At 39.9% G+C, this 144,179-nt stretch overlaps 1 protein-coding gene and 1 long non-coding RNA gene across 3 annotated transcripts; both read left to right on the forward strand.

Annotated features, from left to right (window-relative positions):
* Positions 1 to 30,651: 30,651 nt before the first annotated feature.
* On the forward strand, positions 30,652 to 74,076 carry sox2 (SRY-box transcription factor 2). 2 transcript variants are annotated; one of them, XM_077608126.1, is made up of 4 exons: positions 30,652 to 31,194; positions 43,150 to 43,211; positions 68,525 to 73,142; positions 73,361 to 74,076. In XM_077608126.1, the coding sequence occupies exons 3-4, from the start codon at positions 72,175 to 72,177 to the stop codon at positions 73,368 to 73,370; spliced, it is 978 nt and encodes a 325-aa protein (XP_077464252.1). In that variant the 5' UTR covers positions 30,652 to 31,194; positions 43,150 to 43,211; positions 68,525 to 72,174; the 3' UTR covers positions 73,371 to 74,076. The 2 variants fall into 2 exon arrangements, with proteins under 2 accessions (XP_077464252.1, XP_077464253.1); XM_077608127.1 differs by having other exon boundaries at positions 30,653 to 31,194; positions 68,525 to 74,076.
* Positions 74,077 to 120,406: 46,330 nt separating this feature from the next.
* Positions 120,407 to 122,933, forward strand: LOC144078388 (uncharacterized). The gene is made up of 3 exons (XR_013301194.1): positions 120,407 to 120,718; positions 121,342 to 121,688; positions 121,951 to 122,933. It is a non-coding gene; the product is annotated as an uncharacterized LOC144078388 (long non-coding RNA).
* The last annotated feature ends 21,246 nt before the right edge of the window (positions 122,934 to 144,179 follow it).

Below are 144,179 nucleotides of genomic sequence, written 5' to 3' on the forward strand. Positions count from 1 at the left end.
GTGAAAGCTAAGAGGCCCGTTAACATGCCCTTCCCCCAAGTTGTTTCTTTACAGTTTGTCACCCATTTCATCTTCCCAACTGGGACAAATATTTCCCTAATGAGGGTGTCGGTTGTTAAAGCTGTGGGGAGTGGAGCATGGATTGACCTCTGCAATAGCGGAACACCTATTCATGCGACAAGGACCCATTTGTTTGAAAAGAGTTTCTCCCCTTTATACTGCATTTATCTGTGGAAAACTTAAATGATACTTTTTTGATGTTTGGCTGCAGAAGTTTAACTTTGGTAATGTTAAAGCTTGCTGTGTTGTATTTGCCCATTTGTGTTTGAGGCCACTTGGGTTCTCAGGCTGCTCTGTCTCTCTGACAGAAGTACATTGTGTTCCTCATCAAGGGATGGAAGAGAGGTCTTTGGCAGCAGTTGGGCGGAGTACACACTCCAGACACTTATACAGTATGTGTGTGAGAGTCAGTTGGCACCAGGTTTTGAATAAAACACAGATGGCGCGACACACTCATAAATCTGTCAAATTAGTTGGACACAATTCCTTCCTTCCTGCTCCACCTATCTATCATTTCAGGTCATTTGTTTAAAAAAAAGACACACACACACATACATGCAAACTTTCCTAAAAAACTTCACAGTCAAGTCAATAATTTTGGTGTTTGACTATCTTTCATGTATCAAATCAACCCAGCATATGTTTAACTCAGTGAACAAAATAAATATGTAAATTGCTTTTAGTGTCTTTAATTAAGATTTAGATTGCTTTCAATATGGGCAAAATGGTGGATGACTGTCTGCACCCCACAGCTCTGAAACCCAGACTGCAGCCTTTCAGTTTAGTTTGCACGTTTTGCTTATGAATGCTACTCTTTTCTTTTGGTGCATCAGTTTTCTCTCACATCCCCCTTGTCCATAGATCTGAATTTGAGTGTGAATTATTGTCTATTTGTGCCCTCTGATTGATTGGAAGTTAGTTCAGGGTGTAATCTGCATTTTGCACAGATTCTGCAAGTAAAAGGAAGGAACGATGAGATACAGAAAATTGATGGCAGTTTCCAATGTAAATTGCAAAAGAAAAAAGCCTTATTTTCCCATATTGGTAGACGACATTGTTAAGTTGGAACAATTCCACAAAGGGCTGCGAGGATCCTGGATTTTATTCCAACCAAAATGCAATGTTTATCTTTTTGTAATAAATTATTCATATTTAACTTGTTAAAAGGTGCCTTTACTTTTTATTTAACATTTCAACATCAAGATTGGTAAAAAAAGACTTGTATTATTATGCTTTAGGTAAAATGGCCATCTGTTAAATGTCCACTCATCCAATTTCAATTCCACTAATGGTTGTCAGGTTCGTGGGGTGCTGAAGCCTATCCCAACTGACTTGGAGCGAAAGGACGATAACCCCCTAGACTGGTCGCTAGCTAGTCACTCGTAAGGCACGTTCAGAGATAGACAACCTTTTCGCACCCACTGAGTTGAATTTTGTATGGACTGGACAAATACCGTATTTTCTCGAATATAGATTTGCAGATTTTTGCTATATAATTAATTCCAATAGATGGGGGTGCGTGTTATAATCAATAACTAAAATAAATTACAAATTTTCGATCGAAAAAAGCATTGTCAAACTCACTTTGACGCACGGATTTTACGTCATCTCGTAAAGCCGATCGAAAATCGGAGAGCCGAGACCACCACTGCCCCCCTCTAGCCTCGTACTCGTCTCAGTTCACCCTCTCTCAGTTCAGTTTTGGACATTGTACAAGCAACATGGCATCAAAACGAGCAAGTTATACCGCAGCGTTCAAAAGAAAAGTCATCAAAGTGGCAGAGGAATTGGGCAACAGAGAAGCTGGAAGAAAATTCGATATTAGTGAAGCTAACATCCGTGGTTGGAGGAAGAAGAAAGACTCATTATTGAAAGAAAAAGCAACAGCAAAAGCATCAGGACGTGGAAGAAAAGCAATGTTCCCAGAGTTAGAGAAAGAACTTCTTAAAACAAAAGGTATTGCAACATAACATGTCTACATGATATGTTTGTCCACTCTGTGTATCATCTATTGTCCTAAAATTCAAACGCATAACTCCACCAACTGCACGACACTTGACACGCTCGTACCTGAAGATTTCTCTATCCGGTTTTGAACAAAACAATCGTGAAACGAAGAAAAAAAGGTAAGATTTCTGATTTTCGTCAGCGGGAAATTTTAGGTGCGCACCATATTCGATTACTGCGTTTTTCCAGATGTTTTTGGCCCAAAATTACCTGCGTGTTATTTTCGAGTGCGCGTTTAATTCGAGAAAATACGGTAGTTATTGAGTCAAGTTGAACTGAATCATGGACGACATTGAAATACCGCATATTGTCATCCAAAGAATCTAATTTGTATCGTGATAAAATTATAACTATACTATTGTGGCGGCCCGGTGATTGAGACATGCATGGTAGCCTGATTGGACACTCTAAATTGCTTGATATGAGTGTGAGCGTGAATGGTTGTTTGTCTCCTTGTGGCCTGCGATTGGCTGGCCATCAATTCAGGGTGTCCCCTGCCTCTGGCCCGAAGTCAGCTGGGACAGGCTCCAGCACCCCCCATGACCCTAGTGAGGCTAAAGCGGTTCAGAAAATGAGATGAGATTAGACTATTGTTGTTAGATGAAAAATACTGCACGTATTTTTTTTGCCAATAAAACGCACAAGTTTGTTCTGTTAATTTCGGCCCTTTGGGTGGGCTGAGTAAAGGTCAGCTGGCTTGTCAAGTAACTAGGGGGTTTCTATGCGTGTTTGCTTCGGTATGCGTGTATGTGCAAGTTTAATCTGGCCAATCTTTTTGTGTGTGTTTGCATCAGACCTTTGAAGACAGTGCATTCTTTCTCCTCCTAGAGCACCAGTGGCTTGAGGGTAGCCAGTGACTCAACCAAGTGCCCCAAACCTTGTTAAAAAAATCTCACCCATAGATTCATGAATGCACACGCACTTTACTTCCAGTAATCCTCTCAAAACACTGATGACCGTCAACATGTCTGGGGTTGCCATGGTTTATTTTCTCCGTGTTTTGTACTATTACATCATCAGGAAAGGTTATAGTTGATTAGTATTTGTTTGGCAGGATGATGTAGGGATGTTGGTAACCTGTAGGGAGGTGACTCAGTCAGGCTGAATGACCAATTCATGTGGAATGGCAGCTTGAGAAAACAAAATCTCCTAAAATATTATCAAGATTTTTTTCAAAACCATTGTTGTTACATTAGTTTGATGACCAAAAAAAGCTGATATTGAACCCAGACTATTTAGTGCTAGATTGGTACATTATGCAGTCGGGGGACACCCTGTATCGGTGGCCAGCCAGGTCTGTCCTCACTGTGTGGAGTTTGCATGTTCTCCTCCTAAATTGCCCCGAGTGTGAGCACGGATGGTTGTCTGTTTGTCAACAGTCTACATGAGATTAAATTTAAGATTCAATCCCCCATCTAAAGAACATAGTGAATCAAAGCTAATACTACTCCAATGTTTTATACAGTGACTATATATACAATATACTGTGTTTAATATGTAGGGTTTTTTTTAAATCACTGGCCGTTTGATGGAGTTTCACTCACCTCACTTCGGTGTGGGCTCCATTCCCACTGGTGGCAGTATGATTCTGAGTGCGGATGGTCATTTGGCTCTTTGGGTGCCCTACGGCTGACAGGCGACCAGCCTGCGGCAGAGTTTCCCAACCTTTTTTAAGCTGTGGTACACTTTTTACATTGAAAAAAAATCTCAAGGCACACCACTGGCTGAAAATCTTCTAATTTAAAACTATAGCCCCTATATTAACAATATAAAGTCATTCTCATCAAAGTTTTATCAACAGGAATCATATCAACCCCAAAAACTTTTCCAAAATCTTCCAACATTTTTATACCAAAGTAATGTCCCCAAAAGTTGATGTCTATGGACCCCGAACAACTTCCAGTTCACGGCATGTAAAAATAAGTAATGTCATGTTTTTTTTAATCTCATAATTGAATGACTTTTACTCCCAATATTTCTTAAATCTCCTCATATGCCATGAAAAGCATTGTTGTGCTCACACAGACTTTAGTTGGCCAAAAGTTGATGCCCTTGAAACAAACAACTTCTGTTTCACGTAACTTAAAAACAAGAAAACAACTTAAATCTCGTAACATTACGAATAAATTTTTACTCCCAATATTGCTTCAATCTCCTAACATTATGCAAAGAGAAGTTTTGTGGTCACAGTCTTAACATCAACAAAAGTTGAAGCCCGCGAAACAACATCCGTTTTACGTTACATAAAAATAAGCAACAAAACACACTTAACTTTCAACATTTTACGATTTGTATCTTGTAATAGTAAGATCTATGAAATTATGTTCGTGCTATTTCAATTTTAATCTCATAGTAGTTCAATTTTAATCAGGTAATATTAAGATTTTTCTCTCGGAATATTAAAATTTATGAATCCTTGTAAATTCTTATGGCACACCTGACCATCGCTCACGCCACACTGGTGTGCCACGGTACAGTGGTTGGGAAACACTGGCCTAGGGTGTAGTCTGCCAATCACCCAAAGTCAGCTGGGATAGGCTCCAGCGTCCCCCCAACCCTTACGAGGCACAGCACGGAAAATGAATGAATGAATGAAATGTTCTCACTTTATGTTTATTAGCATCGCTGTGTTAATATCTACATATAGTCGTACCTCCACTTACAAAATTAATTGGTTCCAGAGCTTTTTTCGTACCTTGAAAATTTCACAAGTAGGTGTACTTTAGATGTAAATTCTCTAATTCGTTCGACGGTCCCCACACAACTACCAACTAAACCCTTTAAAATTTGTGGTTCCAACCCACCAAGACGACACCTTTTCACCAATCTGTTCTCATACAACTGTAATCAGTTGATTGCAGTCAGGTGCTGCTTCTTCCAGCAGACCTCCTCATTGGCCTAACTGTCTGTGCTGTTTCAATAGGGAGGAAAACCTGCACTGACTTGGCTCTTTCCTGAATCAGTTTGACACCTGTGCACAAGGTGAATAACCACGATGTAGGGACAGATTTGTATGGAGTGTAGTAAATATTATTTGGACTTTTAAAACCCTCTCTACACTTTCACTACCAAAGGAAGACACTGCCCCTTATCGTCCAGTGAAATAATCTCCAATTGATTCCATTTCATTTTCGTGTTATTGTTCTCACATTATAAACTATTCATATATATTTGGGGGATCCAAACCACGATGTGTGAAATCCGTGATACTCGATCCGTGAAATGGCGAGGTATTACTGTATTATGTTCCGTAACAAAATATGGAAAGGTGAAATTATCGAATTAAGCAGCAATAGTCAGGTTATTTGTTCATTCATTCATTTTTCATGCACCTCACCCTCATGAGGATCTCAGGGTTGTTGGAGAAAATCCCTTCTAAGTATGGCAAGAGGGGGGTATAACATCATGAAGATCATTGATTAGGAAGATGAATGATGTATCACAAATTTTAAAAGTGCATTGACGTTGACACTGTCTGCAAAAGATTAATATAGATGTCTTGGTCATGATCTTCACCCAAAATTTATGGGTAATTTTGTTTGTTATTTTTGCTATTTTTTTAATCTGTTCATCTGACTCAGCCTGGTTCTCATGGTGATGGAGACAGGAGACAGTGGTGTACTGGCAGGTGCATGACATTCACACACGCACAATACGTAGAGTACACACTTGCACACATACAGCGAGCCTCTCCTGCGCCTAGAAGGGTTCCATTATCATATCAAAGCGTCTCCCACAGACGTGGCAGAGCTTCAATTTAAGCAATTAATGCAGAGTCTCTGTCACACAACCATAGACCCCCTCCTTCCATCACTACCACCCAAACGTGCACGCATAAACACATACAGCTCTTCTCTATGGCACACTGACAAACAACCATCATCTATTTCTCAAGGCCATCATGTTTTTTTCTTGGCCGCAATTTCTGAATTCTGTTCTCTGTCAGCCACTTGTTGCCTTGAAATAAAATACTTAATGTTTTAGGTATGCTTGAGTTCAGTGAATCATGAGCAGAAAGACTCAAATGATGAATTTGTTTGTTGAATATAAATGAGTTGATGTCAATAGATACTAGTCTGCATGAGAAAATCAAATCAGACATATAAGCTATGTATTTTATACATATATCTAAACTTATTTAAAAAATGCATCTTTGTGTGTGTGTATGTGTATGCGCGCCGCAAATTTCTATTCAGCCATTCATCTGTCAACAACGCGATGCATTTAGGCATATAGACACATTTAATATAATCTGCTGCAACATCAATCTGGCATAGTATTTGGTTTGAGTACAGTGGTACCTCGAGATACGAGCTTAATCCGTTCCGGGACTGAGCTCGTATGACAAGTTACTCGTAACTCAAGGTAAAGTTTCCCATTGAAATGAATGGGAAACAATTTAATTCGTTCCAACTCTCTGAAAAAAACACCAGAAACAGGATATTGGATTGAAAAAAAATGTTTTATTTCTTATAATTCGCCATATATTGACAAAGTAATAAATAACGAGTGGTTTAATAGAAATAAAGTGTTTAATCTAACTAAAATTGGCCGGATTTCGCCGAGGGGAGAGGGGCTTCGTTTTTTTTTTCCCTCCACACAACGCACTCGTAAACAGAACAAACACTCCACCCTCACGTTCGCTATCGATGGGCTGTTTGCTGTCGTACTATTCCCTTCAAAATATTCCGAAAATGATGCACACAAATGTCCTCACAATCGGAGAACGCACGACCACTTGCCAACGAGCAGCAAGCAGTCTTATCAGCGATCGCCCCGCTGCTCATCTTCTTCTTCTTCTTCTTCTTCTTTTTCACCTCAGGCGCCTGAGGATTACCCTCAGCAGCGCTAGGGCTGCCACTGGAACACGGATAAGTTCATCCAGGGAGTTGCCCAAGCCGCGATGGTAGCGTTCGGTCATTAAGGCCGGACAGCGGAGCCATAAGTGTTCAGACGACTCTGTTTCCTCGTCGCACAGGCGGCAGCGATCCGAGTCGGATTTCTCATGGGAGCTACAGGGGCGCTGGCTAGCGGCTCCTTTTAGCTTGTAGCATCTGTGTTCGCGTCCCATCGAACGGCGCCTATGATAGAGTTGCTACCGGGGATACTTTTGCGAGCACGAGTATACTTCATTACCCAGAAAGCCCTCTTTTCACCGCGCATGCGCGTTGTGCGTTTCCTGGTCTGAATAGCTCATCCGGTGCTCGTAAATATTGTTATACACGAAAGATATGCCAAAAAAAATGCCATGGCAACCTGGCTTGGTCGCATCACGAAACTTTGACCGCATCACGGGCGAATTATTCGATCGAAATTTCCCCCGTAAGACGAGCATTCCGTATGACGAACGGTCGTATGACGAGGTACCACTGTATTTCAAAATCTGCTGATTTACTGCGATTCCCACACACAACCAACTATTAAAGAATTAGAGAGATTGCTCTGAAAAAGAGAAAACCTCCAATGAACGAACGGCAATTTTGTCCATCAAAATGCCTTGTTGCGCTATAGTTGACCAGACTAGGGTTATGTTAAAAGAAAGGCAACCGTGACTCAATAAACACTCATTTCATTTGAGGTTTACAGAAGAGCATCTGTAAACACACAACACTTCCAACCATGAAGCCAATGGGCTCAGTTGAAGACCACATTGAGTTCCATTCCTGTTAGCTAAGAACAGTAACGTGTGGCTTCAGTTTACAAATACCCACAGAAATTTGATGATTGGAAAAACATTGTTTGGTCTGGAAATGGCTGGCAATACATTTAGAGTGGTCAACGCCCAATGTTGCCTGGGATTGGCTCCAGCACCCCTGGCCTTGGATAAACAGTACAGGCTGCTGTTGTTGTAATGATTTAGGGGACATTTTCTTGGCACACTTTGGGCCATTTAGGATTAACTGAACATTGGTTCAACGCCACATACTAACTGAGTATATCACTGAACGTATAGTTGTATTCATGATCTCAATAAAGCGCCCTCCGATCGGCTGGCCACCGCTTCTGGCCCAGAGACAGCTGGGATTGGCTCCAGCACCCCCCGCGACCTTAATGAGCATAAAGCGGTTCAGAAAATGAGATGAGATGAGATCTCAATAAAACACTTTTGTGATGTAGTACAACAGGAGATTCACATAATGGATGTGCAGCTGGTAAAACTTCCAGCAACTGTGCAATGGTATCGTTTCAATAAGGACCAATAAGGACCAAACTATTTGAAGTGTTTCCAGTATTAATGTGTCTATGCCACAAATGATTATGATGGTTTACCTAATAAAGTGGTTAATGAGTCTGTAAAACACACAACACAATTCTACTCACTTCAATAATGATGGACTAACATTTAATCGAATGTTGGACAGTTTCGAAGATAACAGTACATGCCTAAGAAAGAGCCAGGCAAAATTGTAGTGGGCTATGAAGTGTTATGCAGCTGTGTCCAAAGTAATGTAACAAGTAAGAAAATTCATGGATTACTTTATGACAAGAAGTGTAGCCTGCAATAACCCGTGTTGTACCTGAATAAGTTCAATGAACAAAAGTTCATGAACTAGTTAATATTTTGTGGCAAAAAATAATCTGAACCTTGTGGATTAGTATTTCGGGAACATCTTTGTTAACAAGTTTATTCTTGTGCTACTGAGCTGCTTTTGAATGGCAGTTCATTTCTATTTGAGATAACCAGGTTTTGTTAGACCTGATGGAGAAAACACACCTTGAACACAATGTAAACAGTCCTTAATTTCTACCTGGATGGATCCATGTGTTTCATATGCATTATCGAAACGTGACGCCAGATTAGAAGGTTATGGCAAGAGTTTGAGCAGCATTATCATGAAAAAGATTGTTTCAGACAGATTTTGAATTGATACAAGAATTGCACAACATACTGTTGAGGCATATCAAATAACCAATTTTTTTGTAAACATCCTTAGTACAAACTATTAATTTAAACATCTGCCTGTCTCATAAAAAAGGTATATATCACTGGTTTTGGCCAAGCACCGTTTTTTTTTCTACTTTTTACTTTCTAAAGAATAAATAGAAAGTGTTGTCATTTGCCTTATGTTGACTACTTTTTGATTAGTACTTATTTATTGATTATTTATCTGTACACTTCATGGTGGGGCTTTAAATCTCATTATCCTTGTATAATGATAATAAAGGCATTCATTCAATCAATAATAGATCTGCATCAAGTTTTTTTGTTGCTAATATAATACACTTATAATTTATTACTAATATTGGAACAATATCAGCCAAGTTCTAAAAATGTTGTGTAAAAGTGCCAGTAGTATGATTTGCAGGGCCTGGACACGTCTAGAGAATCCTAGCACTGAAAAAGCAAGCCATTTTTCTCCCTTTCTCAAGCCATAATATAAAATGTGCTCATTATTCTTTTTATTCAATCAAACTTGTCAGGATGGCAGCCGATGAGTGGTTAGCGCGTCAGCCTCACAGTGGGGGACCTGGGTTCAAATCCAGGTCAGTCCACCTGTGTGGAGTTAACTAAAGAAATAATCCTGGACTTTCGCAAACGCAGCACAGATCTGGCCCCACTCCTCATAAATGGAGTATGCGTAGACAGGGTCCAGTCCTTCAAATTCCTGGGGGTCCACGTCACGGACAAGCTCTCCTGGTGAAGAAGGCCCAGGGTACTCAGCAGGAACAACTTGGACACTAAGCTTCTGGTAACCTTCTATGGAGCCACTGTGGAGAGCATCCTGGCATACTGCATTACAGTGTGGTACGCTGGAAGCACGGCAGCAGACAGAAAGGCCATGCAGAGAGTGATCAACACCGCCCAGAAGATCATCGGCTGCTCTCTGCCCTCACTGGATGACATTGCCAGCTCTCGCTACCTCAGCAGAGCCGGGAACATTGTCAGGGACCCATACCACCCTGGTCACAACCTGTTCCAGCTGCTGCCCTCTGGTAGACGCTACAGGTCTCACAAAGCACGGACAAATAGACTTAAGGACATTTTTTTTCCCACAGCCATCAGAACTCTGAACTTGCGTTAGCACGACACACAATCCCTTCCGTGCAATAACTTTGAGGTGTGCAATAACAATGTGCAATATCTTAGATTGTGCAATATTTTAGAATTTACCTTGCCAGGATGTGACTTTTTATACTTTTATATTACTTATTTATGTTTTTTTTACTGGGAAAACGCACTTTGTGGAGTAGCACCGCCAATTTCGTTATACGCAGCTGTGTATGATGACAATAAAGGCTTTTAATTTGATTTGAGTTTGCATGTTCTTCCGTGGCTTCGGTGGGTTTTCTCCAGGTACTCTGGTTTCCACCCATATTCCAAAGACATGCATGGTAGGCTGATTGGACACTCTAAATTGCCCCTAGGTATGAGTGTGAATGTTTTTTGTCTGGCCCGAAGTCAGCTGGGATAGGCTACAGCACCCACCGCGACCCTAGTGAGTATAAAGTGGTTCAGAAAATGAGATGAGAACTTGTCAGGGTTGTTAACATAAGTCTTTGCTTTCGCCCAATCCGACAATTTATTCATTTTTACTTTGAGTTTACAGGAGCTTCAGATGTTCTAACAACAAAACAGTAACATAGTGATAAATCATAGTAAAGTAATAAATCGTAATATCAAAGTCATTAAAAATAATTGACGACATGAAGAATGGATGGACTCATGATAGGACTCATGTACGCACCAGGCAATACTGACTGTTTCATTTAACCAACCAGTAGGCACATTGGATGCTAGTCATTTTGGATTGGAAATTATCTTGTGTTAATTATGCTTTTGAACATCTCTCTGCTATTCATCTGTCACTAGTTGTTCTTAAGGCAATGTGCTGTATGAGACACAGCTGCTCAAATGAATCCAGCAAAGCCATAATTCTCTGCCAAAATCTCTTCCCTCTGTTCTTGCGTCTCTGTCTTTCTGTCAGGTGGGATATAGAGGGATGAATAGGCAATGATGGCAAGGACCCATGTGACACTGTTCTGCGTGCTCTGGAAATGTTGGCTCCTTCCTCATACTATTCATTCTTCTTCTACTACAAACATGAGCACACTTCAAATGCTAATTAGGGACTAATAGTGTTGAAACCCTCCTTTGTAACCAATAATATCGGTAGAATTAATACTTGTAATGAAGTATTACTGATATGACTTTCAAGGGAAAATGTGTTTGTTCACCAACATTAAAGAGTGAACCTGGTGACAGAGGGAAAAAAATGTAAATTTTTAGAAACTTTCTGGTAATTGGAAGAGGAGTTGAGGAAAGATGTAAAAATGACAAATTTGAATGTTTAAATGTTTCTTTCAAGTTGTCCAGCAACCTCCGCAATCGTTATGCGGATGAGCGGTACCGTGCATCGAAACTGTGAATAAAAATAATTTGTTGAAGTTTTTATTTAATGTTTTTAATTACTAAGTTTATTACTGAATATCTCCAATTCCCCATTAATTAATTTGGAAATTTTCCATTTAAGAAACTTTTCAGAGATAACATATTGGGTTTTTCAAGTATTATTGGATTAAACCAAACAAAATTGTGCTTAATATATTTATATGTATATATTTATATATGTATATATATATATATATATATATATATATATATATATATATATATATACACTCGTAACAGAACAAACAAATTTAAATTAACTTGGATTAATATATACAGACACTCAAACATACGTTTAATGTAACTTTACACAAAACTGAATTCTAATTTTGATTTACATTTTTATACCTTCTGGCCAGGTTAGCTGTTTGCCACGCCTCCACCCTCAGGTTCGCTATCGATGGGCTGTTTGCTGTTGTATTCCCTTCAAAATATTCCGAAAATGATGCACACCAATGTCCTCACAATAAGATAACGCACGACCACTTGCCAACGAGAAGTAGTCTTGTATTAGCGATCGCTCCGCTGCTCTCATAAGAACATCAGGGGCACTGGCTCGCAACTCCCTCTTTGTAATATCTCTGGTCGCAACCGCTTTGAACGGCGCCTATGATGATGGCATTACAAAGAGAATTGCAACCAGAGATATTACAAAGAGGGAGTTGCGAGCCAGTGCCCCTGATGTTCTTATGAGCAGTGAACGAGAAGTAATATAATACTCCTCGTATTAGCGATCGCTACGGCATTCGCGCTGAGTGACGGAAAAAAAACACTGAAAAAAATGCAACGCTCTGCCCAGTGCTCGTAGATATCTGTTATACACGAAAGAGATGTGGCAAAAAAGACAGTGCGCTACAATGATAAACGGCATCTCATGTCTTGGCCACGTGGCTTTCTCGCATCTCGAAATTTTTCTCGTATCTAGAGATAATTATTTGCAAATTTACCAATTTTCCTCGTATCTCGAGCTGCTCGTATGTACAGGTGCTCGTATGTAGACGTACCACTGTATCTATTAGGGTTCATTTATCGAGTTAGACCACATAAACAATCCAAATCCCAATTGATTTGTCTTTCTTCGAAGGAATCGGACCTTTCACCCAATATTACCTTAATCAAAGTCCCCCCCATACTGTAGACTAAGCCTGTTGATTCCGACTGCTGCTTGATGTTTGTGACAGGCAGTGCGATTGGGTTGACAGCATAAAGACGGTTATCGGATGGGCTACACTAAGACGCTCCGCCTGACTAAATTGAAAATTGCAAATCAAAATCCTGCTTGCCACACTTTTAAATTCATCAGCCATTAGATGACCTTTTGGCATCAGGCTCTACTGATAAAAATGCAAGCGAGAACACTAGGCTCCAATCCAATTTTCAACACTACCCTGTTCCTCTCATACCTCCCTTCCTTCCTCCCCCCCTCCGCCTCTCAATCACCATTCGACCCATGGCCAGTGAAAATGATAGGCTTTCAGGAGAGGTTCCATTGTGCTGTAGATGAAGAGGTTTTGTTTGGAGGAGATGGCCTCTACTGCGTGTGCATGTGCGTGTACGTGTGTGTGTAGGTGGCTGGGTGAATGTATGTAGGGCATCTGGGCCACTTCGTGTGGCCTTTCCAGACCTTTCCCAGGTCATACAGTTGTTGTCCAATCACAGCTCAGATTGGGGGCCACATCCATGAAAACGTTTAGAAATAGAGGGTGTGTTTGGGGGCAGAGGGAGAGGTTTAAGGTTTAATAAACACCAAGAGTCGATGTTACTCTAAATGGCTTTTCCTGGTTGGGTCAGTGTGTGCCAATATTGAATGACGTGTGTGTGTGTGTGTGTGTGTGTGTGTTTAAGCTTTCTTATCATCCTAAGGGAGAAAAAAAATGCAATGATCAGAGCTGATCCTCTTGGTCTATCAGAAGCTCTATCCTTTAGTAATTGAATTCCCTTTTTCTCCCATTGTTGTTTTCCAATCCACAAGGTGATGACTGGATGGTCCGATTATTTAAAAACATGATTTCTCTTAAAACAACTCCAAAACCTATTAATCATAGATAAATTGAAATTTTCAACCCAGCGAGGCTTTTAAAAACAGGTTAACGACATAATAACTGCTCTGCATGTTCGCGCTAACTTTTACCAGTGTGCCAAAGAGAGGGCGGGGGATTAAAGGTATTCCCATACCCATGTGTTCATTAAAAAGTTTGGCATATTTTGAAGAAATTGCTTTTAAATGTTTGGAAGATGTGCAAACAAGAATAGCAAGTCACAAAAGAAACATTCACACTTTCGATGCACACTGAATTTCCATTCGTCAGGCCGATACTACAGTGGTACCTCGACATACGATCGTAATCCGTTCCGAGACTGAGATCGTATGACGAGGTTCTTGTACTATTCCCTTCAAAATATTCCGAAAATGATGCACACAAATGTCCTCACAATCGGATAACGCACGACCACTTGCCAACGAGCAGCAGTCTTTTATCAGCGATCGCTCCGCTGCTCATGGGAGCTTCGGGGGCGCTGGCTAGCGGCTCCCTTTTAGCTTGTAGCATCTGTGTTTGCATCCCCTTTGAACGGCGCCTATGATAGAGTTGCTACCGGCGATGCTATTGCGGGGAGTTGCGAGCCAGTGCCCCTGATGTTCTTATGAGCAGCCAACGAGCAGCAGTCTTTTATCAGCGATCGCTCCGCTGCTCATGGGATCTTCGGGGGCGCTGGCTAGCGGCTCCCTTTTAGCTTGTAGCATCTGTGTTCGCATCCCCTTTGAACGGCGCCTATGATAGAGTTGCTACCGGGGATGCTATTGCGGGGAGTTGCGAGCCAGTGCCCCTGATGTTCTTATGAGCAGCGAACGAGAAGTAATATAATACTCCTCGTATTAGATAAAAAATAACAGGAAATGCAGCAGCAGAGCTTACCCACGTATTGATTGTGGGTAAAGTTTTATTCTGAAAAAGAGTGCCATTGCCTGTCGGCGTTGTGTGCACGAGTATACTTCATTACCCAGAAAGCCCTGTTTTCCCCGCGCATGCACGTTGTGCGTTTCCTGGTCTGAATAACTCATTCGGTGCTCGTAAATATTGTTATACACGAAAGATATGCAAAAAAGACAGTGCCATGGCCACCTGGCTTGGTCACATCACGAAATTTTGATCGCATGACGGGCGAATTATTCGATCGAAATTTCCGTCGTAAGACGAGAATATTGTATGACGAGCGGCCGTGTGACGAGGTACCACTGTATTACATTTACCATGTCTCCTGTCGAGGGTGCACAGCAGTGACGTTACACAACATCCCAGCCCATTTGATAGGCTGCAAAGGATGGGGACATCTGATTGGCTGTAGACTGGCTCGAAAGAAAAAAAATGTATGAACGTTTTTCGGCTGCACGAGATGAGTTTCAAAACGATTTTCACACCTGCAAGTGCGGATTTTCAAATTCACAGCACGCCATTCGTGCGCAAAATATTCACACACATTTGATGAATCTGTACGTGTTTCGTGTCAGATGTGATTACAAATCTCAAAATATGTGGGTGTTCTTTGCAGACATGTTAGAAAATCAAAAAGTACTAATGTGTTTATCTTCTCCGCAAGATGAGTCTTAAAATGATTCTTACACCTGCAAATGTGGGTTTCAAATGCAAAACACGCCAAGAGCGTAAGACAATTCGTTCACACATTTAATAAATTTTTGCGTTTTTCCTGTCAATTATATTTACAAATCATGAAAGACGTGTTATTTTTTTGCCACGTGTGTTTGCATCAAAAATGCTAATGAGTTAGTTGTCACATCCGAAATTGTGAATGCGTTTCTTTTGAGACTGATCTCGCTCCATAAGAACGCACTTTTACCACTGCATTGACACATGGAACATGGTAAAATACTAGGGTAGAAGTATAAAACTTTTGGAGGTTTTTGAGGGTATTGCAGGTCTGTTGTTGACAATAAATGTGTTCACCCCTCATGCTATGACTCGTGAGCCCACGACACCCTTTGACCAGAACACCCCTCCTCTAGCCCCTACCAATTGAACTGCCCGTTGAAGCAATTATTTTTTGTTATATTGACCTTGAATACCTCGCTGGCTGTGTGGTTTGTGGCATGGCTGCCACCACGTTTGCCACTGTCTCCCTTTTTCCTTTTATTCCAGCCTACGCCATAACAATTTGCTATATTTTTTTTATTTCTTAGATGAATGCACTTCTTTTGAAGAAAATGTATAATGTCATTAATACTCTCTAAAGGCCATCCTACAATAAGTAATATTTCATTTACCTTTAAAAGTTTCATTCACTCATTATTTTAAACCTACGCTATTCTTAATTAGAAAAAAAAACAATATCTCTTGTACCTCAAATTAAAACAGTGTGAAGAATGTACTACTTTTACAAACAACTAGTGTGTGTGTATGTGTGTGTGTGTGTGTGTGTATGTGTGTGTGTGTGCGTGTGTGTGTGTGTGATTCTTGAGTATTTTTTATTCCCATGCCAGGTTAGTAATTTTGACAACAAAAAAAGGGGCTGTCCGGCCTGCTAGTAGTTATTATGTTCAAGATCATAAAATTCTATGTTGTGCATGCTACCTGACCCCCTCCACCTCTAACAGTGAGAAACTATAAATTTGCCCCAGGGGGGGAAATTGGGTGAGCCTTGGCCACGGCAGAGAACAATTGAACAACCAATGGTGGTAATACTGCCCACATTGATAAAAGGACAGTAATTCCTCGACATACGAGTGCCCCGACATACAAGGGATTTTGAGTAAAATTCTGAGAAAATATTTACCTTGAGATACGAGACAAATTTTGAGATACGAGCATTTGAGACAGCCAGTTGGCCAGACCGCGAGAGGCTACTTATGATTTCTCTGCACTATCTCTCTCACCGCATCCTCCTCGTGCAAAGATCTCTACGTGCACTGGGCGGAACGTTGCATTTTTTCTGTTTTTTTTTTTTTTTGCATTAGTCAGTGCAGAATTAAGGGAAACACAATGGATCCAAAGCAAGCCGGTGCAATGAATGGTAGTGCGAAGAAAAGGCGTATGATGACAATCGATATTAAGCACGAAATAATCGAAAAACATGAGTAGTATATGCCTGACTGAGCTGGCTCGTATGTATGGAGGAGCAGGAAGTTCACCCCGAAAGCCATGGTGGAATACATGAACCTCTTTGCCTTGGTTATTGCACCAGAAGGTTTAAATTTCGTGTAATGTTAGATTACATTCTTTTTAAGTGTGTGTGTATAGGAATCTAAGTTCATTTAAGTTAAATTTAATGTTCATGTTACGTTACGAGCGCACCTGTTGAGTGAGTGTCTCTCTCTCTCTCTCTCTCTCTCTCTCTCTCTCTCTCTCTCTCTCTCTCTCTCTCTCTCTCTCTCCGTTGTATAGAATAATGCCCAATTTCATTATTAAATATCATAACCACTAGTTATGGGAACACAAGCGCATCTGTCAAGTGACTCTCTCTCTCTCTCTCTCTCTCTCTCTCTCTCTCTCTCTCTCTCTCTCTCTCTCTCTCTCCCCCCTATCCACTACTCATTTTATTATTAAACATCATAACCACTAGTTATTTGTTACTCTGTTAGTAGATGGTGAATTACAACCACTAAAAATATGTTTTTCCATTGTAACATCCTGTTTTTGGTGTGTTTTTTCAGACGGTGGGAACGAATTCATTTGTATTTAATTCATCTGTATGGGAAATGTTGATTTGAGATACGAGTAAATCGACATACGAGATCAGTCCCGGAACGCATTAAGCTAGTATCTCAAGGTAACACTTTAAATGACAATTGTGTGCTCAGCTGTTCTACATCATAGTTATTTATGGCTGCCAATGAAACTGGATTCCTTGTATTTATTGATCACGCAACTGCTGACAAAACTCAAGTCAAGATAAGTTGGTCACAAAACAAGTTGTACCAAAAATCAAGGTACCAGTGGTACCAGTGCATGCAAGCGTCCAGGTGTGTGTGTGTGTGTGTGTGTGTGTGTGTATGCAGCTGTCCGAGATGGTGTTTCTTAATCAGTTATCAGGGCAGTTGATTTGCTGAGTGACAAATTTCCCCCCAATTAAGGCCTCCAACTCAGGTCGGAATTACCGAGTGCAATTCATTCCTTTGCTACATTCCCTTGCTTCTAATTCCTTCCTTGGAATGTTCCAGCTTTTTTCTCCTGTTTGCTCAACCTGGTCCCAGTTCCCATTTTGTGTCTTCTTCATCGCAAGTTGTATCTGCCATTCATTATGAAATTGTCCATCCTGTATTCTTACCCATTTTTCTGTCTGTCTGCTCTATATATTTATTTATCTTCGTCAATACGATCTCCATAGCCCTTGTGAAAAAGGCAGAATGTATAATTAATCACGAAGCCTGCTCTAATTAATGTATACTCATCCCTTTTGATATACCAGCTAACACGTGCACACACACACACACACACACACCTCAGCCTCTGGGGCCTAATAGCAGTTGATATACTGTTTTAACAGAAAATGGTGCTATCTGCACAAGAGGCCCTCTTTCCTTCCCTGGTGAATCTGATGAATGTGCCAATAATGAGTGGAGACAGATGAGAGGTAAATTGCCAATGACAGTGTCTTGTCGACCACTAAAGACCAAGAAAGGCAGCAATTGCCTGGACAGCAGTGACCATGGTCAGAATAATCCACTAACAATTGTACGTAAAATAATAATTATTAATTATTAGCCTATCCCAGCCAACTATAGGTACCAGGCAGAGGACACCCTGATTTGGAGAACGACAACTATTCGGGCTAACATGCAAACTTTACACAGGTTGAAACCCAGCTGGGATTTAACCCTTGGTCTCAGAACTGTGAAGCCAAGGAGCTATCCACTCGTCATTTAATATTGTCATATTCGAAAGATATATAGATATGGTCATTTTGGATGTTAAAGCATACTTCTTTCTGGAGGCCAGCCCCAAAAAAATTCTTAGAAACAAACGGCAAGTCATTGACTGGGCAACACCCCTCACATGCACCACTGACATATTTTGCACGAGCAAAAGATTGTTCTGGATTAATAGGCAAATAAGGCTGCACACTTAAGCGGCCATGGCGTCTCTCCTACATAACTTCCCAGCAAGCTTTTCTCAATTATAACTTTAATCCAACAAGTGTGACCCTGAATAATTAGGCCTGTTTCTTTATGGTTATCGTGATCGAAATTGGTTAATTGCGGTTGCATTACATATAAGATAGTGATTACCGAATGTTTCCATTTTTTTCTTAAACTTTATGACCTCCCAACAATTGCCCTTTTAAAACAAACAACAATCATTGATAGTAATAATGTGATTAGTGAAATCATTACTATCAAAATAAGTTTTCTCTAAACAGAAGCATTGTATTTATGTTTAAGAACCTGCTGCACGAGTTTGCACATGAGTTTGGCTAATTTAACATTATTACTTTTGATAAAATAATGCATCTTATTTGTGAACCACTTTTCTCAGCACACTTCTCTCCCATACCAGACTTGAAAAAATGAGAAATGGTTCTTTGGTGAGGCATTCCGGTGCCCGAGTGTTTAGCGCGCCAGCCTCACAGTTTTGGAGTCGACGGTTCAATTCTAGGTTAGTCCTCACTGTGTGGTTTTTCCTTTTTCTCCCTGTGATTGGATGGGTTTTCTCCAGTTAGGCTGGTTGAGCACTTTATACTGCCCCTAAGTACGTGTATGAGCGTGAATGGTTGTCCGGCTCCTTCTTCCCTGCGATTGGATGGCCACCAATTCTGGGTGTCCCCCGCCTGCTGCCCATAATTAGCTGGAATAGGCTCCAGCACCCGTCGCGACCCCTGTGAGGATAAGTGGTTTGAAAAATGAATGCATTTTCCTTGGTGGATACAGATAAAGTTGGCATACCATCCAGAGTTTGAGGAAACAGGCTAAAGAAAGAAACAATGCCAGTGGGTGTTAACTACGCCACAATGTAATATAAAAACATTTGGGCGATTGATGATTTTTGTTAACACAAATTTTCATCTGTGACTTGATCAAAATAATGTATGTGATCTGTGGCGGTAATTTCTCAGAGATTGAAGCTCCTTTTTAAAGGCTATGTTCGGAGAACAGCTTTTAAAGTGCCTTTAATTGCACATTTTTTTGTAAAATGACTCAAGTAAGATTTTTATGATTGTCGGTCTAAACAAGTCAAATAGCTTGGATATGGGACTTCCTGTCAAGACTAACATTTCAACTTTATTAATGTAATTTTAAGGAAAACACAATTCGTTCGGTATTTTCTTGATTATGGTGAGTTATGTCTTGGACGAGATTTGGTGGCGTTCTTGAGAAGTGCACTTCCATACACAGACAGGGATGTATTTGGGCAAGGGTGGCCAACTCCGGTCCTCGAGAGCCCCTATCCAGTCTGTTTTCCATATCTCCCTTCTCTACCACACCTGAATCAAATGATCAACTCATCAGCAAGCTGTCCAGTAGCTTGATACCGATCCAGATAATTTGATTCAGGTGCGTTGGTGGAGGCAGATATGGAAAACAGACCAGATAGGGTCTCTCGAGGATTGGAGTTGGCCACCCCTGTATTTGGGTGAAACACGTGCAAATCCAGGATTAACTGCATGTCAAAGGAAGTGCTTGGGCTGATGAGGTAGATAAGAGAAAAAAAGGTGAGTAAGGGGGCAATGTTTTTTTTAAATTATTATTCGGAGGCAAATTTGCAGCTGTCAGCGTAATTAAGTTAATTAGCAGAATAAGAGATAGATAGATAGACAGAGAGAGAAAGCGCATGAAAAGAGAAAGAAAGAGTGAGAAAGGAGAGAGAGATGATGTGCTGAAGTTTATTTTCCATAAAGAACTCATTCATTCATTTTCTCTATCCTCACAAGGGTTGTGGGGGGTGCTGGATCCTATCCCAGCTGACTTCGGGCCAGAGGCGGGGGACACCCTGAATCAGCTGCCAGCCGATCGCAGGGCACAAGGAAACAGACAGCCATGCACACTCACACCCATACATTTTAGCAGTGGCGGGCCGTGCATTTCACACCTAGGCCTTCAGTAGTGCTATGTGTGAATCAATCCAACCCTCAATAAGCGTGACCGGACATTTCGTCGACAGACAATTAGTTGCCGTACACTTCGTCACCAGACAGTTCGTCGACCGGACATTTCGTCGACGGACAATTAGTCGCCGGACACTTCGTCGCCAGACAGTTCGTCGACCGGACATTTCGTCGACGGACAATTCGTCGACGGACACTTTGTCGCCAGACAGTTATAATAACAGACGAACTTAGGGTTTCGTTAAGAGGGGAGAGATTTGTTTTAGTCGAAGAGGAAGATATCATTTTAATGGCAACTGACACTAATCTCGATTTATTGGCAAAAAGTATGCACTGGTATAACTAACCAATCAACCGCCGGGGCGCCACTCTCTGTTTTTTAAATCAACATATTTTAAACTCCAGTTCTCTCTGGCTGGAATGAATAATTATATTTTCCATAGTGTCATATACTCTACCAATAGAATCTAACTTGCTGTGTATTTCGATCATCTATACTGACATCACAAAAATATTTGTATGCCAATCTCAACTGACACGATGGCTGATATGGTCTTCACACTGTGTACAAGTACAAAATTTTATAGCTAGCATGTTTGTATTTTACTGCCTCTAATTAGGATTGCTACTTTTGGGGGGAAATCAGTCCCAAATAAAAATGCGTTCTAGTGAAATAGGTTTCGCTGGTTTGTGTTTGTTTGAATTTGGTTGCCATGGTGTCTGGTCTGGGTGCGCTTGATTTGGTTGTTAGGCAATGCTTTTGGACTGATGTTCTGTTAGAGACCATTTCCCGGGATCTGTGATAGCTTATCAAAGTCTAAGCAGCCTCTCTCTTGCAGCACACACAAACACACAAACGCAAAGTGTGTTTTGTGTGGGAGTGCAGTACAACTCATCAAGGCCTCCTCGTTTGGAAGGACTTTTTGACGTCTCGCTTGGCATCATGGGACACGGCTGTCACCTGACAATGCTGCCTCTATGGAGATAACCTTCAGGGTGACAGGCAGGACAAAGACGCACATAGACACACACACATAGAGCTGCACATACACGCATGACTGCCCAAACACACACAGAAGAGTTCACATGCTGAGTTAAACATAGTGGAATGATAATTACCGCGTATCAATATGTTGATTAATAGGGGATCCACTAAACAAGAATCCGACTTCTTACAAAGATTAGTCAAATAATGATAAATGTTATTACCATAAATCACTGAGATTGACAGACATGTAGTTAACAATCAAATATGAAACAAATAAAACAGAAATGCAAAAATAAGATTAAAAGAGTAATGGTTATATATTTATATTTTTATAATTACTCATTGGCCATTATATATTAAAAATAAATCGTGGTGACATCACATGATCTAAACATGCTACTGGAAATAAAACACACACGAAAAATCCACTAGGGAATTAAAAAAAATCTAGAAACCTCAAGAAGAGACCAATGATGGGGGGAATCCCTCTTTCAGGATGATCAGGTCGACTATCAAATGTAGTGTAAACTGGGATTTTACAATATCTTTTGAGACAAGACACATCTTTCACATATTAAAAATACTACATTACATAGACATATAAGTTGTCGTTTTTCCATCAGCCTGAAAAGGATTTACCTTGTTTTTGACTTATAAACCACAACTTTCTTTCACTACCTTTTGAGCCCTGCTGTTTTAATTGAAACATCAAATTTATGGATTTTTACAGGGGAACTAGCATTAAGCTGCTATGCCACCGCCAACAAAGCTGCTGACTGCAAGATATATTTTGTTCTTCTTTTTAATTATAGTGATCTGATTTTAAAGTTGAGTGCTTTTATAGTTTCAGTTTTCTGCATTTGATAGAACAGGGTGCATGTTACTGTGTCGATGTTGTTAATTTGGTTAATAAAGTGATTTTTTTTTAATCATTAAATATATACAGACGCTCCCCTACTTACGAACGCAATTGGTTCCGAGCGATTGTTCATAAGTTGAATTTGTTTGTAAGTTGATTCAGTGCTATATTTTGTATTATAATTTATGTTTAAGGCCGATATAAGTATATTGAAGGTTTATATAAGTGCATTTGTATGTTTAAGGCTTGTATAAGTAACACGCATTGGTTTGTACTGAAAAAAAAACATTTAATAAAAATGGAGAGAATATGTACAGTACTGTAGAGAGAGAGAGAGAGATTTATGTATTAGAAACTGGCCAAAAGAAGCAACCTAATGACGATTGCACAGTTTTCTTCTTTTTTTCATCATAAATGATGCGGTAGCACTGTATGGCATCATTCAATTGATTTGCAAACTTTGTGCAACGTTCAATATTTGGGTCCTGCTGCTCGATCTTTCTGTTTATAAATGGTACTGACGCTCGAACGATTCAATGCCCGTGAAACGCTCACCACTCTCACGCGCATCAAGCTTCGTTATTATTGCCACTCGTTTCAAATGAAATGGCTTGCCTCTTCCTTGCAACTCCCTCAATAGAAGCCTTTCGCTTTTTACCAACCATATTCAATATTGGATGCATGAGATATTTAATGATACAAATGAAAAAGGTTCTTTGCACACTGGAGATACATTCACGCACTTCCGCATTGCAACGAAGAAGAAGGTAGATGCTGGGTGAGCTGAGCTCTCACAGCGCCAGGCGTCGGTATTAGCGGCGGAAAGAAGTACTACTCCGAAAAAGGCGCGAAATACAAAATTGGACTTGCGAACATTTTTGGACTTAAACGCAATTTGCAGACATGTTCGTATGTACCGTTGTTCGTAAGTTGAATGTTCGTAAGTAGGGGAGCGTCTGTACTGTGTAACGTCTTTCTATGTAAATATCCCACATTGAAACATGGGCACCTGTGGCTCACATGCAGGTCCAATCTTTCATTCATTCCTTCATTTTCTGAACCGCTTATCCTCACAATGGTCACGGGAGGTGCTGGAGCCTATCCCAGTTAACTACGGGTGCCACACGGGGGACAGCCTCAGTCGTTGGCCCACCAATCGCAGGGCACAGGTACCGGAGAAAACCCAGGAAAACCCGGAGAGAACATGTAAACTCCACACAGAGAAGACTGGCCTCGTATCAAACTTACAACGCCAGAACTGTGAGGTCGACGTGTTAACCGCTCAGCCTGCCCAGGTCCAATCCATAAAATGGAATTTACAGCATTCAATATTTGTAATTGACAAGATTAGTCAAATTGTCCACTCATATCAGCACAAAAATTTAAGTGTGTCTCTCTCTCTTGGAAGTGCTTCTATAGTTCATACTCATATTTAAACAAAATAAATGAAAAAACAGCGTCTTTAGATCTCAAACACACTTGCCAATCACAGGGCACAAGGAGACAGAAAATCTTTCACGCTCACACTTTATTTTCTGAAACGCCTATCCTCACAAGGGTGACAGGGGGTGCTGGAGTCTAACCCAACTGACTTTCGCTACGAGGTGGGGGACACCCTGAATTGGTGGCCAGCCAATCGCAGTCATCGAGGAGCCGGAAAATTCATACCTAGGGGCAATTTGGAGTGTACAACCAGCCTTCCATGTATGTTTTTGGAATGTGGGAAGAAAACGGAGTACCCGGAAGAAACCCACGCGGGCAACATTCAAATTTCACACATGTGGACCAACCTGGGTTTGAACCCAGGACCCCAGAACTGTAAGGCTGACGCGCTAACCACTATCCTCAACGGGCCGCCCAAATGTTAACTATTTCGGCTTCACTAAATTTTTCAGACTTTTTTATAAATATAAAAAATGATATTACATTATTGAAAAGTGTTTCTCCAAATGAACGTGATAATGTTGAGTCATTTAGAGGATTTTGTTACAAACAGTTGTCTGTCGCAGACTATTAATTTTGCTCTGTTAATAGGTCACATTTAGGAATTGGAAGCATGCGATCGATCACTGCATATACAGTACGTCACAACAGCATTGCAACTCACTGATCACATGCCCCAAAAAATTGTTTTGGTCTTTTTGGGGAGAAGAATGTTTAACCTCCATTAAACAAAATGAAATTCCATCTCATGTGTTTCTATTTGAGGGGTTTGTAAGGCCTAGTTTGGTTTTAAGTTTGGGTTTCTAACCCGATTACAAATAAAATACCTTGTATCTGGCTCCAATAATACTCTACCAGGACAATGTCTAGATCAGTGAGTGTATGGTCACTTTTTTGAATATTTTTTTACTGTGCATATAGCCCTGAAACTATATCAACTAATATAATATATTTTTAATTTTAGTCTGATCTAATTACATAAAATCTACGCATTAAATTGCTTTTTTATTAGCATCTGGATGCATGTAGCTATCGTTCCCTTGTTTAGAATGATTTATCAGATTTTATTATGCCGTGTGAATCGTCACACTAGGTCTAAAGGTAGTAGTTTGAATTTTAAATGGTGTCTCCTTTAGCTAACAAACACATACTTTGAAAACAGGAGCCTGGGGGCTGACAGTTGTCTTTCTGGGGGATTTAAGAAGGTCCAACGAGTTGCTGTGGTGCGGCACTCTCATGTAAATGCTTGCCAACGATCAGCTCCTGCATTTAACATGCATCTTTTGTTTTGCATCCCTGCCTTTTGTGTATAAGAGTGAGTAAGCAATGTGTGCTATGTAGTTGCTTGAGCATAAGTACATAATTCATTAAGTAGGCACAGTGAGTATTCCTTCCGGCATTTCCTGTCTTATGGGGCTCAGCTGGTATTACCTCGGTTGGTTGAGGCTTTAGCACCTGCTGTCACTCCTCTTTCCCACACAACCGCTTTGGCTTGATGAAGATTACTGCTAGTAATTTGTGTTGAGAGTATTAACCTTGGTGAGTAAATGACTAATTGAAAGTAGTAGATAACATCAAAAATATGACCCCTAGTTTAAAAAAACGGTGCACAATAAGTTGGCAGAGGTCACTGAGTAGTCTGATGGAGAAACTTTTTTAAACATTATCTTGAATGTCACTAAAATTAGATGAATGTAGATTTCATCGTATTGTGCGAAATCCTCGTAACAGAATAAAACAGGTAGTGGATATTTTGATGACTTGGTCATTTAGTGAGTTAATACAATATTTGAGGTTCAAGCACATGTCTATCTTGTGAAGCAAAATATATAGGCCATTTAGTTGTATTATTTGTCACAGTGAAAGTTCCTTCAAAAATTCTGCTGATTTGTACTCTGGCCAGCCCAGCGACTGAGTGGTTAGTGTGTTGGCCTCAAAGTTCTGGGGTCCTGGGTTTGATCCCAGGTCGCTTCACCTGTGTGGAGTTTGCATGTTCTCCCCGGGCTTGCATGTGTTTTCTCCAGGTACTCTGTTTCGCTCCCACGCATGGTAGGCTGGTTAAACACTCTAAATTGCTCCTAGGTATGAGTTATCCATCTCCTCGTGCTCTGTGATTGGCTGGCCACCAATTCAGGGTGTTGTCCCCCGCCTCGTGCCGGAAGTCAGCTGAGATAGGCTCCAGTACCCCCTACGTCCCTTGTGAGGGTAAGTGGTTCAGAAAATGAATTAATGAAGGGATTTTTACAGCTAATGTAAATAACCTGGATGTGAAATTTGTGTTCTCTGTGTTGAAATTGAAGACCCTAATGGGCTGCAATCAGAAAAATGGAATGAGACTGTCTGAGTTGTACTGACCCCGTGTATTCAATACATACTACAATAAAAATGTTTCCAAGATCGTGCACACGTATATGTTGATTTTCTGTAAAACATTAATTAGTTTTTTTTCCAACCTGAATTAATTAGGTCCGCCCGCCGGCTTGAGTGGTTATCATGTCGGCCTCACAGCTCTGGGGTTCTGGGTTCAAATCCAGGTGGGCCCACCTGTTTGGAGTTTGCATGTTCTCCCCGGGGCTGCGCGGATTTTCTCCGGGTACTCCGGTTTCCTCCCACATTCCAAAGACATGCATGGTAGGCTCATTGGACACTCAAAATTGCCCTTAGGAATGAGTGTGCGAGTGGATGGTTGTCCGTCTCCTCATGCACTGTGATTGTTTGGCCACCGATTCAGGGTATCCCCTGCCTCTGGCCCATAGTCAGCTGGGATAGGCTCCCGCTAATCTGGATCGTCATTGGTAGCAGACGAAAACGTCATCATTGATTGCTAATGTTGTCATGCTTTGAGCGTGATCTGCGTGTCAGTCAAGTCCGCCTTTTCACTATATAAATAGCACGTCAGCAAGCAATGTAGCCATATACGTAGTCAAGCTGTTAGCGATATACAGATTTACAGAATCTTGAATTTAGTGCATACAAGAGGCGCACTGACTGATTGGGCACCCCGGCCACTTTGAGGAAAATTTTAGACTTGTAAGTGCGCCCTATGTGAGTAAATATGTGCCGTGTTGTGTTTGCACGGTTTGTTATCGCTTAATAACAGGAATTGCAATCATTAATAAGGGGAGCAATTGGCCGAGGTTGACAGCTATGAACTTTCCACCCTGCTGCCTTATTCCATCCTATAACCCGGAATTTATTAATGACTTGCTCTTCTCATCATCCTTCTCCTCCTCCTTATTCTCCTTCTTTATTTCTATCTTCTGAACACATGCTAAGCAACAAGTGCACATTTTTTGAACAAACATGAAACAAAAAAATTACATATATTCTTGAATGCATGAAATTAACTTTCACAAAGCAACTTTGCCCTTATTATACCTCGTTACTCTATGAGGCAACGAGGAGGAAAAAAAGGGAGATTTCCTCTCTTTCTTGCTAAACAGCAAAACAACTCTGTATAGAAGACATAAGCCTAATCACTCTTAATGTAGCTTTGTCCCATCATGGATCTGCACCAAGTAGTAATTTTGCCATGGAAGCTAACAACACATAGTGAGTCATTATCTTAGCGCCAGGCTAGGGCCCCTATTTAAAGATTCACACCATGAATGAACAATTAGAGAACAGATTGCTGGCATAAGTGGGGGAGAAGCAGGAAAATACTCAGGGAGAGGAGACAAGGCCAGTGTGTGAATCCATAGAGGGGGTATATATGGTCTGCAAATGTTATTACAGTCGTTCAAGTGTATGAAGAATAACTATATTTAGGATGTGATAGAACAATTAATAGGGATATGTATTGCCTGATATCTGGCGATATGATTCATATCACGGTTCGATTAGGTTCCTATTAATCCCAACACTATACTTTAAGACGATTATTGGGACTTTTGTATATTTGGATAAAAATAATACAATTGGATCTAACAGTACATTTATATCAATTTATTTCTGAAATCTCATTTGGTACTAAAGTAAACACATTTTTGTTTTATTTTTTTAACAACATATGGCCTTCATTATAATATGTTGCCAACTAGTGGTCAGGAGTGTAACTGTCTATTGTTTATTTCCACCCGTCAGACAGGCCCTTCTTAGTTTACAAAATCTTCCATCACAAAGCCCCGCCTCCACTGCAAGATTTTGTACAAAAAAATTCCAACACATCAACAAAGGCTAACTCTAGAGGTGACTGTGTAGTTCCCTTCAAAAAGAGTGCATTCAGCCAAAGCACCTTCTCTGTCCGTGGAACTCCATACCAATTACCATACGTGAACCCCCATCTCTGAACCTCTTTGCCAATCATTTTGTAGCCTGGCTGCTGGACGAACAAAATTGCGATCACAACGCAGCCTAGAACTGCGCTACATCTGTGTCTGTGCATGTGTGTGTGTGTGTGTGTGTGTGTAAACGTGTATATATAATATATCTCATCATTTCTTTTCAACGCACAAGGGACTAAAGATGGAAATTAGACCTCGGCCACAATCCTATATATATTTAAATATGTATATTTATCTAATCCATCTGATTCATGTTAATATTCATTAACATGGATATGAATATACTCATTAATATGTGCTGTCTCTTGTTAAATAAATCAAAGTAAAAACATGTTATGAAAATGTTGCACCGTCATTGCTATACATCTCAGAATGCATAAAAAAAACTGACACAACAAATAACACAAAAGGACACTCTTATGGGATATTTTTATGTGTTTACCTGCTAATATTGTGGACTGTAACCCCACTAGACCTTCCAATAACTTAATTTAATGCACACTTGAGTAAAACTAAATGAATGATATCAGAGTGAAGGGTGGTGCCTTGCACAGGGGCACTTTGGGCAGCGGGAAGCATGTCATTACCAGCGACAATTGTGTGCTGTGTGCTGTGTGTCTGTACGCATGCCTTTTGTTCATGTTGATCAAAAGAAACTGTCAAGTTTTACTGGGCTTACAGAAAGAAGCATACTTTTTTTGTTTTCCTGCCTTCTTAGTTTAAGTCTGAATGGGATCGCTTGTGAAGAGGCAGCGAGAGAAAGCAGGAGCAGTGGTAACATGTAATTTACCGCTTGCCTCAGTTGTACTGTACTCAGCTTGATATATGCTAATGCTGATCTTTGTCAGGCTGCACAGATAGCCATCAATCACCTGTCAATTGCTCTATTGGAAGGAAAAAAAACTAAATGTTAAAGAGAGAGGATTTATCGCCTCCCTTGCTTCTCCTCTAGTTCCTCTTCTCTGCTACCTCTCAGAATTTGGGATAATGGTAAAGCCGGGAAAGTGGATATTTTGGGATCTGGATAAAGATTGTGCAATATCATCAGAAATATGTAGTTTACTGCAGCCTTTTTGTGATGAGTCAAAAGTGTCATTTTCATGTCTGGGATTCTTGAACATCCTTTTCTTGCAATCCATCCTTGCTATTTTTTAAGAATACATTAAATACATAGTAAAAAAAAAAACAATAAGTTGGATATCAATGACAGACTTGACGAAAGTTATGTCACATACAACATGGTTGCTTCGGTCAGGAGAAAATAAGCCCTTTATGTCACTAGCTAATGTACATGCTTAGATAAGCTCACGGGCCCATTAGTGCCAGTTCATTTAGCTCGTTAGCTGAAGCCTCTGGGCTGATGACATTCATTACGTATCATTAGCACACAATTAAGATGTCTCACTTTGACTCTATGGATAATAATGTTACAAAACATTTTAAATAGTCCTTTATGAAATGTTTCTGTCTACAGGAAATGATTTATGAGTGCTACATGACATGACGATTGCATTAACCAGCTCTGATTCACTCAATACATGCTGCATTCTGTTTTGGGGGATAGATGAAACGGACTGTTTACAATGGTTGTTCAGTTTTGTGTATTCCCCCCATTACAAACCATTATCAGCATAATTTTTCCCTGTAATAATCAGGTACTCAAATTCAAAAGAAACACCATGCTCAAATGAAGAAAGCTCAAAGCCTGCTTGAAAAGATCAGATATTTGTAAAGCACTTTATTCGTCTCCAGCATATCGTAATGCAAGTGAGTGTTTTTAAAATTAAGAAGACAATAGGACAAGCCTAATCCTTTTTTTTGTGTTAGTAGTATTCTCGATGGATTGCGTGGATAGGTGCTCAAGTAGGTAAATTTGGTGGGTTGACTGGCAGGAGGGCAGCTGGACGGATGGATGGATGGATGCGTGGATGTGTGGATGGGTGGGTGGCTGGGTGGGTGGCTGGGTGGATGATGGATGGATAGATGGTTAGATGGTTAGATGGATTGATGGATGGATGGATGATGGATGAATTGATTAGTGGATGGATGGATGTTTGGTATGGTATATGGGGAGTCGGGGCGATATGTTCACATATTACAGAGACATTTTTCTTCCAAAATTGCCTGTGTCATCTTTTTATTAAAGCACATTGTTTTCTGGTGCTATGAGAAACATTAATTAAATGTTTTCACATGAACCTCTCATGTAAATTCATAGTCAAATACCACACACAAGCATGTGCATGCACACAGGGCCACAAAGAGTATTCTCTTTATTCTCCCTATCACACTCACCCACCCACTGATTCGAACACAGACAGGCATTATTGATTTTACCTTCTCCAAGATGTTGAAAGTGTGTGTTGTGTGTGTGCATGTGTGTGCATGTATTTGTGTTGCTTCGTGTGTGCATGTGTGTATACAAAAGGATTAAAGCCCTCACTCAGCTCTGATACCATCAGCCATCAGAAAACCAAGTCCACTTCGTACTTTCCCGGCTGCCACATTGTCTATTCTGCTCCGCTATGTGAAAAATGTTGAATATCAACAATGGCTTTCAGTGGTGTATTGTTGAGTTTTTGTATGAACTAATCTTGGCTCAGTGAAAGAGACCTAGGGCTTGGACAAAACGTCTAGAGCCACAGCATTCCTAGCTGGCTCTCCCCTTGAACACTGAGTAGAAAGCTGGAGCTGAGGGAGGCAGGCAAGGCAGGCTGGAAAAGCGGCAGGGAACTACAGATATAGGCCTGCCGTAGGTAATCGACTGAGGTCGCGGCTAAGGGGAAGGACTGGAGTGGGATGGCCCAGGTAAAAGTGACGAAGGCTAAGAATGAGGAACAAGGATAGTTGCGAACGCGAATAGACAAGAAAATATGCACGTAGATGTATTGTCAGTTCAAGCTGGCTAAGGGCATTAAAGCCTTCCTTAGAAGAAATATTGGATCAGTTCTTGGAAGGATGTCTAGAAAGTCCAGAGAGAGAGAAGCATCACAGCAGTGGATTGTGTTTTCATTTTCCTGCAGTGGAACACCAGTGCTGACGGCTGACGTCCAATCAGAGAACAGGACTACAGGCCTTGTCATGAGAACCAGCGTGACATCACTGAAAGGTAAGAGGACTGAAAGATTTGACTGAACTTGGCTATTCACAAGCTTTCATTCTGCACATTTGTCCCTTTTTCAAATCAAAGATGAAAAAATGTTTTAGTTGTGTTCATTGCACTGATGTCAGTATGTTTTTTTTCCATGTTTACTGCAGTAAAATTGTTGTTGTTGTGCAAGCTCATTGCATGCATTGCTATTTTCTCTAAGTGTGAGTTCAGCCTGTCCTGTAGTCTTACGTGACTCAGTCATGAGGTTAAAGAGATGAAGTGTGATGATGAGGCAGTGAGCTGATGTTGACTGCCCTTTTGTTGAAAGGAATCCAGTCAGATTATTGAGTGGTCAGCATGGAGGCATGTGCAGGGAGATCAGGCTCTATAAGAAAGTACAAATATTGTTTACGCTACTGTCTTGCACCTCTGTGCTCATTTACACATTCAAACTGCAGACATCTTCATCCACATTCTAGGATGATAATATATAGTATGAGCCAATTGACTTCCTATTGATAAGCTAATGTATTAAAAAGCAATACATTATATATTAATTTCCATTTGATTTTGTTAAAGTCGCACCAGCCAAAATAATGCACACTGAAGAAGGAACAAAAAAGATACATCGAATTGGATTACAATCCCAAACTAGAAAGGCAACCTAGAACAAACATTATAGGTTTCAGTAATACCAATAAAATAACTATAAAACCATAAAATTTCTCGCACCGCTTGTCAACATCTCGATAACTAGAAGGCACACCTATTCATGGCTTTCAGTGGGTAAGAAAATAAATTTAATAAAAGTAATTCATTCAAAAAGTGGATACTTTAAAGAAAGTAGAATATAACATATGTTTTCAGTTATTTAATTATTATAATGACAATAAAAACATTCAATTCTATTCAATTTCACCTTTTCTTTGCAGATGACTATACAATTTGATTTTTTACATTTTTGCTCTATTGATACATGACAAGGCGGCTGGCGGCTGAGTGGTTATGGTGTCGTCCTCACAGTTCTGGGGTCGAGAGTTGATCCCAGGTCAGTCCTCACTGTGTGGAGATTGCATGTTCTCCTCGGGCTTGCGTTGGTTTTCTCCGGGTACTCCGGTTTCCTCCCACTTCCCAAAAACATCCATGGTAGGCTGGTTGAACACTCTAAATTGCCCCTAGGTATGACTATGAGAGTGAATGGTTGTCAGTCTCCTTGTGCTCTGCAATTGGCTGGCCACCAATTAAGGATGTTCCTTGCCTGGTGCACATAGTTGGCTGGGATAGGCTATACATTATTATAACATGTATATTATCCTTTTCATATAGGCAGTTAGAGCCATCAAACACTCACAGTCACTCAGTTTTCAACTTCACATTGCCAATAACAAAATTACCAAATTTTGCACAAATGATGCATATATATATATATATATATATATATATATATATATATATATATATATATATATATATATATATATATATATATATATATATATATATATATATATATGTGTGTGTGTATGAGTGAGAGAGAGATAGCGAGAAAGAGAGAGAGAGAGAGAGAGCAGATGAAGTGAGTATATGTTGCTGTTTGAGGTCAGTACCACAGTAACCTGGAATTGAGATATGTTTGACTTAACCCTTCACCCTCAATACACAAGCACATAAGAACTGACCCCCCCACCCACACACACACACACAAACACACACACGCTAGCAGAGGCATCATAATTGGTGGCCCCTGGTGATTTGTCCTCTCAGCTTGAAGCCCTGTCATTCCTCTCTACTCTCTCTGCTTACAATTACAGCCCTGAAGTGAACAGGAAAATCTGCTTCAATCTAGCAATTAGCCCTGAGGACACGCGCTGCGTGTGTGCGCACGCCACGCGTGTGTTTGCGTTTCTAGATGTGTGTCTTTGTATGTCAACTGATCTCAGTGATCTCACTCTTGTCAGGACCATAAAGTGATACAGGAATGACACACGTATGTATTTGTGTGCATGATTTGTGCCACTTACATTGTCAGCATTTGATTTATGTCCAAATGGTTCTTGTCCCAAACATACAGGGCGTGATTCTCTAAATGCACCAACAGCGAGTGCTAAATTGTGTGTTCCGTCTAATAGATTGATGGCTATACTACTTGGATTGCAAACTTAAAATAAGAGCCCTAAAAAGAGAACTGATTACTGGTCATGAGCAGAAAAAATAGCAATATTTTGTCATGATAACTTTTCAAACACATTTACACGAACAGGCAAGTAGATGAGAGACAGTCGCATCTTAGATTGGCGGCAAACAATGTTCTTAAATGTCCCCAAAAGTACAGTAGTTCAATTGTGTTTAAAGGCAAGGGCAGTCAACAATCAGGAGGTGATTTGGTGGATGGAGGAGGGATGATTTTTGTGGCCTTGGGGATGACAGGCCTGACTGGGCAGCAACAGAGATGCTTAGTGCCGCCTGGCTTCCTCCTAAAGACACAGCCTCCCCTATGTGTCCTGCTCATCTCCTCCTGTGTGTCTTCTCTCCTCCTTTTGTCCCTTCTTCCATCACCCTCAACTTAATTCTGCGCACTCACTTTCCCACTCTATGCCTTCCATTTCGCACACTTTTTTAGTGTATCCCCTCTGGGCTGTTACGGATGCTCATCAGCGGGCTTAGAAACTGGGTTTTGTGGCTGTAATGGTGGGATGGAGAAAATAGTGTGGCGGGTGTGTTGGGGTGGAAAAAAGCTCTGTGACCGTTCAGAGTGGTTGGGTCTGAAAAGAAGCCGGACATCATCTTAATGCAAAGAGCGGAGAGACGGATTCAGCAGGCAGATATAGCAGATTCAGCTCTTTATCCCTGTCCTTTAGGTGATATCCGCTTTGGCCAAAATAAAGCACATCTTCCTTCTTGTGCGCCTCCTTTTATGCCTGGTGTTTTATCAAAAACATTAAGATGAATGGAGGAAAGAGGAGGAGAAGGTAATATAGCTAAGGGACAGACACTTTGGATGAAGTAAACTTTTCTGCGAGGATAAACTATTCAATAAGATAGCAATATCATCCTGTAGTAGCAGTCGTATCTTTTTATATTTAATATCAGGCCATTTCAAAGAATGTTTCTGCATCACATTTGTCTGGATTGAGGTTCCAGAATTGACAAAGGAAGCATGTGTCCCATTTAAAAGGACTATTAAAGTTCATCTAGGAAGTTCAAGTTTAAGAAGTAAAAAATTGAAATCATTCACGTAATGCAAAAATTAAAGCAACATTTAAAACTTTTGCCAAGAAAAAACGAGAAATGGTTCTTTGGTGAGGCGTCCCAGTGCCATAGTTTTAAATGCGGCCATTTTTATGGAAGACGTAATACCCGTGTTTGAACGCCAGATGGCGGCAAGAGTACGTTCTACCAGGGGAGAAAGCCGTCCACTTTATACTCCGTTTTAGACTTTCACCTGTGCACTATGAGTGTGTGTGTGAAAATATGTTCCGCGTTGCATTTGTATGGTTTTTAATCGCTTAATAAGGTGAATTGCAATCATTAATATGGGGAGCATTTAGTCAAGGTGGACAGATATGTAAGAGAGAATCTTGAAATATGGATAGTGGTTGTTGTGAGACAGCCACTTGAATTGAATTGAATGCTTTTATTGTCATTATATGAGATGAATGATGAAATGAGAGCCCAGTAGAGGGTAGCGATATTCTTAAGTGAGAATCAATGCATCCGCGACAATATTTTCAGAATGAAATAACGTATAAGGAAATTAGTTCATTTACTTTTTGGGGGATTTTGTAACTTGGAACTTTTTCGTATCTCGAGTCATTCATTCGCATATAAAAAAATGTGTAACCTGAACATTTCGTACATAGAGGCATTCGTAAGTATGACTGTAGCTCTAATATTTCAGTGCTACAGTGATTTTTAGGTTGCTGCAATAGAAAAATGGAGTGATTGTGATACAGTGGTTTTTCGGCTCACAAAACTATGTATTTGACCTCTGTGTATTTGCAAATTAGAGAAGCATGGATGTATTTACCATCAAACAAAGAGATTATAAAAGATGAGAGAGCATGGGGCTTTTGCACAACAATAGGTCTGTAAGGCTTAAACTGATCCGCAGCATACCTACGACAGTAGCCAAACACAGACGGGGTTGGGGGGTGCGCGTCAACCTGAGAAACAGCCAACATGCACCATTCTTGAACTGGGTACAAATATCCAAATCCATTTGGTCCTCTTCTAAGTCCAACTGAGGCTGTCATGTACACTAAGATACACAATGCACACGAGCCAATACCCAGTATGAGCCAAGCGAACTCCCCATTACACATGGACTCATAACCATATGCAAAGTGTCACCATACAGATTAGCCCCACAGTAAGGCGTAAATACTGTAGCAAGCGATAGTTGTGTGTATGTGCATTTGTGTGTGTCGACAGCGGTCAGTACTGAGGCATTTGCCTTCATTTGGGCAGAGTGATGGTGGTATGGAGGGGAATGGGGATTGGCTGAGCAGGAGAAAGAGGATTAGAGTGATATGGAGACAAAGAACAACAATAGTTTGTCACATTTTGTCAGAGAGGATTTTATGGAAAAGCTGATTTGGAGCATGCCACCAACAAACTGTAATCAGAACGGCAGGATTTATTACTAAATCAGTTTGAGAATTTAGAATGATATCATTGCCACACTGGAAGACTCCAAATGTGTAAGATGTTGCAAAACCATTGAAACAAAGAAGTTTGAAAAAGTACGAAGAGTAGCAGACAGCATACATGTTGCACACCAGGACTTCTTGCTAAACACGAAATGCTAACATTCACCATTATGCTTCCAGAAATTACATAATTCAACTTCACATTGAAGTCTGATTATGTATATTTAGAATAACAAAAAGGTAATTTTACCCTAAGTACGTTCTAACATATTAGTTTTTCACAAATATAAGAGGACTGCACGGTTCATTTCAAGTCAATGGAATAATACCAAAACAATCTTAAAAGCATGTGAACTGAACAATAAGCACATTTTAGGTCCAACAGTTTTTCAAGTAAACAACTTTTTATTTTTTTACTATAATTATACGTTAAAAAAAATACAGTGTTCATGTCGTTTTATTTTGTCATTGCCTGCTTTAATTTCGAGCTACTTTCCTCCATTTTTAGGAAAATGTCACCAAACCAGCATGGAGCAAAGCTTTTAGACATCTCAAGGGGGAGAAACAGTATGATCCGTTCAAATGAATGAATTGATTTAATGTTTCAGTCCGCCTCGCCCTAGGGAATGGAACGATATAGGCTCCCGAAATGACACTGGGTCAACTGCTGCCCTACACACATGTGCGACCTCTTTGACAGTTTCAACTGTCTGTCTTTCTTCTCTCCAACACAGATTACATAGTCTCTCCAGTAGCCACAGACCCATGCAGAAACCTACAAAGGCCCATGCTGAGCAAATATATTGTTGGATAACCAAAAAATTCCCATAATTTGCACGGATTTCACAAGGGTCAGTCCATTCCCAGGCTGTTCTCCTCGTCAACAATTTTACGTGGCACCATCTATTTATTCCTTAGATGACATTCTCGTTGTTGAATTTAAAATATTAAGTCAGCAGGAGACAAAGTTTGACTAGCCTTCTATTCAGTTGTTTGAGCTGGCCTTGATATGGGAATTGATTTATTAAATGACCTTCTATGAGCGGGATGCAACAATATGTCATTGTTATTTTCTTTTGTTTTTTATAACGCCATGATAGTGAATGGGTCAAGATGTATGGTACATGATACTTAAACAAACGGAAGCATAAAAAATGTTTGGGCACCCGTTACATTTAAAAAATATATATACATATACACATATACAAGTTCATTTTGATACATACAGTCAGTTTAAACAGTATTTAAATACCCTATTAAGTTGCACATTGTCTCACTTAGAAATCATGTAGGTATCTGAAATTTTCATCGTTGGTGCATGTCCACTGTGAGAAATAATTTAAAAAGAAAAATCCAGAAATCACAATATATGATTCTTTAAGGATTTATTTAGATGATTCTGCTGAAAAGAAGTATTAGAGCACCTGTCTATCAGCTAGAATTCTTACCATCTTGTTAGTCCACTTATAAAAGTCCACTTCCACTCCATTTATTATCTTGAATCAGATGCACTCGTTTGCAGTCATTAGCTGCATAAAGACACCTGTCCACCCCATATAATCAGTAAGACTAACTTGTACCATGGCCAAGACCAAAAAGCTGTCCAAAGACACCAGAGACAAAATTGTACACCTTCACAAGGGCTAGGAATGGCTACGGAGAAATTGCCAATAACTTACTTAGCTCCTTCCCTCTTTCAGAGGATTGAAGATGGGTCGTGGCTAGGACTTCCAAAATGACCCCAAGCACACGGCCAGGAAAACCAAGGACCGGTTCCTTAAGAAGCATATCAATGTTCTGATGTAGCCTAGCCATTCTCCAGGCCATAACCCAATACAAAATATTCTGAGGGATATTTTCTCAGCAACAGCCCAGAAACGTGACTAATCTAGATAAGATCTGCATGGTCCTGCACTGTTTGCAAACATGGTAAAAACTACCGGAAACGTTTGACCTCTGTGATTGCAAACAAAGGCTACTGTACCAAATATTAACATTGGTTTTCTCTGGTATTCAAATTCTTTTTGCAGCTGTATTACACAAATAAAAGCTTGCTGGAACCCATCCCAGCTAACTTAGGGCAAAAGGCAGACTACACCCTAGATTGGTTGCCACTCAGCTGTAGCGTACACAGAGATAGACAACCATTCACACTCAGAATTGCAACTCCACCGAGCGGGAATCAATCCCACGCTTGTCCGCACTGAAGTCTGGAAAGTGAACTCCATGGCGAATGAATGAATATGCGGCCCGGTGAATGCATGGTTTGCGCGTCGGCCTCACAGTTCTGGGGTCATGGGTTCGATCCCAGGTGGGTCCTCACTGTGTGGAGTTTGCATGTTCTCTCTGGGCTTGCATGGGTTTTCTCCGGCTCCTCCGGGTTCCTCACACATCCCAAAACATGCATGGGAGCCTGGTTGAACACTAAATTTTCCCTAGGTATTATTGTGAACATGAATGGTTGTTCGTTTCGAGTGAACCAATGGTTCATTGGTTCTTTGGCATGACTTCAGTGCAGGCAGTGTGTGAGAGCAAATAGTTCTCTGTCTCTATGTGTGCCCTACGACTATGGCGACCAGTCTAGGATATAGTCCGCCTTTTGCCCAAAGTCATTTAGGATCGGCTCCAGTAGCCTGCGACCCTGACAAGGATAAGCAGGGTTGATGATGAATGAATGAATGAATATATAAAATGATAGACATTAGATATTTCATGAGTAAAATGTTTATTGGAGAAACAGAAGATGTGCAAGATGGATCAAAGGCGCAAAATTGTGTATAAATGCCAGAGGAGATTTTGAGAAAACTTGCTAGAGATTTCCTGGAGTTTTTTTTATTACTTATACATTTACATATTATCCATAAAGGTACTCCTACTTATCCGAAGTTGGATTTAGGGGGCAGCAGCTTCAGAAGGAAGCCGAGACTTTACTCTCTACTGCCGTCCACCTTTTCCGGGGGTATCCTGAGGCAATCCTGGGGTAGACGGGGTTAGACTGCAGGCATGTCTGACTCCAATGTGTTTTGTCCTCATATCTGATTTTTAGGGCTGACTGTTCAGACTTTTGTAAGCAAGTGCCCAAATGTGAATTGTGCCTGTTCAGACTGGGCAACATTTATTGAGTCATTTGACAGGTTACTGTTGCAATGAAGGCGTGATCTAGAGTATGTACTGTTACAGCACTGTATGTATGCCGGGTGAAGAAGCCACTTTCTTTGTTATCACGTTTGTGACATAAACTGCTCATTTATTGTAATAATTATTTATTTTCAGTGCTCTCTATTTATATTTAGGTGTCAAATTATCTTTATAACAAAGGGGCTCTCTTAAAAAAATGCAAACAGTTTTTAAATTGCCATCTATACATTTATTCAGTAAATTACTTTAAAATCTTGCTTGGGATACTTTTGATTGTGTTCTAGGAAACTTTGGGTTTTGGACGACCAGCACGGCATCAGATAAAGTTTTTGATGACTTAAGCTCTTTAAAACGTGAGAATGAAAAAAAGTGTATACTTTGTTAATAGAGGGTGGCACGGTGGGTGAGTCGTTGGCCTGACAGTTCTGAGATCAAAGATTCAATTATAGGCTCAGACGTTCCTGTGTGGAGTTTGCATGTTTTCCTGGGGTACTCCGGTTTCCTCCCACATCCCAAAAACATGCATTGGTTGAAAACTCAAAATTACTCCTAGGTGTGTGTGAGCATGAATGTACCCTGCAATTGGCTGGCAACCATTATAGGGTCTCCCCCCGCCTACTGCCCATAGTTGGCTCCAGCACCACCCAGGATACTTGTGAGGATAAGCGGTTATGGAAAATTAATGAATGTTAATAGAGACAAAAGGCAGCGTTAAAGCCCAATGGCAGAAGATCATCCCACTCCATTACATTCTCAATCCTCTCATTAACAGCATGCTGCAAAACGAAAGTACCTCCTGTATTGACTTCTAATCAGATGCAAGTCGAGAATATAGTGTTAGCTGTGTGAGAGAAAAGCCCACTGATTCCCCACCGGCTGTATTGTCAGTAAATGTCTCGTCTCTCTATGGATGGTAAATGATTTAATTTGAGCACCAGATGTGTCGTTTAGATGCTGCTTGTACTCGTTGACGGAGATAGGCAGAGGAAGAGAGAGGGAGGACTGGAGAATGAGGAAATGACAGGAAGGAGAGGAAAAGCTTGGCAAAGTGACAGCCAACGGCAGCCTGGGTACTTGACGGAGCTATCAAACACCATGATTTTCTGCTTGTGTGTGTGCATGCACATTTTTCTGCATGGGTATCATGACAGCTGAATGGAAATCAATCTACGTCTACATCTGCCATGCCTTGAGTTTGAGGGCATACAGATGGGCCTTCCTTGTCGCTGCACTCGCTGGCAGGCAACCAATACAGGTCTTTCCACTTCTTTCCACTCTATTCTCATCCTCTTTATCTTCTCCCTGTCTTCTCCTTGATAATCAGATGCCAGGCTCTGAAGAGGAGCTCTTTTCTTGCGTTGACATCTCCAAGTCAATCTGGCAGCAGATGTTTGGGCCCTCAGAAACTGCAATCTGGGCTCTAATCACCCTCATTGACAGCTCTGAGGGCCCCTGTGGCAGCTCTGAATGGTAAATTAAAGCGTTTTTAGATAACGTTGGTAATTGGCTAAATCGTTTATAAGCCCAGAGATCACAGTTATAATCTGCATTCTAACACTATGGATCATGAGACCGAGATATGTGTGTTTTGCACCATATTTCTTTGCTCCCTAGTCTCATTTTGGTTTCTGGTGATGCATTAGAGTATGTTTGATGCTTAATGATTTTCCCCATCAGATTAACAAATTTTAATCGTTCTTCCCACTGCTGTTTGTCTCACTGACACGCATCCTCGCTGTTTCCTTTCCTCCCATCTCATCTTTGGTATTAACTCCATTAGAGAAGTAATTGGCTCTTAAATCGGCGGCTGCAGACTTTGAAGGCCACTTAATGTCCATCTCCTTCCCTTACTTCTCTCTGCTCCCCAGTCGATCAGCTACCTTCCTCAGTGAATGGCATTAACTAGTCCTGCATAGAAATTTGAGGCCACATTAGTGTTATCCTCCCCTCTCAGCCTATTGCCTGGTTTATGAGTCCCGATCAGTCAAGATGATATGGTTAAGTGGATATTTTTCGCTCACATCACTCCAAAATGGGGTACCAAATAAGCCCAACGGTCACAGATGAATATGCAAATTCTCCATACGGAGATCTTCCTCTCATTTTTTAACCAAGCCTGAGAAACTATGTATTCAAAACGAATGTGGAAATTCAGTTTATCGTCACAGCCTAAACTCCGCTCTCGGATTGGGCCTTTCATTTCATTTTGATGACAAAGATAACAAATAAAAAAAAATAAAAAACTGAGAATGGTTTTCTCTTGTTGAAATTCAAAACTATGGAATGAAAGGTGGTAATTTCCATCACCTATATCATTAATGGTGTTTTTTTTAAATACTGCAATTGGCAGGGTAGGCTGGCTTAAAACTTTAAATCATATATATATATATATATATATATATATATATATATATATATATATATATATATATATATGTATTTATTTATATATATATATATGTATTTATTTATATATATATATATATATATATGTATTTATTTATATATATATATATATATGTATTTATTTATATATATATATATGTATTTATTTATATATATATATATATATATATATATATATATATATATATATATATATATATATATATATATATATATATATATATATGTTCTGCCCGGGCCTGGGTGGCTTTCCTCCAGGTACCGGTTTCCTCCCACATTCCAATATCATGCATGATAGGCTGATTGGACACTATAAAATGCCCCTAGATATGGGTGTGAGTGTGAATGGTTGTCCGTCTCCTTGTGCCCTGCGATTGGCTGGCCACCGATTCAGGGTGTCCCCCGCCTCTGGCCCGGAGTCAGCTGGGATAGGCTCCAGCACCCCCCGCAACCCTAATGAGGATAAAGCGGTTCAGAAAATGAGATGAGAGATTTCTTGCAATTTCCCGTGGCACAACTGACCATTGCTCAGGGCACAGTGGTTGGGAAACTCTGCTCTAAATTGCCCCTAGGCATGAGTGTGAGCGTGAATGGCTGTCCGTCTCCTCATGCCCTGCGATTGGCTGGCCACCGATTCAGGGTGTCCCCCGCCTCTGGCCCATAGTCAGCTGGGATAGGCTCATGCACCCTCCATGACCCTAGTGAAGATAAAGCGGTTAAGAAAATGAATGAATAAATAATATATCAATATGGTCGGCCCAGCGGGTGAGTGCTTAGCATGTCGGCCTCACAGTTATGGGGCCCTTAGTTCGATCCCAGGTCGATCTTCCTGTGTGGATTTTGGATGTTCTCCTTGGGCTTGCAGAGGTTTTCTCCGGGCACTCCGGTTTCTTCCCACATTGCAAAAACAATCATGGTAGGCTGGTTGAACACACTCAATTGCCCCTAGGTATGAGTTTCAGTGTGAATGGTTGTTCTTCTCCTTGTGCCCTGCGATTGGCTGGCCCCCAATTTAGGGTGTTCCCCACCTGGTTCCTGAAGTCAGCTGGGATAGGCTCTAGGACCCCCCGCGACCCTTGTGAGGATAAGCGATTCAGAAAATGAATGAATGAATGAACAAATATTAAAATGTTTCAACAATCAACATTTCGTGTGTCCCGCACCTACTGCCCGTATTTGGCGACAGCACCCCACGACCCTGAATAAAAATGTTCCCATATTATCAGTCATGTTTACACCCTGGTGAGTGGAGGTATGAAAACAGCCACATCTGTTATTTATTTTAGGAAATTCAAGAAATTACGGTGTAAATCTTTTGACTGTAGTTTTTCTGCATTCGAAGGATGCTTGCTGATGAGAAAATACCGAATAAGAGTCGCTACACCTTCGAGCGGTTCTTAAGATTAATTACTTCCAGACAAGATCATGACAGTAACACGGATGGGGCGACAGCAACATCAGGCTCGGTGGCAAACGATAATGTTGTTTTACACCTTTAGAAAGGCCAGCTAGGAGAAATTTACCTTTAATTCTTTTATATGTGCCTTGTTGTCTTCACTGATTTGCATTCAAGTGGGCTGTCATAACTTTGGTTCAGGGAGCGAGCAATTTTTATTTTGTATTTTCTGGTGGGAAATAAACTGCCACTGCGAAATGATAGCCCCCATCGTAATCTATTCTCTTCCCAAGTGAGAGAAAAATGAATCAATGAGCTACTGATTTTGTTTCACATCTTTATCGTCTATGATAATGTAATTGCTGTCCTTTGTTTTTGTGTTAGTGTGAAGTTGAAAGGAAAATACTGGAAACGAAGGGAGTATACATGGGTGATGAGGTGGAAAGGTAAGAAGCTGTAGTGTTTTTTGTGTTTTGTAATTTTGTTGTTCCTTTTTTGCTCATGAGTAACGACGTTTGGGGAGGAGGCGTTTCGAGCTCTGTTCAGCAGCTTCTGCGCTGTTTCAGTGAATCCCGTCTCACAGGCAATAAACACTCAGTCATGCATAGAGGAGAACGAAGGGAAGAGTCCTTCAATAAATTATCGGAGGAAATTAATTAGCAATATAAATGCCAGACAGAATGCATTATGTGCAATTGTCTTGCTATCTTTTCCGAAATTAGCCTTTTAAAATGGAATTTGTTGTATTAATCATTTTCTGAAATGTTTTGCGATCATTGAATTAATAGTTTTGCATAGAGGGCGCAGTGTATTTTTAGCTATTCAAGGGAATAGGCGATTGCCTCTTAATTATGACAAAGTCCTCCTTCTATTCGACCTATTAAATCCTGTTTTGTGGTGTCGCCACAGCTTGCTTGCCTTACTCTGTATCTACTAATTACTTCTCTAATTGAATTTGCTCTCTGTTGCCAGGCTGTTTTTTTAAGTGGCTGTTTGTTGCTGGGCCTCATTGTGTCGTTGTGCGACAGGCTGCTAGCTGCTGACTGCCTTGCTGACAGTAACAGGATGCCCTTGATTGCCCCCCACCACCTTCCCTTCTGCCTCATCTTCCTCTCTCCATCGCACTCTGCGTATTCATGTCCCTCTGTCTATATCATTACCTACAGCTTCCAGGCCATGTAGAGCGTATGAATGAGGAAAATTAATTAACAAGAGACGGTCAAACAATTACCGTATTCCCTCTTGCAGCTCACAGCTTCCCTCCATCATCATCTCTTGGTATCTCTTGGTCAAAGCAGGATGTCAAACTCCTTTTCGTTTCAGACCACATTGGAGTTCTGTTTTTTTCTCAGTGGGCCATTATGACAGTGAAAACCAGAATACGCATTTGGCTCTACTTTTGACACTTATATTAGTTTTAAAACAAAAAGAACTCGATATCCGAATCATAGAAAAAAAGTGACACACCAATGCTACTGTACAATTATTTTAGGTTTTCAAATTTGGTATGAAAACACAACTGCAAAGAAAAAATATTTATGAATATATTGTATCCAAAAATTAAACTAACAAATCAACTTCACAAGGAACAGAGGTTAGACAATATTTTTGTATATAGCTATTTTTTTAAACTCTTGATCTGAATTCATTTCAAATAATATTAAAGTAGTGCTTTATAATTAATACATTTGTGCTTAAAATATATATTAGTTTGATATATAATTTTGTCCACCCAAACCTACGTCTTGTAAAAATTTCAGTCGAATAAACTTAAAATTAACTCTAATATACACCCCTGTTTTAAACTACTACAATCTAATGCACACTATGATTCCTACCATTGCTTCAAAAGCAAACGAGTAATAAAAAACAATGGTCAGCACAATGTATGGTTACTGCAGGTAAAAAGATTCAAACAAATTAATCCAAAATCCAAATTATTAATTTAATATATAAGTTTAGATATATATATATTGGAAACAATCAGATTTGACATGGACATTTGATCTATGAAATAAAATGTAGGTTGCGTGTGTATAGTATATATTATATGTATTCATTCATTCATTTTCTAAGCAGCTTATCTTAATAGGTTTACTAGGGAGCCTCTCCCAGCTAACCATGGGCAACAGGTGGAAGACACCCTGAATTGGTGGCCAGCCAATTGCAGGGCAAAATGAAAAGGACACCAATTCATGCTCACATGATTATGTTTGATAATGTATTTTTAAGTTCTTGTTTTTTTTTAGAAGTCAAAACCAATTGTAGAAATATATATATATATATATATATATATATATATATATATATATACATACAGTACCTCAATACCTTGAGATACGAGCTTACTCATATCTCAAATCAATGTTTCCCATAGAAATGAACTAAATACAAATTAATCCGTTCCCACCCTCTGAAAAAACACAAAAAACAGTATATATTACAATTTTATTTGTTCTAATTAATTCACCACCTCCTCACAAAGTTATATATATATATATATATATATGGCTATTTAGTTCATTTTTATGGGAAACATTGATTTGAGACATGAGTAAGCTCGTATTTCAAGGTATTGAGGTACTGCATATATATATATATATTCTACAATTGGTTTTGACTTAAAAAAAAAAACAAGAACTTAAAAACACATTATAAAACATAACGGTGCCATTATCAACCTACTGTGGTCAAATCCTTCTAGCCTAAACCCCAACACTGAGCATTCCCCCATTACCCTCTTAACCATCTTCACCTAAATCCTTTGTAAAAACTTTCTCTCCTCCTTTCATATTGATTCTGTCGCTCCCTGCTCCACATCATCCATCCATCTTCTTTACTATTGATCCTTACTTTGCACACCCCCAACTCCATCCTCCTCTTGGTGCTATCGCGCTTGTCCTTTGTCTTCTTATCAAAGCTTCACCGTTCATTCTGGTCACTGTTATTGACAGGAATCGTGCTGCAAGGCCAACTAATGCATCCCTAATCCCATCTTTGTTACTGTGGAATGTTCTGGCTCACTTCAGACACACAAACGCACACGTCCAACCACAGGTTATGCCAGTGCATCGTGTGTAAGGGGAAAAAAGGCTACAGGGATGTTGATCCCAGCTCTGTTTGTTGGCAAAGCCAGCTATCAATCAAAAAGGCCCACTCTTAGTGGTGCTGTGCATGTGTATGTGTGTGTGTGTTTGACTGTGTGTATGTGGGTCTTGAGTGACAGGCGGAATCAAGGCTGAGGACATTTGATAAGCTTGTATTGTTGGTTCTCTCATCCCCACCTCCCTTCACACCACCACCTTGATAAGAAATACATTGGAATAGAACTGATAACGGTGTTGGAAACAGCAAAGCCCCACTCTAAAAACACACATACACACGCAAGCAACGCCATGGGAGAGGTGTCTTTCTTCAAGCACCTCGACTGTAAACGATACCCTCAACAAACAGCAACACTTCACTTCTCAGGAAAAAAGAAGATCCAGATATTGCGTACACGTTTGTGGATGACATACTATTGAGTGTATATGTTCGGGGAATGATGTGTGATACAGCCTGAGGATATGTGAGGCTTACTGAAAAGTTCTCTGTGTTTGGAGCAATGTTTGTGTGTGTGTTGTGAATAGCAGTGAATGAATACCGTAATAGGCTTAGCATGGCTGAGGAATAGTGTTAGACTTAACCAACAACACAGTGCTCTCAAAAGAATGACTGACAGCTGTCTATGTGTGGACGAGCATGTATGTGTGTGTCATCCTCGGATTTCAGGTCAAACTGACAATATGTTGTCAAATGTTTTTTTTCTGCCAGTTTTACAATAAAACACTATTCACAATTGAGTGAAATCGGATCACTGTCAGCAAAAATGTTATTAAGAGAAATGTCATCAGAGTTATATCATTTAGCAGCCTGAAAAAACATTATCGTCTCAAACCTCTCCCCCATGTTCTAAGAATCAGAGAATGTGAAGTCACCAAGGGAGGTCACCTCACGACACTGAATGAGATCAGTAACCACGTTGCATAAAATCCATTGTTCCCGAAATTCCCACCCGGTGAGAAAAATAAAGTTAGTCAGCAATGCGCTTTCATCCACTTTCACTCAAATAAACACGTTATTACCTGTCACTGTCTGCCACAAGCTCGTTTGCTCTGTGTTACGTTCCTCATTCCTCGGCGCGTCTTGTCTTTTGTAAGTGTATTCCAATATTTACAGATGTGTGAGGAATTACCATCATTTAGGCTGAATTAATTTAAATCAATGGACAATTAAATTCATTAATATTCCTCCAACCCCAATGTTTCAGCTACAGTGGCTTCCATTATTGTTAGAATTTATTTTAAAATTATGTTTGGAGTCATCAACAATTTTATGGGTTTCGAGATTCAAAATCATTTATTCAACAGTTATATTGACGTGTTTACATAAAAGACCTTTTGAAACTTCAAGTGAATCATGGCCCTGTTAGAAGGTGAAGAAGAGGTCAATGTATTGGTGAGTTCTGGCAAAATTAGAAGTGCTGCCTGAAGGCTAGATTATACCGCTTGGAATGTGTCTGCGTTCACGTTGTAGGTATTCTCAAGTATACAAATCAATCTGACAAATCGCCCTGATGATGAAGTAGTTACGGTGGGACAGTCAATAGCAGCAGGTTTCCATAGAAGTCTCACACGTTATCGTGCCATTACGCCCAAATTTGCGGGTTCTCGTGCAAACCTGCGCAGTTTTATTCCGATTGCCGCAGGCATGAGACCATAATACAGTGCCTGTGTTTTTAAAATCTTAAATTGCTGATATTGCTCCCACACATCTTTTAAATATATACTGCACCTTTCTTGTTTGTTCCCTTTCCTTTTTAACTCATTGCTGCTGACCTCTTGGGCAGTTCACCCTTGTGAAGCAAATCTTGACCTCAACTGGTTTTATCTGGTTAAATAAAGGTAAAAAAAAATCACAACCATTAGAGATTGACCTGAGACTTTTTGTAGTCGTGATGCAGATGCAATGCAGCTCTTCCCGGTGTAATTTTGGGGTTAGGCTTGCGTCTCCCTCAAGCCTCATACACAACAGACGCTATGTAACTACACACATCGATTAAAATGGTGTCAATTTGTGTTTGAAGTGTTTGAAAATAGACAATACGTAGTTAAAATTACATTTCTTTATTTCAGTAGAAAAGGACGGTTAGTCTCACTCTCTCCTTTTGCTGATGCCTGATGGTCATGGGATTTGCGCATTACTGGTGCCATTTGAACTTGCCTTTCAAATGCGCTATTTAAAAATCCCTAATTAGCCATTGCAATTCTTCTCAGGTTTGAGATGTTTGCAAATTAGCTTGGAATTTCATGATAAAATCTTCTGTAATTAAAATATTGAATAAGTAAATAAATCTCTTTGCAAGTACAATGAAGTTTGTGCTAATTTTGCACATTAGACCTTTTGGTTGGTGTTACCATTGATTTAGCAGTTTTTGTCATTAACATTAGGTTAGACCAGGATCTTATATGAAACCTTTGGGAAATAAAGTTAAAACGGGTTAGAATGGGAGTGGGTGGACTGCAAAGTAATTTAGATGGTTTTCTTTTAAATACATAAAAAAAATTGCTGAAAACAAGTGTGTGCTGAATATTGCTCCCAAGTTATAGGGACGAACTCTTTTGTTCTCCTTTTTGCCAGTTTTTGTTTCAGCCGGGTTTAAAGCGCAAATTGTTGTCGTCACAAGCCTTTTTCCATGTTATCAAGGACCAATACTAAAATCCCTTTTATATGCACATTTCCTGGATCGCAGAATGTTGTAACCAACAAGTTAACAATATTGAAACTACCAAAAATGAAGAGATAAAAAGAAAAATACTTCATTGAAATGCACACAAACAGAGACATTATTTTACAGAGCCCCCACCACCTTTGCTTACTGGAACAGTTGATATGCTCCGTTTGCGAAACTGATGCCCCGCCGTACCTCTCCACGAGCCCTAAAACATCAACAACCACATGGTGTCAGACGTGGGATAATGTTCATAACTGGACAAACGTGAAAATATATTTGTATTTCTCCCCTTTTCACACTCATCGACTAAAGGGGCATAGCACAGTTCCGATAATAAAGGACTACTAAAGCCATCTGCGCAGTGAATGAGGTTTTTACAAAGGATCGTTTTGTAAATTTATTGCAGAAAGAACAGGGTTTTGCCTGTTATTTTATCCCGGTTAATGGAACTGTATCTCCTGTCTTTCGCCACGACGCCACCTCGTATCATCAGCTTCTCAGTCTGTGATTACTAATTAGTTTAAGTTTACATTTGATTCTTTATAAAAATATCAAAGTGTATCGATTCATTGTTAAGTTATGTGCTGGGTAGATTAACCATTGTATATTTCAGGGGAATTTAGTAAATATACCTAACATCTAGTACAAAGTAGGCACAATGTGAATATAGTAATTCCTTTAAATGAGAAAACTCTTAGACAGACAATCACATCAGTTAAAGGACGCAGAGAGCCTTCCACTCACCAGTTGCTTGTTGCTTACTACCTTTTATAGAGAAACCAAGATGTGACAAATTAACATAGAATAGATTGACAGAATATTTCTAATCTAATGACTACATATTTATATGCATACATATATAGTCATTAGATAGATGTAGCTGGTGCGTGCTGTAGAGGTTCACCCGCCTGACTTCGGTGCGGGCAGGCGCAAGCTCGATTCCCGCTGGTGGCTGTATGATCGTGAGTGCGGATGGTCATTTGTCTCTCTGTGTGCCCCACGCCAGTTTAGTGTGTAGTTTGCCTTTCGCCCGAAGTCAGCTGGGTTAGGCTCCTGCAACCCCTACAACCCTTTCGAGGATGTGTGGTATGGAAGCTGAATAAATAATAAAATAATAGATAGATGTATAGATGTTCTATGGTCAGTTCGGGGGTCCAGGGTTCGATCCCAAGTCGGTCCTGACTGTGTGGAGTTTGCATGTTCCCCCCAGGTGGTCTGGTTTCCTCATCCCAAAAACATGCAGGGAAGGCTGGTTGAATACTCTAAGTTGCCCCTAGGAATGAGTGTGAGCGCGAATGTTTGTTTTTCTTCTTGTGCCCAGTAATTGGCTGGCCACCAATCCAGAGTGCCCCCTGTCTGTTTCCCGTAGTGGGCTGAAATAGCTCCAGCACCACCTGCGACCCTTGTGAGGATATACATATGTATGAGTATGGGGGTGTGTGGTGTAAAAAATAAGCAGGCAGGAATACTCCAACAATATATTACACTAAAGATGGAAATTTGCCGTTGAAAACAGGCGACGGGAGATGTGCAAAAGTTTGATCAATAATGATAAATGTGTGTTAACAAATAATCAAATTAACCTGCTGTCCTCATTTTAGGATAGCCTGTAATTTTGTGTTTCATCAAGAGTGCATAGGTATACTAGATCAATGAGTATTTATAATTTTAAAAGGATAAAATACTGTACCGTTCTGCTGCAGACTGAGAGAAACACTCACTCACTGTTCTTGTTCAGATTTAAATTCTGGCGCAGATGCTTCAAACAAGCAGAATTGTCTTGATAGAGGAAACATGCTAACCAATAATATAAGTGCTATCAAGTGATAGTAGTATGATTGACAGACGGGACGGAGACGCCTACAGTGTTAGAACTACTAGAAAAAGCCGTTTTTCTCCATTTTCTTTGTTTTTAATTCATTAAATTTGTCAGAGTTGTTAACAGTCTACTTTTGCTCATTTTTTTTCATTTTTTTTAAACTTTTTTAAAAAGTGTTTCCATAATTTCATTTCTTTCCTCCTAAGCAAATAAAAAATGCAGCCCCAAATTTTAGTTTAGCTGTAGAAAAAAGCCCACAATATAGCAATGCCAGTGATTTTAACTCAGCTTAGAAAAAGTTGAGATAAACGTAGCACACACACACAACATTTGCAGAATTCATCCATTTCAGTTAAAGAACAGTGACCTGTGAAGAGATTTACAGAAAAAAAGGCCTGAGCATGAAGCACGAAAATCAAAGATGAAAAAAGAAAGAAACCACCAAAAAAAAATATAAAGAAAGACATTACCTGAGGGCAAGGGAGAATGGGGTTATTGTGAATGTGCATTAACAGTGAATGTGATGAAGTTAGATTTTTTTGTGTTGTGTGCAGTGACTTAGCGGCTAAGGAGCCATTGGGGGAGGTAAATCAATGGTAAATTACACATGCTTGGCTGGACCATTGTACAGTATGGCTGCTGTATTCTAGAAAAGCCACTTCCAAGATGATGCAGCCAAATAGGAATAGACTGCAAGATCACTTTTATTGATTTTGAGGAGCTGTCAATAAAGACAAGAGTGCGTGGCTGGCGGGGTACATGTGGGCGGGCGTGCGTGTGTGTGTGTGTGCATGAAGGGCTGCGTGCACGTAAGTGAGATGTTGGGATATGTGTCACAGGCTTCATACAATACACTGGGTCTCCGGCTTTGTCCCTGCTCACACATTAGCAACTCTCTGTCCCACTGCTTTTCATTTACATTAGTGACTGGCTGGGCGAACAAGACTCACTGATCATAGAATGAGAGAGTGAGAGAGGGCTTTCCATTACAGAATTGGTCTGGCAGCAGATGCCGCCATTGTTTGGGCTCAGGATCCAAGAAATATTTGGGGCTGGGACTGTTAATGTGAAGATCATTAAAGTAATCTAGTTTTCAAAGATAACTTTTTTGAAGATCAGATTCTGAAGATGACTGAATTTATGACAGAGGTTTATTTTAAAGTGGTTTAAAATGACTGGAAAATTGTGATTATGTCAGAGTAAGTTTGAAATGAACAGGATGAATGGTTTCCTTAATTATGTGCTAACTTGAGTCTCTGAGATAATATGCATGTTTGAGACCAACTTGGCAGGTTAAATATTTTTGTTTCATTGGCCAGTGTATCTTGCTCTAAGAGTATCTTGGGTACAAGTCCTCATAACTCCTGAGTTACATATTATAGTAGTATGAAATTATACTATTAAAAAGTAATTTCCTATTTTTTTTAATCGATTTCCTCTTTTTATTTCACATCCAATCATGGATCAATGTGCATTTCACTTAAAATTCCAAATTGAGGAACATTCATAAAAAACATTTTGTGATGTGCAAAGTAACTTAGGGGCTAACGAGCCAGACTTTCAGAATGTAGCAGATACATTTTCATATCCTTATATATTAACAATTTTCATGAATTGAGAACCCTGTATTAAATTCTCATTATTCTGTTGCTTTGCTCTAGATTTTACTTGTAAATAGCCAGATGCCTATTTCATTTTTCATCTTGAATTAAAGAAGAATAAACAGAATAACAGGCTGGTTCAGCTACTAATCTCTTTTTTATATTTTTTATGCATTTGTTTTGCGGTCCATTTATCTGACCTTTATTAAATGCTGCACACAATGTATATTCATAACATTCTTAATATTATTACAATATTAACCAGCTGTCTAAAATGTTTCACATTTCACTCACCTATGAAAGTGTCATTTACCACATAACTACAAAAATGTGGTGAGGGGATATTTATAGTGTTTAGGCACATTGGCTTTAGCAGAGAATTTTTATCTAACCCTGTAAATGTGTTGTGTTGTTGTAGACAAATGTCAAATATTTAGGGTGAAAATCTAGACACAGATCCTAAAGAAGAAGAAAAAATTACAGTTTCTGCTCGATTCCCATGTTTCCAAATAATGACCATTTCAACAAATAGTCACACCTGTAACGCATTAATTATTGGCTGTTTTTTCTTCATAAATGGTTAGTTTATTTTCTTCACGCCAAATGGACTTCATCTTATTATAGCCTCAATCTACATATTGCACAAGAGCTCCTGCAACACAATCTTGATAAATCATTGGTCTCTCGAAATTGTAACCCACTTAAATGCCAAAATGTATCTTTATCACTCTAAACCTTCCAAAGAATAAACATATACCATATTTTCTGGACTATAAGTCGCACCAGCCAAAAAATGCATAATAAGGAAGGAAAAAACATAGATAAATCTTACTGGAGTATAAGTCACATTTTTGGGGGAAATGTATTTGATAAAATCCAACACGAAAAACATGTCATCTTGAAAGGCAATTTAAAATTAAAATAAAATAGAGAACAACAGGCTGAATAAGTGTACGGTATACTAACGTTACATGACTGACATGTCAGTAACGATGTACTATATTAAGAGTTATTCAGATAACTCTAGCATAAGGAACATGCTAACACATTTACCAAAGTATCAGTTTCACTCCAAATCACTAAATCCAATGAAATCTTCATCGTCTGTGTCACTAAAACAACTCTCCCAATTTGGGAGGTAGACGGGATTAGCTTTTTCTGTTTTCTTCATTTCAGTAAGAGTAACCTCAGCTTTTCGCCAGTCCCTTAAAGTTTCTCGCTAACTCCAAACTTTCTTTCTGCTGCTCGATTACCGTTTTCGGCTGCATATTTCACTATTTGAAAATAACACGTGAAATGATATAATAATGTGTTAATAATTTCACATGTAAATCGCAACACAGTATAAGTTGCACCTATTAAAAAAAACTGCAACTTATGATCCTCAAAATACGGTAACACATATTTGTATTTAATTGTTTTCCAAGAATTGCAAGAGTTGCACTGTGAATTTTAAACTATTAGCCAGGCGCCGAGGAATTATGATTTTTTTGCATGAGTCCATCTCCTCCCCACCATGCATTACAATTAATAAGAAAACTTGCCGATAACTAGAATGGTGGAAGTCAGAGGAATGAACCACCACACAATCATCTGGCTAAACAAAGGGATCGATTCCCACTCGGTGGCGGAATGATTGTGAGTGCGAATTGTTGTCTTCTTCTCTGTGTGCCCTGCTGCTGACTGGCGACCAATCTAGGATGTAGTCTACCTTTTGCCTGAAGTCAGCTGGGATAGGCTACAGCAAACCTTACAAGGATGCACGGTACAGATGATAAAAAAATGAAAGTCTACAGCCACAGTGATAGATTTTCTAACTTTTCACCATTCAGAAGGAATGTAAAAGAGTCTGAGAAAATCCGCTCATGACACAAATTAGACACAACTATTGTAACATCAGAAAACTGTACAATATTGCTTTGGTAACCATATTTATTTTTTTCCTACTGACCCCAAGAGGTAAGCTTTAAGCATTTTACTGGCGGGCAGATAATGTAAGTGTATGGATTTTTTCTTGTCTATATTAAACAGTATATGATAATTTTGGCAAAAAAAACACTAAAATCAACCTTTTTCTACCCGGTTAAAGAAGTTAAAGAAGTCAATCAATTAATATTATTATTTTGACATCTGGTGTATCCGCTAGCCGAAAAAATACTTGTTTCACCTATTTGGTGTCCGTCATAAAATGTTAACCTTTTATACAAACACGTGCGTGCACACATAAACTCAGCAATGCAAAACATCTTGATTTACTTTCCCATGGACACTAACACTTTTCTACATCTTTTATGAGGTTGTTGTGAAATTCAACAAGTGCTGTTTAAATAGTGAGCAGACGGATGTGTGTACGCGCGTGTGAGTGCGTGTGAGTGTGTGTGTGTGTGTGTGTGTGTTGTGTGTGTGTGTGTGTGTGAGGTGAGTGTTGAATCAGGACTGGCATAGACCACAATGTGTTGAAACACACATGTACATAGGCATTATCAGAGAGGTGTGAGGTTTCTCAGCCCAAAGATAAACACTGAACATTTATGGCTTTTTTGCTTTATTGCTGCTGTTTCTTTCTGTCTCTAGTCTTACTGACTACGACATCAGATGAAGTAGCTTGTGTTTGAGAAACCTACAGCCAACAACCTATAGTAAACAGTGTGGTGGAATGTTGCAGAAGACTTTATCTAAACAAAGAAGCCTGTTAGAGTTGCATTTATTTGTCTTTTGCAAATGTATACAAGAATATTTGAAAATTTAAACTGTTGTGTTTGAATTATTCATCTACAGAATGGTATTATTCAAATCCAGAGTTGATTACAATTAGTTACTACTTTTTATCTTTATTCATTTGTTCATTTTTCAGCTTTTCCTCACAAGGATTGCGGAGGCTTGGAGCCTATTCATGTATTTATTGTGATTTTAATTATGCCGAGACCTTGAAGAGAATTCTTTCCAGCATACCCCATGTATTGCAGGGCACATAACAAGTTTACAATATATTCTCGAGTGGCTTTCCTGCAGTACACTTGACACCAGAATGTGACAGAAAACAACGCAACACTTTGCACACGGATGCAAAAGTGTCGTGTTTGCTGGACACATTCCATCAACTAAATACAGTATAAAACCAAATATGTGGCACTCAGAAATATATTATGTGTTGGAGACTTAGAATAATTTCCAGGAGATATTTTATAGAATTAGATCTTGGAGACAAAGATTATTATGTATAAAGTCCAGATACATTTAAATAAGCACCCTTTAACAGTCTGGTGGTTACGAGGTTCTTCACAGAGTGAATATGAGGAACAATACAAATAAAATGTATGCATATCTTACTTTTATGTTTGAATCACATTGATTTTGCATGTATTCTTTGAAAACACCCCTGGCGCCATTGATCCTTATTGACTTTATAGGTTATAAGTTGTTGAATGGGTTTCATGTTTGGCAGTTTTTTTGGTGATCGTTGGATTGAGTAATCAAAATGTACAAAAGTTTGTTCTTAAACTGCAAAATAACTGAATGTAAGATTTTGGCCAGTGACGGTCACTCTGTCACGACTGGGGAACGATTTACAGCAGAGAGGACCCAAGTGTAGTTGTCATATACTTATTTGTTACTCTTCCATGAGGGTAATACGCTCACAGCTTGTAAAATCGAGCTAACCATCTCATGAAAGCTGGCAATCTACCAATACTCACAAATACAGATAGGTGTATGCACCGCAAAGGGCTTCTGATATACGGCCCTTTAAAAGAGGAAGCAACTTAATATATCCTTTCACATACCTTCCAAATTAGCAGTCATCTTGAAAAAGGAGGAGAGAATTACATGTCAATCAAGATTGAAAAACATCAATATTAATATGGCATGCACATACAAATAATGTTCAACATATAAAGAGCCTCAGATTAAAAATAGCGATCAGAAAATTCAAAAGCGGTAGCTATTCACTCAAATTATCTCCAAATATACTTGAGAGCCGGTCATTCAAACGAATAGCGCTCCTCCTCGTTGAAGTCATAATTGTAACTATTCGAGGCTCCATAATCCGAAAATACCCGGAAGTAAAATCGTATAATGGATCACTACGGGAGTGTCGCAACTCTCTACATGGCTCTGGGAACTATTATAGTACAAACAGACAAATGAGACGACAAACACCTTGTGATGATACAAATAGAAGCTGATTGCCAGACAAGGACCGGTAAATGAAAACCTAATCAGACAAGACAGATCAAAGCGTTTTTCAAAAAATTCAAATGAAAAGCTTTTAAATAGCTGTAAATCTATACTTAATATTGTAATACTGTGTTTGTCGAATGACATTTTTTTTTACTATGGGGAGACAAAATAATTCACTCAAACTTAAACATTGGAAATTCCAGCATTTTTAAGTGCAGCTCTCCATGTCAAAGATCAGCTAGAAATGTAAAATGAAGGTAGATGTAAAAAGTAACTTACAGTATTTATTCGAGTATATCGTGCACGTATAATTTGTGACTAAAAATCGGTATATGCTTTTTTGTTCACTTTTTCTCAGCTCACAGCAAGGATTGCACTGGTAAATGCTGAACACATGTCGCCATGACAAAACATTTATTCACAACAAATGGTAGGGAAACCTGGTAAAACAAACTACGTACTGGTATGAGCACAATTCTCAAATGGAGTTTACAATTTTAAATCCTTAAAGTCTAATTAATGATCATAATATTTAAAAATGTTCAAAGTCTGATTCATCATCATCAGATTCACCAAACAATTGATTCCATTCTTCTTGAGTTATTTTTTTGAAGTGTGAGCACCGGCCAATAGAATGGACTCTCGCGCCCCATCTGGCGGAGAAAGACAGGTCTTTCGTCTCCCAATTTAACAGCTGCCGAGGGGACTTTTTCACCGGCGAAGGGCAGTGTTTCACCGGGATTCGTGTATAACGCACAACCGAACTTTGCTTCAGTTTTTTGGTACAAAATTTTGCGCGTTATACTCGATTAAATACGGCAGGTTAAGAAGAGAATTTAACAGGGGAAGCTAGACTTGAGAATAGATAAGCTGAACTTGTTCAGCAATTCAAAGCTATTTCAAAGAATCCCACTCAGCAACAGGTGTTGGCTAACTGCATTTAACAATTAAGTATGTTAAGTATTGTGCAAGATTCTGCTTCGCCGGCTTCATTGAATTTTCATGACTATTCATCCTTAGAAACTATAGTTAGAGTTAACGTTTTCCAGGTTAACGTTTATCTGAGGGACAACCCGGATGCATGCTTATTTTCTTGGGCCTATGTCATGACACAATGCTAAAGGCTCAGGGTAGCAGCATACTTTTGTTTAATAGAATTGTGCACTAGGTTCCATATTCCCAAATTCACGCACAAATAAAGAGGAAAAGCCAATCTTCTGGATTTTGACTTACAAGGAGAATGACGATTGAGACAGTTTCCCCACTCCGTTCTGACCTTACACATCTTTTCTTTTGCTTTATTACATTTGGGGTCCCTAATAACATGGACGTCTTAACTCTAAAGGGGTGAAAAAAATAGTGAGACATCTGAACATGTTTATTTGGGGCTAATACATGTGTACCAAAACATGTCCATAATAGTCAAAACAGATGAGGACCAGAGTTTTAGGAAGCCTTGTGGAACGTCCGTGGTTCAGGTCAGATGCTGCAGGTTCCCAATACTCCGAGGCGTTCTGGCTCCTCTTTGGTCTTTAAATCATTGGTCTCTTGAAATTGTAACCCACTTAAATGCCAAAAACGGATCTTTATCACTCTAAACCTTCCAAAGAATAAACATATACCATATTTTCTGGACTATAAGTCGCACCTGAGTAAAAGTCGCACCAGCCAAAAATGCATAATAAGGAAGGAAAAAACATATATAAATCTTACTGGAGTATAAGTCACATTTTTGGGGGAAATGTATTTGATAAAATCCAACACCAAAAACATGTCATCTTGAAAGGCAATTTAAAATTAAAATAAAATAGAGAACATCAGGCTGAATAAATGCACGGTATACTAACGTTACATGACTGACATGTCAGTAACGACGTACTATATTAAGAGTTATTCAGATAACTCTAGCATAAGGAACATGCTAACACATTTACCAAAGTGTCAGTTTCACTCCAAATCACTAAATCCAATGAAATCTTCATCCTCTGTGTCACTAAAACAACTCTCCTAATTTGGGAGGTAGACGGGATTAGCTTCTTCTGTTTTCTTCATTCCAGTAAGAGTAACCTCAGCTTTTCACCAGTCCCTTAAAGTTTCTCGCTAACTCCAAATTTTCTTTCTGCTGCTCGATTACCGTTTTCGGCTACATATTTCACTATTTAAAAATAACACGTGAAATGATATAATAATGTGTTAATAATTTCACACATAAATCGTACCAGAGTATAAATCACGTCCCCGGCCAATCTATGAAAAAAAACTGCGACTTATGATCCTCAAAATATGGTAACACATATTTGTATTTTATTTTTTTCCAAGAATTGCAAGAGTTGCACTGTGAATTTTAAACTATTAGCCAGGCCCAGAGGAATTATGATTTTTTTTGCATGAGTTCAGTCTCCTCCCCACCATGCATTACAATTAATAAGAAAACTTGCCGAAAACTAGAATGGTGGAAGTCTTAGGAATGAACCACCACACAATCATCTGGCTAAACAAAGAGATCGATTCCCGCTCGGTGGCGGAATGATTGTGAGTGCGAATTGTTGTCTACTTCTCTGTGTGCCCTGCTGCTGACTGGCGACCAATCTAGGGTATAGTCTGCCTTTTGCCTGAAGTCAGCTGGGATAGGCTCCAGCGACCCCCGCAAACCTTACAAGGATGCACGGTACAGATGATAAAAGAATGAAAGTCTACAGCCACACTGATAGACTTTCTAACTTTTCACCATTCAGAAGGAATGAAAAAGAGTCTGAGAAAATCAGCTCAAGACACAAATTAGAGACAACTATTGTAACATCAGAAAACTTTGTTTAGATGAAACAAGGCTTCCAGGAGCAAAGCTCATACTTCATTGCAAGCAAGTATAATGATAATAGCAATGAACTAAGGGTGAGAAAAGCGTTCTTTTGTAGCAAGGCCAAGCTTATACTTCATTGCAAGCAAATGACACTTACGAACGTCTGATTTGCGAACATTCGGATATTGGATTGGATAACTTTATTCATCCCGTATTCGGGAAATTTCATTGGCACAGTAGCAAGAGGGTGAAAATGCAGTTATAGGAAAGGCTTTTTAGACATAAATAGATAGATAATAAGTATGTTAATAAATAAATACATGAATAAATATATAAAATAAATAACCGTGTTGCTGATATATATATATATATATATATATATATATATATATATATATATATATATATATATATATATATATATATATATATATATATATATATATATATATATAAGCTTCGGGGGGACTCCACAGACTCATGCAGGGGGTGGGAGGTGCTGTCCATGATGGACATCATCCTGGTCAGCATCCTCCGCTCTCCCACTTCCTCCACAGAGTCCAAAGGACAGCCCAGAACAGAGCTGACCAGCTTATTCAGCCTGTTCCTGTCCCTCTCTCTATACGAACACTAGCTGATTAGTCTATATATTTTCATGTACTACCGTGTTTTTCCGCCTATAGGGTGCTTTTAAAATTCTGAAATAATCTCTAAATTGGACGCGGTGCCCAATCAATCGGTGAATCTTGTATATACATTAAATTCTAAATTCTATATGATCTTGACCACTTCAATGACTGCGTTTCTTGCCGACACGCTTATACTGCGGTCAACCCAGCGGACGTTTGCGTTATCGTGGTCAAATGAGCCCACCCAGGTTGGTCCACCTGTGGAGCATGTGAGAATCTTTTTCTTATGCGGATCTCTTTACCCACGCTGTGCATTTCTGTCATATCTGAAGGCAACAACAATGTTTTTGCTATCTTTAAATTGGTCAGAAGTGTATCTAACGTGTTAGGGTTTATAAGTTTACCGTGTAGTTAGTCTAATATCAAAATACCCCATTGTGAACCGTGGTTTTACTAAAACCCAATAACTTCATTTTGACTTCTTTTATAGCTTAGGAAATATTGTTACTGACTACTGATTAATGAGTAAAATCTAGACTGTGTATACAAGCAAATAGTTACACTGACTCTTATGCCCCTTATTACTGACAATGAAAACTAAAAACATATCATTTTTAATTTCATTAATTTAATTATTTATACTTTTTACAACCCTTTTGCTATTAACAAACTTGTACTTTTTAAATTTTATTTTTAACTTTTTAGCATATTATTTGTTGTCTAGTTTACACCAAAAAAGAAAGATGCAGTCAACCAATTTCTATGTGGTGGTGAAGCCTTGAAAAAAAGGCTTGTCCTCATCCTGTCTGTAAACCGTGTTATTAGTTTATACATTTCCCCTCTTATGCTTGTAAACCAATATAATCATCCAAATAACTGACATGAACTGTTTTGTTTTTTTCAATGAATATAAAGGAGGATGGATTGTTTCATCATTTCGATCCCTATAAATATAAATTTTAAAAAAACAACAAAAATGTAAATGAAAATTCGGTGGTAAAATTGAGAATTATCATACTCCACTCAAAAACAAATCTGATTAACTTCTTTTGACGGGATTCAATGGAAAATGTCTATACCATTAAATTTGAATGGCTCACCATATACCCTGCTAGTTGAAAAATAAATAAAGATAAATTGTGATCAGTCTATGCTTTCATGTTTGCAGTGTGCCTCCGTGCACTTGTGAATTTGTGTGTGCGTAAAGGTATCGTTTCGGCTCGGTGGCAACTAGCTAACGGCAAAATAACTCGCCACACTTCATTAGCGGCTATGAGGTGAGCTGCTCATCTCATCATTGTTAGCCGGCACTAAGATGCAGTAATCCCAAACAAAGGGCCAGGGCCTCACAGCAGCCTGCATGGATTAGACCGCTTTCTAGTAACATCCAAGAGAGATTCATTCACATTCAAATTGGCCTGTAAACAAAACCAAGAGTGGTCAGGAGAGAGAGGATGGGATGAGTGTGTGATGGAGTGATTGAAAAACATCTGGGATACATATACATATATATATATATATATATATATATATATATATATATATATATATATATGTATGTGTGTGTGTGTTTGTATGTATGTATGTGTATATATATATATATATATATATATATATATATATATATATATATATATATATATATATATATATATATATATATGTATCCCAGATGTTGTTCAATCACTCCATCACACACTCATCCCATCCTCTCTCCTAGCGAACTGAAAGTGTCGGACACACCCTTTTCCCGGCTTTAACAGGCTTGCTAGATTCGGAGTTGACCGCCCTTTCTTAATGATGTCCATTTTTTTCTGGAAAATGACTTTATAAGCAAATCTGCAACCAAATCTATTTGTTTTCCTCCGTCGGCCATTGTGGGTGGAGTTTGCGATCTCTGGCTGGCTCACTTTGGCTTTGGTCCGCCTACTCTATCACTAGCCAATCATAGTTGGTGAAAGCGATGACGTTTCCCTACGACTGCGAGAAGGCAATGACGTATCCCTACACCTGCGAGAAGGCCTTGGTGTCACCAAATCAAATTCTGATTGGTTAAACAAACAGTCTTATTGACGCTTGTTTAATGCTGCCACCCAGGAACGTAGAGCCCTATGTTTTTCTTCCAGCTGGAGATATTTGCACTGCCCCACACCTCCGGAACTCCCTGGATGAAATAATCCGCGTTCCAGTGGCAGCTCTAGCGCTGCTGAGGGTAATCCTCAGGCGCCTGAGGTGACCTAACAACAACAACAACAACAGCAGCAGAGCCTGCAGAACTTATTGTGAAGGCCTTGAGGCAGATTTCTGACCCTGGCAACAAATAATGGCTGAAATGTGATTGGTTAAATGCTTCAATACGAAAACACACATCTGGAAGCAGTGCAACCAGCGGGGACATACATGGTAGGCTGATTGGACACTCTAAATTGTGTGCATGGTTGTCTGTCTCCTTGTGCCCTGTGATCGTCTGGCCACCGATTCAGGGTGTCCCCCGCCTCTGGCCCGTAGACAGCTGGGATTGGCTCCAGCACCCCCCGTGACCCTAATGAGGATAAAGCGGTTCAGAAAATGAGATGAGATGAGATGTCATGGCTCTCTTGATTTTCCAGTTATTTCTACAACTCTGATTTTTCTCTGATAGAGTGATTGGAACAAATACTTCTTTGTCACACAAAAAACATTCATGAAGTTTTTTTTTTCATGACTTTATTATGGGTGAACGAAGTGTCCGTCGACAAAATGTCCGGTCACGAGCACGCTAATGGCTGATTATTCATATCTGACATTGTGAAAGAAAGAAAAAAATATTTGTTTGAATTTGAGACATCCTCATTTGTAGAATATAAACTATAGTTCAAATTGGCATTTCAATATGAGAGTTTATGGCATGCATAATAATGTACAAACTTCCTTTAGTGATTTGTAATGTGTTTATCCACTGAACATAACACACTTTCATGGCCACTGTTTACAAACTCGATGGACACTTCATTATTTTTTTATGGAATTTAATTTATTCCCCTCATCCCCCATTCAGAAGAACAAAAAGTAGTGTGGGGCCCAAAAAATAATTCCCTCTCAGTACACTTTGATTTCTTCAATAGACTCTTCGATCTTTGTTGCATAGGTTTTGCCAAGCTTTATCGTGACTTAAATTCTGAGGTATGTCAAATGTTTCCTCCCAACCAGTGCAATAAATACAGCAACAAATAATTTTATTCCTTTAAAAAAAAATCCTGTGCATACTTGACCTCGTTGGACAAGTAGAGTTGGACTGAGTAATAACATTTTTTTATGTTGCTTAAAAATTGTATGCATGAGTCTATGCACATCAGTTGCTTGACTCATGCCTCTGAACCAATTTACTTTTCAGAAATCTCAGGTCAGCTGCAGGAGCAAGCTAAGCGAAGCAACAATCACTCAAAGAAAAGTAGTTGTCCGTTGAGTAGCCTGGCAAATGGGACTGGATCATTCAACGCCAGCAATCCAGTCAAGGAAATCTTACTTGGAAAAAAGTTGTTGCTTTTTTTAATTTTATATTTGGGATATTCCTTTCTAATTGGCCAAATAAGTGGACATCTTTACCAAGACAATCTACTTTAAATGAAGAAGAAAAAAGATTTGGAATAATATTGGTTATCAATGAAATGAATTGACATTGCTTTAGTGGAAATTTGTTTACAAACTGTATTACAGAATATATATTTAGTCAAGTTAGTTTACTGATAGCAAGCCAGACTGATGGGTTGTTTTAATGCCTCACATTAGATACACAGCAAACATAAATTGGTATGAATTTGACCAATTATAGGATTGACTCTGTCAGAAAATCACCTTGAATGATCTGACAAGGAATGTGTTTATGACAGTTGTTGTAGCTGTGAGTAAAACCACACCATAAAATGGACTCTGCATTGGTTGTGAGGGACTTTTTTTGAGTTTGGCAACCGTGGACCACTCAGACGTCATGATACATAATCTTATATGCATGGTAATGTCATCATCAAATGAAGTTACAGAATACTGAAAAATACGACCCCTGCCTGAACCCAAAGTGAGAAATGTAGTGTTTTGCAAGTGGATGTCAAATATTTGTGTTAAGGGGGCTGTGTTTAATCTCTAAACATGGCTTTCTCCATGATTGAGATTCCCGTTCACTTTACATGCAAAAACTGGTTGTCTTTCTGTGTCTCTATTTCTTCCTGCCTCCTGTTTTTGAATAAACTAAGCGATAACTACAAACAAAAATCCTATCTCTGCTGATGGTCAGCAGGTCTCTTGCATTTTAAGTTTGAGCGTGTTTAGCCTGTGACAGATCCATTTGAAAATGCTGTTGTATCCGGAAATTGATGCCAACACCAGCATTTCTGTGTTTGTGTTGGAATGTGATTCTTGCAAATAAATGTAACATTTTTGCATTCAAATGCTGAGTGTTTGCAACGCTTTTTTCCCATGTTTACCATCTCTAGTAACTATAGATGCATCCATAATCATAATCATGTAGACTGTCCAGCTTGGGTTGAACAAACAATACACGTCTTTTTCTGTGACATGATTTTATCACCAATGCCAGTGGGGAACACTGTTATATGTGCAGGTTATACCACGGTGATGCCAATCAGTTCCTGAATGCAACAAGACACCAATCACCACAGATTCCTTCCAATAACCTGCAACTTTAAATTTTGTTTCTCATAAATAGTATTTTACCCAAATGATAAAATCTGAATTTTAGGATGAATGAGCCCAACACAGTCCATTTTGCATTTTTCGCGCTACTACTTTAATAGCCTACAGGGCACATGCAGTTCAAATAGTCCCACTAAAATTCTAAAATATATTGACAATTTAAGTGTTAGTACTTGGAAGGCAAGTACCACTCCATGAGAAATTAGTGCACTTCTCACTAAAGCATTCTAAATTGTCATATAAGAGTTACATTCGGCACTTAAGGAGAAAAAAAATCTAACCCATACTGTAGCCTCAGTCTAACTCACAATCACAGTAGCAAATAGGAATTGCAAGTTTAATTACTGCTTGTCAGTGAGCCTCATCACATAGACGAAAGAAGCTCTGTGTCTGGTTTGTCAATACAGTCATTGTGTCCAGAACAGAAATGTGTGGGTATACTGTCTTCCTATGTTGCAATAATGTCCATTTCTGATTCTGTTGTTGTCATCATGTTTCCTTTTTGTCATCATACAGTATGTACTCCACACAGAGGTGGTCCTGGCTAATTTTACGCCCTGGGCAAACTGAAGAACATATTGTATTATTTATGTTACTTATGTTTATAAATTACACATTTGCAAACAAACTCAGGTCTTCTTTTGTAGTTTCGTTTTGGATTAAAAAAAAAGTAATTTTGTGATCAGACTGTAACAGATGTTTAGTTGTATTTTGCCTATCTTAGATGTGCCATTAAATTGTTAAATTGTGTTTAGGATGATTGGATCTAACCTAAAATTTGACTGTTGTGTAATCTGAAATCACCAACGACATCTCAAGAAATTTGTTACAGTGAGAAAGAAAATATATTGTGCCATTTTAAACTGACACTGGCTTCACACGCATGACGTGGAAATGAAGGATAGCAGTCTAAACCACTGCTAATATAATAGATTTTTTTTCTTGGAGGGCTCCCATCCGCCCCCACACTGGGTTACTCACATTGCCCATAGCAAAAACCGGCCCTGACTCCACAGTGAATGTGTGAATGGTTTGGAGAGCCACACATTGCTAAACTACTAAATCAACTACTGGGCGTACAAGAAAAGATGACTCAAACTCATGTATTTGACAGCTTTCTTCAAATGGTGTTGGTCTGGGTGTACTTCCGGAGATTTCGCTGTAAAGTCTTCAAACATTCTGGTAATTGTGATGTTTTTCAAAGCCCCCATGGTGTCATTGCACTCTTTCTGCCTTTCTGCTAGGAGCCTAGCTATCACATTACATTGCCTCAGCAGATAGATTTATAATTAAAGTTTCTCCACTTCCCTAATATGAGTGGCATGTCTGTGATTTGGACTATATAGCACAGATTGATTAGATACCAAGTCAAAGTCTTATTTCTTTGCCACTAAGCCTATTCAAAGTGAGAGTGCTGATCCTCTCAGCCTGTCTCTATGTCAGCCACTGTGTTTGTCTCTGCGGCTTAAAATCTCCACCAGCACTTATATCTTGCTGCTTTCCTCTCCTATTTTCCCTCACCACTCCAATTTGCCCTTGAGATTCAAGACCCACCCTGGTCATTGCTGTGGTATAGTTTTCGGAAACCTTGTCTCAATCTCAGCGGAGCTGTAGAAACCATCCTAAAAGTGAGTTTTCACCTGTTGAATATTTTAAGATTGATTTCATGCTTTGTTCTCTGTGTGGGAACGACACTTGCTCCTCCAATGGATACTTTACATCTTTAAATGGGGAATATTTCTCAGAGTGTGTTTGAAGGCTGTATACTTTAATCAACTCAGAATGACTTTGAAAGGCCACGTGTCCTTTTGCAGTACAGTAATACCTCGATTATCGCGGATATTGGGGGGTCGGACTCCCCCGTGAAAAGTGAAAATCCGCAAAGCAGGGTCACCCCTATTAAAAATAAATAAATTAATAAATATGTATTGTTTTATTCTTCAGTTCTGAGTCCTAGTAGGAAGCAAAACTGGCTTCTGGTTACGAGTTTCAGCATGGATTTTCACCCCGCGACCCTAATGAGGATAAAGCAGTTCAGAAAATGAGATGAGAGATGAGATGAACGTGGATTTTCACATTTTCATGAACTTTAAAAAAATCGTGTGCGGTCGTTTGGTCGCCGGTCTTTTGGTCGACCCAAACAACGGGCGACCAAAAGACCGGCGACAAAACAAGGTAAAACAACACGGTCTATGCATCAATAAAAGCCAACAATGGCCCTGAGCAGTTTCACTGAGCGGACGTGTGAGTGTATAAGAGTTTGTATGTACATGAGTTGTCCCCTTAGGAAGGGACGTCAGTCAGGGTCTTAACAAGTTCTCCAACAAAACACAATAAAAGTACGTGACATTTTGAGCTTTTCTTTAGCCTAATAATTAATAGGGCATTAAGTATGACTAAATAATAATTCAGTTTGTATTTAGGGAATTTGAGCAACGATTTAAATGGTAATTATCAATAACCTTCTGGGCGACCAAAAGACCGGCGACCAAAGGACCGAGTACCCAAAAAAATAATAATGATAATATTTTTTTTCTTCACTGCTGAGTCCGAGGAGCAAGCGGAAGACAGGGGAGTTGCTTCAGCTTGCGAGTGTGAGCGCAGATTTTCACATTTTTATGAACTTTAAAAATATATATATTAAAAAAATAAAAATTAAAAAATAAGCCGCCTCGTGGTGTAGAGGTTCCATCGCCTGACTTCGTTGTGGGCAAATGTGGGCTCGATTCTCGCAGGCGACGGTACGATTGGGAGTGGGGATGGTCGTTTGTCTCTCTGTATGGCGACCAGTCTAGGGTGTAGTCTGCCTTTCGCCCAAAGACAGCTGGATTAGGCTCCAGCAACCCCCGCAACCTTTTCGAGGACGGGCGGTATGGAAGATTAATGAATGAATGAATAAAAAAAACTTAAAAACAATTTCCCCAGAAAAAAAATCCGCGATTTAGTGAAGCAGCGATAACTGAAGCGCGAAGTAGCAAGGTGTCTCTATAATCATTGAACCTAATCACCGATAGGGTCACTTGAAATTCTTCCGGTATGCAGTACGGTCATTCAACAGTTGCAGTGTGTATATTAGAGGTGCATGGTTAATCACATGATTCTATCTGAGCAACCACAATTAATAGGATGGCACGGCTCAGTAGTTCAACCACCGGATAAACGGGAAAGCACACACACAAACTTTAGCCTTTGATAGACAGACAGAGCTCAGAATGTAACGATTGGTGACATCCAATATGTTTGGCCTGGGATCATCCCTGTATGTTCATTGTGTTTGGAGTTGAACACTTAATTGATTATCCAGGAGTTAATTACAAATCACATAAAGTGTGAGTCGACTGAGGTTGCATGTCCGTAAAAGCAAAATCACAATTTAAACTGAACCTCATGGTTTCACCACCTCCTCTGCACAACCATGAAATATTACAGTGCATCAAATACGTTAGGAGCAACTGCAGTTAAATAGGTAGGATGAATAACTGGAGGTTTGAGGCATTTGCCCCCTATTCTTTAATTCTATCAAACACAAGTTGACTGAAAATTGTGTCAAATGCACAGCAGCCCTTTGAGAGGATAATGTATTCCGGATTTAAGCTCCATTGTAAAAATCTATGATACGCCTCACTTGATGGGCATGGCTTCAGCCGGCATACATCTCACCTTTGACGCTTGCATTCGTGAGTAATAATAATAATTATAATAATACGTAATAATAAGGATAATAATAACAAAATAATAATAACATCAAGAGGTGAAGTAGTACAAGCACTGAGCCAGACAAATTTTCCCAACATGTTTTCTCCTCTTGCAGTGTCACTTTCGCTTTGACATTGCCGTGTACTTTGTGCAAAAGAAAAAAGGAGAAAAAGAATCTTTATCAAATCCCCATTCTGGAGCTTTCAATAAGGCAGGCCATTACCTCACTGGCGCTTTTGTTCGGCCTATACAAGGAGAACAAAATGGTTATTCAGGAGGACGCTTTAGATTTTTATTGTGGGCTCGCTATTCACAAAGAGCACCGTTATTGTATTAAAAAGAACCATCTGTGGCAGAAACAATGGCTTCAAATTATCTGTGAATACCCAGTGAACAAAATATAAAGCTTTTTCCTGCTCATTATGTGGGCTAAGCTAGGGGGTGGAAGATAGGAGAGGAGAGGCATAGACTTTGCTATAACTGACTTTTGTTGTTCTTGCTTGCATTCTTCTCCTTTTTAAATCGGCCCCTTTTCACATTGTGTGTCGCCATAAACGGCTTTTCTTGTTGCAGGGCGAGCGGAGAACAGACATTGAAGCGGCAGGCACTCTGGCGATGGGCTCCGCGCGGATGCAAGCCGGATACGATGCGCCCCGAGTCGGATCGGAACCCTGCGGACTAGTCGGCGTCAAACGCGGACGGGGTGCTTTTTTTCGCCGGATTTGTGCGTCGCGGCGGACAAACGGAGGCTTGGTGGTCGGCGCGCAGCTGGAGGAGATTTGGCTGAGGTTGGACGGGGAAGAAAACTTTTCCCCCCTTCTTTTTCCTGCCAATCACGACGAGAGGAAGACAACACTCGCACAGTATACCAGTAAGTTGGAGCGTAGAGAGGAGAGAGCTCAAAGTGTGTTAGTAGTGGTGTGTATCGGCGCGAGTGTGTGACAGTCGCGGGTGTGTATATTTCTGCAGTGTTGTGGAATGACATTGAGTGGCATCAAAGAGGTCGACAGAACAGCGGAAAATCTATTAATATCAATATTAATATAAATAGTAATATCATCTTCATCACATAATAATAATAATTATTATTTTATTATCATTATTATTATAATTTTATTATTATCATTATTATAATTATTTTATCATTATAATTATTATTATTATTGTAATATTTGTAATTTCATTTTAATAAAATACAATACAACGTCGTCGTGCCGTGCCCTATTTCCAACAATATGATTTGATTTCACTATTGTTTCAATTCTTGTCATGCTTTACTTTTAACATCCGATTTAAAAGAAGCCTTTATTCGTTAGGCTGAACAATTTCAATGGATTTTTTCTGGAATTCTGATTTAGTTTGCAATTTAGACTAAAGTTAATTCCATATCAGGTTTGAGGGGAAATCCAACTGCAATAAATGATTTAATAACAACTTTCATGTTGTGGAAAAAGAGAGTGGAAAATAACTTTAGTTTCTGAATTAAGAATGGAAATGTTTAGACTATTTTTAGAGCTTCCCCGGGCCCTGGACGGCCCCTAGTGGTAAAAAATATATAATAATTCCATATTTCTCGACATTACTTTTCATTTTAATTGATCACATTCAAACATTAAAAATGCAGTATGAATAGACTGAAATACAAACTTGCATTTCTTCTCGCTCATGTTACTGTACCTAATAGAAATTTGCTCATTTCCTATTTGAAATGTATCATTTATTTTCTGAAGCTTGCAGTTTTTGTCTCAATTATGAATGGCTGCTCCTTATTCTCTTAACAACGATGCTGATCCTATCAGTAGAGTTGACTAACCACACATTTGGATATCACGGCTTGCTGCATGAATCACTTCAACCTTCGTGGGGGCTTTTACATGCACTGAGTTTTGAGTTTCTCCGTCCAACCCGCGCCCCCCGCACCCCAAACAACGGTTTTAATTCACGATGATTGTGGATGCAGGGCCATTCCTGGCTGGCTGGGCCCCCGCTTTCAGGGAGCCGCAGGTCCCCGCTGTTCCTTTATTATCATAAGCAGATTAGAGGTAGCGGGGAACACACTCAGATGCAGATAGCAGCCGAGCGGCCCATTTCAACCTTGCATTATAATGGAGCGAGCTGCATGTGTCGCCTCTCACAGCCTATTAAGCGCGAGATGAATCTTATGTAAGGTTGCAGGGCCGGCATAATGAGAGCACAGGGGCCTCGCTCCTCCATCTCATATCAAATGGCTAAAACTAAAATAACAAGGCTTGATCTATCCACTTCCAATTATGATTTAATCTATCGACACTCCTGTTTAATTAAATTTCTTCAGGTATATGAGCTCGCTTTAGTTATAGATTATTTGCAGATCGCCTAAAGCAATTAATCGTCATTTATAAAGTTATACAATTTACACTGTGTGCACCACGCTGTATGATGATCAAACTCTGGGCGACCCCAATAACTTTTACTTAGATAAAATAATAATAATAATAATATTAAAATAAATTGTAGTTTGCACGTGCTGTTCCGCCTCTTACCGGTAGACGGCACTCGTGTCACGCAGTAGGACGGCGCACACTCGCGCGCGTGAACACAGACAGGATACTGATGGGAATGGTCAGTCAGGTTTTGGCCAACTTTTACTGGGCAGAAAAAAAACATATGACTCCATTATTTCCAAAAGTTTGTGCGAGGCTGGTTTCAGATCGGGATAATTGGGTCTCGAGCTTGGTTTGAACCGGAACATAAGAGAAGCAGGTGTATGTGGCTTTTCATTCACTAATTGGCTGACGCACGGTCAGCTTGAAATCAATGAGCTTTGCCTTTACTCTATCGCGCACTTTATCTTAAAATATGCTTCACCTTTATTTCTCGTGCACTTGTAAACCCCGCCATGCCGTGTGCAAGCCCCCCCCCAGCCCCCCAAAGCTCCAACAACAACAGCAGCACTGTGGCAGTGGAAGTGGAGTGGAGTTGTGTCTTTGTCCGGACAGATGTAGCGACAACATCCCAAACAAAAAGCGCTTACTTGTGCTGAGATGAGCCCGTCTGCCTTCTGTGTGTTGGCATTCAACTTCACGAAACAAAAGGGCTGCACGGGGAAACATCTTGGATTACCTTTTAGTCTCTTTTCAAAGTAAAAATAAATAAATAAATATATAAACCCCCTCCCCCCCTTTCCCACACACTTTGAGTTGGCTAAATTTGTTAAGATGCTGTTATATTTTTTTGGTAGACATAACTGCGGTCGTTTTTTTAAATAGTCGTTATATATTAAGCACTTTCTGCCACCTGACAGTGTTACCTTAACTTTGAGTTCTTTTTGAGCTTGTTTGAAAATATATGATGTCACACTAACTCACTTATGATCATTGTGATTAGGATTTTATTGATTGTTTAAATTATTATCAACACTTTTCTCTCCTTGTTATCACCAGAAACCTTTTTTCTTCCAAATGTGGCTGGGGGGGGGGAAGCGAGGAAGGCCAATGTTTGACAAAATATACTTCAAAACAACCCATATAACTTTGCTTTATAGAATAATCTAACGTTGCGACAGTGCCTCGAAATATAAACGTTAAACGAACTATCTCCGTGCACCTAGAAATAGTAAATATGTACTTTGTATTGGCTCACCCGGGGCAGCCTGAATGTGCGCGCATGTAGTATAGTGTTTCTTCGAGCAGGGCAAGCCACGCCTCTTTATGCTAAACAAAGGCTTCCATTGGTCCGTCGCGGGAGCAAAGCGGCTGTGATTGGCCAGGTCCAGGCCATTTATTTGCTGACAGCCGCGTCACTTGAATGGTTGTCTATTAACTTGTTCCCAAACTATCTGGACTTGTCAAGGCTCGAGCGGACAGGGCGAAAAAGTACAGTTTGTTGATGCCCTTTTTGGAGAAGTTTTGTGGAAACAACATCGTAGGAGCATCGTAGGAACCTCTTTTTTGGGGGGGAGACGGCTCTCTGTGTGTGGCGCTGAAACAACGCGGACACACTCACACACGCGCGGACAGACACACACGCGTTCACCGAGCCGGAGAGAGGGAGAGGCCGTGGAAGCGCTCCTTGTTTTTGTCGCGCTGAGAAAAAAAAAGTTGCCGTGAGACTCGACAGGTAACTTTTTTGTTGTTGTTATTGTTGTCGTCGTCGTCGTCCCGTTTGGACTTGGCCCGCGCGTTTTCTTCACATTTCACCTTGCTCGCTCGGGAACGCCGACTCAGCAAGCCAAGCCGTTCCCGATGTATAACATGATGGAGACTGAACTGAAGCCCCCGGCTCCCCAGACCAACACGGGGGGCACGGGCAACAGCAATGCGTCTGGGGGCCCCAACGCCAAAAACAGCCCGGAGCGGGTCAAGCGACCCATGAACGCCTTCATGGTGTGGTCCAGGGGCCAGAGGAGGAAGATGGCGCAAGAGAACCCCAAAATGCACAACTCGGAGATAAGCAAAAGACTGGGCGCCGAGTGGAAACTTCTGTCGGAGAGCGAGAAGAGACCTTTCATCGACGAAGCCAAGAGGCTGCGGGCCCTGCACATGAAGGAGCACCCCGACTACAAGTACCGACCCCGGCGGAAGACCAAGACGCTGATGAAGAAGGACAAGTACACCTTGCCCGGCGGGCTTCTGGCCCCGGGTGGCAACGGCATGGGGCCCGGGGTCGGGGTGGGTGGCGGCCTCGGCGGCGGCCTAGGCGGTGGCGTCAACCAGCGCATGGACTCTTACGCGGCTCACATGAACGGCTGGACCAACGGCGGCTACGGCATGATGCAGGAGCAGCTGAGCTACCAGCACCCCGGACTGAACGCGCACAACCCCGGCCAGATGCAGTCCATGCACCGCTACGACATGAGCGCCCTGCAGTACAACAGCATGACCGGCTCGCAGAGCTACATGAACGGCTCCCCGACTTACTCCATGTCCTATTCCCAGCAAACGGCGGCGGGCATGACCGCCCTGGGCTCCATGGGGCCCTCGTCGGTGGTCAAATCCGAGTCCAGCAGCTCCAGCCCACCTATCGTCACCTCGTCCTCCCACCGGGCCGCTCCGGGCTGCCAAAGCGGGGATCTGAGGGACATGATCAGCATGTACCTGCCCGGGGCGGAGGTCAGCGAGCAGACTGCCCAGACCAGACTACACATGTCCGGCCACTACCAGAGCGCCGTGCCCGGGACGACGATCAACGGCACGCTGCCATTGACGCACATGTAAGACACATACGCACTGTATGAACAAACAAACACAAAAAAACTAAACTAAACAAAACAAACAAACAGACAAACAAAAACTTTTATAAAAACAAAACTGCGGACTACTTAACCTCGGACTATTTTTGTACAGAAAAAAAATGGGGTGGGAAAAGTTGTATAGAAGTCACCAGGAAAAGGACAAAAACGCCTCTTTTTTGCCTTTCGTTTCTTTTAAGGAAGCTCTAGAGGACCCAATGCAGGAGATGCCCTCTTCACTGCTGGATCAAGTTTGGAAGACAAAAGTGGGAGTCGCAATCTAATGTTTTATTATTGCAATCATCTTTTTGTACAGTATTTATCAAAGAAACATTACAATCAGATGAAATTGTCAAACTGCAAAAGGTTGCATTGTTTTTCCCCCCCTCTTCTCTTATATATATCTATAAATACACATAAAAACAAAACCAGTTGAATAGAAAATATTAGAACGATGGCACAACTATTGAGCCATTATTCTCAAAATAAACTTTTGGAAAGAAAGGGACAGAAAACGAAACAGGTAATGCTGTTTTCTTTTTATATCTTTCAATATTACTAAATCCTTTTAATTTCGTTAACGAATGAATATGACTTTCCCCCAGCTCTTTTATCTTAAAGTTAATTTATATTCAGGTCTCCCACTTTTCATCTGTTTGAGGTATGATGCTTGTGCTCTTTATTTTCTAATTGATTTGTACAATTGATGTATATTTACTGTGATATTTTATGTTTTTATCTCAAAATTTCATTCCTGTAGTTGTATTTTCAAAAGTTCGGCCTGTACGCAGAAGCCAACCACTCCGTGTATATACTGAAACTAATACCATCCTTATAACAGCTACAATTTCAACTGAGTATATTTTTTTCCATATGCAGTTTGAAAAGAATAAATTTTGGAAATTTGGATACTTGAGATGGTTTGAGTTTTGATTTGAATTGGCCTGGCTTTATTTTGTCTCGTCACATGTCGAGTAGAGCCACCTTTCATTTGGCGCAAAATGTAAATGTATTTTAATGAATTCAAAACCTACTTCTCCTGGTGGTCTTAGATTCCCTTAAAAATTCAAATTAGTGGCTTTTGTGCTTTGTGGTTAACCACGTTTCTGTTTTTTTATATAGCGAGTCCATCAGGCAAAAGTTTTTTTATGTATTTTATTTTCATGGATTTTTTTTAAGAATATTAAATCAACAAAATACCCAGGACTTTCAAATATATCTTTTACGCTCTTCTAAAACCACCCAAAATCGAATCCCCACAAAATGATGAATTTTGAACAGCTATTACAATTGGGAGTCAATGACATCTCCTCTTTGATGATTTTATTTGAGTTTTACGGGGGATGAAATGACATGATTCACATTATTCATCGGTAATGAATTAATCATATTGCAATTCAGCAACAAATAAGGCGCATTTTTTTAAATCTTCCATGTCACTCTAAAATTGTTTTGAAATCTGTTTGGCTTTAAAATGATCATCTTAGAGGGACCCCTTACAAGTGCGTTTTTTCGTCTTCAAATACTTTCCTATAGTGCGGCTATTTTTAATGCCATGTTTAATCAAGCGGGTCCTGCTGTTTCGTGTTAACTCCGCTTCTCCGATGACTCTCACTTCTACAAGACCTCTTGTCTTTTAATAAACTGCGCCTCCGACCCAATCAGCCAGCCGGCGGGCGCTTCTCCCCTGGAAAAAAATAATCCTTCAAATGAGCTAACAGCTCGCTTTGAATTACTAAAGGTTTTAAATCTGGTCGGGTGTGTTAGCGTACATGCGCGCCCGCGCGCGCGCGCGCGCAGTGCGAACTAGATTAAGATTAGGGCCGTTGTGTTTTGCAGGCTCCGGTCCCGGGGGATCGCAGCTCACATTAACCGGCAGATGAATATTTGAAGAGGCCCCTCGGTCCACTCCCCTCTTTCGTGCTTCTAAGTCTCCCTCCCAGCCGGGCCTATATAAAAGGTCAAGGGATCGTTGGTCGCTTCATTATTTATTGATCCAAGACGCGGAATTGTTTGTAATAGCCGAGGACACCGGTGATAAACAATTTGTGTCTAAAAGGCTGAACTAGAAAGCCTATTAAAATGGCTCTCGTTTCCTTCCCCCCACTCTTTGTACCAACATCGGGTCCCTGCTTGGTGGCCCCGAGGACAGAATAAATTATGTTGTCACCTTTGATGTGGTGAAAAGGGGCTTTGCGAAATTATGCAACGTACTTTCAAACTTTCATTTATTTAACCCTCATTTTAAATTTACTGTAGGATCAAAAAAACTAAGGGTAATTTGTATTATTACAACAGGCCAAGACAAAGCTTGTCTGACATTTATCTCGTTTTTTTTATAATGATATTTTAATTTTAGATGTGTGATTTTGAAAACACACACACACACACACACACATATATATATATATATATATATATATATATATATATATATATATATATATATATATGTATGTATATATATATATATATATACATATATATATATATATATATATATATATGTATATATATATATATATATATATATATATATATATATATATATATATATATATATATATATATATATATATATATATATGCGTATAAAAATTTATGAGTTTTTCATTGCCAAAATGCGCTCCGTTCCTTGCTAATTATATTTCGACCAGCTGCAACCAGTCATCTCGCTTTTTATTTAAATTGAGTACATTATTTTGCCTTGTGAAAGGTGTTCCTCTTCATCCTTTCATCCACCACCCCAAGCCCTCATCCAGGTCTAACCAACCGTCGTGCGCTTCGATCCACTCCTCGAAAACTTCCTGTGCTCGCGTGCTGAGTGTCGCCCGGGCGCTCGGGGATATTTAGACTGCAACAGGTGGTAAGCGCGCGCCTCTGCTTTTTTTTCAGCCGGGGATGAAAGAAAAAAAAATCCCAGATGTGACGCGTGATAAACCGCCATGGCGTGTGGGTGATTCAGGGCTGTGTCTCGGTCGCTTTCAATGGCTACCAGAACCAGAAATTCAAATTCACCCATGCTTAACAGTTGATTTTAACCATACATGCTTTTTCATGCTTTAAAAATCTCATTTAAAATATATGATAATGTTGAAAAAAAGCAAAATCATTAACAACAACATTTTCTTCTCTTTAACTGGTCATATTCATGGTTAAGTAGTAACACCAAACTACACTTTTCCCCCTCCTCCATTCGTGAAAATTCTAATCATTTGAATGCAAATTTACAAATGTGATTTTTTTATGGCAGTGCTATTGTGGATATTTATTGCATTAAAAATAGCAAAGTGAATAGAAATAGTAAATCTGTCTGGTGGAAGAGAAAGCGAGCACAGCGCCTGCTTCTCTTCCTTGCACCTGCACTTCTTTGGCAAACACACACAGAGAAAAAAAAAGACCACACACCGACACAACTGCATGCCATGAGCCTCACGGTGCTCCCGGCCTGTGTTCTCGGTGGCTCGAGGTCCCCGTGCACCCCACCACCCGCACCCGTCCAGCACACCATCACGTCACCAGCAGCTCGAGTTCCGTTTATCATCTCTGCTCATTGATGCTGACAGCTTTATAAAGCTCCATCATTAAACGCCATGCACAGTTCACAGCGGATCACGATTCTGGACCAGCCACAGTAAACGGCTACATTTTTGTCATACTATCCTGTACAAGCCAGCACGGAAACTGTGCTTGACAAATTGACTTAGGTTATCTGATGTAGCTTTCTGACAGGTATAGCTGCAATCAATCTATCTGAAAGGGTCTTTTATTCTTCAGCTATAACATTTCTTCCTAACCTGTAACTTTAACCCGGTCTATTTTTTTTCTCTTATTGCAAGATGGAATAAAAATACTAAATCAATAGTGTTTACTAAAAAATAATGTGCGAAAATAAGTGACAAAGGGAGCTGTGTTTTTTTTTTTTACTGCTAACATATTCCTTTCTTTTTTTGCCTCTTGCTGAGATTAGCATAGGGCAGGAGAAAGTGGCGGGTAGGGGAGTGTAGAAGGGGCGCTGGGGGGTGTTGAGGATCTGAGGATTTGTGAGAAGAGCCCACTAACAACAATATAAGGCCTGTTTTCGTACAGCCGGCCTGCCAGGGCAATCCTGCTTTGTGGTTATACGCTGGTCTCAAACAGCTATAAAAATAACTGGCTCTAACTATCAGATGAGGTCATTTCAATGCTACATTACTATAAGGATTGGCGTCACTTCTCTATTTCATTTGATCTCTCTCTCTCTTTTTTTTATAGCTTGATTTAAAATGCTTAAAGACCCACATAATTGTTTTTAATGATTTTATATATATATATATATATATATATATATATATATATATATATATATATATATATAATGTTGAAATTCATATTTTCCTTTAATAACATTTTCATTTGACTAAACTCCATTGTTGAGGTTTTTGGTCAAAACTAATATGAGATATTACCATTATAAGATTATAAGGAACTCTAATTGGTCTTTCCCCCCCATCAGCGAATAGCATCTCTTTATTATTTGAATAAGGTCAAACGCTTGGCTGGCTGTGCTGGAGGCTGCTCATGCAAAGAGGACAATGCAGCTCAAATTAAGGAGTTTCACGGCAAACTATACAGTCAGCGGGGAAAGGCAGGGGGACAACCTTTGGGTAATTGCATTTTTTATCGTCACTTATACGTGTCAAAATCGCAATCAGGTTTCGGTCGGAATGAATGCATTGCATTTGAAACCCAAATGCCCTCGGATTGGTACACACCAGACCTTCTAATCTCAGACTGGGGAAGCCGCGAGCAGCTGCAAGCAGCATGAGGCAACAGGTGACTGCATGGGAGCAGCTACAAGTGAAAGTGCTGCATGGTCTGCTGCTCTTTTGTTGTCCGGAAATTTGGTGGCTGTGGTGAGGATTGCCCCTCCTCGGGCCTGGGGAGGGTTTAGGAGCGTGGCGGGGGGCAGGGGTATTTGCAGACGAGTAGAGAAGAATAAAACATACACCAGCGGACGGTTGAATTTTGTCGGATTGAACAAATTTGAAATCTCTGGCTACACCAAAATGTCCTAAAATGTCTGAAACTATATTTCTGACTTGATAAATATGTGCAGTATGTGCACCTGGATTGGGAAGGAACAGGAACTGAGATAATTCTTGTTAAATAGTATCTTTTCAAGTGAATTTATTGGTTGGATTTGATCAATATTTATTTAATAATGTGTTGTTCACAGAGATTTGTGTTGTGACTCTTTACAGAATATAGCACTGCAAACCACAATATTGAATATGTATAAAAAAATAGAATTCCTTTTGATATCTGGGCAAAAATAAAATTTAAATACATATATTGTAATGTGTACAGACTGGGAATCGTACTCATGCAACATTGCATTGTCGTACGATTTCATTGTTTTTGAAAGAATTTTTCAAAACAACCTTAAAATATTAATAGCAGTGTTAGGAATACTTGAAGTGGCATTTTTTTGATTGGTTGAATAAAAGTTCCATGGAAGCAACATCTGTTTTGGGGAAGTGATTTTCACATTTTTCCATTTTTTTGAAGGCCTCACTGTGCAGGAGGTTGTTTGTAGGCATTTAGAGATTCCTTGATAGAGAAGGCTGTTGAGCTGATGGAACCGCATCATCATTAACAAGCCAGCAGACACAGGAACACCCGCCCCCGCTCTCTGGTCTCAATTCCCAGCATAGACACTAACCTCTTTCACTCTGTCATCAGCCTGGCTCTCTCTCTTTTCCCTCGGCCGACTCCAGCTCACAACAGCACCATTTATTGTTCCCGGGCTCCCTCCCTCCCTCTTCGAGGCCCCCCGACCCAACTGTTGACCAACAACTCTACTCGCACATTAAACGGAGAGGGGGGTAACGGGGGTTGTCCTAATTTAGAATATGACACATCCTGAATTGTATGTTGAGAAAAGAGGACCTAGAAGGGATTGAAATGTTTGAAAAAAGTTATGAAAACAGAGCTATTGATGAAAAATGACATGTCCACGGACCAAAAGACTTAATATCTTGGTAAAAAATAAAATTAAAACTTTAAAAAAATAAAAGATACATATATATATCAAAAGAATGAAGTTTGTTTACAAGGATGTAGAACTGATTAAAACTTTGAAACTTACTTTGTGTCAATAGTTTATTTTTCACATTATATTGTGGCAAAATTTATTATTTTCTACTGGTGTGAAGTTGTATAACAAAGATGGAAAGTGTTTTCAGAGTAGAAAAGTGTATAAATGGTTCAATGTCCTTGACAATGAAATCAAATCAACAACTCCCAGTCTATCAAAAGTTGCAAACACTAAATTGCCTACAGCTTATTATTTTTAGTCATTTAAAGGAAGAGGCACATTAAATAAAATGACCCAATATTCTGTAATTTCTCAAAGATTGTTTTCGGTCATAATCTTGATGAACAATGATATGAGGATGGAGTTGGTTTAGTGATCGTTCATATTTTGCCCTCAGGCAACAATGTTTCTAAAATAGCTCACGCTGGAATGCTTTAAAGCCAATCATTTAAAAAGTTTCAATTTGCAGAGATTTATAGAAAGAATGTTGATTTTTTTATATTTATTATGCCATTATGTCACAAAGTATTTCCTAATAAGTGTTTAAAACTATCTGTGCCTTCACTTACATGTATCCTAACAATCATTAATAGTGATATACAATTTAAAATTGATTTCACCACATTAACCTAATAGAGAATTGTGTATAAAATTGGGAGCACTTTGCATTAATCGGTTTCCAAATAATGAATAAATCCTGATTTGGAGTTTGAAAAATAAGGTGGCCTGGTTATTCCAACAACAGTGGAAAAGACCACAGACGACATTCCTGCATAATTAAATGGTATAATCTCATTCAGTGGTTAATTGGACAAAGTCTGCTGCTTTACCCGCAATTGAATTCTGCTCATCTACATACAATATATTTAGTTTGGACCATAGTTTTCTTGTTTGTTTTAAATGTACACGTTTCACTCAACCAAGTCATGACTTGAGCTCAACAAAAAGGGATATTATTAATAGAATTGCACACTGGGTATTGACAAAAGAAAGAACTCCCATGTAATAATCAATTATCAGAAATTAAAGCACTAGTGACATGGTGACAGGCAGCACATGACAAAATCTTGTAACTGGGAACATTGTTATTTTTAAATGGCCATTTTCTTTAAGTATATCTAAATCATCAATCGTCATATGCGAGTGTTAGTGTGTGGGAGCTACACACTCACATTCTTTCATCCATCCATCACTTATTCAAACAGGGATCACAGGGGTGCTGGAGCGTATCCCCGCTAAATATGGACAAAGAGGCAAAGTACATTGTGAAGTGGTTGGCGGCCAATTGCAGGGCACAAGGAAACAAACAACCATTTTCACACAGATGTTCACAGCTTTGGACAATTTGGGGAGTCCAATTGCATGTTTTTGGGATGTGAAGGTAAAAAACGGAGTACTCAAAGAAGACCCAGGCAGCAATGGGGAGAACATGCAAAGTAAGGAGGCTTATGGGATGCATATTTATATTAGTTCTTTACTGCTGAATTGTCCACTTTTTACAAACCAGCCAAAGATTAAGAGCATGAATAAAATTAAAACTCATTTGACGTCAACAAAATAACTCCTGTAACACAAATATTGACCTCAATGATTGACAAAATCTGTTAATGTTTGATAAAACAGCTGCAGAAAGATAGTAAACATGCAGTGAAGATTTTATTTTCCCAAATAGGCAAAATTCAGTATTTTGCTCAATTCTGAAGGCGCACCTGAGTATAAGTTGCACCAACCAAATAATGCACAATAAAGAGGAAAAAGTAGATAAAAGTCGCACTGTAGTATAAGTCGCATTTGATAGGCCAATTTTTTTAATCTGATCAGAAACCAAGAACATGCATATACTTTAAAGTAAAAATAGTTAAATGGAGAACAACCGCCAAAATTGGTACCTGTTTATATAACATTTACAGTTTTTTGAATAACAATAACCTTAAAAAAATAACAGGCTGAGAGAGAAAAATAATAATATAAGTCGCAGGCTAGAAAACTAACTATAAAAAAGGTGTATATATATATACAGTGGTACCTCGAGATACGAGCTTAATCTGTTCCGGGACTGAGCTCGTATGTCGATATTCTCGTAACTCGAACGAACGTTTCCCATTGAAATGAACTAAAAAACAATTAATTCATTCCAACCCTCTGAAAAAACAGGAAAAACAGGATATTGGATTGGAAAAAGAAGTTTTATTTCTTCTAATTCGCCATCTATTAACAAAGTAACATAACTATTGGTTTAATATTACTAAAATGTGTTTAATAGAACTAAAATTGGACGAATTTTGCGGAGGGTAGAGAGAGAGGGACATAGAGGGTGGCGGGGGCGAGCGTGCGAGACTTTTTGGACTGGTGAATCGTAATATAACAGACAAATTTAAATGAACTTGGATTATGATACAGACACTAAAAATAAGTTTAATCTAACGTTACACTAAACTTAATTCTAATTTTGTTTTTCATTTTTATACCTTTCTTCTCCCGGCCGGGATGGCTCTGTTTGCCCCGCCTCCACCCTGACTTTCACTATCGATGGGCTATTTGCTTTTGTATTCCCTTCAAAATATTCCGAAAATGATGCACACAAATGTCCTCACAATAGGATAACGCACGGCCACTTGCCAACGAGAAGTAATATATACTCCTCGTACTAGCAATCGCTACGCCATTGGCGCTGAGTGACGGGGAAAAAAACACTGAAAAAAATACAACGCTCCGCCCAGTGCTCGTAGATATCTGTTATACACGAAGGAAATGCGGCAAAAAAGACAGTGGGCTAAAATCATAAACAACCTCTCATGTCTTGGCCACCTGGCTTTCTTGTATCTCGAAATTTGTCTCGTATCTCGAGAAAATTATTTGCTCGAAATTTTACTCGTATCTCGAATTGCTCGTATGTCGGGGTGCTCGTATGTCGAGGTACCACTGTATATGTTGTTTTTAGTAACTCATACGTTTAGAAATTTACTTTACACACTTAGAAAATGCATCCAAATTTCGATGATATTGCTGATAAAAACAAAACATAATCAGTCTCCACCAATGACATAAGCAAAATGTCATTTTTTTCAATCTTTGGATATTTTTCTCTAGGGTAATATTTTTTCATGACCATAAAACATGCACCCAGTTTTGTTCAGGGCAGTATACATTGCTATTGATCGCATCGCATCATTTGTGATCAAGCTATTCTGGATCTACTGAATCCGAGGTCTCCAGCTCTGATTTTCTGACAGAAGCTGTTGTTGAATGGAAGAGTGGCCTCTTTCAGTATGGGTGTCCCCTCGGGGGCCAACTGGGTGAGATAATCAGACAGGACAGTTACAGACTGCCAGTCAGGCAGATGCCATATAGACTCAACTTGTCTCTGTCTCACACAGTAGAGACCACTATCTAAAAAAACTATTACATTTACCCTTTAAGTCAACTCCAGTTCTAAAAAGAATCTTCGCTCCAAGCATGCATATATGCGTCTTGGCAAAACCTGTTGCAACAGTCCAAACAAAATATGAACACTAACGTTACATTGTCACATCAATATATGCATGGAACACTTAAAAGACGTACATATTTCCATTTTTTAGATGCATTCGAGCAAGAAAACGGAAAATTTGATTCCCGTACCTGTTGGAAAGCTTCAGGCAATGATGGAGATTCCAAAATCTCTCTCTCCCTCTTTAAATCATGTAAATGATTACAAAATTAAATCAGCACCCAAGTATGCCAAAATATATTTATTCCATCATATTGAAAAACTTTTATCTTTATCAATAACGGCTTTGCGCTGAATAGTTGAGCAGCAGTTTGTCAGAATGATTCAGAAAAGAGACTTCAAGCTGATCAATGTCACACCCAGATGAATTTACTGTTAAATCAAACACAAGAACAAAAATGACATATCATGTTCGTTTGAAACTAACACACGGCCTTAGCCTTAGGAAAGTTCCAGTTCGATGCGCAGAAATAATGCTAAACAGCGTTAGTGGTCTAAAAGATGGCCTCAAGAGTCATTATTTCTTCTAACTGATTGGATTATTGATATACCATCTCAACGTTTCCAAGTTCATGATAATAGTGGTGTGGGAGAGCGAGGTGTTAAATATAGGAGAGCCAGCCTGAGAGAGAGAGGGGTTCTGGCCTGACTGGGTTGGGCAGGTCAGCGAGTAGCATCCGATTGTAAATAAGAGAGAAGTCAGTTCACACGCCGATCAAGTGACGGCCTGGAACAAGCGAGCCATTTGAATCAGGTGGCTATCTCCCTATCTGAGAGATCAGAGCCCTGTCACGCCCCCCTCCCCAGAAAACCTCTCACCTGCTCCCTCCCACCCTGCCCTCCCATCATTGTGAGTCGTACAGTTAGGGACACACACACACACACACAGATACACAAGTGAAATGACATGTCCCTCCCTGCTGACTAGCGGTGTTGGCAGAAGGGCTGGATGAGATTTCACTGTCTCACATTGGGACACATAAGTGAGGAAAGGGAGAAAGGAAAGGAAGAAAGAGGAGAGGAATACCCCCCGCAGTCATTTAACCTCCTGAAACTTTTGGTGGTACTGTCGTCCCTCAGATTCGTAAGGAAAAAAAAACATAATGTTAGGAGTAAAAGGTACTTTATGGTGAAAAAGACGCTTTTTCTTTTTTATCGAGAGACGAAGTGAGTGTAGTGACCCTTCAGACTCGTCTTTCCAAACTGCGCTCTCGGGCAAATCAGACCACACTGAAAAAAAAAAGTCAAAATATTCACAGCAACATTGTAGTTTCCTTACTTTTTCTTTATTGGTTAATTAACAAAAAAAGTTCAATTTTTTATCAGTCCAATATAATATATACCGACTACATTGAAAAAAAACATCCGACCACGTTGAAAAAAAAGTCAAAATATTCACAGCAACATTGTAGTTTCCTTACATTTTATTTATTGGTTAATTACCACAAAAAGTTCCATTTTTTTATCAGTCCATTATAATATAACACCGACAAGAGGTGGGCAAACCGTTCCCCGAGGGCCACTGTGGGTGCAGGTTTTTGTTCCAACCGATCTAACACAAACAGTTAAACCAATGAGGATTTTGCTGAAACAAGAAGCACCTGACTGCAATCCACTGATTGCACTTCTAAGATACCAGATTGGTGGAATGGTTTCCTCTTATAGGTTGGAACAAAAGCCCACACCCACTGCGTCCTTTTCTGGAATAGTTTGCCCACCCTTGGTCACAAGAGGCATCTATGCAATAAAACACAAGAATATTGTCTACAAATAAACATATCCATATATTTATAAGTAAAGTAAGTAGAAAGTCAAGTCATGTTATATTGAGGTGGCAATTTTCATGGTTCCTAATAAGGTTTTGTCAATTTTCTGCCTTTTCTTTACAATAGTAATTTTGCATATTCATGTTTTAATTACATATTCAGTAATAGCCATCCGATGATGTAGTGATTTCGCCTGACTTTGGGGTACTCGGTTGTTTGGTCGCCGGTCTTTTGGTCGCCCGGAAGGTTATTGATAATTACCATTTAAATCGTTGCTCAAATTCCCTAAATACAAACTGTGAATTATTATTTAGTCATACTTAATGCCCTATTAATTCTTAGGCTAAAGAAAAGCTCCAAATTTCCCGTACTTTTATTGTGTTTTGTTGGAGAACTTGTTAAGACCCTGACTGACGTCCTTTGCTAAGGGAACAACTCATGTACATACAAACTCTTATACACTCACACCTCCGCTCAGTGAAACTGCTCAGGGCCATTGTTGGCTTTTATTGATGCGGAGACCGTGTTGTTTTACCTTGTTTTGTCGCCGGTCTTTTGGTCGCCCGTTGTTTGGGTCCGGGCGACCAAAAGACCGGCGACCAAAAGACCGGCGACCAAAAGACGGCGACCAAAAGACCGGCGACCAAACGACCGCACACGGACTTTGGTGTGACTCAATTCATACTTGGTGGTTGTGTAACTGGCGACCCATTTAGGATGTAGTGCGACTTTCGTCCAAAGTCAGCTGGGACAGACTCTAAATTCTGTGATTCTAACAAGGATACATTCGAAATGAATGAATAAATGAATATTCTGCAGTATAATAATTTGCTATGCCGATATTATTTGAATATATCTTTTCTTGTTCAGATAAGAGGTGAGATGCAGCTTATATCAGATGTCCTTCGGCAAAAGGTGAGATAAACACCAATCACCAGTGAAGGTCTAACAGATCTTAAATCATTTACAACAACATTCATATAGTTTTTAAAGTATTTTATGACCTTAGAACGTGTTTTCAAGGTTCCGTGGAAATGTAATTCTACTAGTGAAAAAAGAATTCATGTAATTAATTTCCTCACATTGTTTTAAAAACGCAGTCACTCCACTAATACATTTGTAATTGAATACAAGCTAACCAAAGAACAATCCATTACCTTACGTTTTTCAATAAGACTGATAGACACACTTAAGCAGACATATTTTTTCATCTTGTGTTGACAATGATCCCCAGGGGAGACAATGATGTGTGACAGCTGCTGCCTGTTCATATTGATTAAATGACAGCCGGGATCATTTACCGATTTACCAACTGACGGAGCTTGAACGCGCGCTGACGCAGCCCTGAGGGAGGGCTCAGGACTGTTAGCCTTGACAGCCTGCACTTTATGTTCACAGGCGCCCCTTTAATCTGAACATCATCCTCCATCCCCACTGCGACCCCGTCGGGCACACATTGGATTACGCTGTTCATTTTTAATACCAAAACCATCATTGCAGAGTTTGGCAGGACAAGTAATAAGGACTCAGGTGACAAAAACAAAACTAAAATATTGACTACACTTCATTCCTGTCATTCGTACCAATAATTACAAGTACAATACAATAATTTGGAATTGTTTTTAAAATAACACACAACAAAAAATAATTGATAATATGAATATATGCTAATTGGGGAGGAATGATTACCTAAAGAGACCTTCAGTCAAATTGAATAATATTGGATTGGATAACTTTATTCATCCCGTATTCGGGAAATTTCATTGTGACAGTAGCAGAGGGTGATTAGACAGAACAACAAAGCAAAAGCACAAAGTACAGAGCAAATCAAAGTAAGTGGGATCATTAAGAATCACCAAATCAAATCATTAAGACAGAAAAGCAGCAAAAACACAAAATGAGCAAGAGTATTATATTATATTATATATATATTAAATATATCACGGTCTTCTTACAAAAATGAGCTTGTAAAACACGAATGAACTCAACCTTCATGGATATTATGAAAACACCTGAAGACAGGTCTAACTTATGAGCAAATGAGAGGCTAACTAAAAGTAGACTTAGATATCAGTCTATTTGAGTTCTTATATATGCAATGCAGGTGGCCCGGCGGATGAGTGGTTAGCGCGTCTGCCTCACATTGGGGGACCTGGGTTCAAATCCATGTCAGTTAACCTGTGTCTTTGCCCCTATGTATGAGTGTGAGTGTGAATGGTTGTCCGTCTCCTTGTGCCCTGCAATCGGCTGGCCACCGATTCAGGGTGTCCCCAGCCTCTGACCCGGACTTAGCTGGAATCGCACCAGGACCAGAACCCTCCGTGACCCTAATAAAGATAAAATGAATGAGTGACATTTACGTACCACACAAGACTACTTATTAGGTATGCAACATTCAATCAATTCAAATGAATTTATAGATTCATTAAAAACATCAACATTAATAAATGTTGCTGTAGTTGAAAATTAAACTCATTGGGCTTAATTCATAAATCAACTTGGACTTTTAAACATCGGCAACCATCATAATGAAATTGGTGTTTTACACACCTAATAAATATTGCACTAAAATGAATTTCAACATCTTGTCTAGGCAATAAAAATAAGGTTGTCAAAGAAATTCTGTTTGTGTCTTAGAGTATCTTCTGTGTCCTTGAGAACACACCAGGTGTGTGCATGTTGAGCACAGATTAAAGTGGTGATGTATCAGTCACTCCAGTCTTCCTACTGGTGAGTGACAGCTAGCCAGAGGACACAAACATGGCAGTATTGATTTTGAGTCGTCTTCCGACTCAGCTCTCTGACTTCGTTTTCCATTGCCAGAGTCAAACATTAACATTATTGTTGTTTTCATAACCAAGACAATCTTTTTTTTAAAGGAATATTGCTATGACGGCGAGGAGCAACATAACTACAAAACTATAGGAACCCTTGAGTTGAAAATGGTCATCGGTGCACTTGCACGTTACAGAAAAGAACAAATGACGTTGATTCTTTAAGGGTCACCGCTGTTAGTCACTCGCATGATTTGTTTGGCATGGTTTTTACACCAGATGCTGTTCTTGCTGTAAACTACTTTAGTGCTGAGGATTTTTGGGAGGGAAAACCCACGACAAATCATTTTCACTTCACGGTCTTATGATTAATAAATCAATAGAGATGAATTCAACACAAAAAAATCTCTACTATTACTCAAACCCCACTTGGCCACTTAAAAAAAAATACAATTTGTATTTAATGTTGTAGAGCCACTTCCCAGGTAAGTGCAATCCATGCACGCTGTCTCTTTGTAATTGTGTTTTAATGGAGAAAGAGTTGATGATCTGTCCCAAAGATAAAATGAATGATCTCTTTGATACTTTTGTACAGTGAATTTAGTGATTGGCTCAAAGTGGTTACGGCGGCTGTTGCAATGTTTTGATCTGCAACAGACTATTGTATGCTTTCAATCATCACGCAGATAACTTTAACAGCTGAATGAGTCACTGAAAAAAGTACTAACCAAACAATAACCAGCAAGCTAACCCACCAAGGCATCCTTATTCTTGACACGTGTACATTCTTGACCGTGCCCGTCTTGACAGTTGAGCCATCAGATCTTTTCTTCTGTTCTTTTATTTGTTTTGTTTTGGGTTTTTTTTCGCTGGTAATTTACATTTCGCAGATCTAGTTTACAAGTACCATCCGGCACTATACTGTACCTAAGATTACTACTATTCCTAAGAACTTCCAGATCATTCCAACCTTGGTTGATTAAAACACCATCAAGCCACATATTTATTGCTTAAGCAATACACTTAAACTAAGCCACAAACAACACCTTTATTTTACGAATCCCAGTGAAACAGATTTTCATTTTTTTAATGTGTAATAACAAAGAAAAACCTAAACAAAAGCCAGTAATCCGGGAAGTGGCTATACTTATGACAAGTAGGCATTTTATCAATGCCGCAACAATTTTGGCCAATCATATTCGAGTATCCCAGACTGCCCGCCCTTCCTTGTGACTTTAGTGAGACCTCTTGTCCTATGCAACTTTATTTGAGTCCTAAAATGACAGGGCTGGAAAGTTATGCATTTTTTTTTGGTTTAACCATTATTTCCCCATTTTCAGAGTAGAGTACTGATCTTTATTTTTGAGATTTCTAATTATTTTTTTTTTTATTTACATTTCTTAGAAAGAAATGCATGATTTGTATACCGAAATAGTTTGAACATTGGTTGTTCACATTCAGATCATTTAAAAGAGGCGTTTCATTTAAAATTAAGCAAAAGCATAATCTCAATCACTTTTTGCCTCAAAATTAAACCTTTTGTATGGCCTAAAAAAAATTCCAATACTCTAATCTGTGTAATGTTTATAGGCTTTTTTTGCTAATATGAGGATAGGGGGAACACAAAACCTGGTTAATCATCCATCAGTTATAGTAGCAAACAAATAGACGTAGCACAAACGTGGGCTGAACAATTGAAACATTAGTTGATGAACAAAAAGGAAATAAAAAATAAATTAAAAAAACGCAAGCGGGATCGGTGAGGTTTTTGATGATGAATGGTGAGCTATGATTTAACGCCAGACTGTGATTAATCGTTCAGTAAACTGTCTCTTCATGGAAAACTCAGATCTAACAGCGGCGACCCATGGTTTTCGGGAAACCCCCCAGCACCCGCCCTCTCGCTCGCTCTCTCCAGCCACACCTTTCACTCTCTCTATCTTGTGCCTCCTCTCCCGCTGCTGCCCTCCTCCTGTCCTCCTCATCTTCCTCCTTCTCCTCACTCCTCGTCGCGTCTCAGTAAGCAGGATAAGGCTTGGAGGGCTCTGTCGTCGTGGTAACTGCCAGAAGTATTCAGTTTGAAGTTTGAGGAGGTCAGTTTGCGGGTCATAGTACCCCCTCCCGACCAACACCCCCAACCCAGCAACACGCATACACACACGGAGTGAGGGTGCTGTGGGGAGCCCTTTATGGGACTGGGCCCATATACACCAGATGAGGGGGGTTGATGGATATTTTTAAGAGGGGAATGAGGTCCTGAAAAACACAGCATCTAAAAGCTTGGGGACACCAAGTTTTTTTTGTGTTTCAGGAACTTTAAGTCAGCTGATTGTAGTGTCGTGGGACATGGTTTTCATGACTGTATGTTTATTTTATTTTATTCTAAAGAAAAAATGACAAAGAGATTAGGCAAATGCCTTGAATTTGATAATTTCAAATATTTAATATAAATACTTTGATGTAGGTTGTAACTTGTAGTATTTAGATATTTCCTACAGAAAGCTTCACATGTCAAAATACTATCTAAATAAGTAATACAGATATCAAACAAAATGTGTAAAAAATTAAACAAGCATTTTAAATAATCAACTTTTAAACATGCTAATATGGAAGCGCACATTTATAAGTACATACATTTCATCAATGCTTTGTTGTGTCAATTTATTAAAAACTTTCCGTCATTGTTACAGCCCCAAAAAGCCCCAATGAAACTAAAGTCTTTGGAAAAATTCCCATCGACCGCCTCATGAATTCAAAACTGTTTCTGAAAAGCTCAATTTCGCTCACCACTTCTTTATTAACTTATCTGTGATGGTGAGATTGACTTTATTCACCTTGCTTTTCTGGGTTGTTAATACTAGTGACAATACCACATATTCCTGCGTTGCAATATTCAGATTTTTTTTATATATGTCATCTATTTATTTCTTGCCTGTCTCCATTGCGAGGGCTTTCTGATGTAAATGTTCTGAGTCAGTTGGTGGCTAAAACTCAGCAGGTGGTCCACCAAAGCCACAGTAACCCTCGGCAACCTCTGTCCAGCCAATCCAAATGCTGCCTTACTGGTCACTCCGCTTAGTTAGCCCTGACAGGACCCTGTGTGTTTGTATGTGTGTGTGTATCCTTGTTGATGAGCTGAGCCTTTCGAGTGGTCATTAAAAGTTTATTAGTTAGCTCTTGCAAGTTTGTGTGGGTAGTTAATCTGGACAAATCTGTGCAAGTGTGTGCATGAGGAAAGTTTTCTATTTTTATGATTGCAAATTTTAGGCAGTTTCCGTCATTGTCTTCCAACATTTTTCTCTAACTTCTTGTGAATTCATTTAAAAAAAAATATCCACTCTGCGCTACTTGGTATTCAATCATTGTCATGCTCTTCAAAGGAACACACAAAGAATCTTTTCTTTTGTCTTTAAGTGAACACTTACTTTATTATGTAAAGTAAATTTATGGGAATATAAAGTTTATATTCACATAAAGTGCTTCCTTATCATCGTTTCATCCATCCTTTCATTTTACTGCTTATCCTAACTGGGCTGGCAGGTGCGCTGGATCGGTGCTGACTTGGGCCAAGAGTCAAGTTACATCTGGGGACAGTTATAGAGAGTGGTTGTATAAATATCTGTGATAGGGATAGTTGGGGTTTTTGTTGGGTTATATGCTTTTCACCTATTGAGTCCCTCATGGTTTCCCTTCCCTCATGTGATCAGGTGTGTGTACTCTGTAATCAACCCTTGTCTGTCAATTTAAACCCTGTATTTGTTCGTGTTTGTGGGATTGTCTGCCTTGTTTGCTTCGTCAGGTTTGATTTTGTTATTTATTGTCCTTGTTATTTTCTTGAATCCCCTTCTGCCTCAGTTATTAAAGTTTCACCATTCCAAAAATAAGATCAGCAGTAATTCCTCCCCAGTAGTTTGAGAGGCCCTGTTGTCATCTTGATTACTGTAGCCCTTCCTGTCCCGTGCATCATACATATCAAAGACAGCAATAGAAGGAAGAGAAAGACAGTTGATTAATGTTTAAGCAGGCTATGTAAAGACAGTCAGCTAACTGAGCTTGTGGACAAATACTATGTGTGGTGGAATTAGTTAATGGTTGGCATGCTTGACTACAGCCCAGCTCTGATGAGCAAGTGAAGTAATTAATAACCAAATGAAGATGAAAAGACATTCGACAGTCAACACGTATGAACTTAAAAAAAGGGTTATTTAAGTGTAATATTATACGATTTCTGTACTGTTTAGCGAATATGTGAAGATACTTGCAACAGCTACAAACACTACCATAATTACAGTGGTAGTTAAAATCTTTGTTTTGCAATGTGTAGTCATTCATTTATTCATGTTTTAAACCGCTTATCCCCACAAGGGTCGTGGGAGGGGGTGCTGACTTTGGGCACCTGGTAGGAGACATTCAGAACCGGTGGCCAGCAGAACCGGTGGCCAACCATTCACAGGGCACGTGGGGTTGGACAACCATTCACGCTCACACTCATCCCTAGGGGCAATTGAAAGTGATCAACTAGCCTACCATGCATATTTTTGGAGTGTGGGAGAAAATTGGAGTACCTGGAGAAAACCTACGTAAGCCTGGGTAGCACATGCAAACTTGACACAGGATGACCAACCGCTAACCACCGCCGGACCGCATCAATGTGTCATTCAAAGTAATTTACTCAGTCTTAAGTGACAATTCCAATTTGGTATCTTGAATGGTTTTGTACAAATACGTGGTCAGGCGCTAACTCGGAAAAGATAATGAATGCAGGTGCCAGTTTCTGGAGGGAAAAGTCATCTATCCATTCTCTGTTTCTGGCTCAACAGGTGTCTCATCATTTTATCGAGCAACAGAGGTCCAACCGCCATTGTCCACAGCTTTGGCCGGTAACTTTCATACTGACACTCTGGCTAACACGATATAGACTAAGAGATTAGAAATAATAAGTATCATATTTATTACTAAAAAAGTAAAAAAAGAGCTGTTGGGCAGGTCTACCAGAGATGTAGGTAGGTGATTCAAAGTCACCTTTACATTGAACGAGAACTGTTTTTACAAAAATCCAATGTGATACCATTACAAGACCATATCACACAGTCCTACATTGCTATAGTGTTGAAAGTATTAGAAAAATAAATAAGTCCGATTTTTTTAAAGAAATGACAAATGAAGCCTAATGTGATAACCCCAACCCTAACCCTAACTCTGCATTGCCTTCATAAATGGTGATCACGTCCATTGGTGTGTATGTGTTAAGCTAACCCCCACCTCTTTTTTGGTCAAGTTGGCATTAGTGGTACTCTGCGCGTGTGCACGTGCTGGTGTTTTGAATAGAAAGTGCTGGTGCAGTAGAACGCGGATTTGGTGCCATCAGCAGTGATGTCAGCACAGAAAGGCAAACAAAGACAGAATCCAGACCCTTTTCCAACTACACACAATCCCCCTGCATATTGTGGTGGGCCCCAGTTTTGGGGGCTTACTGCTATTAACACACAGAGGCCCGCTAACAGTTTTAACACAAATGTATCTTAATAACATGTTTCCGATGGACTGCAAGGATCAAGAATGACAGCTCATTTTTAAACTCAACTATCTTGCAAAAATCAAGTCATTTCAGCGTCCAACTATCACTTTCAAGTAAATCTGCTGTTATCTAGCACGGCATACAGCTAGGCTAATATTGAGTCAAGGTGGGATCAGCATCACTCAGCAACATGTTCACAATGGTTCGCTAGTTGATTTTACTAGCTGAAGACGAGCAACTCTCTAGACCAGGGGTGGGCACACCCGTCCTCGGGGGCCACTGTGGGTGCAGGTTTTTGTTCAAACCGATCCAATACAGAGAGTTTTACCAATGAGGTTTCTGCTGAAACAAGAAGCACCTGACTGCAATCCACTGCTTATACTTCTAACATACCAGATTGATGGAAAAGTTTGCTCTTACGGATTGAAACGAAAACTTCCACCCACTGCGGCCCTTTGTGGAATAGTTTCCCCACCTCTGCTCTAGACAAAAAGTAATTACCCTTAGTTTCAAGATAATAAAAACACTTAATTTGTCATAATTTACTCGGTAATGGGATATGGGAACAAATCAGCAAACCCAACTGACACCGGGCCATGGCACAACAAGCCTAAGGTCAGACAATGCTGTTGCCGGTAAGGTAAATGTTGTGTCAGCTTAAAAATCGGAATGTCTGTTACATCTCAAAGCTTGTTTCCATCCAGTTTTAGCAACTACACATTGTCTCCACATGCCAAAGAAGTAAACACCTCTCTGTCAGTCGTCTTAAAACATCTTCATAATTGTAGTTACCAAAAGTTGTGTTTTTTTAATGGTTTCAGAATGCCTCAGTGAACACGAGCGAGACTTGAGGGATTTGAGACCCTTGACAGGTCACTGAATGTGAATGATGTCAATTTAGTTAATAACTACGTTTTTGGGGGCGGCCCGGTGGCGTGAGTGGTTAGCGTGAGTGGTTAGCGTGTCGGCATCACAGCTCTGGGGTCCTGGGTTCAAATCCAGGTCACGTCCATCTGGGTGGAGTTTGGATGTGTGTGGGTTTCCTCCGAGTACTCCGGTTTCCTCCTACATTCCAAAAACATGCATGGTAGACTGATTGGACACTCTAGATTGCCCCTAGGTATGGGTGTGAGTGTGCAGGGTTGTCCGTCTCCTTGTGCCTTGCGATCGGCTGGCCACCGATTCAGGTTGTCTCCCGCCTCTGCCCCGGAGTCAGCTGGGATAGGCTCCAGCACCCCTCGCAAGGAGACGGGCGACCATCCACACTCACACCCATACATCTTTGTCTGTAAATACCTAATATAATTGCATAGGCACCTGCGTCTTATAATCAGGTGCATCTTGTACAGTAAACATTTTTTTCTATTTTGTGAAATATGTAGTTATAAAAAAAGGTAGTTATAATTTGGGTGACCCTACTTTGCGGTTTTTCGATAATCGCGCCCATGTCTGGTCTACATTAACCACAATATTCGAGGGATTACTGTACTACTAAACGATTAGCACTGCTTGTAAGTATATTTTAATGAATAGTGAACAAAAGATTTACTTGGAGTGTTTCCATATGGACAATAAAAAGTCAATTTTCCTTAAGATATTCTCTTATTTCCTTAACGGTTTTACTAAAGTAACAGACAAAAAAAGTCCAATATAACAATTGCCTTGCAAATACGACAATTTGTTTGATGACGTACTGCTTGTTAGTATTTATCCTGTCAGAGCCAGCGAACGAACAAATCCGAAACACACCTCTGTTTGTTTTGGCCTGGCCTTCCGTCACACTAGATCAGCTTCAGTGGCATACTTTTCAAATCATGGCGCTATTACTTGTATCGTATTTGACATGGAGTTGCTATACATTCATAGAGTGGCATATCTACTAAATGGTGATTTAGATTTCTAACATTATGATTTTGTTCAAAATACGTGCGGTGTAGCCAGTGTAGCTTATCAACCAATGTAACGTTTCATAACATAATTTTAACAAAAAGTACTTCCACTGACCACCACACAGGTGTCCTGCATAGGACTTCGGTATGTGACCTACCTAGAATGTGGTCGTTTTTATAGTGGTTTTAGAAAAACAAATACATTTTCAATGTAACACAATCTTTGGGATCTCACAATACTTAAGAGTGTCTGGTGGCGAGATCACATTGAATTTTCTGTGTCAAAAATCAAAGCATGTGTTGTGCCATGCATCCGATATAGAGAATACTGTGTGAGTGGTGTCAAGTAGTGCCAAATCACACCACGTCAGCTGAACTGTGGGGCTTTATGCTCATATTTAATCTCCTGATGGAACTGATTTTTTTTGGACACAATAGATCAACTATTGCCGTGTTCTCTCTTCATTGAATGACTTTCTGTCCCAAACATGAGAGCTGGTCTGCGGATGATGTTTGTCTCTTCTGTGTTGTTGTTTTCTTGTTGTTTTTTGTCAGTGTGTTGCGGGTTACTGGTGGCAAACACGTCCTCATTGTACTCAAGGAGGAAGACTTGAGTCGTACTGTTCACCATTCACACAAGTTTGGAGTCAGAGAGGCACTATTTGTGTTTTTGTATGTGTTCTTTTGTATGTGTACAGTGTATGTACAATGACTATATAAACTGTCCATGTTGAATGAATTGTTGGTGTATTCCTCACCAAAATACTCTCTGTTTTGGTGACTGTGAGAGTTGAAGGGTCTAACAGTGTTCAACTTAAACAAGAGGGAGCTTTGACTATCTAAATCAAAACAATTTAATGCTTTATACTATACATAGATAGACAAAATAATAAAATATGGCCAACAGGTAAGTTGGTCATGTACAGAGAAAATATTTGAGTGCTTAAACTTTTCATACCAAAACAATACCATTTAATAGTACTGATTCTCTCTAAGCGACCAGCTTGACGAGTGGTCAGTGCATCGGCCTCACAGTTCTGGAGTCAAGGGCTCGATCCCAGGTTGGTCTTCACTGTGTGGTGTTTGCATGTTCTCCTCAGGCTTGTGTGGGTTTTCTCCAGGTACTTCGGTTTCCCCTCACATCCTAAAAACATGCACTGTAGGCTGGTTGAACACTCCTAGGTATGAGGGTGAGGGTGAATGGCTGTCTGTCTCCTTGTGCCCTGCGATTGGCTGGCGATTAATTCAGGGTGTCCCCCGCCTGGTGCCCATTGTTAGCTGGGATAGGCTCGAGCACCCCCGTGACCCTTGTAAGGACAAGTGGTATGGAAAATCATTGAAAAAATTAACTAATATTCTAGAGACATATTGATCCTCAGAGTTTGATGGGCTTTTTTGTCTACTCCCTTTTTAGTGAATGGGTAGCAATTAAATTTGGTAAGGTACATAAATATATTTTATGGATGTATGTGTCTCGATCCTGAGAGCCTCATTTGATTTTTTTCTCTGAGGACCAATAGTTCACTTGGTTCTTGGATGTGCTTGTTAGGTTTTGGGGCTCGTGAGGAGTGGTAGGACCAAAACGCAGGGAAGCAGCAAAAACGAGGATTGAGAGTGCACTAACAAAAACTTGAATAATTGTGGCAAGGTTCTCAAAAAACTAGCAAAGACTTCTAAATCAAATAACAAAATCTAACCTGACACGTAGGACGTGGGGAAATGAGGAGCACAGGACATGGCGAGAGTTCATGGACACACGTGGGTACACAAGACGATCGGACAAGGATTGACAAATACACAGGGGTTAAATAGACAGACATGGGTTGACGAGACAATCGGAAACACCTGGGTCACACAAGAGGCAGCAGGCAGGAGATACACCAGCGGCGGGAAAACTGACAGGTGAACTCAATGAGCAATCACAGGGACAGGTCACGGGCAAAAACACAACAAATCCAATCCCTAACATTGCATGTCTGTAGACTGATCAGACTTTTGGGGAGCGAGCCGGGTGGTCGTCGTTCATTTTGAACTTCCGTAGTGCTCGGCGTGAACATGCTATTTGATTTATCCATTTATTGTCTTATTTTTAAGCTTTTAAGGCTTTTCACTGGGGATCTTGGAAACCTCCTTGACAATGAATGTCTTGTAAAAGTTGTTCAAGATACAAAATTTATCACAATTTTTGTTTTTTTTTGTTCCCAGTGAAGTGAATGAAGTGGATTGCAAATGGGTACTCCGTGATTTAAAGCACATACACAAACATACACATCACAGATTCCCCCCTCACCCCCAAACACACACACACACATGCAGGGTCCCATAGAGGGAGAGTGTAATGCCCTGGAGGGTGCCAGTCATGCCCGGCTTCCGTTACGCTCCAAATTGAGCGTGGCAAAAAGTATCTGAAGTCAGCCGTCTGGAAAAATGCCAAGCATTGTTCCTCCAAGCAGCTGGATGATAATTTTTTGTAAGAAGGACAGACAGGACTAAAGACATAATAGCGAGATAAATAACCATAAGAGAAGCTTTGCTGCCCCACTACTTTTAAGGCCTCATAAGAGATTTTCCTTGTAAATTTTAGTTTTTGACAACATTGACCCCCAACAGATTGAAATAAGAGATTTTCCTTGTAAATTTTAGTTTTTGACAAGATTGACCCTCAACAGTGTTCTGCTGTTAATCTTTATATAGGATTATTAATTTGAATATTTCTTATGACTATCAAATGTTGCCATGCATTGAATATTCTAAAGCACCTGCCTAAATAGATGATGAACACTTTTTGTCCCTTTCAACACTTTTGCGTCACTAAATGTTTATGTATGACCGGTAGAACCCAATGTACTAATTTATTTGGATTTATTTTTACTGTCTTGTTTATATGAAGAAATTAAATAAAGACAAATAAGCATCGCGTCACTGTAAAAAATTCAATACCACCACCAAACAGTGCGGTGCAAATTTAATAGTACACAGTATTTTTTGTTTTGAGTCTTAACTTGACATCTAATGTTGAGAAGTATTTTAAAATGTTTTTAGCATATTACTGTTTAACAAAACCTTAATATGTGCTGCTGTCTCATTTTGATGCTTTGTGTAATCAACCTTATGCTACTTAGGTCAGGTATAATCACTGACAATTCATTGCGCATGGTTAGCGTGTCGGCCTCACAGTTCTAAGATCGGGGGTTCAACCCCAGATCCGGACCTTCCTGTGTGGAGTTTGCATGTTCTCTCCGGGCTTGGGTGGGTTTTCTCCAGGTGCGTTGGTTTCCCCCCCACATCCCAAAACATGCATATTGAACACTCTATATTGCCCCTAGATATGAGTGTGTGCGTGAATGGGTCTTCGTCTCCTTGAGCCCTGAGACTGGTTGGCTATCAATTCAGGATGTCCCCTGCCTGGTGCGCATTGTTAGCTGGGATAGGCCCCAGTACAGCTCACGACCCTTGTGAGGATAACTGGTATGGAAAATGACTGAATGACAATTCATCTAAATATGTAGCTTCTTTTTATACAATACCATCATCTTTATGTAAAGCAATTGCCATTATAAAAGGGTTAGATTGCAGACATTTTGCAGTCTTTTTTAGTGTTTTGCAATTTTAGCAAAGGTGCTCTAAAGGTAGAGCGTGGCCCCACCTCCCAGGCATGAGGAATGTGTCAACTTGTTGTCAACTCTGCGTTGCTTTGTCATGAAACCACAGAGCACTGGAAGCACATAAAGTTGGGTTTTTCACACCTTCGACTCCTCCTGCCCTCCTTCCTCCTCCTCCCACTCTTTCAAAACACACACATCCACAGTTTCTCACTCTTGAACACAAACTGGCAGCAGTAGCTGGGCTCCAGCTACTGCAGCTGTGACCAGAACAATAGCATTCCTCGGGTTTTAAACGCCTGGCACTTAGATTCCTAACAGTCAAATTCCTACTGTGGAGAAGCTGGGGGTTGCTAGAAGACACTGCTGGTTGGGAGAAGAAAACCTGCAGATGAATTTTTTTTTCTTCTAAATGGGATGGAAGAAGCACTGCTGTTCTAACACTGTCGTCCCACTCATTTGGTGAATGGGACATTTTCAAGAGTTTAGCAGTTTAGGTCGAAAGGTGCTTGACTCCTTTGTCTGTCGTGTGATGCTAGAAACACCTGTTGAGTCAATGTGTGTCTTGGCCCCCACTGGGTTATCGGCACGTGTTCTGTTAAAAATGGCACAGGGACATAACCATTTATTTCTTAAATACGCAGAAGCACACTCCAGTCTTTTTCAAATTAAAAAGGAACTTGACGCTTTGGTCGAATTTAATTTCTGTTCTGAAATAATTGTATTTCAATGCTTTTAATAAAGAAAAGCAGGTTTCTCAAATCATTTTGGCTTCCTCCACTGACTTCAGTCCACCCAGCTAGGAGCTGTCCAATCAGCTCATCTGGAATAACCCCTAAAATAACAATTTTCTCATTAAGCACGGCTGTTTCACAATTTAAATATAAATGAATCTAATTTAGAAAACCTCAGCCACGATGAAGGGGACTCATTTAGAGGCAATCTAAAATGAATGAGGGCATCTGGAGAGAGACAGTAGAGAGGGACCGTGTGTGGCTTAACAGATACAGGCGCTAACAAGCTACTGTACTTTAAACACTGGGAAATCCTCATTAATTTTTAAGTTAATGCACTACTGTACTCTTGACTGGTTGGGAAGAGCCTCAGTGGTAGTTCAAACACATTACAGTGACATATTCACATTGACTCGTGGCCCCCTTGTCAAACATCTTTTGTTGTCAAAAAGCATTTAAGAAACTCTACATCTACAGAACTATAATTTCCCTTCCTTTTTAACATATCAGAATTGATTTCTCTATGCGTAGGCATGGCGTCTTAAATGGCCCTCTGGCATGAAGACAAAAATCATTTTTTTCTCTCTCCAAATCTTTTCTAAATCAATTGCCCTCATTAGAGTCGCGCGTGGACTGGTGCCGATGGACAGATGTACCGTGCAGTTACCAAAACGAGTTTACTTTTGTATTTCAGAGTTTTGCACTTTAAAAAGACCTTTCCATGGGCAGCTCAGCAGATGCCAACTAGCTCCCACAGCGACTGTTTGGTTTTGCAGTTTTAATTCCCAATGGGTTTGGGTCCAGAGTGGTTAGGCTGAGCCCTAAAGGCTAGCGGGCTTGTCAGGTGTCTCCACACATTAACGTTGCTCTGCTCACACCCTGAGCTGACAGCACAGTGAGGCAGAGCGTGGAGGGACAGCAACACTAATCTGGCTTGGTGGGAGGTAGAGCAGCAAAGAAAAACTTGTTGTATTGTTGTATTCGTCACATGTGGTGTTGTTATTTATTTCTGTAATCTATTGTTTTCATGGTACTATGAACATGTAACTTTTTGTGCAATTGCATCACTCGTTGGATTGTATTTAAATGTATTTGATGTTATTTATTATTAAGATAGGAACCTAAGTGGAAGAAGGAAAAAAACATTTAAATAACTGTCTGTCAACAATGTGGACATTATTTCAAAGGGCTACATTAAAGGGATTGATATATTTCCAATGTTTTTTTCCGACTCAAGCTATTAAGGTAAACAAACAAGCATACAAAAATATGAAATAGGTACATATTTTCATTCATGAAATTCTGGTGCCAACCTTCCAAGCATTTTTCTTCCAGCCTCCTTTTAGCCTCATTTGTTTTCTTGCCTTAAAAGCAGCCCACTGATGGATGCTACCTCAACATTTTCTTTACCCTTTAACCCTGAAAGCAGCTGAGTAACATCACTGCCATTTTTACCCCGCAGGATTCAAATAAACTTGCATTGTCTGTGCACAAACAACTTCCTGCGAGTAGACTCGCAGCTTGTTAATGGGGGCAGGAAAGGAAAAAAAACTCTTCCTGCTTCTGACCTCCAACCCCATCCTACCCCACCCACACCCAGCGCTTACACAGCATGGTGCATCTATAGGAGGGGAGGTTGTGGCGGGGAGATGGCGTAAGTCTCTAGGGGGGTGCAGCCACAGGAGGTTATGTCGGGTTGTAGAGTAGAAGGACAATTTCTGTTTGGATCCAAAGTACTGTAGGATGTTGGGGGAGGACGTGGGAAGAGAGGACATGCTGAGAGGACTGCCTATATATTCCCCTCCCTCCTGCAATACCTTTACCTCCATCCTTTGCCTCTTTTCACCATCCTCCTCCTCCTCCTTCTGTCTCTCCAGCTGTGGGGGTAAAGTACATTACATGCTTGCTAATCAAACCTCCATTACAAGTCTGGCTGGAGGCTCGAGTGGTCTCATTCTTTTTTATTTCATCTCCCTTTGGTGATGCTTCTCGCATTTCTTCTGCCCCTCCTTAAGTATTTAATGCAAGAAAATGATTAGTCCTTCACAACATCTAAGACAAGCATTAAAACAGGTGAGGTAACTTTTAAGGACTTGAAGTCCAAATATTAATACAAACACCAATGTAAAAGTCACCTCAGGGTGAAAGCGTTGAGTTGGGGGCAACGTTTTTTTTCTGTGAGCAGTAAAAAATTAAAAAAATCAAATAAAAAAATCAAATAAAATGGGGAGCTTTAGTCACATGAACAATAATCATGTAATAATGTTCTTGTGAAATTATTTGCAATACTGAAACATGCCAAAAAATACAACAGTAGCTAAAGAAAACAACAAACAAAAACAAAAAATATATTGTTTGTCAGTTTGAAAGAGAAGTGATATTGATGAAAAATATTTAAATGAAATAAAATATAAATTATAATAAATAAAATGTTATTAAAAATTAATCTGAATGTGTAGGCTCACTCAGATTATGTTACTTGTATATGCCACTACTGTATATTCTATACAACAAATAAATACAAAAGCAAAGGAAACACAAAAGTCATAATTCAATCATTAAGACAGTAAAAACAAGAAACATTTAAAATAGGAATTAGAAGTAAAAACAAATAAATGGACTTTAACAAAAAACAATAGAGGTTTTATACCAAGATTTGTAGCCTGATTTGTAGCTAGCTGTCAATTACATTGAACCAAGGTGAGTTTTGATATTTGACCTCTCCTCTTTGAAGCTAAAAATGATCGCCTTTGCCTTTCCTGAATTTTGCTGTAGAAAATTCTGGTATATTCATTTATTGTCAGTCATTCATTGTCTGTGAGCTCTAATCACGGTTCCATTCTGCTAAGTAGTATGTTATAATCAACCGTGTCAAACGCGGCACTCAGATCTAGTAATACCATAATAATCATAATCTTTACCATAAGATTTGTCTGAGTGATTGTTACAACGAATATCATTCAAGACTTTGATTAGCTCACTATTAGTGTACTGGTGTGGCTGAAACCCACATATGGATATGAGGATGAGGAAAAAGACTTTTGGGATCGTAAAAACATGAATTTGGAAAAATCTACCTTTTCAACGATTTTCCCCATCAGTGGTAAATTTTATATTGGCCTATAGTTACTAAGTGTTGTGGAATCCAGATTAGATTTTTTTAGAAGGAGTTTTATTACTGTTTTTTAAGCTTGTGGAAACTCCTGCTTGGTTCAAAGTATTGATAAGCTGCAGGATGTTTGGGGCTATGCAATCGAAGAGTTTTAAAGAGGTTTGTAGGAAGAATACTAAGGCAGCAAGTTGTGGACTTTTTAATTTTAACACAGGTTCTGTAGGAGCTGTGTAGTCATTGCTGAAATAGAGCTGCATAGCACTTGTCTTATCTATAATATTTTATTTGTGCAAAATTCTGAAAAAAATCAATTGACTTTTTACACTTAAATTCAGGATGGACCATTGATTGTGAAATTTTCAGTGTATCTACGACACAAAAGTAGTGTGTCAACATTATTGCTGGTTCTATTAATAATCTCTGAAAAACACAAATGTCTTGCATTCTCTGTTCTTCTTTATAGTTGCGAAGACACTGTTTATTGATGACATAATACACATGGATTCCACTTCTACACCATTTACGCTTCACTTTTCTGCATATCTGCGTTTTTACCAGCGTGGCATTATTATAGTCATCTTTCAGTTAAAATCCTAAGTATTATTGAGAAAGCTGTTCAACATTTGGGGACTCCTGACTGTGTGGAGTGAGTTGCAGAGAGAGAAGGTTGGTTATTTCCTGCCAGGGCATGTTGCGTCTTCTGCCTTGGACTGGTGTCTTCCAATCCCTGGGAAAATGATGATCCTTCAGTCTCTCCTTGCTGTCTTCACCCCATTTTTTCCCTCATCAGAGCGCCACTTTATCCATTGTTTTGGGACAAGATCATGATATTAAAATCTGGAGCGCAAAGTCAGGGTATATCGGAGGATGAGTACTGCATATTCTGTAGAATGTTTGAATTTCTCTGTATAACACTGTGATTATCAGAGTTAGCAATAAGAACTCTATGCTATTGATGGCAATTAAAACGTTTAATTGTTCCCCAGTCCAAATTTGTACAAAATGGGAATGGAAATTTTACCAGGATGTAGCTCTCAGTGGCTACAAAGCAAAGCTACTGTGCAAACAAAGCTATTGTGCTAGGGCTAGCGCTTATATTTGTCAGTCCTGAGTTGATGAGATGGTATGTCGGGGTTTTTTAAGAGGACCTTATCCACTTCAAGTTTAGAAGGTAATGTAAAGTGGATTTAATTTTTTCTTCTTGGAAGAATCAGCAACCTGTCTTTTAAATGTAGTATTTTTCATGGTTTTAGACTGCTTTACAGAATACAAGTGGGAATTGTGGTGTAGGCTTCCCCTATGTGATCTGCTACTGCATATGAATGAGGAGGACTAAACTCGGTGTGTTGATGTTCGACCATGCTGGCCCATTCAAGTCATTTGGGAAAAAGTTAATGGCTAATTCATCTTTACAAAAGTTAATTTCCAAACTCTAGTTTCTTATATGGCTTTAATTACAATTATGTAAGTTAGGGACAATATTTCACTCCCATATTAAGAGGTGTATTTAAAATCATCACTTTTGCATTGACAAAAAGTGATTCATTGTGAGCTAACTATGGACCACATGCGATTAAGAATGTCATGTCGCTTGAGAGCACTAGTATTTAATCTTTTGTTTTATACTTTTTTTAAATTCTACCAACCAACACATCCCTGGAGCAGTTTCCTTGAGTAACAAGGCACACAAACTGTGTTGCTGATTTGAATGTGTCGTAAAAGCCTCTCCAGTTCTGTGTGGTCTTTCCACGGTAAAGTGGACAAGAGGACTGCTTTTCGCCACAGACAGGCAATACAACAAGTTGCACTGCACATGCTCTACTGTGTCTGGCTCCACATGAAAAAAAGAGCGAAAGAATAAACTGCACTGACATCATGTGCTATTATTGACTATGAGTGAATGCCCAATTGACAATATGCTACACACACCACTCATATTACAATGACTGAGACAGCTCAATTTCTTCTTACCGGGATACCTCAACACAAAATGACCAATCAAATATGGTTTGAAATGTAAAAAAAAAGGAAAGGAAGAATGAGAGAGAGAGAGAGAAAGTGCAAAAGAAAGAGAGAGAGAGAGAGAGAGAGAGAGAGAGAGAGAGAGAGAGAGAGAGAAAGTGCAAAAGAAAGAAAAAGAGAGAGAAAGTGCAAAAGAAAGAGAGAGAGAGAGAAAGTGCAAAAGAAAGAGAGAGAGTAAAAGAGAGAAAGAGAAAGAAAGAGTGAAAGAAAGAGAAAGAAAAAGCGAGAGAATGAGAGAGGAAAAGTGAAAGGCACAGAAAGACAGAGCGAGGAAGAAAGAGGGAGGGAGACTCGAACAGACAGACAGAAAAGCAAGAAAGAAAATAAGTAAGTTTTCTGTTGTCATGCATGACCACAGTGTCTTTTGTTTGCAGAAATTTAAATTCTACCACTACAAAGTCAGAAGAAAAACAAGAATTATTTATTGGCTTAGATTTTTTTTAGGAAAGTTTTGCCTTCGTTGGCATTTATGCAATAAAATATTATCAGTGAAAGCATCCAATGTCCAAATTCGTTCAAGTTATATTTTTTGACAAATTATTATTAGACTCCACATGGGTTTGTAATATTGACAATTTATTGACCACGCTCAAGTGTTAAAAAGGGACTTGCTCTGACCATGCTAATGTTTATGGCAAAACAAATGTTTAGTTCATTTCCCCAAATGGGATGTTTTGAAAATCCTTCCTCACACTAGTGATAAGAACAGGGCCTACTGAAGATAGAAATACAAATTCAAGGATAAAATGTTTACTGCACTAAGTCATTTCTGCATTCTATTTGAAGAATACATGAATATATTTGTTTTATTTTACTTCCAATATGAAGGTAGTATTACAATTTTTTTCTTTTACTTTCTCCTCCTCCTCCTCCTCCTCTTCACCTCCTCGCTTGGTAATTGGATTTAGTGAGCACCTGTACGAGTGTAGATTTTCAAGGGATTATAGTCACACAACCCTGAGTCACCAGTAATTATCATTTCTTTTCCTATTTCTCTCTCTCCCTCTCTCTCCCCCTCTCTCTCTCTCTCTCTCTCTCTCTCTCTCTCTCTCTCTCTCTCTCTCTCTCTCTCTCTCTCTCTCTCTCTCTCTCTCTCTCTCTCTCTAACAACCCCCACCCCCTCCACCCACCCACACACACACACACACACGAAAGCAAACACCCAATAAAGTATTTATTTCACTTTATATCTCACAATAGAAAATTCCACACTCATTTCACATTGGTTTACGTTTCTTTTTTTGTTATACTATGAGATTGTATAAGTATTTTCTTTTTAAATGTCATTTTCTTTTTAAATTCTCTTTTCTTATTAAAGTTCCAGAAACTGTACAATACGGGCCAAGGAAGTATTGAATTCTGTTCTTTGTTGTATGGATACGAAGGACTTATTTTTTTAAATAGTTAATACCACAATGGTAAAAACACTTCCCTCACTTCTCTTCTCTTTATATTTTCGAGGCCATTATCTTTCAAACATTAAATGCTCCAATATCAACTCGGGCCTTGTCTTGATCAGTTTATCAATTCCCCCTATGCTTGTATAGGTTTTCATTAGAACATTTGGACGCTTTGGTATTGCATCATGCACTATGTCCATTTTCTGAACATTTTGCCACAGTTCAAAGACATGCAAGGTAGGTTACTCATCGATTATATGTTGCTCATATATGGGAATTTGACTCCAATGGGTTTCTTCTCTATATTACATTAGATAAGATAACTTTATTCATCCCGTATTTGGGAAATGTCAATGTACCACATTGAAATCTAATCTCTGAGTGGGTGTCATTCAACTGATCAGAGAAGTAACAAAGGTTGTTCTTAAGTCAAGGGCAACAAGTTGCTAAAAACATGTTCACATATGAATATATAGTAGAAAATGTCTCTGTATTATTTTGACAGCATTGTTACGCTTATCAATGAGTCATAATGAGAGTATACACATGCAGAGATGTCTAATGAAGAAGAAAAAAAAGATTAAACAGTGTTAGAGGTATTGTCAGCAACAAGATGACATGACGCTCCTATTGGTACATTTGGGACTCATCTTTTACCTCGCAGGTTATCGAAGAGACATATGGACCCATCAAAAGAGGCACATTTGGCTCCCGAGCCATAGGTTCCTTACCCCTGCTCTCTCGGGAGGGTGGTCATGGCTAGATGTTGGGGGAAGTGGGTGCATGGGAATTAGCAAGTGAAAAGCAGAAACAGACAGATGAAAGGGAGGTAAAGTTGAGGAGGAGTGGGTTGGGACAGATGGGTGAAGGGGGATCCAGTTGGAAAGATGGAGCTATTAAGGGCAACGGACAGTTGACTCATCACTCAAACATACGGTGCTGATACATTATGAGTCATAACTTGAGCAAGTGAGTGTGCCCTGATGTCATCCATTCATATTGTTTGTGTCTAAAGAATGCAAGTTGTCATTCTCCAAGCATAGCAGTGTGTGAGGACTGCCTCAGTGATCCAAAACGGCAATTAAACATCCTACAACAAAGATGCAAACTAATGGCAATTCTTTGTGTGATTTTATTGTATGTAAAAACAACAACAACAAAACTCATAGGGATTGCAGCTCGAAATGTTGTAATATAAGAAGGGATGATGGACAACTATGGCTGAGCAATTGGTGATGGAGGCATAGAGGGAGGGGTGTAGCGCAGCAGAAACTTCCCAGGCTGGCCTCCCAGTGTGGCTACGTAATGAGGGCAAGGGACACACACATACACTAACGCACGCACACACTTTGGGCTGAGCATAGCCCCACGGCTGATTAGCGGCACACAAAGGCCCCAAACAGAAGTAGCAGAGGCCTCACAATGGGTGCAGGGCCTCAAGGCGTGGTTTACTTCTGCCCCGAGGGAGGGGGCGAGAGAGGTTAAGAGACAGGGGCTGAGCGAGTGGGTGAGAGAGAGAGGGTTCTACTAAGCTGGACCAGGAACCAAAGGGGGGTTGAACGAGAGGGGAAGACTTCCATGGGCTAACAGAAGTCGAGAAGAGACAGGCGTCGAGAAGAGTTCAATTTTTGTCCTCATTAAGGCATAGTTGGTTTTGTTTGCAGAGTGAGGACACCAATTGAATGAGTTTTTGTAGTTTATATGACATGTCATTGTTCACTGACACATCCACCTGTGCAGGCGCACTGGATGTATTGAAATTTCATTTTAGGTAAAGGGCCTCTTATGTTATCCGTTAGGTGACTATTATTATCACACACATAATTTATACAAGGGTGGCCCGGTGGCGCGACTGGTTAGCGTGTCGGCCTCACAGTGTGGGACCTGGGTTCAAATCCAGGTCGGTCCACCTGTGTGGAGTTTGCATGTTCTCCGCGGGCCTGTGTGGGTTTTCTCTGGGCATTCCGGTTTCCTCCCACATTCATAAAACATGTATGGTAGGCTGATTGGACACTCTAAATTGCCCCTAGGTGCCCTGCGATTGGCTGGCCACCAATTCAGGGTTTCTCCCGCATCTGTCCTGAAGTCAGCTGGGATAGGCTCCAGCACCCCCACGACCCTAGTGAGGATAAAGCGGTTAAGAAAATGAGATGAGAAAATGAGATAATTTATACAACACGCTTGTTGGTGTTTTTTCCAGATACCTTTTTTTGGTACCCGATCCCCAATCCAACATCTGTTTGTACAGTATTAGCCAATGTAAATACTATATTGATAGCACATCTTCGAAAAAGAAAAATCTCTCTATTTTTTAAAATTATGGCATGCACTGAACACTTAATCACAGGGTAGAGTGCCAAGCGAGAGGAGCGGGTGCACTGCATGTTAATGGCGGTAAAAGGTATTAGCACCAGGGGCAGAACTTTGGGGGCTGCTGTTGGTCCACCCACGTCCAGCCCTCTAGGGGGCCCAGTTTGCGGGTGTAAGGGGGCCTGACTGGGGGGAGGTAGGTGTTAAAAAGGATGTATACAATGGTGTGTGGGGCTACAATATAGTGTTTAAGCGGGCGTACATATCACAGTTGACATCTAACTCTCTGCCGGAACGCCTGTTAATAAAGCGAAGACGTATGGAATTTGGGTGATCATAGTGATAAAACAAAAAATTGCAGCGGCTAGTTGTGTCTCTCAGCAAAATATTGGCTTGGCGTGACCATGGACGTACTCATTGCACCGGGTCCTGATCTAATTTGTTCCGCCACTTATTTGCTAGTATTTGGTGATACCAATCCCATCAGTTTGGTGCCCCATTTTATACTATCAAAACCAGTACAACACTGTCAAATATCCTAATATTACCTGCGTTTTACAGTATAAGGAAAACATGTCACCACTGGTTTCTTATTTCAATTGTACTTCATCTCATAAACAAACTAATGAAACTGCATAGTTAATTGACAGCTGGGGTATAAATTTTAGGGTGCACAAATATCTTCTTTTTGGCAAAAACTGTGAGCATATGGATATGAAGGATAATGATATGAAATAATAAAGCAAGATCTGATGCAAACTTTTAGCTTTATTTTGAGGCCATTACATCCAAATCAGAAAAGCAGCATAGGGATTAATTGATAAATGTGCCAAGGTATTTAAAAGGCCAGTACTATTGGGACAAATAGCTGCTCTGCTCTTCAATGGCCAATCGCTTAGATTAGATTAGAATTATATTTCATCCCGTATTTGGGAAATTTCTTGGTTGCAGTAGCAAGACAGACAAAAGACACACAAGACATTGTAGACCTAGGTAAAAAACTCGAGCCACACACAGGAAGTCCACAAGGTGGGGACCTTCTTCTATCCTCACAAGGGTCACGGCGGGTGCTGGAGTCTATCCCAGCCGACTTCGGGCATGAGAGGGGGGTACCCTGAATTGGTAGCCAGCCAATCGCAGGGCCTGAGGAGATGGACTGGGGTTGAGTCTTGAATGAAGAAACAAATATGACATCACTTACAGTAACTATGGATGATATGTACCCTCTTTTTGGGGGGTAAAACAATGCATACTATAAACAAGAAATTATAGTAAAATGCATCAATCCACGGTTGATTTTAGTTTTATGTCAATTTCAGATGCAGTAATGGGAGGACGAGTGATGGTTTTATTAAACAAGGAGTGGTTGAGTCATTCCACAAGGACTGTTTTTTTTTGTCTCCTGTCCTGTTTTTCCAATTACTTTACGCTATTTAAATACGCTCAAGCTCTCTCTCTCTCTCTCTCACACACACACACACACGCACACACACACACACACACACACACACTAATGGCCCTGTGAAATAAGTCACACAGTAATTGTATTTGATTAATAGTGAAGGGAATCCATCAGGAATGGACTAGCCTTGCAAAAATAAGAAAATATACAATTATAAAAAAGTAATTACAGGCCCTAAAAATACTGTTAAATACTGCTAGAGCTTAAATAATACAGCTTTTTGACAGAAAATCAACACATTGTTACGCTTCTTTTGGACATTTGGAATTAATAGCACAACTTTGTGAAAGAGGGCAGGAGAATGTGTGGCGGCTTGATTTCACAGCTCTGGGATCCTGGGTTCAAATCCAGGTCGGTCCACCTGTGTGGAGTTTGCATGTTCTCCACGGGCCTGCGTGGGTTTTCTCTGGGTACTCCAGTTTCCTCCCACATTCCATCAAGACATGCATGGTAGGCAGATTGGACACTCTAAAATGGCCCCTAGGTATGGGTATGAGTGCGAACAGTTGTCCGTCTGCTTGTGCCCTGCGATCGGTTGGCCACCGATCCCCCGCCTCTGCCCCGGAGTCAGCTGGGATATGCTCCAGCACCCCTCATGACCCTAGTGAGGATAAAGTCGTCCAGAAGATGAATGAAAAAAAATTATTACTCAAAACAACCGAATTAAAAATTGATTGTTTGACCTAAATCACAAAGAAGCAGTGGATACCAGCTTTTGTTCCAACCCGCTCAGACATTTGAACTCATTATGTTTCTTCAAAAAGCACCTGACTACAATCAACTGATTATACTTTTAAGGCACTAAACTGGTGAAAATGTGTGTTCTTAGTCGGATAAAATGTAAACTTTCACCCACTACAGCCTTTTTCGGACCGGTGTGGACTACAATAGGCTACACCCTTTTTGCCTTATACATTTTAGGAAGACGTGACAAATGCATGTTTCCAACCTCTAAACATAGGATGTGTTTTCTTGAAAATCTGTCACTAACATATGTAGTTATGATTGAGTGTCTAGTCTGTACCCAAATTGCATTTGAAGGAAAATCTGATCTCGTAATGTCTTGAGGCAATGCTGGTAGATTTTGGGGTGTTCTCTTGGGACTGCTGTGCACAATGACAAGGAAAAGGTGATTTTCCACTACTGAGATGTTTCTGCAATACATATCCCCGGGAAGAGAGACATTATTGAATTTGGTTTGCATGAATATGTGAAAATGTGCACCTACCATATGTGTGCCAGACTTGGCTCTTCACAGGCACCTCTCCACACTGCATTATAAGATGTAAAACAGTGTGTAGTCATTTATTTCAAGCCAAAACTGCAAACTCAAAAACTTATAAAAGATGCTTATTTTTTCAGGGAATAAAAAAGACATTTTTAAAATTACCCTAGATACTTTTTAAGAGTAAATAGGTGATGTGTTTCTTTCATGGATCATTGCACTGAATGGGAGAAGACTTTCATGTACAGTACACTCATTACTTTATCACTCTCTCACTCCACTACATTGACATTACTTTCTCTCTTTTTGTGTAGGAGTTGGCAAAGGTGTTACATCAGACCAGCGGGCTACCATTCGAGGGGATGCCATTGCTGACATCACACAGACACTTCTTGGCGTTGCTCTGAATATCTACCTTCCAAGGCAATTCCTGGTGGAGGAGCATTGTGAATCATGCTGAAGATGAAACAAATTAAACTGGATCAAGAATACAACATTTTGCCTGGATCTCATATCAGAGAGGGAAATGCAGTCCCTTTCATTGTTAAATCAAGTCATTCAATATGAGTTATATTTGTGTTGTTTCAATGTAACTCTGTAGGTCAAGCCTTTTTCTTTTTGGCAAATAATTTATTTAAAAAAAGATTCATTTAAAAAGTCATGTACAGCTTAATCATTTTACACTTGGAGAATATGTGTTCTGTTGAATATTGTGACCTGGTGATTTCTATAGTTTTTTCCCACAACATTTGTTTGTGGCAGCTAATTTTTGAAGTAAAAGCAATTCAATCGCTTTTCATCTTTTGGTTCAACAACTTGACAGTACAATTATTTTCTATGGCTTATCCTGTCCAAGGTCTCAGCTGTCCCAAGGTAAGAGGCAGGGTGCATCCTATAATGGAGCCAAAGCATTTGCAACAGATATCGACATCTCCATTTTGTCTCCCCCTGACCCTCAATCACGAATATAACAGGGCTCCTCTTAGATGGATGAGCGAGTGTGCCAATGCAGTACTTTTGCCACAACCTTCTACTACAAAATCACTGGGCTTTTACATGAACAGCAACAAAAAGGTTGGGCCAGAAAATTGACAAATGTTGAATTCTGAAAATACAGGGTTACAATATGTTGGATGCCAATAAATGTAATTTAACTAGGGAGGGCAAACAAGACTATAGAACAATTAAAATGGCTTTCATGACACATTTCTGAGGCCTATCTGCCATATTTTTTTTCAACTGAAACTAAAGAGCCCTCTGGGTCTTATATGTATTCTTCATCAAATACATGGAGCCAAAAATCCCAAATCTTAAGAACTGCATGATGAAGGGATATAGAGATAGAGTGAATGTCACATGAGGCCCCCAAAATATTCACAAAGCTACAAGCTCACGTCTTTGGAGTTTAGATTTGTCTTTGCAACAATCACAAAAAAGCTAGTCATGCTCACACTCTCCCTTTGGTTATCTGCTGAAATGAGTGTAAATGATCACATGACTGTGGACATAACTCAAAGCTCTGCAGGCAACTGATGGAAGCTGACAGAGTGAGTGAGTGTGTGTGTGTGTGTGTATGTGTGTGTGTGTGTGTGTGGGGGGGGGGGGGGTGCTGTGTGTGCCTAATCATTTTATACTCTTTATATGGCTCCCCTTTCCATCTCCTTCTTTTCGTGTCTTCCTGCTCATCCTCAATGCCTAAGGTGATGAAACTGATTCTGTTATTGTCTGTTACACTCCTGGTTTCATGCTGAAGAGCTACACACACACACACACACTCTATCCCCCACCCTTGAACACCTCTCTAACCAACAGCCAAGCACACAAAAACACACATTGCTCTCGAGAATTGCATTAGTGTGTTTATTGATTAGGTCTTGCCTATATTGACACAGATCAAATGATCAATCACTGATATCTTTGTTTACTGGGTGGAGATGAGTGGAATGTGATGGATTGCAAATTAGTTAGTAAATGCGGTCAAGTGAAGAGTTGTAATTTCATATTCCTTGTGTAAAATTAGCTAATTGTTGTGTACAAAGTGTTGTAATTGTTAAACTGATCAAAAGGCAAGTAAAACAAGACCGTAAGCTCTTTCCACTTTTATTTTACTTTGATTTATTCACTCATTCTCTGGATGGACCATCTTGACGTGTTATAATTACAATGTTTACACACTGTACATTCAAATTGACTAGGGTTTTGCATTCAGTTATTCTTTCCCTCAAATGTCATTCAACAAATGTGTCATGACTGATTAAAGTCACCACATTTTTGTGTAGTATTGCATAGTGTTAGGTAAGCTGTCATCAAAAGTGTGTCATTGCATCCATGCACTGTAGGTGCTAACTGGATCAGGAAGGAGAATGTGGCTACAGATGCACACGCACGCTCACATACACGCACACTCCCAGCGTAATTGAAAACCTACACCTTTAACAATGTTAAATGCCCCCAAGGTCTGTGGAACGCTCCCTCCATCTCAACTCACAGGAGCAACTGAGAAATAATTTTACAGTTCACTTTTGAGGTCAGTGAGGAGGCAGCATTGCCACACTTCTCAGTGGATCTCTGTGGTTGTGCCTTCATTACATAAAACCAGAAGGGGACTCCTTCATTTCTGTTTTTTTTTTTCAATTTAATTTCCCCCGAAGATGACATAGAATCACTGCTTTCACTGAGCTTGTCTTAAGTTCTTTTTTTCAGTCAAAGTAATATAATTCAAATAACAAATAACATTTAATCTTCTTACGGTAAGTAAATAATTTATAGCATGAATAGTATTTTTTTTAATGAGCTGTTTTTTGTTGTTAATTTTGGGGGGGGGAATTGATTTACTCAAGGGCAGCCCGTCAGTTTGAAGGGTTAACGCATTGGCCTCAGAGCTCTGGGGTCTTGGGTTCAAAATCCAGATCGGTCCACCTATGTAGAGTTTTCATGTTGCGTGGGTTTTCTCCAGGTGCTCCGGTTTCCTCCCACATTCCAAAAACATGCATGGTAAGCTGATTGGACACTCTAAATTGCCGCTAGGTATGAATGGTTGTCCGTCAACTCATGCCCTGCGATCGGCTGGCCACCGATTCAGGGTGTCTCCCGCCTCTGGCCCGAAGTCAACTGGGATAGGCTCCAGAACCCCCTGTGACCCTAGTGAGGATAAAGCGGTTAATAAAATGAATGAATGAATGATTTAGTCAATTCCATTTAAAAAACAACTTCTGTTACAAAGTTTTAATAAAAAAGAAAACTGAAAAGTAAACAAAAGTACAAGAGAAATGGGAGCAAAAATAAGACTGTCGTCTGTCTTCATGCCAGAAAGTTGTGTTTTTCTGATTGGATCTGATAACTGGAGCGCCATCCATCAAAAGATAGTGGAAACCCTCTTGTGTCAGGAAAGACATTCCACATCACCATCATAATGGATGTGCTTCCTCACAACACAGCCACAGTAAAGTAAGGTCATGGTACGTTACCATTTTAATATGACAGTCTTTAAATAGTGATTGCAACCAGTAACAAGTTAGTGTATATAGCATCAATGAAACAATTACTCTGCCTGCTACAGAGGGACATTATGTTGCAATAGCATGGCTAACACAAATTCACATTGAGAGCAAAAAAAATGTAACATAATCATAATATAGGAAGTCACACCTGAGTATAAGTCGCACTAGCCAAAAAATGCACAATGAAAAGGTAACAAATATACATGTCATAATTAGCCTACCATTTATGTCTTTGGAATGTGGGAGGACACCGAAGTACCCGGAGAAAACCCACATAGGCCCGAAAATGCAAACTCCACAGAGGTGGACCGACCTGGATTTGAACCCAGGTCTCCCACTGTGAGGCCGACGTGCTAACCACTCAATCGTCGGGCCGGCGCGAAGGTTCAAATCTCCAGGGTGTTCTGAACTTTCTGTGTGGAGTTTGCGTATTCATCCCGTGCCTATGTCGATATTCTCCACTTACTCCGGTACCCTTCCACATCCCAAAAACATGAATGGTAGGTTGGTTGAACACTCTTAATTGCCCTTAGGTATGAGTAAGAATGTGAATGGTTGGTCTTATTGTGCCCTACGATTGGTCGGCAACTAATTCACGGTGTCCGATTGGCCTTAGTTGGCTGGGGTAGGCTCCATCAACCACGCAACCTTTTTTATGTTATGCGAACAGAAATTATTTTAATGAATAAAATGCTTCAAATTTATTTTCAGTACTACTGTTATAATTTTCAGACTAGATAAGCTGTTATTTTTTTCCTCCATTTAAAACCTGTGACTTTTACAGCAAAGTTGTTGTGAACAGCAATCCGTTGAAAGATGGATCCACACACAACTCAGGAAAAGGAATCGAGATTTACAAAACTAGTTTTCATTAACAAAGGGAGCACGCAAAAAAACGCATGCATCAAAAGAATCAAACAGCATCACCGACTCAGCGAATAACACTAAGAATCCAAAGCATAACAAAACAGCACGACTTTTAGGCACTCTCAGCAGAGTGTCGGGCAAACACGGCGGTGAGAGCTAAACAAGCAGTATGCGCCAGTTGGCTGAATGTGGCAGGTGTTCTTAAATACTGGCTACACCAATCTGCCGCAGGTGTGTTGCACCGCCCCGCCTTTTTGTCTTAATTAGCTGCTGAAAAGATAATCAATGTAGGCTACAGCAGTGTTTCCCAACCAATGTGCCGTGGCACACTGGTGTGTCGTGAGCAATGGTCAGGTGTCCCACGGGAAATTACAAGAAGTCATCCAATGTAATATTCAAAGAGAGAAATTAATATGAATATAACAAGATTAAAATGGAACTATTACAAGGTAAAAATCTAAATATGATGAACGTTAAGTTATAGATTATACTATTACAAGAGGTGGCCTGGTGGGGCGTGTGGTTAGCCCGTCGGCCTCACAGCTCTGGGGTCCTGGGTTCAATTCAGGTCATGTCCACCTGTGTGGAGTTTGGATGTTCTCCCTGGGCCTTTGTGGGTTTCATCATTCCTCCCACATTCCAAAAACATGCATGGTAGGCTGATTAGATGCTCTAAATTGCCCCTAGGTATGAGTGTGAGCGTGAATGGTTGTTTGTCTCGTTATGCCCTGCAATTGGCTGGCCACCAATTCACGGTGTCCCCTGCCTCTGGCCTACAGTCAGCTGGTATTTAAGGCTCCTGAGTTTGAACAATGTAATTCATTTTTCATTATTTTTTCCTCTCCTGATGACACAGTGATATAGCTATAGATAAACTATAATGATTAAACCCTTTAACACATGGTGGAAATATACTTGCTAGGGAAGTGCAACCAGAGAAAACAAAGGAGTGGTCTGGTATGATGACTTCATCAGACACCTTTGACATTTGTCATTCGACCATCACAATTTTTTTAAACAATAAAAGGGTCATAAGTTTAGCTTTTTGTCTTCTGTGAAATTAGAAATCTTGTACACTTCTGCTTTGGGAACTCACTTGTTGGTTATTAGCTTTAATCATCTTTTGTAGTCTGCTACTAAGGCATGAGAAAAGAATGCATTTTGCTCAGTGGACCATTTCCAGTGTTTACTTTGCACTTGTGGAAATTTTGTCTCATCAGACGTTCTTATGCGTATCTCCTACGTAAAGACTGATAACACCAGTCATTTTTCATCAACAGTACAAACAAAACATATCCACAAGATGCCTTAGTCAACTCGTTTGACATGACGCGTTGAAGAAACCTGAACTATCACAGCCGTTGCTGCTGATAGGCAGCATGGGGACAGCACCAAGGTGTTTGTGCCCCCTTGCTAAGACATTAATAATATAAAAAAATCAATGCTGTCATTTTTTTGCTTGAGGGTCAATTTATTCAGCAAAAGCCTATCTCGGTGTTACTGAACCTTTTAGGTATGCTGGCAGAACTTCATGATATGTCAGAGTTCTGCCTTTGCAATGGGGTTCATTTACATTTTTCAATGTGTGCAGACCTTTAACCCTTTAAAGCCCAAACTACTAAATACTTGACAGCAAATTAAATGTATTTAACCACTGAACCTTTAATGGTCCCCCCGAACAAAGAGTTTAAAAAAAATTGAGTAAAACTTTTCTTGTATTTGTATCTCATCTCATTTTCTTAACCGCTTTATCCTCATTAGGGTAATAGGGGGTGCTGGAGCCTACCCCATCTGACTTCAGGCCAGAGGGGGGGAACACCTTGAATTGGTGGCCAACCAATCGCAGGTCACAAGGAAAAAAACAACCATTCACGCTCACACTCATAACTAGGGGCAATTTAGAGTGTCCAATCAGCCTACCATGCATTGGATTGGATTGGATAACTTTATTCATCCTGTATTCGGGAAATTTCATTGTGACAGTAGCAAGAAAAGGCATAGTTATAAGTTAAACAGTACAGTCAGAGGCCGCAGAACAACAAAGCAAAAGCAAAAAGCACAAAGTCAATGGGATGACTTTGGAATGTGGGAGGAAACCAGAGTACCCAGAGAAAACCCACACAGCATGCAAACTCCACACAGGTGGACGTGACCTGGATTTGAACCCAGGATCCCAGACCTGTGAGGCCAACGTGCTAACCACCCGCTCCACCGGGCCACCCGGTTTACAACTCCATTAGATTTTTGCCACTTTATGGAACTAAAAACAATTACCCACATATCTTTTTATGTAATTTTACGTGAAGAGAATAACCTGCTCTAACAATTAAGCACACCCTAATAGAGAGTGCTGATTAGGGCACACCCAGCCCTTTTTCACAAATACACATAGTATTACATGTTTTAATCAACATTCATTTCAAAAATCATTTAACGTCATACAAATTGAAGTTGAAAGTTAAGGTTAAAATAAATAAAATAAAATAAGCTATTGCTTAATAACTACTCATTCAGTTTATGCTGAAAACCTTTTAAATCTGATCTTGGGAGTGCCCTTTTCCACACAAACAAACATGCAGCAAGTACGGAGGGAGAAAGCAGACACACCTGAGAACCTGCATGTTCTGTTTGAGGAGGGAGACTTGTTGTTACCTGCCTTTAGGCTGGGTTAACACTCACACACATGCAACAAGGACACACTCGCTCTGCGGCTAAACAAACCAACCACCCCAGCTGTGTGCGATGCTGTGAGTGTTTGTGTGTGGACAGGCGGACCCTCCATCACCATCCTGTCACACACAAGATGTTTATCCAATTTGTCAAGATAATCTTTCCTCAAACTGGCTGCCAAGTAGCCTGCCAGAGTACTCACATACACACACCTATTGGAAGGTTCACTGATATCCTCTGCTTGGCCTGAAATGAAGGCCCTCTCTTCCATTTTGTTGGCGAGAAGACAGTTTAGTTGAATTTTTGCTAACACAATTTTCTTCGTGAGAATCGATCACTTTGATGGCACTAATGTGAGTACTTATTTTCAGGGAGGCTCCGATGGATTATGATTGATTTTTGTTTGTTAAGTTTTCAGGTCGATACTTTGCCTTGGACATGAAAATTACAAAAAGGGAAATCAAGCTTCACACTTTCAATGGGATGTGCACCCACTCATCAAATTTCAACCACTCACAGTATCTTGATAAAGGAGGAGCTAAAGCCTGTGCTAGAAAACTGAGTTCTCAGCCAAATTGTAGATCATAAATTCATTTATTTTCCGAACAAGGGTCGTGGGGGGTGCTGGAGCCTATCATAGCTCACTATGGGGACCAGGCGGTCGACACACTGAATCAGTGGCCTGCCAATTGCATGGCACAAGAAGACAACCATTCATGCATACACTCATACCTAGGGGCAATTTAAACTGTTCAACTAGCCTTCCATGCATGTTTTTCGGATGTGGGAGGAAACCGGTGAACCCAGAGAAAACCCACCTAAGCCCGGGAAGAACATGCAAACTCTACACAGTGAGGAGCAACTTGGAACCGAACCCTTGACCCCAGAACTGTGAGGCAGACGCGCTAACTACTCGGTCCACCGGACACCACACTCCTATTACTGCCAAGTTTCAAGACAGTCAGTTCATGGATGACAGAGTGGGACTTCAAAGTTAGCGTCCATAAGAGCAACAACAACTTGAGTGATGATTTGACAGGCCTTCTTCCTACCACAACTGAGTAGCATCTTGACAGGCCTTCAGGCTGAACGAAAAAAAATTAAATGATAGGGGCATCACTTGTTAAAGGCCCACATCCAACATCCACAGCCCTCCATTGGTCAGCAGTCAAGACAAGTCTCATAAATAAATGTATACAATTGAAAATTGAGTATAAAGTAAAAGTATTTACTTGTAGTGGATACTTATTTTTAAATTTTTGGTGACCAATTCACTAACATTGTCAAGAAGGAAAAAAGTGTCATATCCAGGATTAAAGCTAATGGCGTCAGTTTTATCCATGTAAAAATGGCACAGTGATTTGCATAAATAAGCAATAAACACGCAGGCAACACATGAACACAGAGACACGAAGGCATAATTGCAGCTAAGCTCCATAGGACACACTCATATGCTTACACACACTCACACACAGACACACACACAGAGTGAAAATCCTGGAATGAAGCAAAGCTGATGATTTTCTAATGAATAGTTTCATTGGCCATGGTTAGGATTAGTGTAAAGGGATTGGAGGGGTATATTTACGTGCTTTTAATGATTTCACAACTTTATATTTAGAGCTATGCCTTATCAATACCAATCATCTCTCGGCTTGGAAAACAAACCTTAGAGCTGGGCAATGACACAATTACACGCCCCCGCCACACACATTGGTCTGTCACCTCCGACACCGTCTGCAAAGTTAATGTGTAACATATTAAAGTGTCGTTGGGCGGGAGGGATGAAAGTCAAAAAGCTTGTCCTTCATCAAACAAAGTAACCCTCACTGAGAAATGTAACTAAAGAACATGTACAGTATTCCTTCATTTGGATATTAAAACTTCCAGTTCGCTAAATATTCCTATTTGGCTGGAACTTTGTGAGAAAATATGAATGTATAGATTTATTTCAGATTAAGTAGTGGCAGCACTCCGTTGAGCATTGAAAATTTGGTCTGGTAACACTTAATAAAACATGACTGTCAAATGTTTAAGGATTGGCTTCAAGTTCAAAAGGGCAGAATCCGTCTTGCTGTAGTGATGTGGTATGTGCTTCAGAATCTTATTTTGGATAGAAGGCAGGTGAGGTCTTTTATATATGAGCCATTTGTTGATTAAGTAAGGATTAAGTAATAGTTTGGCCCCATCACCATAAAAACAGACAAAACATTTCTTGAAAAGAGAATATACATTTTTCTTTGGATCGTTTCCTATATAGTAGTTTGGTGTGATCCAAATTCATGATTTGTTCGAAAAAAAATATCTCTATATAAAAAAAATGTCCGCGTGGATATTTTTAAACAATTAGTTTTTCATAAATTAACTGTTGACATTGTGCTTATTTAATATTACACAATGGTTCATGTTCCTCTAATTAACTCACCACATCAAGAAAGATGTATTTCTTTGTAGTATGGTTCATACACAAGTTCAGCTGAACAAAACAGAAATGCAGCCGGACCAGTAATTTTCCATAGAGTTTGTGACATAGGCGCAGTCTGGACAGGTGCCCAACAGCTCAACTACAAACACCTTGACAAGCTCAGATAGTATATCAGCTTTTGCAAGAAAATTCTGCCAAATTCAAAAGTTTCGCTTATATTATTGACTACAAGAAGAATTATCTCTGAGTTTCCATTCTATTTGTCATTCATCAAACTTTTTCTCGGGCATTGGGACAGCAGAACCACCCATGTTCCATATCCTTGGGATTTTTTGGCCACCTACGCTGTTCAAAAAAGAAGTTTGAGCGGAACTCCCTTTTAATGTTATCAGAACCGAAAAGCATCTACACACATCACTGATGCCGCTTTTCTTATCTGGCTTCCACGAGCATTCCAGTCAAAGGCAGACATTTGACCTGGTGGCAGCGTAAGGTTTTTAAAACAAGTTGTGACCTGCTCTTTGTCCCTCCCAAACACTACTGTAGGTAGTGCCTACCTCTTTTGGAAACACACAACCGGCTGGAAGACCCGCTTTTTTTCCATAGAGAACACACACCAAAAACAGAGCTGTCATAGAACAGTCCGCCTTATCTTTATCTGTGTTCTACTGTTTTGATGAATGTTCGGATGTTTTTCTACAGCACGCAGTGAGGTAAGTAGCCCACACACACACACACACACACACACACACACACACGCACACACTCATGCAATGACATAGCAGAGGGACTGTGGACAGGTTAGGCCAGTTTTTTTTTTCGCTAGGCTTCGACTAAACATAAGTGGCTTGCACCATCACCACCCACTTCACACAGAGCTGCTGGGAATCCCAACATCCAAGCAACAACAGTTCTCACAGGTTACCTTTGTGTCCCTTTATCAACAAGAAAAAGTTGCCCAACAGGGCAATACTGCTTAAGAATGTGGGTGTTACGAGTAAAGTGCATTATCACCTCTTTAATGTGAATGAAACATGCAATTATTACCTATATTGCCACAAAGCAATTTCACTTTAAAAATCCAATTGAGGTCATTAAGATATTAAGAAGACAAACTCATTTTAAAAATTGAACACTGTTAATCTGATACGATTTCTTGTATTAACTTCAATCATCATGTTAGTGGGCAATACTTAAATTTCTGAATAAAATGAACTTGAAATGAAAACTTAGCCTTGTGCCTGACCCAGAGCAAACTATTGCAGCCAACGCTGTCTGACACGTCATGGAGAATCCTTGTCTGTTGTTTCTGATAGTATGATTATTTGTGCCTAAGTGTGTGTGTGTAGGCGGGGTGAAATATATCGACTGCTGATCTGCCATCTAACGACCACGTGACTGGAAGGTCTGCGTGCCAGAATTTCTGCTTGTTATGCGGCATAGTGTGACACATCCTAGGTGTTTCTAGTATTTGTTGTTGGATATCAACCGACAGTGTAACGTTGTTACCAGTGTGTGCTTTTTTGTGTGTTTGTTTTATGCTCACGCTAGATTTTTTCAGATTTTTGAAATTTTTCTAGATTTTCCAGAAAGCAGATGACGGCAGTGTATGAGACCTCCATGTGTTCCTCTGCCCCAAACAGACAAAATAGTTCTTACAGTTGACCCTCAGTATTGGCAAGGGTAAGGAACCGAATATGGCATTGAATAAGCTGAAATTGTTAATGGTATATTTTTAGAATTTGAAAAAAAAGTTTATAGTGGTACTATTAAATAGCCTGGACAATAAAATATATCAATAGAGAGTAAAATATGCTTCTATTTATGAAAAATCAAAGTTGTGAAACCACTTCTGGAACTAATTAATTTCCTAAATAGAGATGCCACGGTAGGTTTCTCCAGTGTCATTCATTAATTCATCTTCCATATCGCCCATCTTCGAAAGAGTTGCAGGGGTTGCTGGAGCCTAACCCAACTGTCCCAAGTGCACACCTACCCACGTCACCCATGTAATCATCACGCCTCTCAACGGAAAGAGCAGACACAAAACAAACCAACCTGTTGGAGTGATATATATATAGACTATGGACATCTGTGAGCAGCTACTGTCATTGAAGCAGTCAATCTGCATGTGTTAAGGTGCCTTAGACTAAGAAACACTAAACTTTCGAATAAACATTCGTCATTGGTCATTTTCAAGCCTCCTGGCTATGAGCCTATGACAGATTAGCTTGAAATGTATGTAAGTAAGATCATTAATGCAGTGTGCTGGACAAGTGACTTAAATAATAACAGTGGGGTTTTTTTGTATATAATTTTTTTTTGTGTGAGTGGTTTTATTTTTGCTCTTACTCAGAGGTTAAGTTTTGCTGGATTTTTCCAGAACAGAATTGGTCTATTTCTTGATGGGCTTTTTGTATTCCATGATTTATTTGTGCTGGACCTTTGCTAGACCTTATTGACTGGCCCTGTCACAATCAATTTGTAGACACAGTTGTGGTGTATTACATTCAACACCAATTGTTATTGACTACTGGGAGGCGCTGTTGTATTAGTTAGTGCGGGGGCAGCAATCCAAAATGTTGAAATAGATTGGACTAAAAAATCAAAAACAAATATGTCGGGAGCCGCCCAAAAATATAAATTAAAAGCCTTTTTCATTCATTTTCTGAACCGTCTATCCTCACAAGGGTCGCGGTGGGTGCTGGAGCCTTTCGCAGCTGACTACAGGCACCAGGCGTGGACACCTTCAATCAGTGGCCAGCCAAACGCATGGCACAAGGAGGCAACCATTCAGGCTCGCACTCATACCTAAAGGTCATTTAGAGTTTCCAACTAGCCTAGTCTGCTTGTTTTTGGGATGTGGGAGGAAACTGGAGCACCCGGAGAAAACTCACGCAAGGAGTTTGGAGATGCAATCCACTTCTTAAATCTATTTTTGCACTCCACAACACCTTTGGGTGTATTTAAATCCTGTGTTTTCGTGAACCCAGGTGAGAGTATTGTTTGCATTTTACTGGTGTTATGTTGGTGTGCTTTGTGTTTCGTAGTGTTTTTCTCGAGTCAGTTTAGTTTTGTTGTTTCTTTCTTTTTCCCTGCTTTTTGTATCTAAGGCTTTCTATTTGTGAAACTACCTTCTGCAATTAAATGTTACGTTAGTGCACCCGCACTCTCTTGTGTCCGGCTGTTTTACCTGCATCTGGATCTAACTCCGTTCACCTCACCGCAGATACATAACAGAAGTAATGCTATCGCACTTTTTCTATCTTTCCCCACTGGGTGCATGCCTAACCTAAAAAATGTCTTTCTATTTGATTATTTTTGTTATTTGACAGCTTCTTACTACAAAGCAAACATTCAGGCAATCCTTCTGCATTGGCAATGAAGCTTAGTCCGTTGTGGAGTGCTTTGGACACTAAAGTAATTTAGTATACTGTCAATTAATAGGCCACCATACCAATAGTTCAAAATATTTAAAAAAAAAAAAAACTCGAAGATTTAGTTTTGCGTTATTTAGTTTAGCTCAGATTTTTGCTTTAAACGTGAAATGAACTGCTGACGATTAATGCCCTCCTGTAACTCCCAACAGTGGTAATGTGAGCAATGAATATACATCAGTCTGAATATTGTACATTTTTGTTATATACATTTAACATGAATAGTATCTGAAAATGAGGCTTGGAAGTCATTCAGCATGGCAAACAGGATATGTAGGTACTTTGCTTTCTTGCACTTGGATGCACTATGACTTGAAAGATTAAGCACTGAGCCACCTCATGGTATAGTGATTCACTCACCTGACTTCAGTTTGGGCAAGCATGGGATCAATTCCTGCTCAGTGAGGGTGTCGCGGTATTAGATTAGATTAGCAAGACAGTAGCAAGCACAGACACAGAAGACATTCTAGACCTAGGTAAAAAAAAAACTGGAGCCACACACAGGAGGTCCACAAGGTGGAGACCTTCTGGAGACTGAGACTGAGGTTAAATATGCATAATTGAATGAGTGTGTGCGTGAATGGTTGTCTGTCTCCTTGTGCCCTGCGATTGACTGGACACTGATTGAGGGTGTCCCCCGCCTGGTGCCCATAGTTGGCTGGGATAGGGTCCAGCATCCCCGGAATCTTTATGAAGATAAGCGGTTCAGAAAATGAATGGAAGAATGGTGGTTCTCGCTGTGTGCCCCATGACTGACTGGTGCCCAAAGTCTGCTGGGATAGGCTCCAGCACCCCGTAATCCTGACAAGGATAAGCATTGTTGAAAATGAAAGAATGATGTAAGCACTTTTCCAACAGTTTCTCAGCTAGAAAGTCATATATTACCTCTCTAACTGTGACATGTTCACCTACAAAATCAATATATATACTGTATATGGATTGATGTCAAGTTGTGTACAAAGCCAGTCTCTCATTGTGGAGATCATTGTTTCCTTTTGAAGATACAACCAGTGTTCAGTAACCTAGTTGGTGCAGCATTGCCATACTCTACACAGTCTACATTATGTGTCTCCCCATAAGCATAAAATGAGGGTGATAAGTGAACTAAATATGTTCTTAATGTGCTGCACTGTTAGCTCTGTCATGTAGCACCATGTAATGGAGCACGACAGCTCCCTGGTTCCCTGGCGACCTTTGGCCCCAATCACAGTGGTGTGGGACCCTTGCTTGCCCGTACTCTATTCTCACACAGACACACATACCTCATCACATTGTTTCAACAGATTAGAGGAGATTGCTCTGTCAGACGTGCAGCCTGTGTGCACAGCAGAACGAGTTTGAGACAACTGTGAAGAAAAAAATCTGACTTCCTGTCTGTCTGCATGTCTAGTTTCTTTCACTAATTATTTTGTCGTGTTGACATGTGATATCATTTTATAGGTTTGTAATTTCACAAAGATCATCGCAGTTCAGTTTCTTCTGAGCACATAGTTGATATAGTTTCCTCAGAAATTATGCTAGCAATCATTCAATTAATGACGTGTATAACGGCCATAAAATTATGATGCAAACCTTTATCAGCAGTCAGCAATCCTTCCACCTGTGGTGGGTGTTAGCGGGTATCAGTGTGTTTGGCTGGGAAACGCCTGTAATACTTGCGATGGAAGTTCAACCAAGCAGAAAAGAGGCCACCACACTCGTGCCTTCGTACAGACCTTAAAATGCATACGCCCAAACCCTCAGACAGTGTGTGATGCAGATGTCCAATGACAGTTCTCTGCTGGGGGTCATCTAGAAGCAGCTGCTTGGGGGACATGGAGGAGCACGCACATACACTGTGCCCATTAGGAAGGATGTCATCATGTATAGTTTGCTATGTTGTCTCCAAAAGTTCCTGAAGGCCAACTGATTGCTGAAAAAATAGATCAGTGTTTTTCTTAACAGAAAATGTGAACATAATGAGAAGTAAATAAATGCTGTCACCAGAAAACATGGCACTGCACTAATGTATAATGTTCATTCATTCATTTTCTTATCCTCCCTCAAAATGTAAAATTTCCTGTATTTTGAAATATGTTTGGGTAGAGCTGCGTTCCAGGCGGTCCGGCGGCTGATGGGTTAGCGCGTCTGCCTCACAGTGGGGACCTGGGTTCAAATCCAGGTCGGTCCACCTGTGTGGAGTTTGCATGTTCTCTGTGTGGGTCCTTGTGCTCTGCAATTGGCAGGCCACCAATTCAGGGTGCCGCCCGCCTCTGGCCCGAAGTCAGCTGGGATAGGCTCCAGCACCCCCTGCGACGCTAGTGAGGATAAAGTGGTTCAGAAAATTAGATGAGATGAGTTGCGTTCCCCTTGACTATCACCTCCCATTGGCTGTCTCCCAACACCTTGCTCGCCTCCTATTGGTTGTCTCCGAATATCGTCTGTTTATCGGAGTTGTAAGTTGTTGTTTTTTTAATTTAGTTTTTCGTGTATGGTTAAAACAACTATTTTCTTTATTTATGATTACTGCTGAATGAAATGAAGAAACGTGCCCTGTAAGCCATCAAAAAATAAACTAAATAATAAATAATTATTAACTAAATAATTCACAATTTGAAGTTGTTTAGGTGTGTTCACGTGCTTTTTCTGTTGCGTAATGTTGGCTTCATCGATACACTTTCGCTTTTGCTTTCCAACACGAATAGAAAATGTTTTTCCATATTTTTTATTCATTTTAATACAGATATATAATGTTATTATCATTCCCTCTCATTTTTGTGTGTTTCTCATATCTTTCAAGCAAAATTGAGACACTGATCATTTTTTAAAGGGTTTAGATCAGACCTGGACAATCTAGTCCTCAGGGGCTGCTGTGGATGCAGGTTTTGGTTCCAACCAATCCAACACAGACAGTTTAACCAATTAGATTTCTGATAAAACAAGAAGCACCTGACAGCAACCCACTGATTCTATTTCTAACTATTTCTAACATATTACCTTGGTCGAAAGGTTCCCTCTTATGAGTTGGAACGAAAACCTGCACCCACTGCGACCCTTTGTGGAATTAATTGCCCACCCCTGGTCTAGATGGTAGGGTTTTTTTGAAGACTGTGGAACGAATTATAGAATTTACATGTAAAATGCTGGTCTACTGACGAAAATTTCAAGTTATGAAGTTCCGGAACCAATTAATTTTGTAGAGGTACCACTGTATAGGCAAATTATAAATCTTAGTAAAGCTAGACTACACTAGGTTTTTGTCAATGTCGAGAAGCAAAAACATGTTTTACTGTTCACTGAAAAACGAATATGTAAATGACTATGTACCAAGGGGGAAAACGCACCCCCCACCCACACCACGCACACACACACACACACAGGCACACAGTCACAAAATTTTCTATTCATTGCAGCCTTTTGTATAGTTTGACCACTGCCATCAAGACCGCTGCAGCTGGAAAAGGAAAGACGGACAAGTTGGATGATGTAAGTGAAGGGGGTGGGGTAAGAAAGACCGTCAACCCCCATGGTGAGTGCTCCTCCATTCCCACACCACAGGTGACTGCCCTCCATAGCTCCCTACATCCCTTCTGCCTTGCCTCCCTCTCTTTCTGGGCTCTTCTTCCCTCCTTCCCCACTCCAGTGTCTCTCCTGAGCCATTCATCTGTCCTCTTAATGAACAGTTTCAGCCACACTAGGCATAAGTGTCACTGCATGGTGCCAGCAAACTACACTTGTCAACATGAATTAAATTTAAAGACATATTATAAATGGCCAAATTATTATGAACTCGTAGCAGACATTAATTGAACATTCAAACATATTTCTGTTCAATGACAGTCAATACAACACAAGCATAATGGATATGATCAGTAAACAAAAAAACAAAATCCCTTCTAATATATATATATATATATATATATTTCTTTTTTACCTTTTTTTCACATTCACCATCCTTACCGCATATCCTTTCAAGGGTCGCGGAGGCTGCTGCAGCCTATTCCAGCTGTCTTCGGATGAAAGGTGGACTACACCCCAGACTTGTCACCAGTCAGCCTTCGGACACAGAGAGACATACAACCATTTGCACTCACAATCATACCACAACCAAGCAGCAATTGATCCCTTGCCTTTACTGAAGTCAGACGAGTGAACATCTGCACCAGGGGCGCTTACAGATATTTTGCTCCAAGATCTACTTTTCAATCTACTTTTCAATGAGCCAACCTCCTGCGATCTACTTTGTTGTTAGGGTTAGAATTCAGGGGTGGGCAAAGCGGTCCTGGAGGGCCGCTGCGGGTGCAGCTTTTTGTTCCACAGACACTTTAACCAGCGGGGGTTGTGCTAAAACAAGAAGCACCTGACTGCAAGCCACTGATTGCACTTCTATCATACCACATTTGTAAAAACGTATGACACATGACTTACTGCAGGGTTGTTCAAACTTTTTTGCTCCAAGATCTACTTTTCGAGTAGTTAACCTTCTATGATTTTTCTTGACAAAGCTCAGCAATTATGTAAGGATATGCCTCGCATTTGATTAGATTCTATCAACATGTACGGGAGCAGCAGGGAACATGGGTGAAAATCCACTCTTGATTCACACTAAAGCTTACTACTTATGTTGCACCCTGTATTTAAACTTGAAACACAGGGAGAAATAATCACAATAGTGATTCGTTGTTGCTTCCTCAATCCAGCTTTACTGATATATCTATCAACACAATAACCCATAATATAGAATTACACCAAATATATATTAGCAACACGTTAGAACCCAAAACATAATGTACAAAAACACCCGTTCAATATACGGTCATAACTTGTTTCATCTTTTCTTTTTACAACTTCGAGAAGTCCTTCTCAACTATTCAACAGGGTAAACAATGAAATATCAATAACATAAATTCCTTGCTATGACCATCATAGACACTCTACAGGGTAATGGCGGCCGAAGGTAGCGTACTGAATGTTACATAGATGTGCATGACCCGGGACTCGCACATTCACGCTCGCACTTCAAAAGGAAATAAACATTTCTAAACATTATCTTCTCTCTCACACGCTAAACAGTGTATATTGCAAACCACAAACTCAACCGGCCTCTACAACAACCAGCATACATTGAAACACAGGGAGAAATAATCACAATAGTGATTCGTTGTTGCTTCCTCAATCCAGCTTTACTGATATGAAGAAAATCTCCCGTGTTGGTCAAGGTATGTGCATAAGGCATCAATATTCGAATACCGATATACACTCAATCCAAACTAGTTGCACATCCCCAACATGCGATCGTTAATGGGGTGTAAATTAAACGCTTCGGCATGTCACACTTACTGCAAAATTCATGAGCCTAGCTAAGGAAATCGACAGAGGGGATGTCATAGATCAAAATGTTATTGTCGTGCAATCTACCAATAGTACCTTGGCGATCTACCAATAGTTCCTTGGTGATCTACCGGTAGATCGCGATCTATGTAATGGGCGACCCTGATCTGCACCATCAGGTGGTTTTAATATTTATCTCCTAAATAAATTTTCACCGACTTTCTTTATAAATTGTTAATTACAGTGTACTTTTATCTAACTCAGTTACTTTTTAAATACAATTTATGCTATACTGTAATTTATTTGGGTCTTTTGAGTTCAGTTTTTTTTTTCTTTTATTATATTCATCCTATTGCATAAATGCTTGTAAAGCAATGTTAACAATTTTGACAATTGTGTTGCTGAAACATTTCAGACATTGTAATGAAACAAATTATTATTAGCAAAATGGCATTCCTTAAATGATGACAAAGTTGATTGATGCTTAATGTTTTGATCAGTTTAATAGGGTTGTTGCTCAACATATCCTTAATTTACAAATCCAGATGGAGTTACAGAATTGTTATAATCGTAGTATAGATCTATGCTATAGTATTATTAACACTGAAAGGTAAATGAAGGCTTTTTGAGCAATTTATGCTGCCAACCCAGCAATTTCTTTTTCAAGTATGTCCCTGTTTATTTTACTCTGCCAAATGTCATTCTGCATCCGTAAAAACAGGACAACAATTCTTCTGTATATAACTTGACTTAGTGTGGTGCAGAACAACAAAACATAACTACATAGACTCTATACTTGAAAAATGTCCACGATACGTTAGCACAGAGGGGACAATGGTGCAGATGATTGAACGGATTTGTGGTGTGAGGTGAATTCTAACCCAAAGCCTGAAGAGTTGGGGGTTTGAAACACACTTCCCGCTTCTGGACATTTTCATTGTGTCCTGGGGCAAGACACTTCCTCTAACTTGCCTCTAGTACTTGGGTAATGGGGGAGTAAGTGGTAGTGGTCACAAGTGCGCAAATTGTTTGCCTCGCTTCTAACAATCTGCCCAGGGCAGATGTGGCTATAATGGTTGCTCATCACCACGCAGTGTAGTGAATAAATAATGACATTTCATGCATTGTTGAGGATCTTGAAAAGCGTTAGATGAATCCAATGATGGTGATGATATTTATGATTAATTATGTTAATGTAGCCCTCTCCTTGTGCCCCGTGATTTAGGGTGTCCTCCACCTGATCCCCATAGTTAGTTGGGATAGGCTCCAGCACCCACCGCGACCCTTGTGAGGATAAGCGGTATGGAAAATTAATGAAGGAATGTTTGTATAGCATTGGCATTTGGCCTCTGCTTCTGCAAGTAGGATCAAACAGACTGTCACTATGTGCTTTTTTCTGAAAAAATCCAATAAACAGTGAAAGAGGCCCTTTTGGGACAAGGGTTATATTTGATGTAAATATTTCTTACAGTTGAACCTGAAACACTGCAAAAACACAAATTTCTTATTCATTTCTTTCTTTCACTGTTAGAAGTCAAAACAAACCAACACTGTCCTGTTTCAGGTAAGTCAGGTTTACAAAATTATTTACTAATTGTGTTAAATGCAATAATATTGAGATTTTTTTTAGACGATTTTATATTTTCTCTAATTTCAACATTTACATAGACAAAAAGTACCCCAATATTTTTTCGCATATTGACTGCCTCTGCGTATAAGCCGTACCCTTAAAATTGCCTTAAAATCGTTGAGTTTTACGATTTCTCTCTCTAAGACGCTCTCCCTGATTCACAATTTTAACCTCCAGATTCACGGTTTTAATAGGGAGTACAAATGTATTACCTTGAAGGGAAAATCTTAAGAAAAATCACACCACACGTGGTATTTCTGAGATGCTGTATGAATCAAAAGGATCGTCTGCTGGATTGCACATTATTTGGGTCAATATTATAAGGAAGTTAAATTCAAAAAGGAAGTCACGTGAGCAGTACAACCAGGAAGTGTGTCCGTAGAGGTCTAGTTTTGTCATACCGTCTCTAATCACCAAGTCTCTGGATGCAATAATAGCATGAGATACACGTTACGCAGGTATCAAGGGTGATAGTTTAATGATCGACCGCAAAACCTTCGATCAGCCTTAACAACTATTGGGATGTGATGACATGGTAAACACTACGAACACATGTATCAAGGCTACTCGTTTCTGACCAGTCAGAGCACGTTTCGTGCATGTCAAGTCTAATTTGTGCACACATGAGCCGTGCCCTTGATTCAGTCATCATTTTTTGTTACAAATATGGCTTATGTGTGAGAAAATACTGTGTTCAACTGGCCTACCCTGCATGTTTTCGGGATGTGGGAGGAAACCAAGATACCTGGAGAAAACGCACGGAAGCTTGGGGAAAACATGCAAACTACACGCAGGAAGGTCCGGAGTGTGTGATCAAACACTCAATCTCAGAACTGTGAGGCCAACGCGCTAACCACTCGTTCACAGGGCAAATTAAAACATAAACATTGAAATACAGCCAGCTAGGTAGTGCATTACTGCTTGAACATATACTGCAATAATTATGAACACAAGCCACACAGGAAGTTGATTTATTCCTGGATTATTGTCCTACTCTACATTTTCGACTGAAGCGTTCAGTTTTTTTAATGTTGCTTTTGCTTATGATTTTTCTTTCACTCTCTTTCTCGTTGTCACCCTTATTTGACCAAAACATGAGCTCACCTGGCAGTGAGACATGAGGGTTCAAGTTCCACAATAGCCCAGCGTCTCCTATCATAATGTGTCTGTAAGTGTGTCTGCATTATCGCCTTCATCTGCTGTTTGGGTTTCAGTGGGTTACACACGGCTGCTGAGAGCGGGACTGTGTGATTACCATTCATAGTGCTACAATGAGCTCATCTGGTCCACATGGACAACATCCACATGCACACATTTCCATGTGTTTGAATGAATACAGACACTGTACCCATATACACGTAGTGCGAAAGTACTTGCAGTGGTGCCCACGCATGCTGAGACCACAAAAGCCAATGTTTTAGTTTACCGTTATTGTTGTTTATGCACAAGGTTTTGTGTGTGTGTGTTTTAACCATATTTAATAACTATGGTTTGTGGCAGTAAAATGCTGACATTTTATTCGCATGCAAACATATGTAAACTTACACCCTTGATTGAAGTATATGAGTGGCATATACATAGCTGATCCTTAAAATTTGAATTTCTTCGTGGCTAATTTTTTAGGGTCTGAAATAATGGTCACAAAATTGCTAGCACTGTTGACAGTCGGTGTGAAAGTATGGAAAACGATTAGGGCCATTGAAGATAAAAACACTCAAGTCATTTTCTGAACCACTTTATCCTCACTAGGGTCACGGGGGGTCTGGAGCCTATCCCAACTGACTCCGGGCCAGAGGCGGGGAATACCCTGAATCGGTGGCCAGCCGATCGCAGGGGACAAGGAGACAGACAACCATGCACACTCACCCATACCTAGGGGCAATTTAGAGTGTCCGATCAGCCTACCATGCATGTTTTTGGAATGTGGGAGGAAACCGGAGTACCCAGAGGAAACCCACGCAGGCCGGGGGAGAACATGCAAACTGCACACAGATGGACGTGACCTGGATTTCAACCCAGACTTTAGGTTATCTTGAAGAATTTGAAGGTAATCCTCCTTCTTCATTATCACCAAAATTGCTAATATGTATATTTTTGACCCAGCAGTTTTGATCACTTTTTCTGTTAACCCATAATAAAGTCATAAAAGAACCAAACTTCGTGAATGTTTTTTTTGTGACAAAAAAGTATCTGTTCCAATCACTCTATCAGAGAAAAATCAAAGTTGTAGAAATAACTGGAAACGCAAGAGAGCCATGACATTATGATCTTCACAAGTGTATGTAAACTTTTGACCACAACTGTACATGCACACCCAGAAAGAAATACGTAAGTACAAAAAAGGGAGGGAGCTAGGCAGGGACCAATAGTGGTAGTTAGGTCATTAGCTAGGTATGTAGGTAGGACAGAACATGCCTTTTTGTTAAGTAGTTCATTAAAAAGATTATTAAGTGAAGTGAGTAGGTGAGGTTTGGACAGCTGGAAGATTTCTTGCTGTGTTGAACATGTGTGGTACATGTAACACCTTGTTAAGCACTCATAAGTCATCTGTAACTGTCATTTAAAAGTTACATACAAACCTTATGAGGTCAGTGTGAGGCGGAGCATATAACCTTAAGTGAGTCCCATATATTATGTTACCATGGAGATCAGAGTACACATGATTCCTGCACTCAACCAGTAAATCCTGTGTTATTATATTACATAAATATTCAAATTTCAACCTCAAGTTAAAAAGATGGATTTTGTTTTGTTTTTTGGTACTCGTTTTGCCGGTACAGAGACCAGCATATGCTGGATTTCTGAGCATGAGAGGAAGCAGTCTAGCTAAAGAATTCATTCATTCATTTTCAATACCGTTTATTCTAGTAATGGTCATGGGTTGCTGGAGCCTATCCTAGCTGACTTTTGGGCGAAAGGCGGACTATACCCTAGACTGGTCGCAGGTAGGGCACACATAGCTAGAAAACCATTCGCAATAACAATCACACCGCCTACGAGCGGGGATTGAACCTGCACTTGCCCACACCAAAGTCAGAGGAGTGAAACACTACGTTTGTCTGTCTGTGTACCCTACGGCTGACTGGCAACCAGTCTAGGGTGTAGTCTGCCTTACGCCTGAGATCAGCTGGGTTAGGCTCACGTAACCCCCGCAACCCATTTGGAGATGTGCAGTATGGAAGATGAATGAATGAACTTACATGACTAGAAACCTAGTGTGCAAAATCATATGAAAACAATATTCAAGAGCTCAACTTGTTTAAACTAACCATTAAAATAAGTAAATGCCTTTTACGCCAAATGTGTGATTTTATGGCAAAAAATAGTCTTTTTATTGGCACAATTATGATAATTTTAACACTGATATTGTGCAACACCACTCTCTGGTGGTTGAGTTATATCAAGTGTGACAATGGACAATGGACAAAAGAAAAAAGTTTTTTCCTAAATTTTAGATGGGTTTAGGATTGCTACAGCCATACGTCAGTACTTGTTTTGTCTCCTTTGAGTATGTTGTTGTTTTAGAACAACGATATTTGTTGAGAAGTTGTGCAGGGGGTTTTGTGAATCCATTTGAAGTAAGTTAACGTGTCTCCTGCTTAACTACGCAAGCAATGATTTTATGTAGAGTAGGAAAGCATGTTTCAGTATTTGCATGACTAAAATGTACCCCTGTATTAACTATAAATCAGGCTGTCTAATTAGTATATAAATTTTTATTGTCTCAATTTTAGTGTTAACCTGGCCTGAGCATGTAAAGTTTGTGACTTAACAATATACAAGTGTTTGCATCACATATAAAGGATGACACATGGGCAAAGAAGAGTGACCTAAATACCATTTTTTTACATTTTTAAGCGCAAATATAACCATAACATTCTCGCAAATGCATTTTTAGAAGAAGAGTTCTGAATGAAAAGTGTATTTTGAAGCTGTGTTCAGTTTGAGGTTGGAGAAACTCCTACGTTCTAAGCTGTAATTGCACAAGGACTATTTTATCCAACTAAATGTCAATCAGCGGCACAGTGGGGCGTGAATAGCACATCGGCCTCACAGTTCTGGGGTCGAGGGTTCGATCCCAGGTCGGTCCCCACTGTGTGGAGTTTGCATGTTTTCCACGGGCTTGCGTGGGTTTTCTCTGAATTCTATGTTTTCCTTCCACATCCCAAAAACATGAATGGTAGGGTGGTTAGACACTAAATTGGTATGAGTGTGAGCGTCTATGGTTGTCCATCTCCTTGTGCCCTGTGATTGGGTGGCCATCGGTTTAGGGTGTCCACTGCCTGCCTGGTGTCCATAGTTAGCTGGGAGCAGCCATCACCAACCCCCGTGACCCTTGGGAGGATAAGTGGTTGAGAAAATGAATGAATAAATGTCAATCACCGATATAACACAGCTGCTGCCTTTTCACATGGACCTTAGCACAGCGCTCCCGCGACCACAAGTGCTTTGTGAATGCACCCCAAGCACGCAGCCCATCCTCTGAGAAAAATGTTTAAAATTCTTCAATTTGTGGGCATAATTGGAGATCTGGTGTCAAAAAGATTTCTGATTGAAGCAAGCTATTTTGGCAAAATTAGTTCTTGGAAAAATTGGAAAGGTTAGCAATGCAGTGTCCAGTTTAAAGGTGTATTTACACCAAGATAGTCTATTGTTCACTTTTTTTTAGTTCTGACCAAAATACATTTGGTCAGGCAGGACTTTTTTGGTGTCCTTTTCACATTGCAATTTGTATGAGCGAGCCAGGATTTGACAACATCAAGACACACAAAACAGTCTAGGCGGGTTAAAATACGTAAGTAAACAATCGTGAAGCTCCATCTTGCAGAATCCATGTTTATATTGATGTGGTTCAACCAATTACAAGCGTTGGCGGGACATCGTGAGCATCAGGTGCAATGTCTGTTTTATATGAGAATATCTAGATGAGAGTCCATCTGGTCATTGCTCCATGTCGAAACCCAACTCATGTTAGCTGACGTACTGCTAACCTTTAATACAAAACAGGGGAAAGTGACAAAGTAGTAACTAAGACATAGAAACCAAACCTTGCAGGGAAAACACGGGGGCTTGAGGAGCACTGGACATGAATGCCGAACAGGTAACACAGAACAGGTAGAGGACTGAACAGTGCAGGCAATCTGACAACAACTGAAAAATACACAGGGTTTAAATAGACAGACTGGCTTTGAAGAGACAATCAGAAACACGGTACTCGGACGTTTGGTCACTGGACGTTTGGTCGCCGGACGTCTGGTCGCCGGACGTTTGGTCGCCCGGACGTTTTGTTGCCCGGACATTTGGTCGCCGGACGTTTGACAACATGACAGAGAGTTTACTGTTGAAACCAGCTCTCAAAATTATATTCATGAGAGAGAGAGAGTTTAATATCTAAATATCTACTGGTGAAACCAGCTCTCAAAATTATATTCACCCGGGCGACCAAACGTCCGGCGACCAAACGTCCGGCGACCAAACGTCCGGTCACGGTCGCTTTCATGCATTAACAGCGTAAAATGTGTGCACCGTGAATGTTTTAATTTTGGCACGGACCAAACAGGGCAGGTGTAAATACAAGCAGACAAATATTATCAAACTGATATATAGAAGAGCCAGGCCCGGCGCCTAGAGTGGTTAGCACATCAGCCTCACAGCTCTGGGGTCCTGGGTTCAAATCCAGGTCGGTCCACCTGTGTGGAATGTTTTTTTGTTCTCCACGGGTCTGCATGGGTTTACTCCAGGTACTCCGGTTTCCTCCCACATTCCAAAGACATGCAATGTAATGCTGATTGGACACTCGAAATTGACCCTCGGTGTGGGTGTGAGTGCAAAAGATTTTCCGTCTCCCCGTGCCCTTTCAGGGTGTCCCCCGCCTCTGGCCCAAAGTCAGCTGGGATAGACTCTAGCACCCCCTGCGACCCTAATGAGGATAAAGCAGTTCAGAAAATGAATGAATGAAAAAATCATATATCAAAGAGCTACACTGCTTAAATTACACAAAGTTAGTTGATTGAAAGGTGTGATTTTGTGCTACAACAGGCTGAAGGAAGGGGGTTACTATCACAAAGGAAGTCATAAAAAAAATCATTTTTTTCAGTTTTTAAAGACATTCAAATATACCATTCTGTTAAAACATCTGATATGTATAAAAAATAAAGAAATAAGGAGGGTACTCAGGGTGGGGTTGCAAAAAGGAAAGCAAAAAGGAAAAGAAAAAATTAGCGCCTTGGCAAAGATAATTTATAAATAAGTTTAAAAGTTCGGTCCGAGCCCTCCTCGTGTTTCACACTGTGGATAATCTTTCTAGTGAGCCATAATCCTAGCCTGGAAGGCCTGCAAAAATGGACGTGTTTGCGTGTGTGTGTGTCTGTGTTAATTCGTACAGGTGACGATGTGGTTGTGTTCCCTCGTTCCCCTCCCTTCCATACCTCGGACCCGCCTTCTCCCTGCAGCCTCTTGTCACGCATAAGTACACTCCCACAAACACATATGCCAGCAGATAAACATGCACACAAACACCTGTGTGAGTGTTTTCAGAAGTATTTGGAGGGAGCGCAACTGGCAGCATGATCAGCCTGAGAAACCTCTGATCCCTAAGTGCACTTGCTAAAACCTTGCTGCTTAAAGGAGAAGAGTTTACGCACAATCACACACATGCACACTGAGTTTTCTCTACCCAGTTGTAGTCACACAATGACAGACTGTACAGGAAGCATTGGTTTATGTGATTCAATGAGTCTGTGGTGGAGGTTCTTTGATGAGAATTACTGAAAAGGTTGTTCTTGTTGTCGCTGCAGTGGATTTAATCCTACCTGATGAAAGAGCTTCAGCCCTACCACTTCCTCATGTACATACACGCAAGCATGCGCATGTAACCCCTTGTTTTGTTGTGCGGAAGCTAGAGCTTCAAACTCCTGGACTCTGTGCTATGTTGTGTTTAAAAGATGTGATGGTCTCAACTTGTTTATTGACATCGCAACACACATGAAGCGGGCTGATCATTATCACACACCTCTTATGAGGTAACAAAAACAATAAGTAAAATTGTTAACAGTGTGGCGGCCCGGTGAACGAGTGATTAACGTGTCAGCCTCACAGTTCTGAGATCGAGGTCTCAATTCTAGGTTTGGACTTGCCTCTGTGTAGTTTGGTACTCGGACGTTTCGTCGAAAGATGTTTGGTCCCCGGACGTTTGGTCCCCGGACGTTTGGTCGACCGGACGTTTGGTCGACCGGACGTTTGGTAGAACGGACGTTTGGTAGAACAGACGTTTGGTAGAACGGACGTTTGGTAGAACGGACGTTTGGTAGAACGGACGTTTGGTAGAACGGATGTTTGGCAGAACGGACGTTTGGTCGCCGGATTGTTACTGTTGAAACCAGCTCTCAAAATTATAATCACGAGAGAGAAACAGAGTGAGTTTAATATCAAAATATGAACAGTAGACTCTGTCATAATTTGACAGCGAGCGAACCCGGCGACCAAACGTCCGTTCTACCAAACGTCCGTTCTACCAAACGTCCGGTCGACCAAACGTCCGGTCGACCAAACGTCCGGGGACCAAACGTCCGGGGACCAAACGTCTTTCGACGAAACGTCCGGTCACGGTGTAGTTTGCATGCACTCCCCGGGATTCCGTAGGTTTTCTCTGGGTACTCGGGTTTCCTCCCACATCTCAAAAACATATATAGTAGGCTGATTTAACACTCTAAATAACCCTAGTTATAGCTATACATGTCTTCTTTTCCTGCGATTGGCTGGCCACCAATTTGCGGTGTTACTCGCTTGCTGCACGTAGTATTTATGTTATTTATTATTTATGTTAGGACAGTTTTTACATCACAATCCTAGTAATCCATACTAATTTAGTATTCTTTTGGGGCATTAAAAAAATGAAAAGTAGCCACATTTTCATTTATTTATTTTTTGTGTTATTTTAGAGCAGTAATATTTCAATTAACTTTTATTAGTTGTAGAGCTGTGTGTATTCTATTAGAATATGATGCTGAAAAGACGCACTATTATCTACATTATATCATTGATGTTATGCTATGTCCACTGGTATGGATGAATGTGAATGGTTCTATATGTAGTGTGCGAAGATTAACTCATAACCAGTCCACTGATCCTGCTTTATTTAAATCCCAGCTGGAATTGGCTGTCTTTTAGCCCACTCAACTGGAATTGCATATAATACTAGAAAAATGTTGAATTGTTTTGTCTGGCAGTTAGTTTTCCATTAGAAAATACTACCACGAGAAACAACCAGAAATATGTTATATTCAAGTAACTGGTCAGCTAGAAAGACCTGTACGACCTTGCTGAGAAATACTAAAAGATAACATTTGGAGAAAAAAAAGAATTATGTGAGTGCAGAATGAATCTGTGTTTGGCTAAACAGTTTTTAATCCTGTACTAATGATAGAGCTGCAAAACAATTTGTTAACAATTCACTCTTTCATTCATTACCGTATCGCTTATCCTTCATCATTTTACACAACAAAGCCTTTGGCTTAGGGTATAATTTTGATGCCTGCTTTAGTTAGTTGCTTTAGTTAGTTAGAAGAGTGTGTGAACTGGAAAAGAACAGATAATGAAATTATACCAAAAAAAACTCTTTATTATTTTACAGAATGCCATTCTAAATGTTTTTAAAACACCCATAACCTGAATGTATCTTTTTTTTTATTGTTTGACTTAGTAACAGTATTGGGAGGGGTGGAAAAAGGTTTGGTTAAATACTGACTCACACAAATGTAATAATAGTGCAACAGAATTGCCTTAAATAAGGTGTCCTAAATATCTCATCGTAATGAGAAAAAAAAGGCTAAATGCAACCACAAGCTGGTGCAAAATAAGACATAAAATGTGGATTATTTAATTTAGAAAGGATTCTGCTGTAATTTATGCAGTTTTTAGACTGTTAAATGTGGGCTCCCAGGTGTGTATATTCATGCATACCTGTATGAGTGTATGAGTGTGCAAAATGAGTCACTCAGAGCTCTGTGGGTGTGTTTGTCTTATCTTTGTGCTGATGGAAAGCGGCGGTGTTTGGTTTACGACAGTGTGTGTGCGTGCGTGCGTGCGTGCGTGCGTGTGTGTGTGTGTGTGTGTGTGTGTGTGTGTGTACTTGCTTGCGTGCCCATGTAGGTGTGGAAGTTGATTGGTCTCTAACACCTGGTATTAGCTCAAGTAATCCTCATCCTAACACTACATCAAACTCACGCACCAGTCCCCCTGCAAACCCCCCGCATCGAGTTACCAGTTAAACGAGTCAAAATAAGATAACCATTTCTTGGCAGCCATCTGGGTGGATACTGCTACTGTTGAATACCATAATCGCAATGTCAAAATATTTTATGTAAGTGTAAACCATTGTAATTATCTTTTGAAGTCACACCATCACTTGAGGTGTACTTCACTTATTTCGATCTCTTGGATTTCAGTGAACCACATATTACAGTCCTTTTTTTGTAAAATAAACCCCAAAAAAGTGCATAACACACTTTTAATCCCAATTTGTTAATGGCCAAAATGCTGGAGTACTACCAAGTGACATAGAGAAAGTACAGTTTTATTGTGCACTGCACCTCGTTTAATTAAGCGTGGGATGGAAACATGTCAGGTAACAAAACGACCTAAAAAACACCATTGTCTGTTCTGAACGAATCAGTCAAAATCTAGGCTTTATTCTTGTTTTTTAAAGCATGAGGACGGTCGAACTTGTTGATTAAAGCTGGCTTCACCTTGAAGCCAGGCAGCAGCATCTCTACACATGATGATGATGATGATCTGCACGTTCATTTCTAGTATTTCTCCAAACGAATGAGTTGGAGTTATTTGATGGATGTGAGCGGCTATACCATTTATAGTCTTCCCTCCATTATCGCGACTTCACTTATCACGAATTCACTTCTTCGCGATTATTTTCTGCTATTAATTATTTTAAAAAATATGTATATTTTTAAAGTTCATAAAGATGTGAAAATCCATGCTGAAATTCTTGCTACTAGGACTCAGCACTGAAGAAAAAAATATTATTATTATCTTTTTTTAAAGTTCATAAAAAAATGTGAAAATTCACATTGAAACTTGTAAGCCAAAGCCACTTTTATTACTAAGACTCAGCACTGAAGAAGAAAAAAAGGTAGTTATAATTCGGATTACCCTACTTTACTTTTCGATTATGGCGGCCATGTCTGGTCTACATTAACCGCGATATTCGAGGGATTACTGTACCTCTTATTGTTTTGTGTCCTGGACAGCTATTACTGTAAAGCCCTCGTCAGAGGAGTTGACAATTCTCTTCACTTGCTTAATTTAACATGCAAGAATTCGATAAACACAGAAATGTAACATTTTGTTCTCATTCTCAACTCATGCCAGGTTGTCTTCTATTCCACAGTCCTTTCTGCCACTTCTTCTCCCTTCGTCTCTCTCCTCATGCCCAACTTGGCCACGATTCAATTTGGACAGTACTGAAATGCTTTGAGATTTCTCCCAAATTAAATTGAAGCCAAGTATCAACTTGTTTGTGTTTGAGAGGTGCTTTTCACATAGATGTGCAGCTGCTTTGTCAGCTCTACTGCAGAGTTTGGGCACGTCTTAAACATGTGACCAACAACTTGAAAAGTATGACAGTCTTACGTTGACGCCATCGCTTATTTTCAAATGTGATCATTTGATTTTTAAAGGCTACTGCAATCAATAGACCAACCGCATAAATATCGAACTTAAACCCAACTGAGTGCAAAAAATATTTTTTTAAATAAATGTCATTTTCACATTTCACATTTTCTTCAATCATCTGTCTCTTTCTTTGAGTCCATCATTCTCTTTGACCCTGTGCCAGCCAGGATTTTGCACATTCAATAATTAATGGGGAAGCCATTTAGCAGGGCTGAAGGTAGGCAATCATTGGTTTCAAATTCAAAATTAGTTCCTCTTCTATAATTAAGAAGCTGGAGGGCAACCAGAGGAGGCAGGCAAACAGGTGGCTACGTTGTCGAAAACTACACAAGCAAGTTCAGGGCTCACGTAGGGCCTTAAAAAAGCTTCACGTCTTCTCTCATTGACAGAACCCCTCCCTTGGTCACCAGAAAGAATCTTTAAATAGGATATAGTATTATCTCGTCTTGATCGTTTGATTGTTTAGCCTTCTTGTTGACTGAACTATGAGGAAAGAATGAGCAGCTGTTAAAATCAAGCTGAAAATGAAGTGGTCATATGTGTCCGTTCAGTAGAAAACAGAACCATTGTAACTCAAGTTGTAAGGGCAAGATGGTGTGAGAGACCGTTGGACATGACTGAGACACCAGAGACCAAGAAAACTCCCTCAGGGATAAAACAGAAGATAGGGGAAACTTGGTGTAGAGAACAAAGAAGTTCATTGGTGTCTGTCATTTTTCCCCAGTTTTTTTTAAAGAAGTTCTGTTCATTCTTTTGTCCGCTGGAAAACTGTAAAATCCAGGAGGCCCGGAGCAGCAGCTGGCAGGTAGGAAATTGAGGGAGGGATGGAGGGAGGAAAGGGAGAACGCCTATAAGTCAAACAGGGGATGAGGGCAGGAGGTAGACAAGTGGAAGTTGAGTGACGAGCCAGTTGGTGGGGCAGATGCTGGGATGCTGGATGAAGTTTTAGCTAACATGTGACGTGTGTTCTATGTTTGAGAAGTGTACTGTACGTAAGTGTAAATTAGAATTTCAGGTAAAAAAAAGTTTCAGTTTAGTAAGGCATTGAAAAAGTTAGACATTTTTTTAAAGAAGTATTAACTACACTGAGTCAAATAGTTGAAAATGTTCTTTTGCGTTTACAAGATGAAAAGGTCATTTCATGACAACTCTAAACAAGGGTGACCACTGTCTCCCTCACACAAGGAAAACATTCAAAAGATCAGTGAACAGTATTGAAGCAAATTCATTTTTTAATCTTGTCGCTCTTTCTTTAACGCAAGCAATATGTACACACATATACACAGTATATTCCATTCAAACACTGTGTAAGAGATGACAAATTTTCCTATTATTGGGTTTTAAAATGTATACATGGTTTTCAAGTAATGTACATTTGGAAATTTGCATTTCGCAATGCAATCTTGTAATGCACAAAAAAATTGATAATAAACTATATATAATATACTAATCGGGGTGGCCCGGTGGGCGAGTGGGTAATGGATCGGCCTCACTGTTCTTCCTATGTGGAGTTTGAATGTACTTCCCGGGCTCGTGTGGGTTTTCTTTGGCAACTCCAGTTTCCTTCCACATCCCCAAAACCCACATGGTTGGCTGGTGGGACACTCTAAATTTCCCCTAGTTATGAATGTGAGCATGATTGGTTGTCTGTCTCCTTGTGTCCTGTGATTGGCTGGCCACCAATTTAAAATAAATGAATGAATACTAATAGGGGAGCAAAATGGATGAATGGTTAGCATGTTTGCCTCAGCTCTTAGATCAAGGGTTCAACCTTGGGCTGTGGCTTTCCTGTGTGGAGTTCACATATTCTCCTTGTCTGCATGGGTTTTCTCTGGGTACGCTGGAATTATGCATGCTAGACCTATTGAAGACAAAATTGGTCCCTAATTGGTGTTGTGAATGCCTCAGCTGCAGAGCGGAGTTAGACCCAAAAGCAGGAAGTAGACAACAAAAAGGTAAGTGCTGGTGCACAAACTTGAGGTTTAATAGGAAAACAACTAGAAAATAACCTTACAAACATAAAACTGGGGAAAATTGGAGAAGAAACAACGGCAGAAAATTCTTGTACGCCGACGCACAAAAACACAGGGTTGAAATACACAGACAGGGGTTGATGACAATAACAAACACCTGGGTCACACAAGGAAATGAGAGCCAGAAAAGACCCAGGTGGAACTCATATACAATCACACAGACAGGACACACAAGGAAACATTATTCATTTTAATACATTAAGAAACAATTTCCTTATCATTTTCTTTCAATTTTTCAGTTTCTCACATCTTTCATACAAAAGTGTGACACTTTGATTACTTTTAAAGGGTTTGGTTGCTTAGTTTGTTTTTGAGGACCGAAACAAATTACAGAGTTTACCTATAAAGTACTGCTCTACTTACGAAAAATACAAGTTACGAAAAAGTTCTGTAACCAATTAATTTAGTAAGTAGAGTTACGACTAAATACCTAGTATATAATGTTATGTATCCACATAATTAATATCCTACATTTTCTGTGATTTAATTCAATTTAAAGATGAAGTGAAAAGATAAATGTCCTTTAAATCTTACACATACACCTCCACAATGTGGTAAACAAACAAACAATGTGCCCATCACTTTTCCAAGCAGGTCAACAATAGCTTCATGGATACAGCTGAAACTGTGCGTGCCTGCGTGCGTGTGTGTTAAAACCAGTGCCAGTAGTCTATTCAATTACACTGAACAGCCTAAAACACTCAATCACCCATTTATCCAAGCTTGTCTCCATCCTGAAATACACATATATACAGACACACTCACACACAGATACACATGCATGCACACTAGCCTGCCTCAGCAGATGGTGGTGCCACCCCGCCAAAGCAGTGTAACAACACATGCACACAAATTGACTCAAATAAAGAGGAGGGGACCGTCTGTTTCAGCTGCCTCTCCTTGTCACAGAGGTTGGCATCAATCATGGCCACTTTCAATCAATCATGCTGTTCTCTGGCTGAGGGGAGGTCCTTTCATGCCTACCTCTTAAAGTCGAACAAGTGAGAATAGTGCAGGTGCACAGAAAAAAAAACTAACTTTAAGGGAAAGTTGTCACTGATCTTGTTGAGCAAAT

This window comes from Stigmatopora argus, chromosome 8 (genome assembly GCF_051989625.1).
Source record: "Stigmatopora argus isolate UIUO_Sarg chromosome 8, RoL_Sarg_1.0, whole genome shotgun sequence".
NCBI lineage: Eukaryota > Metazoa > Chordata > Actinopteri > Syngnathiformes > Syngnathidae > Stigmatopora > Stigmatopora argus.

Bases quoted from the DNA above. Each gene is read 5' to 3' on its own strand.
- sox2 (XM_077608126.1), top strand. From the start codon at position 72,175: ATGTATAACATGATGGAGACTGAACTGAAGCCCCCGGCTCCCCAGACC.